Below are 143561 nucleotides of genomic sequence, written 5' to 3'. Positions count from 1 at the left end.
GCCAAAGCGACTTTTACAACCACTCTGGATGCACGCGGGAGGAGATGTGGTTGTCAGGACGAGGTCGACTAAATAACAGTGGGCAGACATCCCCCAAGATACACTTCAATACGTGCAGATAACACCTTTTACCTGCTATGGTAAAGGTATCACCTTATAAAGGCTACAAGACACACACACACACACACACACACACGTCCCAAACTATCTGGCTTGAGATGTCGCCTACCTCATCTTCAGAGTGATTTTGTAGTTTTTGAAGGAATTATTTCATCATCAATTTGTTGCTAAATCTTGTGAACTCTGGGAAATAAAACACAACATAACCACACATTTACTGAATATATCTTTCTGTTCTTGACCTGGAGTGTAAAAACTTTTTTTTGCGATACAAACATGCAGTAAAGCGCACGTTTTTGTGGTATTCTTTGGCGTCACTCCCTGCACTACCTTGCCTGACCACAGGTGGCCGCCAGTTAACACCGAGAGTACAGCGGTCAAGTATGAGATAAATGCCCGGTGACGTGTACGCTGGCAGGCAAACACACTTCACATACATGAGACACGGTGAGTTGTCGTGATGTTGGCAGAATCTGTGTTACATTTGATGCTGCGTTCCTTCTGGCTGGTGGAGGCTCGGTCACACCGTGGGGTTTTTGGCCCTAAATATTAAGAATCTGTCAGATGTCCACGCTCTACCACGCCCTTATTGGATTACTCCGATTACTCTGCCTGCAACTGACTGTAACATTGTTAAATGTTGAATACAGTCTGCCTTTAACTCTTTCAATACGGACAGAAATAAAGAAAAACAACTAAATCCCGACCTACAAATGACCATAAAGCGAAATCAACGACACTGCAGGTTTCTTTTCCATGTGACACTGCCGGGGTCATTGTGTTCGACATAAATGGAGCAGAGCTGTGACATCATTTGTAACTTGTATTTTAAATTAGTTCTGGTTCCTTTCCAACTGAAGCCAGATGTTTGGTATCTAATTGCTCTTTTCAAAAGGTACAAATTTGCAGGGAAATGGTGGTGTATTGTGCACGCGTCTGTGCCCAAAGGCTACAGTCTCTCTGACAAGCATTGTGCTCCAAAATGGCACAATTCTGCTTCTCTTTTTTTTTTTGTTCACATTACAAGAGAGTGGGAGCAGATTTCCCTGATTTCTCTTCCTTCCAAAGACCGCAGCTCCATAACACTGACTCACACACACACACATATGCACAATCACTTACTGATTCATACACACAGAGACACCGGCACGATAACAACAAGGCCCCTTAGGACAAGAATAGCCTTCCTTTTGTTGATAAAGAGAAAATGCAGGACTGATTGTGATTACCAGAGATTTCACCCAGCGTATAAAATAGCACCGATCCCTCCGGCAGAGAGCGCAGAGCTTCACATCCTGATCAATAGCGCAGATTAAAGTCCAAGGGGCCCAGTAACTCCTGATGCTTTAATTTCAAAGTTTATGGCTCAGCCAACAGAGGGGACATGGACCCCCACCTGCCTCTGTATCACTCTGGTTGGGGTTCTTTCCGGTTAGAACAACAGGTCCATTTTGCCTCGCTCTCTCTCCGCATTAACAAAGGACAGCGTGAGAGGGGCTTCGCACTTTGTGTATTTCCTTTCACGGCCGCTGAAAGCGTTCTGAAAGCTCCAGACACAATGCAGTCATTAGCTACCTGCTGGAGGCTGGAAATAAGCATCAGAATGGGTCGAGCACTCCCACGCACATTGCTAAAATGGCCTCACTAACCCTGGCATTCAATTCATTTATAATTCTCTTTCCATTTAATTACGGTGAAAGCTTTCTGTACAGCAAACTCAATTAAGACAGCGGGCCTTGGTTTCAATGTAAAATCAGTGTTTGGCGATGCGTATACAGTATATATATGCTTTTTTATGTTTACATATACAGTGTGTGTGTGGGTATTGACAGCTTGCGCCTGTGTGTGTACATGTGGCCCCGCTCCTCGGGTCCACAAGTGTGTGGCTTTTCACACTTTACGGTCCCCGCTGTGATGCGTGAGAGCAGAGTCTCCACAGCTCCGTGTCCACCGCCTCCCCCCCTCGTGTCCCGAGGGTCTCTGCCCCAGCTGGAGAGCTTTGGATCAGGTTCAGTCATGAGAAATGCCCCCCTGCAGACCTGAGAGGTGGACCCGAGTTCACACGCTGTAACTGTAAATGTCCTGGAATGGCCTGAGATTCGACAGGTTGGTCAGTGCAGCGAGGGAGTTGGGGGGAAGTGTGTGCGTGTGTGCGTGTGTGTGTGTTATGTAGCGTGCCACACCAATGTAGGCCAGTAATGATAGAACAGATGGATGTAGACTGATGAGAGTAAATATCACAAAATGGCTGAATTAGTGGAGTCATAAATCCCACATGATTATGCTTTTCATCGTATTTTACTTGTATTGATTAGATAAGACTGCATCGCTTTTCGCTTAACAAAACATGTTAAATCAAATGTAGCTCTTGAATTGGTAATGTGAAGGATTAGCATTGAAAACAGTTGATCAGACAGGAGCATTAATTGTGAACAATACAACAGTGTGTGTGTGTGTGTGTGTGTGTGTGTGTGTGTGTGTGTGTGTGTGTGTGTGTGTGTGTGTGTGTGTGTGTGTGTGTGTAAAAGATGTGTGTGAGCCGATGTTTCTGCATGTGCAGCAGAGCAACAGGGAATAAATCTCTGCTAAAGGAGCCGCTTTAAAATCTGATTAAAAAATATAAATGGGAATATATTTTCCTTGCCTTCAGGTAATGTAAGTGTGGGGGGAAATTACCCTCAACACCCATTTCATTTCACCAAATTTACACTTTGATCTCACATCTCACAAATGAGATGAAACTATTCAATTTCACACGTTTTAGCTGCTCGACGGTGACTCGCTCATAAGGAAAGCGTATTTGTGGGAGCAGGCCAAGTACCAAACCCCGAGCACGCTGCGTAATTGAAAACATGACAGGATTGATCTAAATCACTGCATTGGTGGGAGATTTTGTAAACAAGATTTCATTACGGTTCACAATTATCAGTGAATACAAACTCGTATGCTGCTAAACTAATCCAGAAGACGCCACCCGATGTACCCGCATCAACCGACAGAAGAACCCAATATGAGTGCCCGTCCGGATTGCCTTTTTTACATCGTGGTAGTGGTCTTGCTCGTTTAAAAACTATACAGCTGCTCTGTAAGACACCGACGCCTCTGGACTTCACTCCTCCACCGTTTGCTGAAGCTGCTATTTACCGCTCAACGCCAAATACAACATGGAGCCCCAACTTGCAGAAGGACTTTAGGATTCCTTCCTCTCCTGCTTGTAGAGTTACCAACACTTATATGGTTATAACATCATCTGCCTTTCGCTCCTGGGCCACTTTCCCAAGCTCAGGTGGTAAACTGCACTAATACTCTGTCAAGTTGCCAAAATGAAATGATTTTTGAAATTAGGTCCAAACTGAAGCCTTAAAGCAACTCTAAAAGTTAAATGTATGGCTAGATAAACAATATGGTCTCTGTCGCCTCGAAAAGTGTTTCACCTGAAACAACTGAACCTTAAACTTAAAAAGGAAATTGAAGAAGATGCATTTAGCCTTTATTGCTATTAAGAAATAGCACAGGGCTCTGAAATGTTCATTCAAAGGTCCACACACATTGCAACCTCAAAGAACTATTTACAGATCAGTCCATCAGAACTAATGGAGGCAAGAATACAAACTGCAATAGTTTCACTGATTTCGTGTGCACCTTTAAACTTTTGACATTTGATATTAAATATCCCATTTATCCAGGGGTTTCTGCAATTTGTGTCAATAACTCGCTCAGATTTAAGCTGCAGGAATGATAATATTATCAAGGAATTCCATCAAACACACCGAGCCTCATCATCAGGAGCCTCGGAGGACATTTGTACGCAGGTTTCATCACCTGTTCGAACAATTGCAGCGCCTGCGTCAGTCTCTCGTCTCTACAAAAAAAGAAAAGAAAAAAAAAAAAAAAAAATCACACCTTTAGCTCCGACAGGCTTCACAGCTCTGCACGCACACGCACGCACACACACACACACACACACACACAGAGAGTGATTTATGAAGACATGTAGCAAGATTCTCACTCATTTTCTGACATTTTGTTGTTAGGGAAGCACAAAGCTGAAGAGACTCTGTACTGTCGTTGGTGTAATTATTTCAAAATGACTTCACACATTTATCTCACCAAGTCCTTGTTTACTTTGACGCTTGTGTTCCTTCCTTGTTAGTTGAGGTTATTTATTGTTTAATTTATATTATTATTGGTGTGAAAAATGGGAAAATCATCCAAAAACTTGTTTTCAGATGCAGAGACACATAAACAACATGAGCAGACTGGAGGTTATGGACCAGGTTGACATATTGTCCACAACAAGCAAAGAGAAGACTCCAAACGAACACACCTGGGTGATAAAGGCCACATATGTAAACAAACAGAATTATAAATACATCCAATATCTCATTGCTTCCTATTTTATTTTAAATTGTGACTGTTAAAGATCAACCAATCTGATCCGGGGCAACATTCTGTAATCAATCATGTTCTCAGCCCACTGTGCTCTCGCCTCTCCTGATCCGGCCGCAGCCTAAACGCCGCCGGTGCTGCCAGAAGATTTATGCTTTTAAACTTTCCCCGGCGCCCTCGGCTCTCTGTCACTCTGGGACCAGCACTTAGCCCGATCCGGCAGCTCCAGCTTGACCTTGTCGTACCTCCAGAAGACGTGCGAGACCCTCTGACCTCACACCCCCGAGATGCTGTTACACGGCTCAGGCTCGCAAAGACGTTCCCCTCACGCGACCCCGGCAACGGTGATAAAAGCCCCGACTGAAGATGGAGAACCGCAGCTGACATGTCACAGCAATGAGACCTGAATGAAGGCACAGCTTCTTCTTTTTTTTTTTGTAGGACATTTAGGGGGGGTGGGTGGAGTTCGGCTCGCTCTCATTTTGCTCAGAGTTGAAGAGTTCATTACCAACCTATTGCTGTTTATAGTCAAAGTAGGCCAGAGGCAATCCCATTTATAATTCAGTGTTTCTAAAACTACAGAGAATTGAGTTTGTGGTGTGTTATCCTTTGGAATCTTCAAACATAAAATCAAGATCCCCTGACAAGTAACAGTTTGAACAAATGCACTGAAACAGCAGAAGTTTTACTCGAGAAGATGCCACGTATTCCTTTAACACACCTGGAAACCAAACAGATGCTTAACTTTTACACAGACGTTCCTCGGGAAGTCTTTGTGTTCATGCTGGTAATTTCCTCCATTGCTGCATGTACACATTCCCTCTAAAGAGATTATTGTTAATGTATGGAGATGTTAGACAGACTACACACTCAGTTAAATTAATTTCACCACTCAGCCAGTGCAGGTCGCATAAGCCACCCGCTTTTATAGTTTCCCCATATGTTGTCATCCTCGCAGTGATTCCATAATGAGAAATGGTTCAGGTGATAATGAAACGGGGCTGAATGTGCGACCGCGGTACGTTCAAGTCCTCTGGAAGAAATTCTTCTTGACAGTCCTGTGAAATGTGGAAGCTAAGGAGCCATTTATGTACATTAACCCTGTAAAGTAGCCTCTCTGAAATTCATGGATATCAGCAGGTTTACCCTGTAACCCCCCCCCACACACACACACACACACACGCGCACACGCGCACGCACACGCACGCACACGCACACGCGTGCACACACACACACGCACACACACCCTCTCCCACCTCCAGCCAATTTAAAGTCTTCGCTCGACAAATCATTTCATGCTATCCTTCACTTCCACTACAGGTTCGCTTTCGCTTCAGCACTTCAAATGGAAAAGTTTTCCACTTCTCCGCCAACTACCTGTTTATGTGCCTGTTTCATAGATAATCTGCCGTTGAAAGACAGAAAATAACTGCTGTCATAAGTGGATATTTCACGATCTACCAGGGCTCTCTCTCTAAAAAAAAGATATATATATATATGTTTCTGGCAGACATTTCCATGTAATTTGTCCTGCTGTGATTGCGTGCCTCAAACCCTCCATCGCCCGCTGCTCTTGTTATTCAGCAGGCGTGTGATTCTGAGAAACACAAATTATCAGGTGAATTCATTTTGGTTTGCGGAAAAATAAATAATGAGATAGAAAATAAAGCGCCCAGACCAGACATATTGTTTCTGGTATCTGCGGTGACTTTAATGGCGCTGTCGAACACTCCCAGAGGCTGCGCCGCTCGCTACTAATTACAATGGTGTGACATCAGTGTGGGCAGCTGGGTCACCCGCACCGGCAGACCTGGGGTGTTGTTTTCGCTCTCTCTGGCCTGCTGCAGAGTAAAAGTGTTAATGATATGTGCAAACAAACACTCAAGAGCAGAGGACAACTTTGGTACCAGTGCTTGAGATTGCACACATGAATAATGCATGACAGCTAACAATCAAGGTATTCAAAACACAACACCGTAAGTGGATAATGTGTAGGAGAGATTGAACCCTATGCATTTTCAGCAGATGTGCACCGTCGTGTAGGGGAACTGTGCCTAACAAGAAACTGCCAGCAAAGATTGGAGTGTGAGAGAGAGAGAGAGAGCAAGAGAGAGTGAGAGAGAGAGAGAGAGAGGCAAAGAGGGGTTTCGGTGACCTTCGGGGAACAGGTGTTGGTGTCAGCATTTACTCTGTCTCGGCTCATTGAGCAGCACTGTACAAACACACATGGCGGCGGGGGGGGGAAGACAGGATTTAATGTGTGCAAGAACAGACAAAAGAGATGTACGGCAACAGCGGCGGCGGCGGCGTGGAGCGAGAAAAACCTTGTTAGATATAGAAAGTTTTTAACAAGACAGATGATATACTGGGCGCTCGCACGCCCACGCACGCCGTGTAATTGTCAAATGAAGGGATTTAAAGAAACATCGATACCAATCTCAGCACTGTGTTTCTGCTCGTCTGGCTCTTTCAAATGTGACGCCAAAGTGAATATTCTCGGCGATGACGCAAAACGTGTTGATCTCGCCGTTCCCACACAAATCTTATTCTGTGCCCCAGGTTCACTGAAAATGCTGTGCAACGGAAGTAAGGCGGCTTGGAAGGGTCAAATGAGGCAGGGGCGACGGGGATCTGCTGCATCCGGGGTAATTGCTGCAGGAAAACATAACGCTGCTCTTCGTGCTAGTCGTGGTCTTTGTGCCCTTTGCTCGACGCCGGACTTGGTAACGGCATCTTTCAGATTTTACAAAACCCACAGTTATACCACAATTACAAATACATTAGAGTATAAGTCTATCTACTGCCTGTACTCAGTCATCCATAGTAAAATGCACTCTAGTGACAACTTCATTACTATTACTTTGAAACAAAGTGCAGAATTTATCAAGCACTAAAATGTCAAAGATTCAGCTGCTGGAGCGCCATGAGAGGCTGTGATGTGTTTGGGTGCTTCAAACTGAACACCCTCACACGGCACGACGGCGCTAACGAGTGCTCCAATGCAGATGAGCGGAGGGGGTGGGGGGCGGGGGGCGGGGGGGGAATCAGCGTTCATGTCCTCGTCATTTAAGCGGCGCGGTTCGTTCGGAGGGATGTTTTACTGTCAGCGCACAGGTGGTTTATGGGTAAAAGGAGCGGAGCATCTGTTTAACATGGGACATAGAATCAGACACCATGTTGCGTCAGACTCAATTGCTTTCAATTTTCTCGCCCAAACATTCCTCTGGACTGTTGTAACAAGCCGATCAATGCGGCTTAATAAAGACAGATATGGTTCCAGTCAGCCATCTACAATCACTCAGGCAATCAGAGCCTGCTGTGCTCCCACAATGCACCTGTTCCATACGCTATGAACAAAGAAAAATGTTTTAGTCTTTACTGCTACTACTTACGCTAACTGTGTGTGCGTGTGTGTGTGTACGTAAAGTATGTTTGTGCGTGTGTGAGCATTAAGGCAAGGCAGCACTCACATAACTCCAGTCAGCCTCTTTATTTAGAGCATAATGAGATTCAGAGTTGTGCTAATCGCCTCGTTTTTCTCCTCTGCCTCCTACTGTCAACACACATCCGCACAAATCTGTGTTTAAGCAGAGATCAAAAGTCTCTGTAATCTCGAGCTTAGGACGGGGATCTTGGGAAAACGCTCGTCTCCCAAGTTAATTATTGCTTCTCCAAAGACAATGGAGCGCCTTGAGAAAGCCGCCCGTGACGCGGTTGCAATGCGTCGGGGTCATCTGAGTTAAAACCTTCACCGTGTGCGAAATATCCACAATGATTAACAGAGAAAATTCGTTTGCGGTTTGGGTAAAAAAAAATTTGCGCCAGACATTTCTGCAAATCAAACAGGCTTGTTGTGTTTGATCCCTGTGCCAGATAAAATAACGCTCTCAGTAGAACCTCGTTAATCAGCGTGAAGTCGCTGAAGTGCTAAAAGCGTAAGTGTTAAGAACTGAATATGCAGATCAGTTATTAGTGCTGATTGTGCATATATTAAGCAGTCGCTTGTTATTGCTCAAAGGACGGCAAAAGACAAAGGCTGAACGATCCAATGCAACCTCGGGAGGATGGTTACAATTTATTGTGCGTGCGTGCGTGCGTGCGTGCGTGCGTGCGTGCGTGCGTGCGTGCGTGCGTGCGTGCGTGCGTGCGTGCGTGCGTGCGTGCGTGCGTGATATGTTTGAAGGTATTTGTCGATGGATGGAGATCGTAAGTGTGGTTACACGCCGAGCAGGGATAGAGAGAGACAGAGTCAGAGAAAGAGAGATGAGAGTAAAGCTGAGTGGCTGAAAATCTTTTGTCTGGTAGCTGCTACACAACACACACACACACACGCGCACACGCATGTTTCTTTCCTCCTTCTCCTTCCTTTGTGTGTTTTCAGAGGAAACACAACATTCCGCAAACAACCGCTGTCAGCAAACAAAGCAAACAAATTACACACAGTGGCTCCTCATTGAAACGTAGCCGTGATAGATGATGATGATGATGATGATGGGGATGATGATGATGATGATGATGGTGGGGGCCGGGAAACACTGTAAGAAATATTCAGTGTTATCATAAGTGCTATTTTTGGAGCAAATGAGGAGATTTGGAACTTTTAATTTTTTGGGAAAGTTTTGCAGTGGTTGCATCATATTTCACCGATTGTGTTGCGATCCACACAACGTGCTTCATTATCTGGAGAAAGAATGACTTGTCGTGCGGCAGTCGAATTAATAACGCAGATAGTCCCCCTCCTTGTCTCTGAGCCTCTTCCCCTCTCTGTCACTGTACCCCTCCCACCCACCAATGTGTGGGTGTGTGTGAGTGTGAGTGTGTGAGCCTTCCCTCCCCTCCATCTACTGGAGGAAGAGTGTGTTGTGATGGATGTATTTAAAGTGAGGCCAGTGTTTAGAGAGCACGCTCCCACTTCAGTTAGGAAAATCCAATTAAGTGGATCTATATCATCCTGGTGTATGGATTTTGGGGGCAGATTGTGTATTTGGAGGTTTAAAGTGTGTGTGTGAAGGGGGGTGGGGGGGAGGAATGGCCCGAAGGGAGATTAGTGGATATAGAAAATGTTAACATATAGTTGTTCATTTAAGCGGAACTTCATTGCTCAATCATCGAATGTGGCAACAGACACACACACAACCCCTTTTGCCGTGCGTTTCCCGTTGACGCTGCATTGTACAGCTGTGTTCCCTAAACACCGCTGTCCGTCACCTCTGAAGTGTCTCAATTACCACCGATGCTATCTGGCGCCTAAGTGAGCCCGCGCAGTGCAGGTTGGCTGGCCGTTTTCGTTAAGAGGGCCTTCGTCGACGGCGTTCAGGGTTAATGTGAAAGCGTGTGCTAATCCACTGGCCACTCAATAGCTTTAACGGCGCATGAAATCTCTTTTGTTAGTAAACCCTGCGCTCAGGGCCATATCTGAAATTGATCACTGTTCCCTTTCCCCTCCATCTCGTCACGGCGCTTTGGCGGAAGGAGTATCGACAGACGTCCTTCTCCAGGGGAAATAGGAGAGAGGGGGAGGGGGAGTGGGGGTAATAGAAGCTGGTGTGTGTGTGTGTGTGTGTGTGTGTGTGTGTGTGTGTGTGTGTGTGTGTGTGTGTGTGTGTGTGTGTGTGTGTGTGTGTGTGTGTGTGTGTGTGTGTGTAGCTATGCAACTGTGTAGAGGAATTAACAGAGAACGGGACGGATAAGGAAAACGTTCAGAGTTTCCCAAATCATCCCCGAGCTTGGTGGTGGTGCTTGACATAACGGTCTCATTAGGAGATTATCGGGATAACACAGTGTTTGGGGGTCAGAGCAAATAGCGTCCTGCAGGCCATAGAGAGGTTGTGGGGAATGGTCCAACAATCCAAACAAGCGCGTGGCAGTAGGGCAAATATTGAGACAGATGTCATTTTGACTGGTGCCCAAATAGCCATAGTTCTCGTGCCGCCCATATGCTCACATATGCAGGTTTTGGCATTCAGAGGAGCCAGCATCTCTGTCAGGAAAGCGTGACCGATCCAACCCTTTGTTTTCATTCCGCTACTGGAATGTTGACTGTTTGGATTTTTTGAATTTTCACACAAACGATGCAACGACAGCGTTTTGCACAGTTTAATACGCTCTACTCTCCTCTCCTCTCCTCTCTGTTGAATTAAAGATGAACATGCAGTGAGACACGTGTCAGAAGAAGTGTCAAAGTTTGGGAACGCTAGGAACGGACACAACAAATGGCAGATTAATTCTATGAAGAACCCAGAAAGCCCTATGGAATGCTGTTTATGTCCACAAATACACAGAAATCCACATTAATAACTCGGTTTGTTGGACTAAAATCTAGATTTGACTTCTTCCAAGAACGCACTGCTCTGATCGAGTCGGAACATGGATGACAGAAATGTTGCATCAAAGGTCGCTTTAAATGTTTGTTAGCTATGAAATCACATATCATTTTTACATCCATATAAAAGCATTACGTCCATTAGTGTTTTGTGAATCCAGGCTTTTTACTGTGGAGTGCTCAGTCCTCGGTCTTCCATATTCACATCACTCCTAAGAGCTCTGATTGAGCACTTAAAATTATTCAGCAGCACTTTAAATGCTTGTTTTGCTCACAGATGTTCCCACAGCTTTTATGGTTTTATTTTCTCCCCATTTTCACGTTGCTTCTGATTTGATGCGTTGCCAGTAAACACCGAGGCGAAAAGCAACAGATGTTTCAAAGGCCATTGGTGTGAAACTAGCAAACGCTCGTTTGTTTGCCGGATTTTTTTTTTGGCAGGGAGAGACGGACTGTTTGTGCCCTCGGTGCAGGGAGTGCCCGCGAGAAAACTTTCCTCTCTGCGAGCCTGCGAGGGAGACGAAAGTTCTGCTACCACGATGTGAGCATTTGGTGTGCATCCCTCCGAAAAAAGAGCAATCTGTGAGCAGAGTGACTGACAAGTGATTCATGGCTCAATGTCAAACTTGAAAAATCTCTCTGCCTGTATCTCTCTGCCTGTATTTCTCCCTCAGTGTGTGTGTGTGTGTGTGTGTGTGTGTGTGTGTGTGTGTGTGTGTGTGTGTGTGTGTGTGTGTGTGTGAGGCCTCTCATCTCCAATCGTCCATGATTCTGACTGTGATGAATCAGCATCAGTGTCTTTAAACTGTAGTCTTGTCACCGCCAAATCTCGACACCGCCCCCTGCTCCTTCCTCTGTCTTGTGATCAGCAGCCTCGGCGTGGCTGTGCGGCTCCCCGACACGTGACGAGAGCTTCTGCTATGATCCGTATTTTTGTAAAGAATCATTAGCTGCAGGGAAAGTGGCAGCTCTGTCTAGCAGGTTCACAGCTCAATTGCTTACATTCTCATCCCGCCGCCTCAGAAGACGTCTGCCTCCTCTGCGTGTCTCTCTGCGCGCGCACCTCCTCTCCCTCGCCCTGCGTTTATTTATTTCATTCTTTAATGAGCTGACCCTAACGAGCGCTGACAGCGTGTCTGGCATCTGGGCCTCCTCATCACTGTCACCGGGACGACCTCCTCCCAAGTGACAAACTTGTGTCTAAATGGGGATATGAGAGGCTGCTGGGCTATGTTTAACTAATAGGGCACCTACAGAGACGGCCTTATCTGAGAGTTTGGCATCAGCGCCTTGCTTCACTTTCTCAATACTGCCTCGGAATTGTTCCTCTCTTTTTTTTTTGCCTCCCCCTCCCTTGGTAGTCAGCTGTGGAGAGACTCGGGCTACGAGATTAAAGCCGCGTTGTCAAGCTGTCGGTTTCTTCGCTTGACACACACACTCGGAGGCTGGGTGGGTGCCGCGGAGGGGGCGGCGGGGGCGGCTGTTGTGATGTTACAGGCAGTTGCACCGCTCCAAGTTCCTGTGTCATCTCTCCTGCTGCTTTTAAAGACGGCGTGACCTGCCACTGAGAGACGAGCATCTCCGTGTGCATTAGCTCCCTGCCTATGCCAGACCATAATAATCCAGAAACTGAAAAGGCACAACTGAGGGCTTAAGATGGGAACAAGTTACATACTTATCAAGTAGGTGGTAAGTGTAACGCTCCTAGGGACCTTTTGTTTGCTTCTCATGGCTGCATGAGTCACGTGCTCGTCATTGCTTAACCTTTAAATAAAGTAATAAAAGTCTGTCAAACCCTTTTACCAGTCTCATTTTGTGGCAGATATGTTTCAGAAATGCTTCATAAAAGCAAAGCGTTCGGGTCACCCAGGGCTGCCGGCGTGTCCTCATAAAAATGGAGGAAATGAGCAGCAAACAGTGACTCGCTAGTTTGGGTGATCAAACACCGGGCGGGTCAAATATTGCTCAAAATACATAAGATATGGCAGACAGCCAGTTCATACTCTGATTTGGATTCGCGTTGATCACGACATAAATCTTCACTGAGCCGTAACAGAGCAGAATGGCGTCGCAGCAGAGCGGTGATAGACTGTATCTGTCAGCGTTACCTTACAGCTCAGGAATAATGATGCCTGCTGGTAGAATTAGACTGATGAAACCATTAATTCTGTAAACACAAATTGCACTGAACTTTTCAAATCCCCCAACAAACTATGATGGCAAACGCTAATGAACAATTTATCTCAATGAATTCATTTGTTTCTCATTAGTCAGCAGTCGGAGTTTGGAGTTTGCATTTGCAGTGTGATCGTCTCTCCAGAGTGCTTACAGAAAACGGACATATTTACCTCACTGTGCTTCTATCTGCCACCTTGTTTGGTTGACAGTGACGAATGACCGACGAACGTTTCGGCGACCGCGATTGTGTTGCCGTGACGTCAATGTTGACTTCATTTGCAGCGATATGAACCAGTTCTACACGTACAATCAAATTGTCAATCTTCCTGTTTGGAGGCGGATTCAACCTGGAGACACGCACGTAAACAAACAAGCGACAGCATGGAGCAGATTGATGGGAGGAGCGGCACACGGAAGCCGGCAGGGGAACACAAGCACCTGAACGCCTCTGCAGCCAGGACAAGTTAGAGTTGAACGGAGTTGCACATAGACATGAAGGACATGGAAGGACACGAGGCAAGAATTAGTACGTCTCCAAAGATAACAACAAGCAGTGGCCTCGTTCACGCGCAGAATCCAGATTTTAAACTTTCCAAATGCTGAAAAATCTGATTTATAGCAACAGGCAATTTCCTCTACGAGTCACAGCCAACACTAAAAAGTTTGCGCTTGACAAATCCGAGACATAGTTGACGTCCAAATTGTATGCCGCCACCTGTTTCTTACTCACTCCCTCGCTGCTCTTCCACTTTGTTCCTGTTAAACTCTTGTGTGTGTCAAAGCCTCAGTCACATCACGAGAATAGCCGACACACACTCACACACACACACACATACAGGGACATTTTACCCAATGTTGGACTAGGCCTTGGATCAGTTGGGATTTAGCAACGGTTTCTCTCGTCTGCGTTGGACGGAAAAGCATTACTGCTCCGGTCCGAGAGAATCAAGGGCTTAAGATAATTTACTTTTTTGGAGGTGATGAAAGTGCTGGTCCAGAATTTTGTAAGAGAAGATGAGCCCCTTGCTCTGAATAGGGGGCTGCTGTTAATGCTTTCATGTCTCCACTTATCAGCAAAGTTCCTGCGTGGATTAGTTCTAATCCCTTGCCATTACAGCCACAATGGTTTCATTAAATAACCCCGCATATTGTCGCAAAATATGTTTTTATAATGAAACTGCTGAGGATATATGCCAGGAGGGTGCAATGAAGAATCCCCAGAATGACAGAGGCGCATTCAGCTTAGCTCAGCCTAATAACACACTGACTGGGCTTGTTGGGCCACCAGATTACTATGAAAAAAAAAAGGAGTAAATGGGTTTATTCCAGCCTTTTCTGCATGGTCTTATTAAAGACTAAATTAAAACTTATCCAACAAAAGAGGAAAAACCTGTAAAGAGTTCATAAAATATACTCGGTGTTTACAGATACTGGTGTGAATTTGCTCATGCATATACAGTATTCAGGTGTATTGAAACATTAAGTCACTTGTTTAAAGTTATCTAAGTGATATGTTGATGATGATGATGAAATAACCATAATGTTCTGTAGTTTCTTATGCGTACAAAGAGTTCTTACAAAAAGTCTATGGAGTCTATGGCTCCACTGTGGAGCTCGATATCTGGAAGCAAGGACGATTTATGCACCTAAGTTTCTCTGTTACATTCATTTCTTCAGTGAAAGCGTTCGCTAAACCCGTTGTGCTCAGTGACCTTTGCAAGAGGTCACCGAGAACTCCCTCACACGGCTGATTTCAATAAGCAGAGTCACGGCCTCGGCTGAAAGCTATTAGGACATTAACAGTGCAATTAGTGATTCAAAGGTAAAGAAAAGAAAGAACATGTTCCTGACATTGACAAGGAATTACAACATTTAACTATGATAATAGAAAAATAGTCTTTATAATGTGCAAATCCGCTTATTTGGACACTTTGCTTTTACTTCCGACTTGGAGACAGTTGGATAATAGTAAGTGAGCAACAACTGAACCCTATGGCGATGAGTACAAGTGTTCAGGCGCTTAACATCGGAAAGTAACTTGCAGAAAATCACTTGTTTTTAATACATTCCAACAAATAATCAATTGAAACTTTTATTTAAGCGGGGAAACTAAATCTAGGAGGCTGAGCTAACTACACACCGAGAGTCCGACCCTGAGACTGCTGCTCTGCCACTGATTTATCCATATGTGCAGAAATATCAGAAAGAAAATTCATTTACACAAGTTCAAATTCGGAATAGGAAACAAAACTATAAAATATTTTCACCTTGAACTGTTGATTTCTTTTCCACACACACGGGTCGCTCAGAAGGACAAAATCCTACCGTGCATATTGTACTACAGTGCATATTACGGTATATGCAGTGCCGTCCCTGCATAGTAATTAGGTTTAAATTATTTACTTGAATGTAACTTGCAGATGTATGTAGTACATGAATGAGTTTGGGATAATTTTCACAATTTCAACCTTTCTTTTCAAATATTATTTATCGAAAAAAGAAACAATTGTGAACTGTGAACTGAATGAGACGGAACTTTGGTGGTGAGTGCGTTCAGCTGTGTGATGCCTCTCGGAGAAATCAGCTGCGAGTTGTATTTGTTCTGATCTTGGGCATTCTAACAAAGAACTCATCAGGCTGTGATGTGATGTAGGTCTGCGTACCGCATAAATGATTCAGTGCCTGCAGAGGACGGGCAGTATTCTGGAACCTTCCTTTCTTCAAAATTATGCATAAAATATCAAAATGTAATGGGCAGATGGCCATGAAATTTGCTGAGCACTATTCACGCTCCCTAGAGAATTGAACCCTTTCCATGTTGGAAACTTGATTATCTTTGCTCTAGTGCCAAACTCAAATTTGTCTGTATTGTAAACAAAATATCTAGTGGCTATATTCCCACTTGGGTTCTTTTGTTGCATAGTTTTGCTGTTTCACATTTCCGAATTATTCTGAAGGCATTTTAATTAACAAATTAAAGATGGAATTTCTCTGTATTATGCTAAATAAATTGAATTCAGATTTAGACGCTTACCTGTGTGTAGTTGTGATTGATGTCGTTGTCTCCTTGACTTTGTTGCTCGTTCATGCCTCGTCAGGGAAAGCACAGTGTACCTAATAACATCAATGCTGGCTGCATTCCATTTAGTTGTATCAGTGTTAGCGGCGGGGGATGGTGCATGCTGGCTCATTGGCACCACTTGCTGACAGACACAAATGGAACAAGGCCAGTATAAATGTTATTAGTCACACCTTTGCTTCCCCTGCGATGACAAATCAAAATGCGTGCTGTTGGGCGCAGGAGTGAAAACCCTCCTGGCTTCTTCACAGCCTCATTTTACTTTTCATCTCTTTGCATCTAGTTCAATAATGCAGGTTTATGCTGTGGCGCCTAATCCTCCACTTTGACTTTGACTTTGCAGATGAAACGAGCCACAGTGATGCATTTGTGGGGAATATTTAGCGTTGTGTGTCTTTGGCGATTCCGTCCAAATGTCGTATGACTTGTCTGGGTTGCCTCATTAGTGAGGAGAGATCCAAGATATGAGGACAAATTAGTGTTGTATTCACCAGCTATGAAGCGATCCAAGCAGATAACCCCGTGCTTGGAGGGGCTCTGCAGATTCAGAGAATGAAGTTGGCAAATTAGAGGACAAGGTTGAAATGTTCTTTTCTAATTCTTCCGCAGCAATCCTACCACTCCACTGTAGTACCCATCTTCCTCCCTTGGTTTGGAGTTTTGCTGAGCATGGATCTCTACGTTCTGGCCTGGAGAACTCGTCCGTCTCTTCCTCAACTGTCCGGTCTCGTCTTCATTACACTGATTAAAAGCGTCGCAGCCAAATCTTTCAATGAAAAATTAGTGTTTCCATTACAGTAGATCAAAGGAGAATCCGATCAATATTCTGCTTTTCAATGCTCACTTCAACCCATTATGTCAATATTATGTCAGACCACAAAACAAAACGGCTGCATTATTCATGTGCTAATGTTGTAGTGGAAACAGCAGCTTGTGTACAGTACAGCAGCTCTGTCACTGCGGGGGCGTCTTGCATCTTTGTTCCTACGCCGTTCTTTGAGCAAACGCTTTCCATGATTGAAAAATTAGTAATGGATAAGTATGTAAATAAGGATAGTGAGGTCCGCTGAAGGCATCGCTCGGCTCATAGTTTGTGCCACATTTATGCTGCACTTGCAAAACTGTAGCGGGCTTGCCAAAGTGTAAAATGGCATAAGGCTATTGTCATTTTCCAGCTGCCATGCAGAGTCTGACAGGGTAATACGCTCGCAAAGGAATTCCAAAAACTCGCTGGAATTAAATGCAGCATTGCTCTTCCTGTTCTCGTGTCCTTTGATCAAGAATTAAACAACAGATGTAGAAGTGGACCAGCATCTCCTGGCAAATCTTATCACGCAGCTACTGAGTAGATGTGCAATAGAATTAAGCATGAATCTGTATTTGGGAACAACAGAAGACTGGAGACACAGAAAGTCATTTTCTTCGTTTCCGCCATTAAAGCACTTTTCAGCTACAACTACACACATGGAGACATGCAGTGGTAGTTGGCCAAGTGCGTGTCCACAGAGTGATGTTAATCTGGAAATACATCATCATAACAAGGAAACAAGAAGAATGAGTCAGACTTCCTTCAGTCTCAGCTCCCACGCTGCTCTCAAGGTCATAATTAATTAAATGAGAGTGGAGTCTGTGGGACTGGTTGCTCCATCAACGATGCTCGAGCCGGCAGAGTTCTCTGCCTGTGACTCAGAATCGCTAACTAGTCCCCCAATTACCTGTAGAGGGACCAGATTCTGGGAGTGCAGAGGGAAGCACGTTGCATTTGAGGACTTCTAAATGAGATATAAGGGCAAACTAAGACTTGTCTGGGTCTCAATAATTGTCAGATCATTCATTATAAGCTCTGAACTATGCAAAGGTATTCACTTAAACGCTCAAAAACTCTCTTAGATAACAAACCATTTGACAGCTGGACTGAACCATTTGCACTTACAGTTGGTGCGGATGGGAATCACTTCCACACACATGTAGGAATGCACACTGCCACACTCCTGCAGCTTTAATCAGGGCATCTTCTCCTACTTTCTTACACCAGAGAATCTCAAACAGTTTAGCCTGAGGACCACTGTTGGCAACTGACAGAGGGCCAGAGGCCAGTAAAGAATATTCTCTGCTTTGGCTGTCAACCTTTCAACACTTTACTGTAATCACTCCTCTCAAAATGGCAGCGTGTCAGCTCTGAATATGATGCTGACACAGCACACACACATATTCTTTGTTCCACTGTGTAGGAACACACTGCACTCCTTCTTTGCCTCTAAAGTGTAAGAGAGCATAACATTAAGTACCTACACCAATGAAAGGCAATTATATCTCCTGTCATTAATTAAATCCTCTGTTTCTGTATCTAAATGATCTCGGTGAGAAAAAGTTTAAAATGTTCCAAAGTTTGGTTCTGCAGACCGTCTTCTGTTTTGATTGTCAGTGTAAATAAGAAAATAGACTTTTCATTTCCTCCAAGGCAAAACAATGTTTTCCAAACAACATTGTCCATGTTCACACTCTACACACACACTACCTCGCCTCTGATGTCTTAAAATAAGGCAAACAAATTATCCGTCTCATCTGTGAGGAAATAAAGAATTGGCCACATCCCTGCTTATAAATCACAACTAATCACAGCCCTGCTTACTTTGAGTTTTACAGCATACTGGCAAACAGACGAACTATTAAAGGATTTGACAATTCCCTATGATTTGTAGCAACCAGCTGTGTTTGTGTCTCTTCGCCTGAAAAATACAACCTGCGATGAAAAAGTGACTGTGGGGGGCGACAGGAAGTCTTTCTCTTTCTCTCTCTGTCTCTTTCACTCACACACACACACACACATCTGGCCACCACGCTGTAAGGAAGAAGCGCATGGACAGGGACATGCTGTGATACAGGGGGGATGGACTGCATTGTGAGACGCACTGTGGGCGCTGGGATAAGCATCATTGTGCTGGGAGTCGTACTGTTTGCCCTTGATACAAACAGATCAATGTGACAGTGTTTGGATTATCATTTCATAAAGAGGACAGGAGACAGAAGAGCAGATGCGATGTCTCATAATAACCACAGTGTCCCTCCGCTTTGACACCTTGTATTGCTTTTGTGAAATGATGTCTGTATTGTTGCTGTGATATTACACTCGCATACATGAATATATATTAATTTCCAACAGACACAATAACTAAAAACACCTCCCAATTTGATGTCATTGTTATTTAAATTGTTTGGCAGGATGGATGACGACTTTATCATGGTGCCGTTGTGTGAAATGACCTCATAATGCTCTGATCTTATTTGACCAGAGTATTTGTTCAGATCTCATATTGTCACAGTTTCATCATCGGGTGACAGTTTTTTTTTTCCTGGAGATGAATGAATCCTTATTTTGGGGTAAATATTTATATCTTTGCCTTTATATGTTTTCTGAGTGACGGCCCATAAATAGCAGCTTTCAGTCAACATAATTGTTGCCACTGTCACAGAGCCGTCGACTCTGCTTTGATTTATCGGGACTTGTTATTATAATATTTACATTGAACTTTCCGAGTGTCAAAATGTCCCAGATGATGAGCTTCAGATCTTGATTTCCTGTCACTGAATTTGCTTTCAGCCTCAAATATTCCACCATTTCCTGTGACTAATTTTCCCATAGCTTAGTTAGCGGAACAATGAACTCATAGAAGAGTGTAACAGTAAATACACACTTTTATGCTTCTTCTTGTCAGCTTAAAGAGCAGATTTGCGTTATTTAACCATAAGACAAACACACGCCCATATGTAATCAAAGAGTCTGATTAGAACAGTGAGCAGATCTGTCAGTCAATTTGAAAGTGATAACAACTTCCTGACCTGTGTCTTTAACTTTGGATATGAGCTGTGTTTATCACTTCATCATTACCATTTAATCACAGATGTCACCTTTAAACAAATATCTCCTGCAGCTGCCTTGGTAACTGAGGCTCTATTTTAAAGTTTTAACTCCTCTTTCTCACAGGATTTTCTCTGATGTCTCCAGCGCTCGCCGCAGAGGCCGCTCGCTCACTCGCTCCCTCACGAACGCCGGCTTGCCCTTGAGTTAACTTCTTGTTCAAACGAGAACAGAAACACCTCCAGTGAAAACAGTCATATTTCACTGGACCCATCCCGAGAGTCTCACAGGTCTTTTCATTTTGCAAACAGAGAAACTTTACTCATGACTCTGCAGATCTTCTTAACGGACTTTAGGCAAGTGTAGCTTCTTTGAAATCAATCACCAAAAACCATGCGGCAGATTGTCGACAGCTTACGCTCAACTTTTCTCCCCCCAAAAAGTTGTGCTCTGCGTTCTGCTCTGCGTTTGCACTATGGAACTAACCTCCCTTACCGTCTGTTGCTCTGTTTCGCCACTCACTCATCAGCCTGATCTTCGCGCTCTCTGGGCTGCGGAGTGTTAGGATGAACCCCTCTTCCCCCTCCTCCTCTCTCTCTCATATCTCGCCCCAGAACCTGGAACGGCCTCCTCCCGAGTTCCCCAGTCTGTTAGTGTGACAACAGCCGAGTCTCGTCTCACCGCGCGAAAACCACGCAGCCATTACAAAGCCATGATTTCATGAGACCTGCAGCTCACTGACTCGGGTTTCAGAAACATGGAGCTCTCAAGATATCATCTCCAAAGCCCCAAACTCATCACACGCACATATTCAAGGGGTTTAGACTGCACACATTGGCCCAAAATGTCACTGTGTCAAGCGCCCGTGCCGCCTGGCTCCTTCAAACACCAGGAAATGATCAGATATGAAAAGAATGCTAATGCTGAAACAGATCCCAGTGTAGTTGGCTTTTATCAGAACCCTAACTGCATATCAGTGAAGCTCTCACCCAAAAAATCTCGACGTGTGGCTGAGAAACTTAACACACCGCCTCGTTTTTTCCCGAAGCAGGAATCCTGTAATTCCCTGCAGGTGTTTCTTGGATGGAGAATGATAATTTTTCGAGGTTTCGAATCGAGCGAATGAAGCGAGAACATTGGGCGTAATACTGCGAGTTTTGTATGCAAATTAAATCAATATTAATTCTGGCTGGTGATATGCTTTCCTCAAGACGACTCTCTTGGCATATCTGAAGTGAACATTTGTTACAGAGTACACATGCTTTGTCAGGGTAAGTTTTCGGGATCCATCTGGCACTTATGTAAGAATTAGTCACAGACATAAGAATTTACACCCAGCGAAAGACAAGAGGCTATAGTATAGTAGGCGATTTAAAGAGCTCGGCTGAGACGGCGAGAAACTGGGAAAACTATTTTACAAAGGCCATTTTGCACTATGGGTAGTTGCATCTCCAGTGGATCGTCTCCAAGCGGCACCTTTGCATATTCACACAGTGCAGGCAGCGTATATGGTCCGCATGTGTGCCGTCCTCTTAGCCAACTATCGCAACTTCATCGCAGTCGCCCACTTAAAGCCCACAAACTCCACATTGGTGTGATTAAAATGAAACCTAAAGAGGGAGACGAGGTGGCAGAAACTGGAGACACTTAACTCCTTGGCATACACATCACTTACGATCTGGCCAATATCAGTAATTAATTAGCATGAGCTGGAGGCATGATTCTATCAGCCATGGGGGAAAAAGGGAATTAGGAGGGTTTATCAGCCTCTATTAATGCATTGTCAGGAGCCTCTAATGGGCTGATGAATATACAGTTTTGTTCACCCTCATTTGGATGAGCAGTGTGTGAGGGTGCATTCATTGGCCACTGGGCAACGGAGCTGAACACCATACAAGAAAAAAAAAAAGTCTGTCAAGGCCAAATATGCAAGCGGGGCAAAATCCTTCAGAGGTCGACTGCCAGAGACAATCTGCTGCGGCGTGTTTCGCCTCTTTCTTCACAGCGGGAGAGTTGTTTTTGAAAGATGTAAATAAGGAGGCCGCGGCAGGCTCCAGGATGCTTCCCTTTACAAGTTTCCAACTCTAGAAACAGTGGGGATTACCTCATCGCTGCTCTTTGCATCTGCTAAAATCCATTTTGTAATTAGTATTATTTTTAAAGTTCTGTTTGGGAATATGGTCAAATGTTCTTTACCGTCTTTATAATGTTTGTTTTATTTGTTGGTTCTTGTGTCCCGAGACTTTGTAAACAAATTCATTTTTCAAACTACGGGGAGACTCGGACTGTTCACCACAAAATTAGCATAATGCTTTTGAGTCAGTGATGCTGAAGATTTACTCCAGCGTACTAAACTGAAACTGTAATATATTATAAAACTGCTGTGGGATTCATGCAAAGGATTCAGAATAACACAGGTCAGCCGCGACTACAAAACTGTACACAGAGATGAAAGCAACATGAAAACACTCAGACAAAGAGTTGACATTTTCAACTTGTGGGCATATTTTACTCTTGGCTGTATGGTTCGTGTTTACACCTGTTGTCTTGTGATCTGGATAACATACTATACTAAACTACCATACAGTGTATTTTGGTGCCAGGTGTAAATGTGACCTCTGAGCTCTACGTGTCTCTATTGTTGCTGCTTCAACATGCACCCAGATGTTGTTTACTTGCACCTGCCGTTAGTGTTGCGTCTCAGTTTCATTCAGGGCCACCTGATACTCCAGCGCATGTATGGAGTGATTGACGCAAGATGTTTTCCTTTTTATGTCACAAATAGAAAGCTCTTCACTCTCGGTTAAGGTCAGAACTTCATTTGTTCACCAGTTTTGCTTCATTTTTGTGCTTGCATGTAGTCTGTTGTCAAAGAGGGATATGTCGACAAAGCAGATATTGCCCCCTTGGATGGCTTCTATCTCCAGCGGGAGAGTGTATGAAAATAGGAAATACAAAAAGGCCTCTCAGAGCACAGTTATCTTCAAAGTGTACTGTATCTTTTAGCTCAGATCAAGATTGGATGCATGCGGGGTGTTTTGACAGTTACTACCTTTGAGGTCTCTGTTGATAATAGCGTCACGTTTTTGTCAATACCAGACCAGCGGAGTGGAGAAACTCACACACACACATGCACTGCACTTATTGTTCCAACAGATGCATGAAAACAGAATGATTTAGAGGGAAATGAGAAATATTCTCACAGATTCATTTTATTGTGTTTGCCGTCGCCGCTGACTGATCTGTGACCAAAGTCTGTAAATATATGAGCCATTTTGGATTTTACGAGACAGATTTATTCTCTGACAGACCAACTTTCATCAAAATGTCAGTGTTGAGAGACCCTGACAATGCAAAGTGTACAGGCAGATTTATCATTTTGAAAACTTTTCTCGTCCCTTTCTCTTAAAACTTGAAATCGCTTCAGACGTGTCATTTCCGAGCCTGTGCAGAGTTGTAGTTTTTGCACATAGGATGTCAAACTTTACCGCCGCCGCAGTCTGTCTGTGAAGAATCTATGCACTGGTGTTTTTACCACAGAGAAGGCATCTTTCCCTATAGCGAGCATAGAGTATGAGCGCGTTGACTCTGGTGGTGGCATTGACTCACCTTGGAGGGGCAGCGGAGGTATTAAGAGATTAGGGGCACAAACTCACCCAGCGGAAGGTTCTGGTCTTTGCTGTGCAGCCGCGTGGCCGGACCTTAATTGGCTCCGGTGGCAGAGAGCGGCGTGCCGTTACCGAGTCAGGCGCCGGTCAGGGGTCAACCCCATACAGCCATTTCCTGTCGTCCCTCCTGTCAGTCTGAAGGTCAGCTCTGCAGACCGGCGTGGGAGGGAGAGATGGTCTGCAGTGAGAGGACAGGTGTACCACAGCAACCTGTGGGTGAGCACAGAAGGGAGGAGGAGGAGGAGGAGGAGGTGGAGGAGGAGAGGAAGAGTGGAATAGTTTAAGGCCAGGCTGGTTTGCATCTTCCGTCCCACGTTCAAAATATTGCACTTTTTGTTTTACAGAGTAATTTTGGACTTGTAAACGATCTGGCAGATGGTCTTAAGGGTTTCAAAATACACACACAAAAATGTTATGTTATTTACTGAATTTCTGGATGATTTAAAGACTTTAAAGACATTCCAAGAACACTGAAAATGAGCAGAAATTCAACTTAAATTACAGCTACAAACACAACACTAGCTTTTTTGTGAATAAATGTTTTTTTTTATTTCATAACAAAGATGAATGTACAAAATAAAATAAAAAAATTACAGATTTTTCATTTGTCACACTGAAATAATTACAGATTTCCGGACCTCGGTGACCTCATAGCGGGCCACAGGGAGAATCAGAGAGGCACAGAGGAAAACTTGGCTGTGAAAAAAGACTTCAGGAGCATTTGATGGATGTGGACAGGAATGAGAACCAGCAGACTTAATGATTAAACACTAGGGAGAAAAAAACGTGGCCTTAAATCCAAGATAGAATTTGTGCCTGGGGCGAGGACGGACGAAGGAGAGGGCGAGAAAAGAGGAAAACACTGGGAGATTTCACGTATGCGCGAGAGGGGAAGAGAGAGGAAGAGGAGAGAGGAGAGAGGGGAAGAGAACGAGGACGCTTTGGGGAAGGGAGGGAATCTTTCCCAAAAGTTTCTCTTCACAAAATGTTGCAGATTAAAATAGCTCATCTAATAAGGAAAAGTAATTAAATTTCCCTCCTAGACATCTTGTGTCACACACAGACCTTATCCGGCTGTTCTCTCTACGGCAGACAAAGACAGGCAGTTAATCTGAAAGGGGTTCCGCCTGAATAAGATGTAGGTTTTATTCTGTTAGGATGAGCTCGTCTCAAGCTGTGTTGATTAAAACATTGTGGCCTCTTCTTCTGTGGAATTCATCACATCTTTCGCAGCTTTGGAAGCAACCAAATTAGGTTTTACTCCTACTTTGATGTTTCCTTGCATCCGTGAACACACAATTGGTCGTTTCACTTTTGATTTGTTTCTAAATCACAAAGTCATGAGTAAGTGCTTCTCAAAGTTACGTTGTTAATTACAAAACGTGATATTTTTGGAATCTTTTTAATTTCGACTCAACAGGAAACCAGCGTGGTGCTTTACAGACACAAGCTAAACCCACACACTTCTACTGGATTAGTCTGAAACTGTTCCATGATATAATGTAAAGAATTACAAGAAGAATCCGCAGCAGGGAGTGTTGGCACAAAACATCAAAAACACACCTTTGTATTAATTTTGTTTGCATTTAACAGAGAAGTGAAAGGAGTCAAATTCACCTGGTTGCTGCCGATACAGACTTATAAAAGGTAATAATTAGATCTAACAAGATGTCAACGAATAAATATTGTAACACTTAATGAATAGGCAGAGACATTATGAAGGCTATGAAGTGCGAATACCATTCTAATGACTTAGTATGATGAAGGTAGATGAAGCAGAGGTGTGTTTTTACACCGAGATAAAAAGTCTCAAGACAAGACAGGAAGTGTGTTTCAAAGGAAAGAAACGCTGGGGGGTCGAATTTTTTTTAAAGCTTGTCAAAATGTTATTCTCTCCATTCGTATTGAAATAGGTCCAAACTTTTGTGTTCTGCAAGTAGCAGACTTAGATAATGCAACTACACGTCAATTTACTCACATGTAAACAATAAGCATTACGTGTATATTTGAAGCATAATCTAAACAGAGATTACCACAGCAAATTCAGTGATTTTGATGTAATAATCACAAAGAAAATGGGTTAAATTCTTCTATAGTTTGGATTTGTCGGCAGTGTCAAATACAAGCGTGAAGTCGTACTCCCTGGTAGCTGAGCTGAAGGTTGAGTAACACAAATGTAGGGAAAAAAGTACGTAGCATCGAGGCCAGAAGAGACAAAGGTGTGTATCAGTGTTCCAGCAATTCATTTGTAGTGTCGCACAACAACATGTTGAGGAGGATCATTATTCGTAAGTGGCTCCTCGTGTGCAGGCAACATTAATATATGCTGCTTATCGGAGAGACAAGTCAATTCCTACACCCACACCAGGCAAAGCGAGGATGAGTTATTCTTTTCTGCATCGTGCACTTGTACAAATGCACACACTCGCACACTCACACACCTCATTGTTCTACAGCTGTATCTAACATGCACATTGAGTGATAACGAATGGAGGCCTTTGATTTTTTTTTTCTTCCTTAAGATTTTTTGGCATCACATAGATACAAACGTTCCCCAGTCACAGAATACGGAGATGTTAGGGAATATTTATAAAACTTCCCTCCATCCTTAAGAAAAGCCGCACATCTCAGCGACTCCGCTCTTCCCTCTCTCTCTCTCTCTCCGTCAAGAGAAGTTGCAGAACTTTTGATAGCACTGTCAACTTCACATCAGTCTGCCGTGTCACCCATCACCGGTTTGGGTAATGCATTAAACATTAAGATCCCAAACTTGTCTCTCTTTTTTTCCCTACCCTCAACAGATAAATGATGACAATTTGAGTTGACATTCTGGATACCCTTAACCCTGCCTGCACACAAGCACACACACACACACACACACACACAGACACACACACGTGCCCTTGCTCTACTTGAAGGTAAGACTGCTGCCATGCGTACAGTTCTGTCTGTGCTGCTTTAAAGAATCTGCCTTTAATTAGAAATACAAGATATATGATTAATTTCAAATCATTGGGTTTTTTTTTTTATGGATGATGAAGGATTTCATCTACAGGCAATGTTTCTTTAAGACCAAAACCTTCAACAAGGTGAGCTGCCTCTGTTTTGCATCGACTTTCCTTTTCTATTATGTAAGCTCATTTTCAAACCTGCAGTCTGTTACGTTTTGTATCAACAGGGAGAACAGTGAGAACACTCAAAACGCCAAAACACGAAGACGAAGACGACGTCAAGCTGCCCAAACAAATCACACCAAAAGGGGAAACTAAATCGCACAAAACGATGGAAAGCCCTTCAAATATCTCAAACCGATCTTGCAATGGGAAAGCGTTAATAAAGTAAGATTCATACGACCTGCTCCTGTCTGCAGTGTGTCCTGACTTTTAATAAGCTGCGCCATATTACTGCCTGAATTATGGAAGAAGCAGACAAATAATATTCATCTTGTCCCACACGCGACATGAGTTACTTTCCAAAAGGTCAGACGCAGATCCTGGTGTGTGGAGTCTGACCGTCCTGCTGCAGCAGCAACGAGCTTCCACGTCACAGTTTCCCCTCATCCCTTCTTCTTTTTTGAAGTAGCTCAGCTTTAGGTGTTCTTTCAATATTGAATTAACATTTTTGCGCAGCTAAACTAAGAGCCGACCCTTGAACCCTTTCATCCGGTTACTAAATGGTTTCAGTTTATTCAGAGCTGAAATCATTTCCCTGCTTCTACATGATCCCAAAAATGATCCTCTGCAATCCAGACCATGTTTCTGGAAAAGTCGCTACGTTTCACCTCCAGGGGTCAACACCATACACAAGCCCCCCTACACACACACCCCCCAACGCCCCCCAGGTGCTGATTGATCCATTTACGTCGAGCGGTATTCATTAATAACTCAAATTTCCATAAATGCTGTCCTTACTTCATCATAACTGACACCGCTGTCTTCTCCCTATCTATAACACTTTGCTGCAGCAAGGAGTGCGAAATGCAATTTGGAAGGCGGAGGTCTTAAAAGAGACTGAGATATCATCTGGCTTGATATCGCCTGGAGGAGTCCAACGCCTCAGCGAACAGATCAACGTGTCAGCCCCGCAGAATATAAAGTCACACACACATTGCATTTGATCATCTAATGTAACCACTCTTGGGCTTCTTTTTAATTTAGCAATGTCCAGATATAACAAGAATAGCACTTGTATCAAATGACATTGACTCCATTTACCACTTGCAAATAAATTACTTTAAATCACTTGAGGAATACACAGCGAAGGAAGCGGTGGCTGCAGGTCTATTTTCTGCAACATGAGTAAGTGGAACGTTCCGCCCTCTGGCAAACTTGAATAACAAAATTCTTAAGGACGGACCGAGAATGTACAGGACGGATTGGTTTTTACCAATCAGGAATTACCGCTGAGCTTTCAACCAAATGTGTTTAGCCGAAAATAGCTGCAGGTAGAAACTTAATCAGCTCAATTTGCACCGATCAGTTTGTTTTGCTTTAAGTAAGGTATCTCATTTCAGGCACGAACACGCATCTGGAAATGGATAACATCAAAAGACAATAAAAAGGTCTCTGTACCTCAAAAGTATGTTTGCAGTACAGCACTTCCTGCTTTAAACTGACCAGCGTTATTATTAAGGGTCCTATCGTGGCTTTACTTTGAAGAGAACTCATTTTATGTTCTGCAATCATTTGCAAAAACTAATTAAAGTTACCCCATGTGTACACTTTCCCACAAAGCTTAAGGTGTGCTGGAGGGGCAGGGTGGGGGTGTGGGAGACGCTTAAGGGTTGTTTGCTCAGTGAATGAATTTGGTTAACTCAAAATTTACAATTTTAACTTTGTGTTGACAAAATGGAGGATGGAATTTGTTTGGTTTTCTTTAAAATTATTTTCTTCACACACTTGAATGTATGCCAGTGTGAGGGTTACTGCCCTGTGAAAAAACAATACCAGCCGCTTGCAGCAGCAGAGGAAGCGAGGAAGGAGTCTCAGCGCTCCCAGACTGCACGTATCAACTACACAAGTTTGGTGTTTGTGCAGATGACGTGGCAGTCGGGCACAGGTGCTGGTTCAAGTTTCTCTTCTCAACTTGTAATGTCATTTTCCTAATGAGCTAATTCATGGTTTATGCATAACAAGCCAATCTATTCATATATATTAATGAGGGATCAAAGTTTGATTTTGTTATCTTCCCTCACCGTGTCATAATATGATATTAATGAAAGGAAAGCCATTAGTCCTGCTTTTAATATCATCGCCGGAGTGAAATGGATAGTTTTCTCAATTTAATGCATTTTTTATAACATCATGATCTGGAATCTCGCATTTAGCTGAGCAGCAGCTGCCGAGGAAGAGGATATCTCCCTCCTCCTTATTTTTGTATTTCATTTCAAGATTATGTTTGGGGTGCATAATTATGACACTCATTAAATCCTACTATGCTGAAACAGCGGCAAATGGGGGGGAAATATCCTTGGCTGCCATCCAGCTCATTAGAATCCCTGATGATGCTTTATGGGCTCAGCTATTTTATTAGCAGACACTATTTACTATACAACAGAATGGAAATATTACTGTAATAACATGCGCGAGTCCAACTGTTAATTTGAGTCAGCGAAAGGAGAGGCAGATTGAGAAGTGTGGTTCATAGTCCCGACAGTCGCAGAGGTGAACGGAAATGGCGACGGCTCCGGGTTTTGTCACGGCGGTAATTTGTTATTTTGGCACAAACACCACATTACCGACTATGAATGTGACGGAAAACGCCTGGCTCCCAGGCTGAAAGCACAGTTTCTCAACCTTGGAATCAGGACCCTTGTGGTGCCGCTTTGTACACAAAACAGGGAGGGGGGCACATGAGTGATACCTCACTTTTCACTCTTTGGTAAAGGAAGAGAACTAGAAGGTCCCTATACACACAAGCACCGTTTTATCTTCACTTCAGTGGAAGTGCGTGTCTTAGGTCCAGATTCTGTTCAGGTGGCTGCAGGTTGAAAAGTTTTACCACCCACCCAGGCTTAGATGGGCCTCCTCTCCTGCTGCTGCTGACTCCATCCATCACAGGTGAACTCTGCCTCACTCCCGGTTATGTCAGGAGTGAGCTCATGGGAGTAATGTTAATCGGTGATGATGTGACTATTAGTGTTTGCGTAGAGGAGTTAAGTTGAATGAATTGATTTCAGTGTAAACAAGTCCAATCCTGATTTAGTGTTTCTTATTTTATGTCTGAGGGTTGCAACAAACCAAGTTCAAAACTCTTGCACGGTGAAGAGGTATTTATAAGGCTATTACATTTTTTATGTTTGTATATTTGTTGTTATTTCCTCTTGTCATCCGTAAGTATTAACAATATTCTTTTGTATTTATTATTCATTGTCCTCCCTCGTTATAAGGGAGATACGCACTTGCCTTTAAAAAATGGATCGTAAAAAGTTCATTAAAAGAGCTAAAACTCTCTATTATTCAAAGTGGAACCTCCGCATCTGTCAAAGTGAGCCGCTCTGAGAAGTGAAACGCCCGGGCTGAAAATGAGTCCCCCTCCGGCCCTGCTTTATGCTTCACATAAACAACCGCCTCAGTGTCAGGCAGAGGTGAGATGCCATTAAATCGTCGTTTGGTCCAATTAAATTGTGACGTTCATGTTTAATGCAGGTGCAGCGATCTGACACTCCTCAAAAGTTTCATTTGTACGCTCTAATCATGCTAAAAACTTTAATTGTCTGCCACTGTGGTGCATGGGTATGTGTGTGTACATCCATGTGTGTGTGTGTGTCTTTAGGGACATGGGGGCTATCTAGAGGTCAAGGAGTCATGACCTAAGACCTGCTGCAGTCAGTTCCATGACACAAGTGTCAGACGCAAAAGGCATTCAGCATATTCTGTCGACTGCAGTGTGTGTTTGTGTGTGCGTGTGTGAGGGGGAGGGGGGGCATTTCCTGCTGTGCAATTTAATTATTTATGCAAGTTTATTAACTATGGTTAAAGGTGATTTTTCTGCGATTCAGAAACACAGCTGTACTTTATAATAATTGCACGGTAATTCCAATTCCCGATCAATTCTTATTGGAACGTGGGCAAGGGATTTGTGCCTGCGCGCGAGAGAAAACGCACAAGCCCCATCCATTGTCTCCCTGGTGATGCGATTGTGAGTGTTGGTTTGATAGACTGCGCAGCGACGGGGATTGGCAGGGTCTCAAAATGGCTCTGAGGCGCCGCTCGCTGCCATGCTTTATGGTTAAGCAGCCAGCAAATTGGGAAAGTGGCTTTATCTAATTAGAAAATACATTCCTTTAGCAAGCATTCCCCCAGGCAGAATCATCATTATTTAAGCTGGCTGGCCTTGAGAGAGGCAGCGAGCGCTCGGATACATATCTTATGTTCACTGTGGAAATGACGATGTGCAGCGGATACGCTCATGCTTCGCTGATTGGATCTTTTCTTTATGATTTCGCCGTCTTATCCCTCGAATACAATGCTCTCTTTCCCTATCGCCATCCGTAGCCCCCCTCCGTCTCATAAATCTCCTTTGTGTGGGGAAAAAAGGCTAAGTAATAATTATCTCACTTCCCTTTCATTAGACAATTTACTGTGGTGGAAATTGTCCTCCAGATTGTCTCGGTGTGTTGTTACTCAATATTAATGCATCAGGATGGGTGCAATGGGTTCACAAGGGAAATTGGTCTCGACCCCTTGAGACCGAGACATCTCACGCCGTGTACCGGCACCGCAGACGGGATATCATGAGCTACGTTAGGATCCAATCGTGACTCACAGAAACATAACTACAGCACTTAAAAATGGGTCATGGCTGCCCGAGGCCCCTTTGGAATTAAAAACGAAGCTAATGGATGAACTTAACCACACACACACACACACACACACACACAGCAGTGACACTCGCTGGCAAAAAACACACACAATTGCAACAGCTAGGAGCCACAAGTTGTACAACGCACATCCCTGTATGGAGAGATACTGTGGATTTTTTGAATGTGTGTGTGTGTGTGTGTCCTGCCCACTTTGAAGCATTTGTTTGAGCAGTGAACACACTCTCAGTATCTCAGGCTAGTGAGAGCTGTCCTATCACACAGCACTGTTAATGAGGCCTCTGGGAATGGACACGGAGGTGTGTCCACACATAAAACCTTTAAAGTTTCAAAAGTGTGTGTGTGTGTGTGTGTGTGTGTGTGTGTGTGTGTGTGTGTGTGTGTGTGTGTGTGTGTGTGTGTGTGTGTGTGTGCGCCAGCCATCTGAATCTCAGGAAGATAATATTAATATTCACAGCTTATTTTACTTTGTTTCTTCTACAAAATCCGTATAGGATTTAAACTTGGATAATTGTCATCGCTCCGTTTCACCTCGTGGGATTGCTGCACGAAAATGTGTTTGTGTATTGTTCCCACCTATTTTTCTAACCTGGTTGCCTTTCTGTGTAACCGTAGCGAATTACTGTCTTCATTGTTTTGTTGTCAGATTACTGTAATCGTGTTACATTTGATCCATTAACTCCTGCGATGTAGGTTGATGGTAAAGTCCATTGTTGTCGGTGTTAAGCTTCAGATGGGGATTTGAGCTGAGGTGGGAATCGTGCTACTGTTTGCAATACCCCCTGTCCGTGGGGGGGGGGGAGTGTGTGTGTGTGTGTGTGTGTGTGTGTGTGTGTGTGTGTGTGTGTGTGTGTGTGTGTGTGTGTGTGTGTGTGTGTGTGTGTGTGTGTGTGTGTGTGTGTGTGTGTGTGTGTGTGTCTCTCTCTCTCTCTCTCACACCGGCTCAACAGAGCAATCCAAAGCAGCGATAAGCCTAAAAACCGTCACGCTGCAGATGAGCGAGCGTCTCAGCTGTCACATGGATCTAACTGCTCTCATATTCCCCCAATCAATCCTTTCATTGTGCGGCTGTAAGCCCGGCTGCCATTTCTTAGTTCAGCTCTCTTTAGAAAAAAAAATAATAATAATTCACAGCGGCATTGTCGACAGATCTGGTGTTCTTTTCTGAGTTGAGGAGAGCGGACCACTGATGTGAGGTGATGGCGAGGAGGAGGAGGAGCATTTTATCTGCTCAGCTCCTGACACACGCACCTTCAGTAGACTGTGTATCTGTATAGAGCAGACTGGGAAAGAAAATAGCTCATGAATACGGGAGAAAAATGAAAGTGAAAAGAGAATGCAGGAAATAAGTAGACAAGGGGAGAAATGATGGCCCTTAAAAAAAGAAGGAAAAATGTCTTCATCTCGACAGCGATTTGGGAATATAATGCATCCCGCCAGGCCTCTTACTTGTCCAGCATGTACATAGAGCTGATACTGACTTTAGAGCTCTAGTCTTGAACCACAATACACATTTTAGCATTACCAACACACACAAAGGGACTCCACTGTATTACCAAGAACTTATTACTTCCAAATACGTTTGTTTTCAAAGTGTAAATGTGAATCCTTTCATATGTTTATGCCCTCAATCCATGTAATGTGGCTTGAATTTGTTTTGGTAAAACACCATTTCATGGCTCAACCATTCTTTCAGTTCATTTCATTGTTTTCCTAAGCATTCACCTCTGGATGCAATAACAACACTTTCTGCTTTATTATACTGATTCCTCTAAATAGAGAGAGAGAGCAGAGAATAAACTGCAGCAAAGCCTTAAGACAAAGAGCTTGACATTGGAGTTGAAAGCATGAGAAGGAATATTTCATTGAAAAAGCCAAAAGGCAGAAAATGGCTGAAATAGGAAATATGGAAATAGCGAGGCAGGGCAAAGTGAGTATGAGAGACGAGCGTGAGGCTACATCACTAAAAAACGGCATGAATGGACCTCTTTGTGCAGTGTGTGACTGTAACGGAGCTCTTAGCCAAGATTCCCATGATGGCAGGCATTAGCAGGACTCAGATAGCATGTGTACAATGAGCTATATAATTAACTTGTTTAAAATGAACTGCACAAACGCTCCAGAGTGTATGGAGTGTAAATATTCCTGTTAAATCCAGTTTTTCTGCTAGGGATTGACTCAAATCACTCTTGTCTGTCCATAATACAATTAACATGCAAGGAAAATTAATTATGCATCGCCGTGATGGAGTTTTTGCTTTTAATCATGACAATTTCAGGCTTGATGAAGCTTAGATTGGCCAATTTAAGACGAGGTTAATGGGATCCCATTATGGTTAGATATCTCATTGCACAGTGACTGTGCCTGAACAACAAGGACGACCTGACTGACCACCTACAGTAGCTGATACAAAAAGGCTGTAAAACTCGTCACTCATCACATTGTCTTCATCCTCCATGTGTATCTCAGGAATTCAAGTCAGACGGTTCAGGTACATGGAATAGAGCGCGCTGTAAATGTTGCTAATAAATATTAGGTCTGAGGTTACAGTGGTACAAACTCAAATATCATAGCACTGACACATAAAACTCAATGACCGCTCACACTAGCATAGGAAAATGTATGATTGTTGGTTTTCTCACACTCTCTCGGGCTTGAATTGTAATGATTTGTAGCAGGCATGGCAACATCCAGTCACGCTCTCTGACTAGACCTGGGCGACGTATCTGGAACCAGGCGGCTCAGACGGAACCTGGCCACCTGGAAAGCCTAATTGGAACACCGCAAACCATCAGCGGCACAAAAATACAATACGAGTCAACAAGCTAGCGGTTGTATTTGGAAACAAACGAATCAACACCGCCATCAGCAAACCCCACTGTGCCCGTGTACTGAAAAACATGTCCACTGGAAATGACGACCTTAGCGCTCAAGCAGTGAATCATCATTTCACCTTCAACACTTCTCTCCTACCGTCATAACAAGTGATAATTTGTGCAGCTGCAAACGACCAAAATACACAATTTAATGGCAATTTGGAAAGGTGTGATGTCCTGACTATGTATAATTCCTCAGAAGCCGTCTTGTATCAGTAGGCAGTGATAACTCGAGGTTGTATAGTGCCTGCAATCAGTGTTAAAGCAGTACTTAAGGTTTGTTATTGCTGTTGAGACGTGAACACAGAAGCACTTGTAGGTGAAGTCATGGTCTAATTGGCAGGAAAGTGTTTCTCTTATTTATCTATATTTTTTTGCTGGCTTAGACTTTTGGGGTCAGTGGAGCGCAAAATTGCTGTGCAAATATATATTATTCACTACATTTATCGTCACCATAGAAACTGGCTGGCGTTTTCTGTCGTTAAAGCAATTACCAGACAATAAGGTCAAGAACAGACGTAGGGTGAAAGTGTAACGGAATCATGTTTAAATAAAATGAAGCCGGGCGAGGATGTGGCAGAAAGACGGCTAGACAGTGAGAGAATCTTGGTGGAGCGAATGAGTGTCACGGAGGTCGTTTGGCGGAGACAGAAAGGGTGAGAGAGGATGAAAAGAAAAAGAGAGCGAGCGGCGAAAAGCCAGAAAATGGGAAAACACACAGAAATCACTGCAAATATCATCACGTCCAAACCATTCTGCGTGTCAACATACACACGCTTATGCGCATACAGCGAGTGTACGTTCACACACACAGACACACACACATGCAAAGACACACACACACATACAGAGGCAGTCAGCAGTCTGGTCGGATAAGCAATAACGTAAGGGACAGCCTGCGTGACATTTCAGCTGTGTTTGTTTTTTCTGTTAATGTTGTCCTGCACCGTACAGGTCCGCTCATTTTATTCCGAGTTAAGATTCCCCAACACACTGACCCGAAAATGCACAAACCCGCTCCAATCGCTTCCCTGCCGAGGTGCCATTTGGTGGTAATGATTTTTTTCACCTTTGCTGACTGAATTTTCGGAGGCCCCATTATTCATGCAGGTAAGTCATTCATTATGCAAACATTTGGAAGCTTTCTTTATGCCATTTCATTTTATCTCACTTCTTATCTCTCCGTTGCTTATTGGATGTGTTGGATGTGGCACTTTTCGCACTCACGTCACCTATTTTTCATGAATACCTGCCATTATCAAATCATCTCATTCTAATGCAGTCCAGTCACAGCGGTGGCAGAAAAAATTTAATTCAGGAACCCAGCGGTGTATTTAATGTAGCGTAATGAAAGCAGCGTGTGGATACGTGACTTAATGTTGATCCAACAGAGAGAGAGGAGAGGAATGCTACTCTGGTTTCTTTTGGAATTTGTGAAACATTATTGTGTATTTATTGAAGCTATATTGGATTTTAAAGAATACTAATTAAAAGAGTCGTGTGCCCAAAATTGCATGAATTAAATATGATGAATAATATATGATGTCCCAGCTTTGTTTGGATTTTTTTCCAGGCACAGCCCAGCCTGAAGAAGCATTGCCGATACAGTATCACTGGAGAGTATTCAGAGCTCATTTGTGTTGCATTTGGCTGATAGTGGACAGCTGTTCTGGTTACTGAAATCAATACAGGGCAAAATCTGATAAATGAGCTTATAAAAAGGGGGCGTTGCGCTTGTGTTCCTCATTTAAATACATATTTTGTTTGTCGAAAACACATATTGGCAGAGTAATGGTCAGCTAGAGCGGAACCGAATCATTTTTTTCCCCTTCAGTGACACGGAGTCCTGAGTCGACAACAAGAATGTAATGAACTGCGTCAGCTCAGCACAGGAAGGTAGCCTGGCTGTGTTTACTTTGGGGTTACTGCAGTTCTGTTCCTGGAATCTACAAAATATAACTTGTTATAACTTTGTGACTATATCTAACATAATAACAGTGATGTCATCTAAACTTGCAGCAATGCTCATTGTTATCCGTCCAGAGAATGTGAACAAATCAAACAAGTAGAAGGCGAGAAGGCAAAGATCCAAAACCAGGAGAGCAAACTTTAGGAATGAGGCGGGAACGAGCTGGCACACAGAGGATGGAGACCTCCATCATGAGGTTCTATCTGGCATTACGGTCGAAGATTTGTTATGTACATAAACCGATTCCTTGAAGGATAATTTATGCTGTTGTGGGGGTGTTGAATCATTCTTTCCAGTCTAAAGTTGTAGAAGTTCAGCAAAATGGAATGGCAAACTGGGGACGGATGGAACTTTACACGCCAAGGTCACAAAATGTTTATGTTAAATGATCTGAAAAGGCCAAACACACACACACACACACACCCCTAACACACATGCCCGCCTTTATCTACACATCTCGACTTGGTGACATTGGGAGCAGTGAGTCATTAATGCACAGGTACTTCACCGCAACTACATTCATGCTTTGTAAATCCCCTGTAAGCTTTAACCCCGTGCACCTCCTCTATTTGTCTGCGCGAAGGACAGGTGGCAAAATATGGATGAATGCCCGTGAATGAACGAGGGAATGAGAGACGGGCATACAGCGGAAAAACAGACGGACCAAGAAATAAAACGGTGGATGAGGAGTGATGATGAAGCCCGGTCGGGGGAGATGTATCTGCAAGCGAGCCGTTCATTTCCCAAACTCCCCCAACCTTCACATCTGCTCAATCTCCCTCCATTATGGCGCAGATGTGTCCCCCGCAGTGTGAGCCCCACCAAAGTCATTTCCTTCCACGCAACTTTGCCCTCGCAAAACCCGCTGCCGCTGGAAAATGACAAAAACCCAAACACCGCGGCAGAACTTTCTGTTCCGCTCACCAGAGGGAGGAAAATTGCTCTCCTCTCACTCCTTTGCTTTAATTTCATTCAGCTGTGGCGAGGCCGGATTCTGTCTGTTCGTTCATTACTTCTCCGCGGCCTACCGTTTGTGGAATGCATCACTCTTGCCAAAGGAGGTTACATTTTAGGTCCCGTTTGTTTGTTTGTTTGTCTGTTCTTTAGCGTGATGAATCGGGAAAACTTTTTCTGGCAGATGTCAATGAAAATTAATCGAAGCTCGGGCTGTGTGCCGAGTGATAATTTTGGTGCAGATTCATGAATTATTTAAAGGATTTCTCTCTGCCAGATCGGCCATTCATTACTGTTGTCGTTCTTCTCTCTCATAACCACTGCACTTACTTCCAATCAAGAAGCGGGGCACGTTTATTCCATTATCATATGTATTATTACGCAGATTCGGATCCTGACGCAGATTAAGAGTCTCTTGTCATGTTCTATTATTAAATGAACCAAATGTCGAGGCTAGGGCGACATTGGCAGTGATGGAGGGTTGCGTCAGAGCATGTAAATAGATCAAGTTGTCCTCGTCTCCGTGACAGACAGACGAGGAGAGTTTATTTTGTCGGCGCAGATGATCTCTGGCAGAGAAGGATTAGCAATCATTCCCTGACTTTCCTTGAATGTTTCTAATCCCACCAAAGTCTCTGCCGGCTCTGGCGCTGAAGCTGCGACGCCTGTTCGTTCTGTTTATTCATATAGCATCTGCCATCCTATCACACCCACGCAAATAAACACAGAAACTACCTCCGCAAATACAGAAGGAGTACTATCGAAGGCTATCTCTTTGACCAGCCAACGCTTTATTTTTGAATTTGTGTTGTGTTGTGTTGACCCGATTACTTTGTATGTGTGTACCGTGTGAAGAAATGAATGAGAGATTGATTTGTTTAGGGTGTAGATGTGTAATCTTCCTCCTAACAAAACAAGGAGCAAACCCAAGCAACACAACAAAACCCCACTGTCTCAAATTCAGATAACTCTAAATAACTGTATAAATAAGTCTATTATGCATATTTATCCTAATCATCCTGACCTCTCTGCATCCACTGACCGAGACTTCAACATGTATTATCATTCTTTCGCAGGCGCTGAAAGATTCGAAAAAAAACGTATAATTAAAATGTGCTGAAATAGGCAGAAGAAGCCATTAGGAGGAATGTTGATGCATTACAAATTTGAACAAACAACCTTTTCATGGTCGTGTGAACAAACTGGTATCTCCAATTGTGTGTGTGTGTTAGGAATGAATACTGAAAATGCTTAAATTAAAACTACAAGAATTACAGATTGGATGGATGTCGTTTATCCCCAAAATGGATTTGGGATTTTCATTTCTTCAGGTGAATTAAAGTAGTATTTCTCGCCGCTATACACAAGAGAAATATCTTCATGTTATTTCCTTTCATCAATCTAAAATGAGAGTTTAGTCAATAGCAACCAAAGCTGTTGGATAAATGTCCTGTACTTGAAGAAATGGTAGAATATTGAGTGAAATAAGTTAAATATGAGTACATCTAAAGGGTACTTTCCCCCTCTGATGTGTGTTAGAAACGAATCCATGCTGTTCATGAGGTTCATCAGCACACCATCTAGGGATTGCACTTCATTTCTATGCTGAAATCAATGATCCAAGTCTCTCTGCTGCCTCATCAAATCTCAGCATCTGCTTTGAGGAGATAAAGATAGAGGATGACACACACAGACATACACCTTAGTTGCCACAGCAACACAAAACGCAGATCGCAACAGCTGGCTCACCACTACAAGCTCCCTTAAAAACCCTGATGTATTCTTTCCCTAAAAATCTGTTACCATCCAGATTTTTACAGACTTTTATTGTATCAAGTTACTAAAAGCACTTAAATCCAGACTGTTCAGATTCACCTCCCTTCCCTTGGGAAATAGAACCTGACAAACCACTGTACTTTCAAAACCCACAAATCACAGCAAACCGAAGAAATTAACATTCCAACATTGCCAACATGAACAGAAGTTTCAAAAATCGATCAACATATAATGTTTAATTCAAAGCTGCGTTGCTTTGTGGGCCTGATCGACACAGGGAAGCTTAGTGAAGGTCTGCTTGATCTCCTTTACGCTTGATTCATTAGATCACTAATTTTGTCACCAGCAGAATGTCTCAGAGGCTCTCGTACGTCTTCACAGCGGCGCTCATGAGAATATTCACCAACACACTTCTCTCAGTGTGACTGCACTCGCTCCCAAGCTCTTGAATCCAAACGCGCCAGGGCCAGAATTTGCAGTGTAAACACAGTGACGCACAAGCGAAGCCTCCAGGAATGTCTAACTCACACAGGCGCCCTCTGGCCAAACAGAAGCCCTCCTGCTCCAAACACCCAGGACAGAAAGCCACATCATGATGGAGTTTACCGTCTGTGTGTGGTGGCTGCACTGCGTCTGTGGAGCCTCAGTCAGGGTCCAACATCTTCATTAACATATTGACATTTGGTGTGCATAAGTGCGTGTTCTGGCTATTGTTTGCTTTGCATTTCATTTTCTTATTACTCGTATTCATTATTAATTATGTAAATGAATAGAATGAGAGAATGGAGCGCATTACCTTTTTTTTCTGTGTGTTTTCTCCTAAAATACTAAGCTGTGATTTCAGGAAATTATTTAAAAGTAGATTCAGGGCAAATACGTAAATAAAAGTAAATGAGAATATAAGGAAACAGCCAAAATATGCTTGGGATAAGGATTTATAAACGCTGAATAATGAAACATGGATGACTCCTAAGTGTGTGTGCGAAACAGCTATTTTTATCCGAAGTGTTTGCCACCGTCTGACGACCGTCTTTGCGCCAGTGATCTCACCTGGAGCGAGGGAGTCTTATCTGCCTCGGCCTCCGATTTAAGCCCACAAAAGTGAGAGAGTGCCGCTCGGAGGTGCCTCAGCAAAGCGTGCAGTTGGGAGTTACAGTAGGTATGTAATGGAAACTCAGCCTTGGGGTTATATTGGAAGCGTGAGATTGCTCATCAAACCGGAGAGGATTGGCGATGGGAGTTGGGTCGGACAAACCTGGAAGGGTTGTGGTGATTGCGGGTGCGGGGGAGTCGGGGGGGGAAATGGGCGGATGGTCACCGGGGGTCGTTTAAGGTTTAAAACGGTGATGTAAGGAGTAAGGGGTGGTGGTGGGGAGTGGGGTGATGATGTATGATGAAGGGTTTGTGGGGGGCTGAGCTCTTAGCGCGCAGTTGGAAAGTGAGTGTGAGATGTGACCTGAGAGGCAGAAAGTTCTGTTCCTGTGCGAATAGCTTCTGTTGTAACACCGTGAGGGTTTTGTTGTTGTTTTTTTCCAATTTCCAGAGGTGGACACATTGTGCTCAAGAACATCGATCCTGTTTCAAAATAGGAACACGCAACAAAAGCCAAAACTGGGGTCCTTAAACCCCAGGTGTCTGCAGAGGTGGATGAGTGTTTAATCCCCTCTGGCATTAATGTGATATAGGCTCAATCTGACTCGTTTAGGACACAAATCCCGACCCAGAAAGTGTTAAGAACCTGCAGCTATCCACTTGGTCCCACCTCTCCTCTTAGACGCTTCGACAAATTCAGTATTTCTCCCCAGTGTTGGTAGCGATTAATGAATTTGAGTCCTTCTTCCACTGCGGCCAATTTCCTGGCGTGACAGTGCTGAGGAATTAAATCCGTCCAAAGAAAAGACGAGCCAAGCATCGCTGTAATAGCTCCTATCAAACTAAAAATAATGTGGGTGCAGATAAGCTGCGGTGGCGACGGACTAACAAAGAGCGTGATCACACACGCTCACCACGCCTCGCAGCACCCAGCACGCTCAGAGGGATTTAAAGTGGAGGTGGTCATTTCTCATTTCTTGTCAACTATCTGGAGTCGTACTTTTTTAAAAAAATCGACACGATCGCACGCCATTTTCCTTGACGCGGCAAAGAGACTGAGCAATCTGAAAAAAAAAAGGATTTCAGAGAAAATGGGCCGCTGTCTCACCGAGTGTATCAGCCAGCCAAGCGTTGATAGCCTTATCAAAACACTCGGCAGCCAGCGTGCGGCCAAACTTTTTTCCCCGCATCACTGTGGCGCTTCTGTTGTTTTTGAAAGAAACGTGTGAGAGTGTGTGCCTGCGTGCGTGAGAGATATTCTGTAATGAGTTTCCATAAAGAGCTCTCAGTATGCTATCATTGCCGTGATTTTATGAATTCATCAAAAAGGAAGTGGGTAAATGTCACCGCTGAAGGTAATGGAAAGGGATGCCACGTTGAAATGAACAGAGAAGAAGACAACAGGGAGTGAGGGAATGGAGAAAGAGAGAGAGAGAGAGAGAGGGGAGGGGAGGGGGAGAGAAAGGAAATTGTAGGGGCTTCTGTGATGATTGGGCTGATAGCTCAAAGCCGAGGCTGCTGTTGTTCACGTGTGCTGCCGTCTTCACCCGGGGAGACTCGAACAGAGAGATAGGGGGGCTTTACCGGGAGAGGGGCGAGAGAGAGAGGGAGAGAGAGAGGGAGAGAGAGAGAGAGAGAGGGAGAGGCCATGTCTCTAAATAAAACACGACATTGATTTATGAGTGTGAGCCCGCCACGACTGCAGAAGGTCTCTAACATCACACACACACACACGCGCACGCTCGCACTGTGCAGTTAAACCACTGAATACACTCCGGCACTGTACATCTCAGCGAATTCCACTTCACTTCCACAGACTTCCTCCCCATTTCTTAAATATTCAATCGGCCGGTACTTTCTTCTCAAACTACTGCAACGCTCCTCAACTTGCATCACCGCCACAAATTTACTTTGGACTCCAGCATCTTATTTTTGAGAGGGGAAAACCAATCACTCTGCGCTTTGGAATGCGAATTCAGATGTCGAGGTTTTTATTTGCGCGGATACGATTGTGTTGCCTGCACAGATTCACACCTTCGATGCAGTGTTCCTGTTTAATTGCAGCTCAGCGGACTGTTACTCACTTCCAACAAATACGGTGGAGTGCCGACCCTAAAAGATCAATAGTTGTAAGGCTCCGGCATATCCGAGAGTGTTATTATATTGGAACACCTCCTTCATTTTCCTCTGACCCGCGATGTGTTTGTAATCCGGTCACGTCACCATGGAGCGGAACCAACTTAGAGAAATGAAGCAGGGTTTTTTTTTCGATGTTTCCACGTGTGATGACTGCCTGTAATGTTTTATACCCTGCGGTACTTTGAAGAAGCTCACTCTGCAAACCGTTAAATTAACCAAAGACCCGTCAAATGAGGCAAATCAAAGAGCGGGACGACAATTAATACGGCTCTGAGAATAGCATCTGCTCTGTTGACACAAAACGCAACGAACAGTAAAGCGCAATGGTTCGCTTTAACATGAAACGGTTAGGAAAGCGTAAGTAATCGAACGGAAAGTTTAGCATTAAAAAGTTAGAGATCTTCTAAAGAAAAATGGCTGCCAGTCTAAATGGAGAACGGATTCATCAATGTTAATCAGTGATTAGAGCGATTCTACAAAATGTTGGGATTTTCAGGGGAAATTATGTCCAAACTAGATCACTGACGTTGCTTTTTTGTAAGTTTTGTAATAATTTTTGCCGCTCATTTGCATGAACACAACAGGCCTGTAGTCGACCTGTAGTCTGTGGAATGGACTAGAAACACAATCCACCCTAGATCAGCCTCTGGAAGATCCCCTACATCAAGTTTATGATCTGTTTGACACAAAATATGTTCAGTAAGTGTTTCCCTGTGTCATTTGACCCTGAAACGATTGCATAGTCACTTCATTAGAGCACATCAAAGCTGAAACCACAAGATATGTGGTTTCTGTCTGCTGTCTGCTGTAGAGGAAATGTCACAGGGATCCGTGGGGGTCCATTCTAATGCTGACAGAAACAGTGAACCAGGCCACAAATCACCAAAAATGCTCACAAAACCTTAGAATGAATGGAGTTCAAATGTGTTAATGCATCGACCGACATTATCCACTCTCTCCTCACACAAACACAGCTTGTCTCCACGCCTTTGCATGTACCGCCACTGTGTGTGTGTGTGTGTGTGTGTGTGTGTGTGTGTGTGTGTGTGTGTGTGTGTGTGTGTGTGTTTACTTTTTTTCAAGCTTTCAAAGACACTGACTATTCCGAAATGAATACGAGCATTGGAATCCTCCACTTAATGTACAAAGAAACTATTTCAACTGAATACAGCAGGAGATAGTTGGGGTGAGAGAGAGCAAGAGAGAGCGAGAGAGAGAGCGAGAGCGAAACAAAGCACTCTGAGTTGACAGCCGTTCTGCAATCAGTTCCCACATTTTGAGAAATTATTCAAAGGGGGGGAGGGGGACAGAGAGGTGAATCTCCTCTTATGTTCTAAGAGCTTTCATTTTTATTTTTCAAAACCCTCTTTTTTTTATGTCCAATCACATGAATTCCCTCACAATTTCCTCTCTCCTTTGTAGGAGGTTAAATGCATGTATTACCTGTTCATTGTAGAGAGGATGTGGTTTAATGAGTATTATCTCAGCGTGCGAGCGCTTTATCACGTTTTACAGCAACTGCGCTCCTAACATGGCATCCATTCATTTATGATATTTCAAAGGATGTTGCGCATCCAACAAAGGCTGCTATCATCCTGCCTTTAGATGGAAGAACTTTTTTGCAATCCACAGCACAGGAAGAGTCAAACTGAAAGGTCTGCACAGCTGCAGACAGACTCGGTGAATAGGCTGAGAGTCACCACAGTCACCTCTGTACCGGAACCCGCTGCTTCTATTCAGGCTATTCACTCATTAAAACACCTGAGCTTCTCCTTCATTTTATCCTTGGAGGACAAAATAAAGACAACAGTCACTGGACACACAGGAGGCAGCATGTTTGAAAGCACGAGTCACTTGAAGAAAAAGCTTTTAGATGCACATGGTTAAAACAGCTCCCACTGTGCTATTTCTTTATATGAGGAATAATCATCTAGTCTTGTTGTGGGTGTGTGTGTGTGTGTGTCTAATCGCAGAGTTCAGGTCAGATTGGTCATAAACAAACCACAACTACAGTGCACTTAAGGGCAGTATAGAGTGTAGTGAATTTTTACAAGGTTTACCATATTATATCGTATACTATTTAGTAAAAAGGCTGTGATACTTACTACTTATTGCACGTTTGGGACACAATTAAACTTTGGCCTGTATAAAAGCTTGAATCACAGCATCTTGAGCCCTAGACTTCTCTCTCTCCCCCGAAGGTTGTATTGTGCATTGATCACACCAGGGTACCAGTTATCATTCACAGCCATGTCGGCTCCCAAACAATGTTACAAAAAAAACAGACAAATGAAACCTGAGCTCAACAGAGATGGAAACAGAGTATTTATTAGCGGTCCAAGCACAAATTGGGACGGGACCTCATACAGGTGGACATTCCGGTTTGCTACCAACTGTATTATTATATTAATTAAATAGAGATACGCCTCAAACATTTAAAAAGCCTGAATGACAGCATTATTTGGAGCTGAGCTGGTTCAGATATATCTAAAAAGAAAAAAAAAATCAAATATAAACAAATGCCAGACAAATAAATCATTCTGAACAAATTTACAATCCTGGGAAACAAACTACCAAACAGTTATGTCTCTTTAAAACCAAGTATTTCAGAATTGACTTACTAATTAGCTTCGACAACTAAAGACTCTCCTGTTCACCTGAAACACTTTTCAAACTGGCCCAATGCTGACATTCCATATTTAAGAATCGCATCATGGTGCTTTGGAGCACCATGAGACAGTTCTGTCCCAAATCAGTGTCAATCCCAATCAGATCAATAATGCTAAATTACCTTCAGCCACATGGAAGCAACACTTTTTAACTGAACAGAAAAATGCTACAAACACACGGAACAATAAAGAAACCACCACAAAACACAAACAAACTTCCATAAAACAGCCATGAAAGAGTTTGAACATAAGATTTTACAACAGCAACATTGTTATCCACCTAGCCAAGCAGGCTACATAGCATTTAGCTTCACACAATCACACAATCACACAATCACAGAGCAGCTGCCCAGAGCCCAGACATCAGCTGTCTGCCCAGCAGTGCATTCAAAAGTTTTAATGCCCCGCTGGAGAGGTACATGGCATTATAACATTCACTCAGCCATTATCTCCGCCAAAATATGGAAGTTGCGAACTCACCGCCATTTTGAAGCTTGTCATTTCCTGTAATGATCCCCAGCTGGCCGACAATGGCACCGGCATTTAGCTGCATACAGACAAAAACTGACCAATCACATCGAGTGAAAATTACTCCACCTACATTGCTTTGATTGACGACGGTTTCATCCAATAATAGAGCTCCTAAGTTCTCGGTTGACATTGTTAGCTCCAATTAAACCTTGTTTCATGGAGATATGACGTCAGCCAGGTGGAGTTGACCAGCCCACATTTAAAGGGCGGCTCAGGGGCTTCTGGTGCCTGTGGAAAGCAAAAAGGAACTTAGAATAGAAGGTTTTGAGCTTTGATTCTGTAAATGTATGATTTATAAAACTAATTTTAGCCTTCCTGAACAGTATTCACCACAAACTCTCACAAAATGACCACACTTGGTACGGATTCAGCCAGGAGTATTGAGAACACAAATGCATCGTTTCTAGGGAGTTCTATGAATCCTGTAGAATGTTATTGATTGAAGTATCAGTATATAAGTATTGAAAAAGGGTAGTGGTTTTTAACCTGTATTTTCATTTATTAGCACATGTAATCTCATGGTGAAGGTGTCTAGAATGAGCCTTGCTGTGTTTCTGTGATGTGTCAAAAAGGCCAAAAATGTAACATTTCTGCCTGAAGGGGCAAGTTAAACATGAAACGTGATGAAAGAAGGCCCTTCCTCTCTGTCTCTTCCTCACGTCTCACTTTGTAACAAGAAAGTGACACCATTTTAAGAATTTTAGGTACAACCTTAAAATGTCCATAAGCTCTTCTATTGCAGAGCCAGCAGACACATTTTGGCTTCCACACAGTGTATTCGGATACAGAATGAGAGGAGTCGTCCATGCATATTGTGCAGCTGGATGAAGCAATTTTGTTGCTGACCGCCATCGGCCAATGAAACGCTTTTGCACAAATGTATAGCACAAATGTGGCAAATACTACTTCCAATCTGTGACAAATGAGTGTGTATCACAAATGCAAGCACAAATGTTTTTCAAAATTGAACCAAAATTGTTCCACCGACTGGAAACAGCAGGTGGTTAGCGGCTAACAAACAGCCTTAAACAAGGAAATATTTTGTAAAAACATTCCCTTCTGTTTCACTGAATCTGTGAATCTATTCGGCGACACAGATTTGCTTGGTGAACACACTTTCTGAGTATTTCCTGTGGCTCTTCTCTTTGTTATTCATTGTCAGAAGTGATAGTCGCAGACATGTTTGGCACTTCTTCATTGCGTTTCTTGTGGCTTTGCTGTGCATATTAATGCTGTGGAGGCTTGCATGGAACGACGCAGAAGAACAGCAGGTTGTCATATATATTGTAAAATGGATGCCACAACATGTCCAACACTTAAACTTGCGTGAGAAGGTCTTGGCCTCTAAATCTCTCAACACTGTTTGAATATTCAATCAGACAAGCGAAAGAAGCAATCCTAAGGTGTCAAAATCAACAAGCTCATCCTCCAAATGTAATCACTCAATTACAGCACTTATGGTGGGTGCACCAGTAAACACAGCACTTACAGCAGGCTCAGTGCCTCCTCAGTCACTTCAACACCATTCCTCCGCACAGCTGCCAAACATCTATGAAGTATTCACAATGTGTTTACTGCCAGGAAGTCCTTTTAGAAAGGCACAGAGGGCTTAAAAGTAGAAATTTCACAAAGTGCATAAACTGTTCCATAATAATATGCGTGTGAGGGAGCAGATGAGTACTCTCCTGATTATCTACTGCATCACCTCTCACACCAGCCTGGCTCCTGTGTACCTTTATAGTGCATGTATGAAAGCTGAGTTCAAAGGCTTCACTGAAGATTGAGATCTGAGAATGAAGCCACTGGTGCATACGCTATATCAGGCCACGCCACTTGTGTGTGTGTGTTTGGAGATGTGGCATATGAAAAAAAAAAAAAACACACTTGCATGTTTAAAACAGGGTGGGGGGGGGGTGGAGCAGCTGAGCGCCTACCCCAGTGTGCAGTGCGGCAAACAAAGTGCCTTGCTCCAGTCTGGTGTGAGGAGGAAGATGCAACCTGTCAGAGTGGGGGTGTGTGTGTGTATGTGTGTGTGGGTGGGGGGAAAGCGCTGAATGACTTCACATCACCCTTTCAGCTCCAGCAACTTCCTATTTATATTGTAATGCAAATCCAAGGCCTGTCCCAGATGGTGCCGTTCCAGCGTCGTGGAGGCGTAGCAATATGATTATTTATCGGAGGCGCTCGTCAAGCCTTTAATGCACCTTCCATCCTTCCACTTGCACTGGTTTAAGCCTATGCAAGCGGATGTGTCTTGCCGTGGCGGTAAAGAACAAAGCAGAATTGAAAGTTCATTTATTTGTGGTTGGGATTTGACGGGGGAAACGCTAAAAGATTAGACGCCACCCAGGGAGAGGCAAACTTAAAAGTGCATACGTGGAGAAAGGAGGGATGAGAGGAACTCAGGGTCGCTCGTTTCCCGCAGATGAGCGTTTGCGCCTGGAGGTATAAGCAGCTACTCCGGATTCAAGTGCGGTTTTAATCACCTCTGGGCAAAATGCATTCCAACGAGCCCGAATCAGTGCTGAATATCACCTACTGGATTAACGCACTGAGCAATCTGAAACGTGCTTCTTGTCAGCTGCAGGAGACGTCGGCCAGGTTTAAACGTGGCTAATGCATAAAGATTCAACATGAAATACAAAACGGATCTCTGAGTGATTGAAGGAAATAGTTGGATAAAGCTGAAGATATTAATAACAACAATAGCGGAACTTTCATGATGCTGCTGCGTTTGAGGCCAGCTTGACTTGTCACTTTGTTGTCACCCTTGATGGGATCTAGCCAAGTGAGCACAGTAGCAGCCGGCGTTGTTGGAGGTTTCTACATGTGTGACAGGCAAGTCCTGAGGGAATGTGCTCGCGATAAGCCAGCCCGTTATACTGTCAGAGTACCTATATTTTCATCTTAACCCCCTCGCCAGATCTGTTGCCTTCCTCAGAAGCATTTAGACAAGCACTTGACACCGTCGACGCAGAGTAATTAAATCATAGTGTGGTGTCGGATCAACCGCTCCAACCCCTGTCATCTGATTACAGCAGTGAATTTGTGCGTGGGTGTGTTTCTGTCGGAGTTGCTCTCACAAGACGTCTGAGCGAAACGAATCGGTGAATTATGAGGATTAAAATGAGCTTGTGCCTGGAAGAGAAACAGGGCGAGTGCGGGTGGTGCAGCAGGGCGAAGCGACATTGTGTTGGTATCATTCATTCTTTGGTCATTACGATCATCCGAGGTGTCAACAAACACAAACAAAGAACATTTCTGTGATTTCTACCAATCAGAAATCATCTAACCTTGTTTTTGTCACTGCCTGCAGGCCTATTTTCTTGTCTTTCTCTTTCTTTGATATCCATTGATACATTATCCAGAGAATTAGGTAACGTGTTAGTACGAGGTGTGAACGGGTTTCTCTCCGGTCTGGCTGACTGCTTGCACTTGTGGTCAGTCTGGGTTTGTGAGAAGAAAGGTGTCAATGTGATGCATAGGCCAAATCTGCAGACGAGTTGTTAAATGTCACGCCGCCGCCTCTTGCTTCCTCTCGTTCGGATCTGTCAGCCCAAGTGTAAGAGTTATTACTGAATGAATGAGTGAATGCTGAGGACTGGAGGAGGAAGGATGGGCTTAAATAGCGTGACGGCCAGCTGACTGAGATCTGATCCCCGGTGCTGACAGCATCCTAGATAATGATGCAAGGTGTACACGGTAACGGATCTGCGCATCCAGATAACACATCTAGATCTCAGCTGACACACACTCCTGACTCCACAGTCTCGGCCAGACCGTGTCAGTAGCCTCGTCACAACTTTACCAGTCTAACATCCCGTTTCGCCCGCCTGCCTGCCTGCCTGCCTGCCCGCCAGCCCGCCCGCCCGCCTGCCTGCGTTTAGCGTTTTGACTTCAGCCAGCCTGTTTTGACACTGAGACAGCTGAACCCATATCGATGCTCTGCCTGTTTCCCTGTCAGCCTTGGTTGTTTGAACTCTTTCGGCCTTTTGACCCCCACGATTCAGCCTTATCCTTTTCCCGTTGCCGACTCTAAGCCTGGCCATTATTCTGAGTCAGGACTAGTTTTTACCATAGCGGCCTGTGCGCGCGCGCGTGTGTGTGTGTGTGTGTGTGTGTGTGTGTGTGTGTGTGTGTGTGTGCAGTCGGGCTCTCACCTGCACGGCATTGCTCTTACACTCTTGCTGTGTCATTTCTGAGGACTGGTTTTGATTAAATATTTGAGTTTGAAGAAAAGGCTGCATCTCACCCTGCGTATATTTCTGTGTTTGTCACCAAAAGTCTCCCCTGCCCCACATTACACTGTCAAATACCAACACAATGCACTTCCCTAAATAGCACTGAATGTGTAAGCGGCTACAGGGCAGTGTGTTGACAGGTGAGACAGCTTTTGGTTCAAGGCCCAGTGCCACCGTGCATCTTGCCTGCTGGAATATCTTAGAATAAGTCCCTGAATCGCTCATACAAGCAGTCAAGGCCGATGGGTGGCGAAGGCAAATTAGGAAGCAACCGACAGCCTTTTCACAGCAGCCACATGTGTGAGGATCTGTCTCAGCACCTCTGCAACATATTTGTCTCATTTGTGGTTTAATTGTCTCAATTCTGGAACCTTTTAATGCCAATAGCTGCAGTAAACATGTAAATTTAGCTTCCATCCATTTGAATATTACTGTATATTCAAATATATTCTAACGGTAAAGGTTTCTAAAAGGTGTAGGTGAATGAGAACAAACTACTGGGAGATGCCCATACATGCACAGCACTGCAAACCAAATCAGAACCTTATTCCAGTTTGAAATAAGAAAGAAAATGTTCCCACTGAGAAGTTTGGTGGCTACTTTTATATTCTACAGTGGAATGAAAGAGAACATCCGGCGGCCACAGAGATGAGACGAGAATCTGTTTCTCCGAGTGCAGCTGGCTTATTTCCATATTATATGTGCCTTTATTTTTCTCCAGCCCTCCAAAATGAGCAAATTAAAGGCAATCTAACTTTCAGCTAATGTAAATGGCTTAATGGAGCTATCCCCTGTAATTGCTCCACTCACTCAAGCATTCATTAAGTACTAGACTAGTTGGCTAAACCACAACAGATTTTCTCCTCCACCAACCTTTACTCCAAATTCTCGTTGTTTGAGATGACGGCTTTTCCCGTTCGTCGCGGAGATAAGATGATCTCAGATCTCTGCCCCTCTGCCTTGTGGGATATTTTGGCATCCCCCGGATTTGCACCAGGCAGAGAAATATATGTATTCATGGTTTCACTGACCCGCGGCGGGGCTGCAATCACAGAGCAATCCAGATGGGGTTCACATCAGCGGATGCACTACAATATACCTCAGCGTACTCCAAGAGAGGAAAATGTAGGAACACTGACGGTCACAATAACCTCAACTCGTCAGAATGTGCGCTGAACCGTTTCATCACTTCTAAAAGCACAAGCAATCAAATCCATTTCAGCTCCCGCTCAGATATCTGACCACAATACAAATTGTGGAATAAAACACGAAGAGCGACTCGACTTCATTATGCCGTTTTATGTTTTCTAAAACAAATGCTAATTTTCCTCAAGTGGGAAGCCAGAAACCATTACCAACGTTCTTATTCACCCGTGCTTAATGATCCACTTTTCAGCAGCAGTGGGAAGTAACTAAATATATTTATTCAAGAACTGTAATTAAGTAGACTTTTGACATATTTTTGAGTACTGGCAGTGCAATGGAAGTCCTACATCCACCGCCCCCCTGCTGGATACTAAACAGAGAGGGGAAGAGGTTGGGGACTTTATGTATGGATGAGTTTGGGAGGCAAAGTGTTATTTCATTCCAGAATTGGAGATACATGATTTAACCATTTAACTGAAGCAAAATTCAGGGGTTTGTCTTCATGATGCACTTGTGACATGTAAATGTCTACTAGTGGAACAAGTTACAGTGCTGCCATGTAGTTGTTGTTGGTGTGGCGAACCATTTGTTTACATTTGGATGACAGCTTGTACCTTTAAGTAGAATTCCGATTGCAGGATTTTTCCTGTGTAACTCCAATTTCACATTCACTTTCACATAATGTGTTTGGACTCATAAATATGATAAATATGTAACCGAGCAAACCTGCTGCGTCTTCAGAAGAGAAAATGTTTGTGAATATTTGGTTGTTGGTGTTTTCCTACGGTCGCGAATTGTAGCCTTGATACTCGCTCAAAATGTATTTATTGTCCATGTACCTTACGTTGTTAAATCAACTAGACCAGTGGTTCCCAAACTTTTTCTGCCACGCCCCCCTTTTATAGATCAGAATTGTTTGTGTGTGATCATAAATCCAATCAAGGATTGTTTGTTAACATTATTCCCCGAATCAGAACAAAGCAAACAAAACCACAGGTCTGAATACAACCTTAGTTAATTGAAGTGACGAGTTAATGACGATTGATTGACAAGCGGCGTGAAGTGGGAAACGACCAACCAAAAAGATTGAAAGGTAATATTGACTTCATAATCCTAAAACACAGCAAGACTCAATCATTAAACAAACTAATCCCTGTGAGCCTTTCACCACTCTTGAGTTTGCACCCTGCATGTTGGCAGCACTGACTCCCCAAAGCACAAACCAAGACCCTGAACAAGAGGGAGTGCACTACCGCCATCTATAGGCCAGAGGCGTAACAACACTCTCCAGAGTGGCAACAACAGCTGCCTTTTATACACTCCTTGCTCACCCAGTAGACACACATTGTGCCCACAAACACCGCTTTCAGAATCAATTACTCACACACCACAGGTCACAGAACAGTTCATTACTGTTCAATTACCAGTGAATGTTCAATAGTGAGCCCATTACAGGGGAAAAGTTTCACCCTCGCTGCCAAGACAACGGCAGAGCGCTGGTGACATTTTAATGACACTATTAAAGACGGGCAAGATACGAGCGCAAACAAATAAATTAGAGCATATTATGATGAGCTCTGCAGAATAGACCAGATTTTGAGAGATCAAACGTAGATGAGAGGGTTTTAAAACATCAGTATAACTAACGACCGAGTGTATTGACCAACGCTACCTCGTTAGCCTGACTTGCCATTTATCTTTCGGAGATCCATAATATCATCCTAATGCCATTTTAACCGCTGTGATGTCTTTAAAATGCTGTAATAAAAGGAGAGGCTCCATTTATTTCCAGCCCGTATGCTGCAGGTGGTTCACTTCTGCCTTCCCTTCAGCTGCAGTTTACTCCAGGAAAAATCTTTGCAGGTTAAACTTTCAGCTGAAGCTAATTAGGTCACATTTGACAAACTGCTTCACTTCCAAAACCAGCCTTTCGCTCCCTGGCAATTATGTTTGCAGATGCTCCCGGTAAACAAAAAACTTACTTTTTCCATTTCTACCCCCCAAAAATTTGAATTTAACGTTTCATTTCTGCTCTTTCTTTCATCATCCTTCCGATTCCACTGATTGCCTGTTTCCCAAGTGGCCAACTAGAGCACTTGCTGTGGGTTTCGTCAGATGAAATTTGACCAGGTAGCAGTGAAATGGAAGAAAGGAATAAAATGACAAAAGCATTTCCAAACATTTTATGCCCTCGTTGTTTATTTGGATTCTATCTGAGCAGATAATTGTGCAATGAAGATATCACACTTTCTGACCTTTTGCAGGATTTTTACAAAAGACTGATACCCTGATACTAACATGGCTGATGTCAGAACTGGTCCATATGGCGCCTTCGATGTCAGGTTTTTCCAAGTTGGAGGTTCCACTGATCGTAAAATCATGTTTGTTTGGCAAGCTTGTGAGATCTACAAGCAACACCAGGGATGTGCATCTACTGGTGTCAGACTGGCCCATCAGAGCTCCTGATTTTGAGTTCGCAGAAGCCAACCTTCAGGGCTGTACGTGCTGTTTGGTGTAATAAAGGAAACATGGACCGCCCGTGGATGTAAGGGTTTGTGGACACTGCGTGAGGTGAAGCAGAGAACAGTATTTACACCGAGGGGGGGCCGTTTCCTCTATGTCCATCAAATGTTGATATCGTATGGATGGACACAAAGGGTCTGACTTTTAAAATGTATGAGTCCATTAAATCTTTATGTTCTCCGTATCTTGACATAATGAGCTTTACCATTAAAGAGTAGCCAAACCTTTGAAGGGGGAGTAATGAGCTTTAGGAGTCAGTAATGATCCATAATCAGTTCTCATTATACTTAATGTGGAGCAGTGTACCAATGCAGTCAGAGAACACAGAATAAAAGAAAGATATTTATACACTGTTGCCCATAAAGTTAAAACATCATTCCAACTTTATGGGCAACCGTGATTAAGAAAACATAATGGAAGAATGGTGATGATGATGAAGATGATGATGAAGATGATGATGATGATGATGATGATGATGATGATGATGATGATGATGAAGAGTAGGAGGATGATGACCATGATGATGATGAATTCATACTTGGATTTAAGTTCATTAAGTCAAACAAGCTGCCAACAACAACTGAAAGTGTCACCGATGAATCATGTGCAGAGTGTGTGTTTTATGTGGCGTGTAGCCCACGCGGTGTCTCAGGGAAAGCTATGTTGAGATGAAGCTGAATTATCACCTCCACATTTGTGTTAACAAAGCGTTCTGCTATTAGTTGCTATTGTCACAGTTAAGGGAAGGGTGACAGATCAAGTTCACAATAGTGCTGTTATCAGAGCAATTAATGCAACCATTATGGAAAAATGTTAATTGCTTGTATTTGTCATACCAGACACTATTTACACTAGCAGGTTTGGTTTTTTCCGAAGCGCATTAACGCATTCAGTTGTTTTGCATCAAACATCCAAATGTGTATGAAAACAGCTAAAACCTGGAGAAAAATATAAAACATTAACATGAATATATCACAGGGCCGAGAGCCATAAATCAAGTTGAACACAACGACTGAGTCAAAGTGTTGAATTGTTTCCGAGCACACTGCATGTTTGATCAACGCCTTTGTAGAGCTCATGAAAGCCTTTTCCCTTCTTCAGACGTTCCCTGCAGAGAGTGGCCTCACAGAAGAGAAAAAGGGAGAGAGAGCGAAACGAGGAAGTGGGCCGCCGCGTCGCGGCTCCCCTCACGCCTTTTCCAGCCCGCAGCCAAGACGGCCATATTGTGTCTCTAAACAAATCGAATGGTTGGCACTGTGACAAGCCAGGCTCAGTGGTGTGCAGATTCCCCGAGTCAGCACGATTGTGCTCCTTCAATCCCAGGTCGCCGCGTGCAGCAGCCAGCAGGGAGCCTCAGCCGTGTTTACTCTGCTGCTGGGTGGCAACTGTGTCATTAGTCTTTTGGCCTGGAAGTGGAAAAATACAGAGAGAAGCATCGATTACTTTGTGCTAAGTTTTTAAAGTCGGTACAGTCGGGTCAGATGAAGGATTACGTATTCCCCTACACGACAGTTCATTTGTCTCACTAAATCGTTTGTCCACAGTGCAAAAGCAAAGCTGAGATCCACAGTTTATGGATTAGTACAAGACTATTCAAAATACTTGATGATTTTACCTCAGGATGAACTTAAAAAAGATACAAAATGGAAACATTACGCCTCCTCAAGCGCAGGCGTCAGTCCATTGACTGGAGGGTTTCACATTGCCAGCAACATACACACAGCAACACACACATGAGCAATTTGTCCAGGAAGTCCATTCAATTTGCTGAATCTCATTTTCTAAATGGTCCTCACACTTCAGCTGCAAACCCACTTACAGAAATGTCTGCAACCAGTGTACTATGTTTACGTTTGGATACATTGCTTGTAGATGTATCATTACACATACACACACACACACACACACACACACACACACACACACACACATGTAAGAGCTCACACATGACGTCACCATATAGCTTGGGAGCATCCACACAAACGGCTTGTGATGTCTGAGGCGGATTGCTGTGGCTTTCAGATAAACAGAATATGCACAAACATTTTTGCCATGGGAACAGAAATGGGTCTCGCTCTCCCTCCCTCCCTCTCTCTCTCCCTCTCTCTCTCCCTCTCTCTCTCTCTCTCTCCCTCCCTTCCTCTCCCTCTCCCTCTCCCTCTCCCTCTCCCTCTCTCTTTCTCCCTCTCCCTCTCCCTCTCCCTCTTCCTATCCCTATCCCTCTCCCCCTTTCTCTCTCCCTCTCCCTCCCCCTCTCTCTCTCCCTCTCTCTCTCCATATCTCTTTCACTCTCCCTCCCTATCTCTCTCCCTCCCTCCCCCTCCCCCCCTATCTCTCTCTCTCCCTCCCTCCCTCCCTCTCCTCCCTATCTCTCTCTCTCTCTCTCTCTCCCTCCCTCCCTCCATCTCTCTCCAGGTTGATGAACGTCTATTATTTACAACAACGCCATAAAGGAACCACCATTGTGGCACAAAACACACACACACACACACACACAGACACAGACACACAGACACACACAGCACAGCGCATACATACAGTATCCAGGACTTGACAGCCTAGAAGCACACATCCATTACTGAATTCCCAACAATAGGCTTTTACAGGCAAATAAATGGTATTAGTGTAAGGGCTGTAAAAACCTGTCACACCTCCGGTTATATGTGTCAGGCAGTCAAAGCTCTTAAAAAAACGTCAAGGGATAAACGAATCGATAAGGGAAAGAGAGACAGTGAAAAGGGAGTGAGATTAGTCGTGTGTGTGTGTTGTGTGCTCAGTGGGAAGGAAGCAGGCTAATTGCTTGGAGACCAACACGAGGCAACGGCATGGAGCATCAGGAGCTGTGATCAATTATTAGAAGTTGCAGTGATACGTCTGCTGGGGCCGACGGTGTCCCGTAACATCAGTTGAATGTCAATACCAGCACATATAGTCACTGTATGATGTCAGAGACCAAATTCAGAGGAGGCGGTAATTATTTTAGATGATTGTGTAGATAATAAAGGAAATGAGTCGTTAGTAGGAAACGGTAAATAGACACTTTGATTTACACTGACACAAATGAGTGATGACAATTGTGAAAGATCTCCCAGACAAAACATACAGATCAGATGTATCAGTGGCAGCTCGTCCACATTTAGAAGCGTTAACGACGTTGCAGCAGAGACGTCAGGCAGGATGAAGCGTGTCTATTGTACGTGTCAGTGTGGGATGTTCTTCACTCTCGCATCAATTTGAAGTAAGTGTTTAATTATTGTGCTAGTTGAGCAGCACTGCAGCTCGCCGTGTCAACATTTGTATTCAAAGGAATGATGGGGGACTCAGGGGGAGGTTTGCATTCATGCTACTGACTGGTATCAGTTTAAAGAAAGACGGAAAAGGATCCTTATTGTTCTTCATTCTTCAACGCCTACCTTCATCATTATCATCATCACAGGTGTAGGAGGAGTAGAGCGGATGGGCGCTGGGCACATCTAGTGTGTTACTGCCTCCCGGTGGTGAACAAAAACAGAAAGAGCAGCATCATCTACCACAAAAACTCTCTTTTCTTTGTGTGTGTCATTGTGTGTACATTGATCTTATAGTTTGTAGTAAGTGATGCAGGGACTTAGATTCCTTTGCCAATGGGTCAGTCCAGTCTTATATGGAGTAACAGTCTATTATCTGTGTCACAGCAGGCAGGCATACAAACAACATCAAGACATGAACAAAGCATCACCGGATAGCAACAACGCCGTGTTGCTACACCAAAACCCCACAAAGACATCAGTAAGACAGCAAGGTATCCACTGATGCTGTCTGTGTTTCATTATCCCTTCTATAATTCATTAAAGCAGGAGATGTAGCACCTTGCTTTGATCTGTGGCATTGCAGAAAGAAATATGCGTTGTTTGGTCTTATCAAGCACAGTGTGAAGAAGAGTGAGATGACGGCTAAGATGAAGGTCACGGCAGGACATTTCTGGGGCCGATTTTACACTAATGTAACCGGAACAAAAGATCAGTCACTTGCTCTGCCGTGTCACTTATCACCACTTTGAATTCAGCCTTGTGGATTCAACATGAAATGCGACATAATCATAAACATTTGCACTTTAAAGCAAAAACTGGAGTGCCAGTCCATCTAAATGAGACGGATAAGTGAATTTGTCAAGTGTGTCGCTGTTTCAGCCAAAACAATTTGGCTTTAATCGATCTATGCAAACTATGACAGTGTGTCTTGGCAGTTACTTTCCTCTGCCAGTCAGGCAATATGTTTGATAGCCAGTTCTCAGAAATGTTATATTTGAATCAATACGTTTATTAGGACAAATATATCCTTATTTGTATCAGAAATGAGAGTTGCAAACATAGACAGATATTGATTGTGTAATATAATTATGGCAACAAGGCCATTCAATGATAAAAGGGCCAGAGGATAATAAAACAGCAGCATTGTCTGAAACATAAATGTGAAGTTCGCCAAACATACAATTTGTAAAACAGCTAAAGTCAAGTTTAATGATCTTTCTGTCCATTGATCCGGAATCCCTTAACTTGCCATCTTATCTTGAGTGGTATTGTTCAAAAACAGCTCAGATGTTACCAATCATCAATAAATGGTTGAATCATGATACTGCGATCATTAACCTGTGCGTTATGACTTTAGAACATTAGAAAAGTGAAAGAAAATAACAGAAAGTTTATTATATTCTTCATCACTGCTTCTCGGCGCTCCTGTAGAAACACACACTGCCCTCTAGTGTCGAAATAGCAACACAAAAGCACTGTGCATGTTCGCCCCTAGAGGGCGCCCGCGTCAAAGTTATGGCAGCCCTCCTTCTCCTCTTCCTCCTCCTCCTCCTCCTCCTCCGCCTCCGCCTCCTTTCTCCTCTCTCCTCTCAGAGAGATAAACGTTGTAGTGCAGAGGACAAAAGCTGCGTGGACAGACTCGAGCTGAGACACACATCATGTAACAATGTAAGGAAGATAATAAGTGTCTCTTTTTTTCTACACACAAGCATCCAGAGCAGATGGCATTTCATCACCAATCACCATTTCACATTCTATTGCCCAATCAGTTTTACATTTATATGTAAAGCAGCCTAGTGTTCCAGCAGATCAGCAGATGGCAGGAAATGTCTGCTGGGGGACACTTACACTGGGACGCCTGATCTCTGTTCCCCAGCACCAAACAAAAACAGGGTTTTATGGGCAGAAATCAAGAAATCTGATGGCGTTTTATCTCATGGCTGTAGACAATATGTAGCATTAATGGACACCTTCTCTTTGTCTTTTCCTTTTGTTCTTACTGTAGAGGGGTTCATTATTAAACAGCTTGAACAGCCAAGAAACAGAAAAAGATAGAGAGATGAAATAAAAGAGTTGATGTTTGACGTTTTAGACCAACGCAGGTTAGATAAAAGGTAAGCAAATATGTCTCAAAATTTCTATTATAAAGTGAGCAACAATTTGAGCTTCAACCTCATATTGGCTTCCTCGTCCTCTACTTCTACTTCCGCAAAAAGTAAAAAAGTAAAAATCCTGCAAACAACGTGCATTTTTGGATTAAAAAGTATTAAAAGACAGAATGAAAATAATGAAACTTTCATACCTGTATTGTTTGATTTGTTGGCTTTGTGAGCCAAAAATGACGACGCTCACACTTGTTGTGGTCCTTCCTTTTAGTTTTAATAGAACAAGACTCACATCTACAAAACCAAGTTACAAAGAAACAACATGTTCCTTTACTGGAAAAAAACAACATTGGCAAAATAGTGGGAAGTTCAGTGGTGTGCTACATATCTGTGTTGTGCTACATCTATTCAATTTGTATCACTCCGTCATGTAACAAGTGTTATCAAGTTAAAGTGTATTCATATTGGAGAGTGAACTTATTTGACCCTCGTTTATAAATCATATAAAGTGTTATTAAATTCACTGAGCTAAGAAGCCACATATCTAATGTGCTTGGTCAAAGTTCTTTAAGGCTTTTGAATAGAAAAAAATAATGACATCTTCCAGCTATGGCATGAAAAATTGAGTAGCTTTCATAGAGCAGGTAGGTGATGTCATTGCTAAGCAGACCCCCCCCCCCCCCCCCCCCCTGAAAAAATTCAGTTTGCATGAGAACTACAGATTTAAAGCCCAGCTTTTTACATTTTTACATAAGAGCACTCATGCATTCACATTATGTGCAATACATTATCTTGAGCATGCATTGCACCGTGGCTTACATGCACGAAAAACAACTGAGACACCAACAAAAGTATCATCATGGTGCAAATCGGTGTAAACAAACCTATATCCTCGCTCTACAAACCAAAATATCAATATATCAGTAACTTACAGCTTATTTCTTAAACATACTCAGTGTCCAGTGTCCTGACATGCACGGAAGAGGTGTAAACACAAACAATGTCATTGAAAATACTCTTTACGGTTTGACACGAACCCTCACTACACCGACTTCCTGCGAGAGCGAGGGAACTCCCGGAAGCTGTGCCCTGGCGAGAGCATGCTTCCCGGGGAGGAGAGTCCGGTGTTGTTGTCCCTGGAACTTGGCGAGCAACCCTGGATCCTGTAAGAGACAGAGTTGTAGTAAACGGAATCGATATGGCAGCCGCGGTGCTCGCCGTGGGACATGAGGGGGCTGTCGCAGATCCCCAGGCGGTAGCAGACGCAGGAGCAGAGGGAGCTGAGGCTGGACTCTGGCCCACGTCTGCCCGTGTTGATCTGAAAGTGTAGTCTGTGTCTGCAGGGGCTCCTCCTTTGCTCCTGCTCGTCTGCCGGGGAGGCGATGAGGTTGGTGCGACTGGTTCCCTCCTCCATCGGGAGGAAGAGGGCACTGTGGCTCCGGGTGTGCACCGCGTTACCCCGGCTCCTGTCCTTGTGGCCCTCTCGCCTCTGCAGACCCAACGCCCCAACGTCCAGCAGGCCTCTCTCCCTCTTCAGTGACGCCCTCTCTTGAGCATCTCTCCTCTCATCCTCAGTGTTCATGGTCAGGAAGCGGAGCACCACCAAGTTCAGGAAGGCCCCGATGACGGTGAGACCCACCAGGATGTACATGAAGCTGAAGGCCACGTAGGGCGTCTTCTCCTGGAGATCCTCCTTTTTCTGCAGCGCCACAAAGTCCCCAAAGCCGATGGTGGTGAGTGTGATGAAGCAGTAGTAATAAGCGTGGAAGAAGCTCCATCCCTCAAAGTGGGAGAAGGCTGCAGCCCCCACGCACAGCGTTCCTATGCAGGAAAGGAAGCCCACCAGGACCATGTTCTCCATGGACACCTCGGTGCGTCGGAAGCCTATGCACTGCTTTGTTTTGTGGAGGAGATAACGGACAAACGTGTTCATCCTCTCTCCCAGGCTCTGGAACATGACTAAAGTCAGAGGAATTCCCAGTACTGCGTAGAACATGCAGAAGACCTTCCCTGCATCTGTGCCTGGTGCCGCGTGTCCATAACCTTAATGCAGACAGAGGGAGAGGAGAGACTGTGACGCATTGATGATTTAAATGTACCAATAATCTTAAATATTTACATAAAAAACATTCGTAAAGCCTAAAATATAGTGTTGATGATTGATGATTCTATTCTATTTCAACTTACCAATGGTAGTGATGACTGTGATCGCAAAGTAAAAGGAGCCCGCAAATTTCCACTGCCTCCCGGCGCGATGGGGCTCCGCTTGCAGCACCACCCGCTCGATTTCGCGGTAGTCATCCTCGGAGAAGCGGTACTTCTTCTTCATCTCGCTGCGCTTCTGCTCCAGGATGCGCCTGCGGGAGCTCTCCGACTCGGACTCGAGCGCGTCAAACACCGCGGCGCCGACCAGCAGGTAGGAGAACATGCAAAGGATGAGCGACAAGGTCCGGACATTCTGCTTCTTCATCCTCGGTGTGATAATAATAATAAAAAGTAGCGACCGCGGAGGCGCAGTTTGCAGTTACAGGTGGCGGTGCTCTTCTTCGCGGTATAGTGGACTCAGCATCGGGGCGAAGCCTGTTGCTTGGACGGCGTGATGAGGTAGAGGAGAGCAACACAGCATTGACAGAGGCAGGAACGCGGAGGTCCGGATCCGCAGATGGTGTCAACGCGTCCGTACGAAGCGCATATTCGGCTGTGCGCGCTGAGAGCGATCGGTGCTCTCGCCGCGGTCACCTGTTTGTTTCACAACAGCCCAGTGGCCTCAGCGCGACTCTCCGCATGCGCAACCGCTCACCAATACAACCGCGGCGTGTGTGTGTGTCTGTGTCTGCGTGTGTGTGTGAGTGGAGCGGAACGTACGCGACGCGCACACACACCTATATGTTCAACAGGTCCCGAGTCCAAACAAGGACAAACTCGACTCAGCTGATACCATCGGGGACGGGGGGGGGGTCAGCACCATGGACAGAGGTGCAAGCTGGACTCCCTCCATACACTGGTGTTGATGCTTCACTAGCGTTCGTCTGTCAGTGGTGGAGGCTCAGATCTGAGTAGACCTTTATTCAGGACTCAAACAAGTTCATGGTTTTTAGTCGAGTGCAGGACAAATACAGTTACAGTCACAGAGCATGTACCTGTAAAATGTGTACTGTTACAGTATATACACATATAAGAGCTTCATAGTCTCTCTCTCTCTCTCTCTGTGTTTGTGTGTGTGTGTGTGGACTGCAAGTGATGAATGTACAGTAGCTAAATAAAAATGAATTGAATTACTATAGATGCTTCTGGTAAACTACTGTAGGTGATGCTGGTTGCCATGGTTACATATACCCGAAGCACCCACTGTCACTGAGGTAAAAGCTAATATCAGTGTAATGATCCCTGCCTTCGTCCACGCAGTGAATTATTGCTTTTGCTGCATTAAAGCATCAATAGAGATTATAGGTTATTAAATTGGTTGGTTTGATTTCAAGTCCATAAAATCAACCCTCAGAACAATAACAGCAGTGTGCTGCAGGTGGATTGTTTTCTCCTTTGTCCTCTCAAACAGAGCAACCTGCTCTCAGGCGCCCCTTTTGTTGGTCTTGAGTGGCTAAATCAGCACGCATACATCCCTGTGGTGATTCAAACATGCAGCTCTGCCTAAATGAGTTACATCTCAGCCGATAAGAGAGGAACCTGAAGCTGCCCATCAACCCACACTTATGCTTATGTCTCTTTCAAAGCCCAAGGACCTGGATCAAATCAACGAGTGCCATCAATCCCCATCCAGACTGAGGGGGGACACAACAAGTACTGCATTTAACTTAAAGGAGCTCACTAAACATAAAGCTGTGTTATCCTTGTTTAAGCTGTATTTATTAGAAAAAGACTGCACTTAATTTGTATCTTTTTCTATTTTGCCCAAAACACCTCTTCATTTCCTCTGAGAATATATCATATATTGCATCATGCTGCAAAAAGAAGCCCCTGCTGTTGTGCTCCAGTACACAAATATGGAAATAATTTATGTCAAGATGACGTAGGAAGAGATGTCTGGATGAAAAGATACAGACATTAATGAATTTAATTGTGAGAGCAATTCCAGTAATGACCTGCTCACTTCCTGTATTAAACTGAAGTTCTTGCGATGATGTAGTACAATTGTGATTTAAGACTGGAATGGAATTGGGTACCTAGAAAATGTGCCTCTGACTGAGATCAAAGTTAAACATAAAAACCCTCAAGATAAATTGAGGACATCGATAGCAGAGAAATTACATTTTAGCACATAAAGTGGGTTAGAGAAATGATGCATCTGCCTTTCAATATATACTTAGTTGCTATAGAGACTAAAAAGGTCATCATGGTGTGAAATGTCAGAAAGCAGAGTCATGTTTTCAAGATGCACATTCACCATCTCCATTTATAAGAAAAAAAAAGTCTAGCTTTTTATAAGATGTGATATTAAATCATGTTTTAAATTTCCAATATGTTCAATGAATACAATAACAATGTGTTTCGTTTTGTAGTTTTTTCAATGCTGCGAATGAAGACTCACACAGACACACACACACATTGGATAGATTGAACGTGACAAAAACAGTGATTGCATTGTGTCACATTCCTTCACACAAGAGAGATTAACACTTGGAGCGTTGAAACATTCTCAGAGGGGAAAAAGAAGAAGCGCAAAAGAGGAAAATGACTCAACTGAGGTGAAAGCAGAACTTCTCTTACATTACCATGCTTTCTGTGACACGTGACATGACATTTGAGCCGGGATGGGAATGGATGCAGCAATGTTATTCTGGCTCGACTGTGGCACTCAGCAGAGGAGGTTTACTGTGTAAGACATGCTGAATCTAATTGGTCTTGATTGAACCTTTACACACGTCTAAAAGAAGTACAATGACTGGAAATGATCCTGACCACAGAAGGAAGAGAAGCAACATCAAATCTGACAATTGGACGTAAAGTCACGGAGATGAAGATTTTGAGTCAAGAACACAAGAGCATTTGTGTTTGGACATAAGAAATGTGTATTACATAAGACACAATTCACAGCCAGGAGGAGGAGAGGTATTTGTGCCAGAGCCGTTTTGAGCATGACAGGGAAATGTGCAAGAAGACCAAAAAAGAAAACTACTATTCTAGTCAGTAATCAGTTAGACTATGTTACAAAAAAGGGATCATACTTACAGACAAAACTGTAATGGTCCATGATTTTCCAGACAGGTATTGAGGGAACGTACGATAGAGAAAATGAGCAAAACATCTTTCAGTAAGGTGTCTTTACTGGAAGTCATGAGTTTTACTATTTCAACATCACCTTTTCTCCTTAATGTTTCACACCCGACAGTGTCACGAACAAAGCAGCCCTGCCTGTAGTATTCACGCGGCGTGATCTTACCAACAGAGAGAAGAAAATTAAATACAGAGGATCACAGAGCTGCAGATGTTGTAACGTGGAAACGATTGAGACACAAATATTGCTACAGTAAGTAAGGAAAATCGACGTATCTAAGCAAAGACTGTTAACTGCATTGTGTTTGCAACATAAACTGTGGTTTGTTTCTAAATGTATTCTGTAACTTGCAAAAGAACTGACACACACAGTCTTTCTTGATATAGAGACTTGGAGTTTAAGTATAAACTGTGGTCCAGCATGTAGGTGATGGTTATGATAAGCAGAATCAATACACTGATGACACACGGGCCTCTTATCACCTAAACCTCCCACATTCGGTTCTGTTCACTCCTCAGACAACTTCTTCTAAAACTATGTTGAGACTGCTTGAGGTGAAACTCTGTAGGAGTGTTCTGCTTTATATTTGCCGTTTCCTGCGTCACGCCAGCTGTCAATCTTTTCTTATAGTCCTAAATTTTGATTGTTGCTTGTCGACAAACATGAGGAAGCATCCAAAGCCTCAGAAAACACTTCATGAACTCTGGGTCACACGATCAATTCTCCAGCCAAAACAAACATGGCGTTACCAGAGCGAGCTACAGCGATAAACCTGTAAGAAAAACACGGTCACATAACAGTGCAAGCAGTTTAACGTAATTATGACCCCCTGTGGTGTCACTAATCTGTGAGTATTAACCAATCCTTCTTGTATCAGGCAATAGAGATCCATTTTATAAAACAGTGGCACTAAATACCAACAGCAAATGCTGAATGCCTGCAGAGCGCTGTGGTTTCCACAGTAACTAAGACCAAAAATAGAAACCCACACCAGCGGCCATTCAACATCGAATTCCCTGTGATAATACACAAGTCTATTTATACCCTCTAATAGTGCAATGCGCCCATGTAGAAATGTATCTGTCCAATTACTGTCACAAGATGGATATCACAGTCCAATTATACATTCACGCCTATGAATCATTCTTTGTACCAGTGAGCTTTACACTATGAAATTTAATCTAAGTAATGACATTGTAATACCGAAGATGTTATTCATGCGTATTGCAGTTTCAACCAGACAGACACTGACTATGCTCAAAAGTTCAATTTGTGCTTTAATGAATTTGATGTAATAAATGTACCAACCAAATGTCGGTTTTGAATGTGGATTGAACTCATGATAGTTTAATCGTATTCTGGGGGATGGATGTTGGAACTTAAGTTTTGAAGTACCAGACACCTGGAAATACAGTTTGAAGAGGAATACAGCTTGTTATAACATTTGGTATGAAGGGGAGATTATTATTTGCGTGTGTGTGTGTTCTGTCCTTGAGAAAATTCTCTCAGCCAACCCCATCAACAGCAAATCTCACAGGGTCTGAGACGTGGTGACAGCCCCCTGCAATTAGTCACACTGGGGCTGTGATCCAGATTTTATGATTGAGATGGGGTCACTGAAGAAGAAACTAGTCTGAAGTGTGTGTGTTGAATGCTGAGCCTGGCTTCAATCTCATGCATCTAATTGAGCAAAGTAATCAGGTTGTAAAGGATTTGAAGTGGGTTTCAACCTAACAACTAAACTCTATTTACTGACCACCTTACTTGCAGAATGAGTGAAATGATCAACACAAACTGCACAAACTAGAAGCTTGTTCAGCCCTTGAATGGGAAAACACTTCTGTCTTCTAGGTGTGTAAGTGCAATCGTTTACCATATGATCTGGAGGTGTTGTACTGTAGAATTTCACATGGGTGCAAAACAAATGAATGCTATGTAAAGTGTGGCCTGTGATGAACCCACTTTGGGATTACCACCTATATTTAATCAACCTTGTGTGAAACAACTATGAGACAGATCTATGACGCATGGAACCTCACAGGGCCTTGTTGGTGTTCCTATTTTTATTCTTTCTGATGATTGTTTGAAGCACTTTAATGTTTAGTAACTGAACACCTAATAACATGCTCCATTGTCTTTTCAGATGATAGTAAAAGGTTCCTGAGCTAATAAATAATTACCATCACAATACTTTTATGTTCATAAAATGATTTTTATTGTGGATGCTGTGCTTGCATCTTCTACTGCATCATATTGATTGTTATATAACAATATTTACATGATTCTTGATTCTTGACCCTGTTGCAGTTATTTACTTTTCAACATAATCTCCTACCAACACGCCACACCTCTGTCAATGATGCTGGAGGGAGTTCACTGTAGATCCCTGCTTAATTCTGGAACCTGTGAGTTATCATCACTTATCTCAAATGAATGCAGATGTGGAGAAACAACTTGTGAATCCTATGACTTCCACATATAAACACTACATCCCTTGCTTACGTCCTTTTGTATAAGGATAAGAACATTTCAATCAACCCCATTCTGTCTTAGAAAGTCGAGCTATTCTAACATTTATAATGAGTATTGACTTCCATTATAGGGCAGTCGAAAGACCTTACAAACAACCATTTTACTTATTGCAGCAGGGAAATCACTTGCATTAACTATTGGCTTTTCACCTACTCCATAATGGCCATAAATATACATTACATATCAAAGCCTTGACAGTGCAGTGTTGCCTGGACACCTGGCCGTTATCAGTGAAATTGATTGACCTTAGGTTGCCATGACAACATGAAGTTTCGCTGTGATAAAGATAAGGTTTGGCCGTTTGTCTCTTATCAGGTTCCGGTTTCTTTTTGAGTCACTACCAACGTGTTGCCTTCATGTTACATCGGAAAATGTAACACTTACTAAAAAAGTACACCCATGACCCATCCATCCGCCCACCCATGCATCATCAACAACCACCTACTCGTGTGCGGGGTCGCAGAAGAGATACGGGTTACATCCTGGACAGGTCTCCAGTCCATTACGGTAGAAAGCCCACGAAACGACCCGATCACAGCGGGAGGGGCGAAATTTAATAGAACTGCTCGTGAAAATTCTCTATACTCACAATTACAGATGCTTGATTATACATTAACAACGTTGCTATACAAACTGTGCTGCTGGGAAATTGTACGTGTTTGAAGTTGTATATAGTACAAATTCTTCCGAGGAGCACTTGAAGGCAGCACCAGTACTGCAGCTGCTGTCTGACGATGATAGACTGCCGCTACTCTCTGACCTGAATATGCAAGTTTAACTTCATTCATATGGAATTATAGGGCCGCGACATACTGCATCTTTCGTCTGCCTTAGCTAGTCACCTAGCTATCCCCCTTTTGAACCATGGAGGACGACTGTGTCTGTGAGTACGACTCGACCTGGGACACAGAGAGTGATGGAGACGACCCGGCTGGAGAGAGCCAACCCCGGCGCTCTTGTCAGGACAAAAACAAATCGTCTTGGACTTTAGTACGTGCATTTAATACTTATAAGCAAAAGGTTGCCAGGATTCTGACATTTGTTAGCAATATTACGCTTCAAACTGATTCCGCACTCTTCCTTGGGAATGTTACAGACTGGAAAGCTAATATTAGCTAATCTTGGCTGCGGGTTTGCTAACTAAGCTAGCCCAGCTAGCAGGTGACATAAGTCGACTTTTGACGGACGCTAAGTGTATGCCAGTGCTTACGCAATGCTTCTTACCATGGTCCCCTTATGAATTCTCTAATGGTTAATGTGAAACCGTAAATAGTGTGTGTTTAGCCTTCTGCCCCTTCTGCCTGGGTAATAAAATGGTTTAGCTTGGCCTGTATGCCAATTTACCGGCTTGGCAGAGATTTACTTCCGATTAATCGACGCAAGGCGAGGTGGCAAACCCGCCGCAGGTGCTGGACATCGCTGCAAACGTCTTTTGTAACGTTTAAGACTTTGTGATCATTTATGTCAGATGTATTGTGTCATAGTTGTCGTGTGAAACCTTTGCAGTGGCATCATACGCCCCGAAACATGAGGGCAGCGAAGGACATGCAGAACTACAGACGAGGTTATCCGGTAAGTAACGTCGAATAACATCACAGACAGTCACATCCACGCATCACAACTGAGAGTAATCAAGCCGATTGTGTGTTTTGGACAGAATCTTACAGATGATGAGTGCTCAGAGGATAAAATGAGTAATTTGAAGTTCTATCTCAACCAGTTTCCCTCCTCTCCTGACGGTAACACACGGAACTTTCACTTTCGTTTTCAGCTGTAAAAAAACATTGTAGTTACCTTATGCGTCTGTCTTTTTGTTTTACACAGATGTCTACATTGAATCGTTTCATAAAGAATGGAAAACTGACTACAAGAGGTTAGAGAGGGTTCACTCGTATATCCAGTGGTGAGTGTTGGGTTTACTTGTCTGGGTTACAGTAACAGCACCTACACTAAAGAAGAACAAATATTAAAATGAGTCCAGTAAAGACACAAATTATTAAACTAAAGGGGTTCAGCTTTGTGACCACATGTTAACTGCTATTATTGGTTCTTTCTTGGCATTTCTGCCATTTTTTTAAGGCTGTTTCCACTGCGGGAACCTGGAGTGAATTACATGGCATCAGAACTCACCAAGAAGGAGATTGAGGTGAGTAGAATACAGGAGACAGCAGGAGTTTGAATAAGCAATGAGTCAAACAATTCAATGTGTCAAGAAATAATTACCAAGTATCAAGACTCTGGGGTTAAAAGCAGAAATGGACAAATCATACTTAACTTCCTGTTGTCTGTCTTTGTTATGCTAACACCAATTCATTCCTCAAACATGCATTGCCATTTGCTTGTTTGTTTTTTCCTGTGTGGCATGTGTAGGTGTCGTATGTGATCATATAAGCTGTGGTGATGTCCTGTGATATTCAGTCACATTTATGGGTTCCGTCTCTTCTCCTGCTCCTCAGGCCTTTAAGAAGAGCGAAGACGCCAAGAGGAGGCTAGTAGAGTCCTATGAGCTCATGCTGGGCTTCTACGGCATGCAGTTGGTCAACAAGGAGACGGGCGAAGTGAAACGGGCTGAGAATTGGAAGGAGCGCTTTGGAAACCTTGAGCGGTACATCAAAGACTATCATGCAAGCAAATTCTAAGATGGGTTTTTCTGTTTTTTGTAATTTTCAACCGTCTATTTTCAGGAATATGCACAACAATCTTCGCATCACTCGTATCCTGAAGAGCCTGGGAGAGTTGGGCTTTGAACACTATCAAGGTCCGCTGGTGCAGTTCTTTCTGGAAGAGACTCTAGTCAAGAAGACCCTTAGCAGTGTGAAACGCAGCGTGCTTGACTATTTCCTGTTTGCCGTGCTGGACAAGCAGAAACGTCAAGACCTGGTGCGCTTTGCTTACCTGAACTTTGAGCCAAAGGATAAATTTGTGTGGTGTCCCCGAAAGATTCAGAAACAGTTCAGGAAAGCGGAGAAAAGATCGGACGCTTTAGGGAGCGGAGATGGAAAGGACGAAGCCTCTTCTCACGCCAAAGGCAAAGATGTAGAAACGAGTGGAGCTCAGAAAGAGGATGCAGGTGGGACAGATAATAATGCAAAGGTGCAGAAAGGTGCTGATAAAACAGCAGGTAAAGACAAAAGCAAACTGTCTGAAGCTTCAAGCGCCGAGCCAAAACCAAAAGCTGCGGTTGAAAATGGAAACGCAGCGACCGAGTCTGATAATGAGTTAATGGACAACGGAGACGGCTGTGCGCCCGATGTTGACGAGATGGACCAGTCAACAGGCCCCGACACTGTGACGGTAAAGAGTGAGACCTGTGAGGACGGGGAAGACAAATCCGCCAGCAAGCCAAAGGACGCCACCCAGGGGCCGGTCAGCGTTATGCAAACGAATGTCGACGCCCTTGCCGAGAAACCACCGAAGGGTAAGAAAGAAGATAGCAAAGTGCCAAACAACGGCCCCGCTGAGGACGCTGCCTGTGGGCAGGCAGAGGACAAGGCGTCTGCCAATAAAGCGGCAGGTCAAACCACCCCGTCGGCGTCCACGCCTCATAAAACTTCCAAACACTCGCCCTCTCTTTCTTCAGGAAGGGAGGAAAAAATTCCAAGGACAGACTTTAATCAAGTGCCAGATACAAGGGATAACGAAGAGATGCCGGCGGCGAACGGGGCGCCTACACGCCCGCGCACCAGCGTCGACGAACAGACAAACGAAGCGATGGACGTGGAATCGAATTCTCCGAACTCGGACCAAAAAGCAGAGAATTCTTGAGTTCACGGCACAGCGTAAATGAAACGTCATTATAAGGATAGTTTATGGGTTTGAAGGTTTCCTGGGCCTTAAATTTACTCTTTCATCATAGTTTTGATTCCTTTCAATTTCAAGAAGTACGTGAATTCCTTAACTCGCCCAATGGGGCACCTGAGTTTGACTGATTTCTACACAGCTGATTAAGTGATACCGAGTTCATTATGACTGAGGCCAATGGATGCCCATATTTAATTTCCTTACAGAATACACGAAGCACTATTAATAATGTATATCAGAACATTTGAGTTGTATGTAACGGTTTCAGTATTTTTAAGACTTTAGTACTTTCGCAACTGAACCACTTTGCACTGAAAAAATGAACGAATTGGAAGAATAGTTTGTTCTCTTCTTAGGTTTGGTTTTGTGGCAGTGAAAACATTCTACCGGTTTGTGTTTTATGCAGGAGCCACCGTCGAATCGATCCCTTCGACTGAATGTCATTTAAGATAATTTTATTTCAATAATGTTGCACAATCTGTATGTATCTGGTGCAGAGATGGGAAGTAGACATCTGAAAATTTAAAGCCTTGCCAAAAATGTGACAGACTGGTTGATTGTACAGTACGTATGTAGAATTATTACAAAGCTTTGGATAAAACTTTTAAGTCTGCTATATGTTCATACTAACAGGAGATAGAAGAGTCCATGGACATTTCAAGCCAGGGTGACTTATGTTCTCCGTTTACTGATGCGCTCTTTTTATAGTTGCACTTGATTTCTGTTTTTGTTGTTGAAGTTACTGTATTTACATAATGAAATGGTAATAACTTTACAAAAGTGCTTCATTCTTTATATGATTTACCCAACTAAATACCTGCAGGCTATTGACAAAGCAGAATAAAGTAATACTATTTTCTGATGATTCTCTGAAGTCGTTCTGTTTATCTAATATCCTGGGTGAGAATGTCTGGGCTTTAACTCCTGATTCTCCACTGCAGCTGCTGATGGTCACAAATATCCATCATAGAGGAAAGAACACAGAACGGATGGATGATTTTGATGGAGCATGATATGTTGTGTGAATGTGTGTGTGTGGTGCTTAAGGGTCAAATGTACAGCCAAATTTGCATATTTTAACTTATTACACACTTTTTCTGTCTGTTTTAATTTGACATGTTGTAAGACGCTGCTTGTTCTCTTTCTGTGCTCTGTAACCGCCATGTCAGGAGAGTTAAGGTGTGCGCGTGTTTGATGGGCCGCCATTGTTTTCATCCGGGTCATGTCCAGCTCGTTCCACAGGTGAACCTTTTATGCTCATTATTAAAGTGACTTAACAAGATGTCTAGCCGTGCCTAATGTAAACCCAACAGCTTTTATGTCTCAAAGAGACTTGCATGGAATTTTTGGGGGCCAGTTTCTAATTGGTTAAGGCCCATTTGAGCGTGTTTAGCTCGGCCCACTTTCACGGTGTCCGTAGCGGTTCACCTCCTCTCCTCCGCGCCCCTCCGCCGTCCCGCTCCTCGCCCCCCCTTCACCCCCGTGTGCAGCAACGCCAGACTGAGTTCAGCCCCTTCGACTGGAGGCTCGGGTTTATCTGGAAGCAAAGAGGATTCATTCAGGAGCTGCGCAACGTCAGGTGAAGGAAGGTTCCGGGGGGGACGAGTGAGAGCACCGGGAGCAGAGGGATCTGAGCTTTACCGCATCTACTCCGGGTTTGTTGTGAGGGTGAGCGGGGAGTCATGGCGATGTTCTCCGCGCTTTGGGTGCTCCTGCTGTGCCAGCTTTTGACATCAGCCTCAACCCAGGTAAGAGTGCCTCATCCCCGCCGGCCTCTCCAAACGGCCCGCAGCGCATTGAAACATGGCAGAATATGCAGATTGGTGCATTATCTAACTTTAATGTAAAGAGTTTGGGATTCCCTGAGGATGGTCAGCTGATGGTGACACCAGTGTGTGTGTGTGTGTGTGTGTGTGTGTGTGTGTGTGTGTGTGTGTTTCACTGCTCCTCAGTCAGGCCTGATCCTCCTGTTCTGCTCACATACGTTTGGTTTTCACAGATCAATGCGTGATTTACATAAATATATAGATAATCAGCAATATCAGGGGTTAATTGCGTGCAGGTGGTTCTGTTTGCCCTGAAGCTGTGGAATGCAGCTTGGAGATCAGTGCCCAGAGCACAATGCCACCTCTGTTCACTCAGTCTCTCCTGCTCAGTCTAACCTATAGGAAGGAGCCTTCTCTAGTCATTTCCATAGTATTTCTGCTGATATCTATTTAGTGTATTTATATCTGCAAGCTGCCAACTCGTTATGCTCAAAAGCTGCTTTTACCTCATCAAATCAAGGCATCACCGCTGTAGTGAATGATACAGGCAATGTCACTACTGTAATAAAGCTGATAAACACTTTACTATGTCTCTCACTTCACTCATAAATATCAAACTCTTTCTATTTGAACACTATTCGCGTCTCACAGAATACATTTGATGCACTTGTGTCTTGCAGAGGCCGGGCCCCAGGGGAGCGCTGGGGCCACCAGGACCCACAGGGGCTGCAGGAAAGGACGGCACCGATGTGAGTTGGATTTCAGACTAAGATGTCATTGACTGGAGCATATTCTCTAGCTCTTTTAGCTTTTTTAGTTGGTTATTACAACTTATATGTAAATAATATGAGCCGCATTTCTAAATATCTGTCATGTGTCTGTATCTAGGACTCTAAATAGATGCTCCCAATTAGAATGTGTGTTTTTATCATGGATGGCATCTTATGAATCCATGTTTCTTCCTCTTTTTTACAAAAAATATGTAATATTTACAGATTGAGAGCTCCAAATTAGTATTAACTGTGTATCCCTTTATGAGTTGATGGTGTCAGTTGGCTCTCTCATTGATCTGTGGTCAGAATTGTAATAGCTAATGAATGTGGCCAAATGTTTCTAGATGTAAAGTTTTGTCACATTGACTCCTCCCACAATGCAAGAGCCCCTCCCTCTATTTATTTAATCATAACCACGGTAGGCGGGTTTAGCTGTGCATCTAATAAATGGAGCTCTGTTGGTGAACTGAGCCTTCACAGAATGACTGTATTTATTTATTTTCTGACAATTAAATTGTTTTTTTTTTGCTTTTTATATCATGTGGGACTGAAAATAAGCAATCAACTGCTGTTTAGAGTTCCACACTGTGTTATTTAAGCGGGTTTGCTGGGTTATGGTTTGTTTTATTTGACGTCTGTGAAAGATGAGAAGGAAAGATGCGAAACGGTGTAAAACTTTATTTGTAGAATTTGAAAGGGGGAAATTGGATTATGGCAAAAGCTAAAGCGAGGAAAAACTTTGTGTAAAATGAGTGGACCCAGGCGCAGGAAATCTGAGGGCATTTTTACTCCTCTGTATTTTTGTTCCTTGGGTAAAGTAAATAAGGAGGAGTGACACAGAGAGCCCATTCATGCATTCCCCAGCTCTATGAGACCAGCTAGAGTTTCACCTCACACCTCCTCCCCGCTCCTCCAACCTCCAAAACCAAACTGGGACTTTTATCATGTGACCATTCCCCACTCATTCCTCCTCAGACAGTTTATCCCTCGGTCTGCTCCAGCGACTGAAACAAACCACAAATTGTGATTGATTCTTTAAGAAAATTCAGCTGTTATTAAATGATTATAATACCACAGCCACACATCAGAGATTCATCTAATCCCAGGTTATTTTTGATGACAAATGAGCTGAAAGTGAATAACATTCTTCAATTTGCCTTACAGGGCAAACCTGGCCCTGCTGGCCTGCCAGGGAAGCAGGTAAGCATTCCAATCAGTGTTTTTCAACTTTATCTCTTGAAGCTCTATGTAAGACAAAATAAAACAATAATTTACTTGTCTATGCAATAGTTTTTTCATACTGTAAATGTTTTTATTTGTAGGGTCCTAAAGGAAAAGGAGGAATAGGGGGATTATCAGGAAGGCCAGGCCTGCCAGGACTTCCTGGAGTGGATGTCAGTGTCCAATTAACACACACACACAGACACCAACACTTGATCCCACTGTGACTAAATTATATCATTTGGAGTTGATGGATGATTGGTTATAGACTGTAAATTAATGTTAGACTACTAATCTTTACCTTCTCCACAGGGTTTGACGGGTCCTGATGGCTCTGCTGGGAAGGACGGACCTGCAGGAGAAACTGTGAGTGTTTCTCAGTCTTTTGATTGACTTAGTAAGGTTTGTCCCAATTTGAAGAGCCAACTGTTGTCAAGCACTGGAAAAACGCAACAACACACACAAACACACCACACAAACACACACATGCAAGCATCTTGAGAGCTGCGATATGAAGCTCATTAGGCGGTGCAGCAGAGCGCCGGCCTGCGTTTCCATGTGTCAGCCTGGATTTGTCAATGCTGCCTCGGCCTCCTAGGGGGAATGTTTTTAATGTGGGATCAAGTCAGGTTTTTCGGCTCATAATTCCTTAATCCTTCCTGGAATGCACACTGTTTTCCCCACCAATCTGTATAGGAGACGGTGATCTTTGGGTCTGTTGCCAAGGGAAACAACTCATCCTCTTAGAGATATGCGAGTGTTGCATCAAAGTACTGCTGCAGCTTTTGATGAGCGAGGCCACTCCACATGGCAGGAAACCAAGACTTTCCTCTCTTCCTGAAATATAGGATATCACAGATTTAGGATTAAAGATTCTGCGACTCCAGACGCAATGCTGTCAAGATAGATAAAGCCCCCCAGCCCCCCACCCCCTCCTCACCCGCAGCCATTCAGTTAATAAGCCAACATAATGAGGAAGTTTGCCGTCAACCAGTGTCTCTAATTACTCCGATCGCTACACTGTTATTGCTGGCTTACAAAAAAGCCACGCGCACACACAAGCAGGATCAGACTGATGTTTTGAGACACAGCGGGAGCTACCACGGCAACGTAACTCACCAAACCACATCTAATCAGCTCGGCTCGTCTGGTGCTCCGAGATGCCAACAATGATAAGCGGGCTAATTGTCACAGCAGGAAACAGATTTTTCTCTGATTTAGACACATCGGCTCAGTACTCTGTGTGTTTGCAGTGTGTGTTACCGACGGCGGCCCCGTGTCAGGACTGCAGACTGAGGAATGCAAAGAATACATGTGACACTGCTATGTTAGGCTTGTTTTGGGGGTCTTCTGTCCTCTCACCATTCAGACACCAGACACTACAAATACAGCTGTGGGCCGAGCAAATTCTGGGGTTTAGAGAAGGAGGGGGAAAGATAGTCACCGGGGTTAGAAATGAATGAGGACCGTGCATCAAATTAAATGTATTTATTGTGAATGTATGAAGACAAACTCTCCAAACTCGCCTAATAGAGAGATCAAATGAATCTGTGTTTACATTTTTTGTTCAGCTCTTTGTTGTTGTTGTAATCAAATATCAATTATCAATCAAGTGTGCATAGACAAACTTTATATTACACCTATACACAGATTGGCAAACGAGTTAAAATTGATCTATTTAAGGGTTTGTCCACTCAAAGTCTTTGTGTTTCTTTTAAATCCATTGATGGAAAAAGTTGTGTGAGAGTTAAAGTGCTTGATTTCCTGTCTCCAGGGCGATGCTGGACCTTCTGGGCCGGCTGGACCTCCTGTAAGTACCCCGACATACTGCAGAACATCTGAGATACCTCACTTGTTCCGGCCCAATTGAACAGCATCATCACCCTACCGAACCTTATCATCGCCATACTTCTTAACCCTTTCCCTACATGTTTTGTGTTGTAGAGTATGTTCTGTTATTTAAGTCTTAAAGTGAGTTAATAAAGTCTGAATTGGGCTCTGAGCAGTCTTAGTTAGCCCTCACAGGGGGGACATGTTGGGCCAGAAAAACTCAAGGTATGGCTTTTTTGTGGCGTGAGTATTAATCTGTGACAGAAGTATTAGACCACATGGAGATTGATGTTGTGATTGTGACTTAATTGGACTTCCCCTCTCTTCCGTAGGGCAGAGGGAGATCAGGAGCTCCAGTGAGTACACAGCCTCTTTACTCTACTTTATATGCATGAACTGTATATCTGTGCTACAGTTACACACACACACACACACACACACACGCTCCACGTCCGTGCACAAATCAAGCTCCTTTCTATTCCAGGGGCTTCCTGGTACCAATGGGCTGCCAGGTGGAGTCGGTCCCCAGGGCCCAGCAGTGAGTATCTGTCTGATCTACACAAATGCACTTCCTGTCTCAGGGTGGAGTTATAGCCACTGATACACAACGAGATAATCTCACACATATTGATTCCATACAGACATGATATCTGATCCGACTGATTCTGCTCTATTCATTTATTTATCATTCAGTGATCTTTCAGTTCATTCATATTCTGAGGAGAGAAAGGCAGTAAAATCCATTCAAACGGCGCTGCAGAAGTATTCCTTCGTGTTCCACAGATTTAGGGGAACATTTGCACGCTACAAGACGGATGAGAGGAAGGATGTTAAATACAGTCAGTGATTGACAGATGGGTGGGGTTTCAGGTGTCTCACCATTTGTAGGATAACAATAATTACTGTTCATGTTGTCTAATATGGACTGGAACACATTTCAGTCAGAACGCGGGTGAGTCATTTGTAATTCATGTGTCGCAATGCTGAAACTCATTTTATGAGTCTCTAAGTGTTTTCGCCTATGGGAAGTTATTTTCTGAAGTCAGAATGCAGCCAGGTAAGCATTAGTGCCCGAGAGTTCAGTGACAGCTCTGGGACACTGATGGAGTAAAACAGGCACGTGTAATTAGATCTGTAATTAGACTCTGGTTCTATGATGTCAGCTTTCACATTAGATAAGGGCATCTTGTTGTTGTTCTTTAAAATAACTGAGAGCATGAAGATGACCTCATTTCAATGCTCTTCTGCTTACAGGGCGCTGAGGGTCTTGGTGGACTTCCTGGACCTACAGGCCCCGATGGACCCCCAGTAAGTGCAGTCATGGTTTTGTACCTTTTTCAGTATTGAGGGTAAACTCGACATCATTGCTGATGCTGGTAAAACAGGATCAGATACTTTCCCACTGCCACCCAGTGGAGCTTTTGTTTAATGCCGTTCTATGAATTCAAAGAAACGGCCGACCTGGATGGAAGGAAGTCTCTTCATATCTTCCTGTGTTTTTTTCTTTCCTTCTGTCAGGGTCTTCCTGGCTCTCTTCATGATCTGGACGGTGACCTCCTGGTAAGTTTCAAATCGCCCTCACTTATCCACAGCTCTGTAAACTGAAGCTGATTCCTCTGCGTCCAGTGTGGAGTGATCCTCAGTGGTTTGTCTTTGTCTCTTGCAGTGTCCTGCGATCTGCCCCTCTGGTCCCTCAGGTCCTCCTGGGATGCCCGGATTCAAGGTGATTAGAAATTGTAATTTGTTTGTGGCGTAAACTTACACTGCACAAGTCAGCCCACCACACACACTGGTCGGTTCACTGTATATTTCCAACCAATGTCTAACCTCTTCCTGTGTATGTAGGGTCACACAGGACATAAAGGAGACAAGGGAGAGCTTGGGAAAGATGGAGAGAAGGTGAGTGTGTGACATGCCATATGTCTTGGCCACAATCGGAAAAAATTGAGGGATATCATGATTCGATGTAGAACTTCTTTAGTGCAAAATTCAGTGCAGCTGAGGTTTTGTTTGCTGTACGATGTGTCCTGTCTCATCTCCAGGGCGATGCTGGTCCATCTGGCCCACCAGGTTTTCCCGGCACTGTGGGTCTGCAGGTGAGTTATTTCTACACACTTGTTTCGTTTACTTTGGTGATTGTCTCCAAAATGCCTTTGGGTAATTATTAAAGAATTAATTGAAGTTGTTTAACAATGCGACTATGATGCTGTGTTTTAGGGCCCACGTGGTCTGAGAGGGTTGCAGGGCCCCATGGGATCTGTAGGAGACAGAGTAAGCTACATTTGTTACGCAGTCATTCAGTCTTTCATCAGTTTCAAATAATTAAAATTCAGACATTTAAGGTGTGTGTCACTCATCTCTCTACTCTGTGTGTGTGTGTTTGTGTGTGTAGGGCCTGCCTGGTTTCAGAGGCAAGCTTGGCATTGCTGGCGTCATTGGGAAGACAGTGAGTCTCTCCTTGTTTGTAAACCCATTTGAAATAAGATGCTTGGCAGTGGCCTGAGGCTTGTAGAGGAGTCGACCACCGCAATAAATAGCTGTGTGTGTTTCATCTGATGCTTCCAGGGTGATGCAGGAGAAAAGGGACCCCAGGGATTCAGAGGACCCAAAGGAGGAATTGTGAGTTAAAGACCTTTCACATCATCAGTTAACAGTATTGTAGTTTCACAAAACACTACAATACAATAGTGATGCCTTAAATTAGAAGCTGTTTTTTCTGTGTTATGCCATTAATAGCAAATGTCCCTTTGTCCCCCAGGGTAAAATTGGTCCTAAGGGAGCTCCTGGAGGATCAGGACCTAAAGGCGAGCCTGTAAGTGCACATCTCAAAATGTATAAATACATCTCTATACTACAGTATACACAAAACACGTCATACCTCCCAGAATCTTGAAGGATCATACGTGATGTCGTCCGTCCACAGGGTATCCCTGGGAGAGACGGCAAAGATGGGACACCTGGATTAGACGGAGAGAAGGTAAGTTCCACCTTTAATTCCTACCGTGTCTGGGGAATACGTTTGTCGCGCTGCCACAGATGCCACGACGCCAAAATCAAGGCTGCTATCACCGTCACAGTGCTGTGTGTGTTGACAGGGCGATCCTGGACGGCACGGGGTAGTTGGAGAGAAAGGACCCAACGGCCTTCCTGTGAGTAGATCAGTCGTGGCTAGTCTCCATTCTAAGCAGCAGACTATAGGATGGTGGTGATACCGTGTTTACATCCTGACGACATAAGCATCTAAAAAAGGACTTGTGAAAACTCTCTGTGCCCTCACTGTTTTGTTCTTTCTGCTGTAGGGTTTACAAGGAAAGGCTGGACCCAAGGGATCTAAAGGAGGAGCTGTGAGTAAAACAAGCAAATAAACGCAAAATTCAACTTTCGATCTAAAATTAGAACCATGGGTTGACAAATACTTTGCTTTTGCCTCATTTTACACCAGGGCGATGCAGGGAAGATGGGAGAGACGGGACCCTCTGGAGAGCCAGGTATTCCTGTATGTATCTGATGGGCTTTGGGGGGTGTTACAGGGTTACATGGTCACTTTCATGCAGCTGAAGCTCTACACAGACCTGACATCTGGACTTTGAATGTTCCTGACCCACATTGTCTCCTGTCTCCTCCCTCAGGGTGACATCGGCATCCCAGGAGAGAGGGGAATAGCAGGAGGCCGAGGAGCAGCGGTAAGTCTTGGTCCTTGGTTATATATCATGATTATGTTCACATTAGCACTTTGAAAAGCATCCAGCATTTACATTACATTCACAAATAATGTTTTACATCCCCAGATTACAGGACACCGCAGCACAGATGCAAAGATTATAACCTACTTAGTTCCCTATGCAAAAGACAAACACATCATTTAAAGAACTCATATCCTTGTGAATATTTAATAAATAATAAAGCAAAGCAAAACATACTGTACAGTATCTGTGCCCCACCGAGTATAGTGACATGTTGCACTGCTGCTGATCCAGTGGCTTTGTAAGATGGAGTGAGTAGTGATGGAGGCCAGAGATGAGAGCAGGTATTCATAAAGGAGGAGCTCATACACAGAGAGGTCTTTGTTTTTCACGTCAGACCCTCAAGTGAGGGGAAAGGGATCAAACGGGTGGAATGTGTGCTGCTGCATGCTGGACAGATTCACGTTCAAAGCATTGCTCAGCGAAGCGGAGGAGTGGAGACGCTGCTATCACACACACACACATCGCATCGCACACGGCACAACTGTCCTCCTTTTATCTATTCATTGTTGATGTTGGATGTTAAAATAAACATGCCATCACAAGAAAGGTGTAACATGACAACATCTCTTTCCCACAGGGCGGCATCGGACCAGCGGGAAACATAGGCCCTCAAGGAGTGAAAGGCTTCCAGGTCAGCTGTATGACGTCAGTTAATCATCCTGGTTTATTATCAGCTAACTCACTGACACTTATCATGTGATGTTGTCTATTTGTGATGTCTGCAGGGGGGAAAAGGGGCCCTGGGGGATCCTGGTCTACCTGGCCCGACAGGAATCCGTGGAGAATTTGGTGAAAGGGTGAGTCTGACGTGTGTGTGTGTTAATATTAAATGTGTCCGGGGGCTTAAAACGCTCTCAAGCGTCATCCAGTGTAATCCATGACATCTACTGACAACTGCTGCACCAGCTAACAGGTCAGTGTTCACACAAAGACCTGTCTGCTGACCTCAGGTCGGCTACTTGTGTCAAATCTATAGAAAGAAACATCCAGACTCCTAAATCTCTCCTAGAATTCAAATACTGTCATACACACATATACACACAAAACTGTAACACACCCAGACAGCATAGGTACAGTGTGTGTTTAATTCAGGGGAGTGTATGTCCACCGCCACATCGTCCCAGGCCGGTCTGAGCGCTACAAAGTCAACTTCTACACCAAAGGGGGCTCAGACACAAAGTGGCCTCCTGTTCAGGATCCTGAGGGCAGAACAAAGCCGGTCTTTATACCTCCTCCTGGTCCCCCTTACCAGCCCACCTCACTTCCCTTCATCCCCCGTCCCTCTCCCAAATGTTTCTCCACGGCTTTCATTTATTCTGGAGTGTTCGTAATCTCTCTCTCTCTCTCTCTCTCTCTCTCTCTCTCTCTCTCTCTCTCTCTCTCTCTCAGGGTCCCGTTGGAGCTTCTGGCGGTAAAGGAGACATGGTAAAAAAAATCTAAGATGTCCTCTTACCTTTAATTCCTCTTCCAGCACCTTCAGATTTCGAAGCAAATAAAATCATTCATTGAAACACTTTTCACAACGTTTCAGAAAATAAAGAGAAAATGCAAAAAAGTTGGAGTTGAAAGAATCCTTTAAATGTTAAATAATGATTTCACTCTTCCATTTCTTGTGCAGGGCGTGGCAGGAAGTGACGGTTTACCAGGAGAGAATGGAGAACCTGTAAGTATTCATGTGTTAGCACTTATTACTGTAGTTTTGTATTGTAAAGTGTTATACTGTGTATAGACTGAAACATATACATATATGCAGTAAACATCTCTTCCAGTCTTTCACTGATGTCCATGTCCTTCTTTCCAGGGTCCATTTGGTCCAGTTGGCCAAAAAGGCGAGGTAAGACACATCACTCCACCATTTTGCAGTGATTCAGGGTCCCATACTTTCCAAATCAGTTTTCAACATACAGTAGTTACTTGATCATTATCAGGCTGGACTGCTACATCAATGCTGGTGTGTGTGTGTTGGTGTAACTCTCAGTATTTGATCCAAACTCCCTCCGCGTCTTGCTCCCTCATTAACCATTAAAAGTGTTGGCGGGCTGTGAGCTAGCTTACCCACTTGTTGGAGTCGTAGCACACGATTCTGTCTCACATTCCACGTTTAATGGGATTAATTAGAATTACTGTAGGCCTTGCTGCTTTCGCTTTATTGGCCTGTTCACCACAATCGCCTCAAGGGAAAAGCAAGTCACATTAACCTGCGGTACAATTTATATAATTAGCAGCACAGCTCTGATGGGCCTCCATCTGTCAGTCTCACTGGTTTGCTGTCGCTGTGTTCACTGGAGTAATCATCAAACAAGCAGACACCACAGGAATCCTCCCACTCACTCACTCACTCGCTCTGTCTCAGCATAGTTGCTTTTTCTTCCTGTTTTCTAATCTGAATATTTGGAGTTGTTGAATGGATCATTCTTGTTGATTTCAGTCTGGGAAACGAGGTGAACTAGGACCTAAAGGTGTGGTGGGTCCTCAAGGAGAGCTTGGGGCAAGAGGACCCCCAGGAAAACAAGGACTAATGGGCTTCCAAGGAGAACAGGGTCTGCCTGGAATTGCAGGAAAATCCGGTGTACCTGTAAGTGTTTTTTATTCTTACTTAGCTTTTTGCAAAATATGCCTAACGTGTAAAAGTCGGATTGACGTCAATACATTAGCGAGCTTCCATTTGAAATCTTTCTTCCCTTCTTGTGTTTCAGGGGAAACTGACAAGTGAGCAGCACATCAGAGAGCTGTGTGGCTCAATGATCGATGGTGAAGATTCTCATCATTCCTTCGTTATAATTCATTCCAATGCATTGACGACCTACAAGGTAAACTGGGATCTTTTTGTTTTTTTGCTGTCTTGCAGATCAGATTGCACAACTGGCTGCCAACCTTCGTAGACCTCTGGCCCCGGGAATGGTGGGCCGCCCCGGACCTGCTGGGCGTGCAGGAAAGTCTGGGGATGCTGGTTCTATTGGACATCCAGGTTCCCGTGGTCCACCAGGGTACAGAGGACTGCCCGGAGAACTTGGAGACCCTGGTCCCAGAGGTATGCAGAGAGAAACCTATATCCAGCTTTCATTCATAAGAGTATCATCCGTTAAATTATTAAAATATTCTGTTTCCATAACAGGTGATGTTGGTGAGGCGGGTGACAAGGGACCTGTTGGCAAAGCCATCGAAGGGCCCATAGGAGACCAAGGATACCAAGGTATGTGCTTTACACAATAACTGTCATTGGATTATAGAGGTGATAGATTGATATTACTGTATCTATTGTGCAATTATTTGTTATCAACTATATATCATTATAAAGCATGCAGCACATATTACTGCTGTATGTCTTTGGTTCATTCCCTGTATGATGCGCTCACAGGTCTTCCAGGCGTTCCTGGAATTGTTAAAGATGGACGTGACGGATCTCCAGGAGATCCTGGTGAGCCTGGAGAGTCTGGCAGAGTAGGTAGGACCGGGCACCAGGGAACACCTGGAATCTGTGACACTACAGCTTGCCAGGGGGCATCAGTCGCTGGGAAATCCTCCAACCCCAAAAATCATTAAACATTACTTCCATCCCGATGCCATCCACCCCAAGGAGGAGGGGTGATAAGAAATGGAAGGAAGGAGACAAAAGAAGACAACATGAACACAGAAATGTCCTCTTTATATAACTAATACATGTATCACAAGGCGGGAACAGTAACATCTACAGGTGTGATATGTTAAGAGGAATAGAAGAACATCCCAGAAGTGACATGAATACCAAAGCAAACGAGAGACTGAAAATGATGACACCATATGTTAAGTGGACAGAGGTACAGAAGAGGGCAGGAGAACAGCAGAACCGTTCTAAATACCATCACAATGCAAGACAACAGACAACTGGAGAAATGAAGGTGCAGTCCTGTGTGTTGTTCATCATCTCGGTCAACATGGTGCTCTGAGCATAACGCCGACTGTGTCTGAAGTGAATGTGTATCTATCATACCCTTAATGTAAATCACAGGTGTTTACCTCAAGACGCAAGCTTACAATGTAAAATATGGAAATAAGTACCAGAGACCAAAAGTCTCCTTTAAGAAGTGGTGTGTGTGTACTGTCAAAGGAATTAAAAAGCAAATCTCCAGGTGCCCAGAATTTGTGTACATGAATGCAAAAGATGTTAAACCTTTTGATAGTCTTTTTTTTTTTTTTTTTTTTTTTTTCAGCTTGTCTTTGTTTTGTTTGTTTGTTTATTACACATGAAGCTAATAAAGCTCCGCCTATAGATTTGAGAAACAGAACAAGTTGTGGATGGAGAAATCAGACATTGTAAAATAAATCAAAAAAATCAGAAGGAAGCTGATTTCTTTTTTTTTGGGTCCAAATCTGGCAATGACCACATCCACTTTGTACTACCGGTGCTGTAACTATTAAATATACATGACTTTAAATACTATTTATTATTTGTGGGTGACTGTTGTATGTACAGTAAGATGCTACAGCGTCATGTTGTAAGAAAGAACAAATAAAGCCACTTTTCAGTAAGACATCACTCTTCTCTACATATCAAATTAACAATCTGCACTTCTAACTGATATGATGAAAAGGCAAGTTGTCCAATTCATTCACAAAATAGCAACACACACATTCACTCAATCAAACTCTTCAGTGTATGCAGACAATAGAGCAACTCTTAACACTCGCTTACGCTTTGTGCAATCAAATTCAAGTATATAATATATTAATATAGATATATATACAACATATATATATATAAAGAGGAGGATTAAGAGAGAATGTTATTACAGATCAGAATAATAAATAAATAAATATATCGGCTGGATAATCGCTGTAAACTAAACAGTGGAGGAAGTCCAACATGTTTGAGGATGGAGGGGTCGTTCACTTTCTCAAGACAAAAAACACCTGAATACCATCACAACACATCACCTTAGCTTCTCCCTCAAAAGAAGTCAAGTGTCAGCCCTCAAATTGTACAAACAACTGGCTAATAGATCAAATAGTGAGGTTGACCTAGGCCTGCTGCTGCTGGGCTGGATCCTGGTCTGATGAAGAGCTGGTTTCTGCTACTGAACAAAAAGTGTTCTGATACTCCTGTAAAGAGGACGAATATGCAACTATTATGGGTACTAACAGACTATACTACCATTGTTTTTACATAACGCATGTGTGCCGCTTAAACCATTTGTTCCCACCCTGCAGTGGCGACTTGATCCCACAAGGAGGCGCCAATATCACAGGGGACATGAAGCCTGTTTGATTTAAAGGTTTGTGTAACTCAGTGCCTATTCCTGAGAACGTTTTAAATATGTATTGTGTGTACACTGGTGGTGTAAAACAGAAATATAACACTCAGATACACATATATTCAGATGGATTAGTCAAGGATGATATATTCAAACTTTTTACTCAGCCATAGGTTTCTAATAACTATTCTACAGGATGATGGAGTCAAAATGCTTCACATTATAGAAAACTTTTAGACCAAGGCTGAGTGGGTCTGTGAGACCCTGTGAGACCCCGTGAGACCATGTGAGGGCCTGTGAAGACCTGTGAGACCCTGTGAGACCCTGTGTGATATTGGGCTGTGCAAATCAACTTGGTTGACTGGCCCACACAGACGTGCTGTACCTTTTTAAGGGCGTCCCCGTATACTTTATTGATGTACGTCAGGAAATTGGTGGTCAACTGCAGGGTGTTGGCTTTGTCCATACTTTGGTGACAGAATGGCACCAGCTTGTTCAGCTTATCACAGCTGGAGCGAATCCTCTTCCTGCACAGCAGCACAGGATGCACGTTTCCATTTTAACTCACAAGACCAATTCTTATATTCCACAATTCTCTATAAATTATATATTTTAAACCAAAAAATGTATCAAACAAATGTACTATCAGGTGACCACACATAAGGGTTACCGCCCAAAGGTGTTTTTAATGCCTAAGACGATTAATTTAGCAATATAAATAAAATATGATGATGAAGTTATATAAACAAGATTCCTTCAAATTCTAGCTGCTCGCCTGCGTTCCCTCTCAGTTCTGTTGTGTTTCTCCCTTGTGTTGGTCTGTGACTTTGCAGTTCCTCTCTTGCACCCCTGTTCTGGGCCCGGCTTGCTTGTTCGGGAGCTACGGCTCTTACGGCGCTTCCTGGAGGCGCCTGGTGAGGTCACAGCATCTATGCAAAAGATGAGCGTGTGTGAGATGAAGTTGGAAACAAACCTGTGTTTGCTGTGTCAACAATAAATAAGGTCAAACATTTGGGAACTAAAGTTGACTTGTTTTACTTTTGCCGATCACCGGTTGATGCTCTTCTGCTGGGCCAGAATTACTGATAAACTGAGCGTTTGTAAGATCCATCTCCAGACTATAAGTAAATGGGTGTAGCACACTCTGATGATCAACCAAGGAAGGAACATGGCCTAACACCTGAAATCAAAACAGAAAATGAATGTGTTTGTGCATCATACACTTCTAGTTTGATCAATTAATCTGTAAAATTCAATGACATCATACTCATACCTGGACATAATCACATTCTGGTCTTGCACATGCTTCATTTACCATATTTTACTATTATTTCTTACTAATATTTCTACCTGAGTATCATTCTACATTATTTTTAGTTTGACTATCTTTATTTGAGCTGCACTACCAAGCATGACACGGCACATCGGACTATTTGTGAAACTTTAGAGAGAAAGAAAGTCAATGACTGCTACAAAACAACGAGACAATACAGTTAGACATCTCTTTCATCACACCTGTCCACACATGTAAGTGCTTGGGTTGGATAAGTCGACTCCATGTGGGCTTGAAAGCGCCGCTGGATGTGCGTTATAATCTTTAACCCACTTGTGCATCTGTAGATACACTAGGGGCTCTTGAGTCTCTGCGGGCAAAAACCTGTAATACAAGACTGGGACATCATTTTTGCACTCTGGCATTACATATTCTTGAACGAATCATATCAAACTATCCATGGAGCTTACTTGTTAGGAACTGCTGTCTGATTATCTTCCTGGAGTGGGGAGCAACCGCACATAGAGTTAAATCTTTTCTCCACGCAAACTCCATCAGATTGCTCAGTTTCGCTTCTGTTCAGGGCCAACACATAGCCTTCATAAATGACTGACACCTTGTCTTCAGTCAGCCCACTCATCAGACTGTCTGGATCGGTCACAGTTGATAGGTCAAGACACATCACCTTGTGTCCAGCATCATCTGGAGCTCTCTCATCTGGAGCTCTCTCATCTGGTTGATCTGCATCTTGTGCCTCCATGTCGACTTGGACAATGTGTGGAAGATGAGTGCACTGAACTTTTGTTATCTCCATCAGAACCGGATCAGGGGTGACACACTCACTTTGGCCGACAGTCAGAGCAAAGCTGGCACAGGTTAAATGTCTGGGTGAGGGCGAAACGTGGCGGGACATCGTGAGCTTTAAAGATGTGAACCAGAACTAACTGACTACATCCAGCTTTTATCTTACTACAGTGTTCCCTCTTCCTAATAAGACTTATTTAAATGTCAGTAGTGAAGTTAACTAACGCAAACTATCTGTAATACCGCCATGTACAACGCTAATAAGCTGTCAGTCTGTAACTACATAAAGCTAATCAGTAAACCAGCAAAGTTAAATTAAGCTAGCAACCTCCAAATGAAGCTTGCAAAAATTGCAATATAAACAAGAACTTTGACATCTTGTTTGTGTTTTTAATAGCATAAACAAAAAATCACCTGATTTATATCGGCTACAGGCTGTCAGCAGCACGGAAGAACTCCCCCTCCAGCGATCTTCTCTCGTCAGGTGAAACAGCCGCTGGTGTTGCGTTTACTGACTTTCTTGCGCTGGTTGCCAGGTCTGAAAAGACACCTGCAATTTATCGCAATTGATGAATGAATTGATGAAAGATGATAATGAACCTGTCAATAAGCATACTATTGTAACAAACAATGAACCCGAAATAAAATAACTAGTTCACAGGCGTGTGTGGTTGACTTTCCAGACCAAAGGACACTTTACAATGTAGAACCAAAATATGAAAAACACAAATAGATCAGTCCATTTCTTAGGGGTGAGGTGTCATTATTTTTGTTTCTTACTAAACTGACTAAAACCACACTTGACGAACCAAATATGTTGTTTTTAACCAGGAATGTAGAATTCACATACAGACCATCAAGGATCATCATAACTTGCCGCTATCTTCATTCTTCTCTTCTTTCCGCAGATGCTTTTGGCATCATTTGTGTCAGAAAGTCTTTTCATTGGCCAGATTTAAAACTATAATGTGCAGTTAAAGGTATGCAATACAAATAATTTATCAAAAACTGCTAGTAAAAACATTACCATTAAGTCATTTTACTTTTATCTTATGTTGTCCCTTTTCCATGAAAGGTGTCAATTTGAAACACGTTTAGGTCAATTAATACAGGCAATTTGTTTTGTTTTTTAAAAACTTCCAAACTTCCATTCATATTATCATCTGCAATATCAGCAGTTAACATTGTTTCACAGAATAAGCCATTTAGGGAGACTAACAAATTCACCATTTCAGATGTGGTTTCAGCTACTGAAAGCTTTCAAGAAAATTTCCCTGTAGTATCTTGTATAATGTATAATATTTTTCATATTAATCAAGCAGTATACTATCAATGTGTCCTAATATTGGGATTAGTAAAATACTCGATTAGAAAAGAACAAATGCCACATTTTAAAAAGGTATCTGTCACTTTATTGACTCCTTCCATTGTAGAAGAACACTTTAACAAGCCAGTTTTAATAGCAGAAAACAAAAAAGTAAAAATCAAGGCATCTGTTCTAACAACACTATGGCTCTGTTAAGGGGGAATTATTTACTGTACTGTACAAACATTTCTGCTATGAAATACACATCAACTTGAATTTACAAAGGCTCAATCTGTGTTCAGTCATTATAGAATGACAGAAATAGAAGGATGTAAACTGAACAAAACACAACTCGTAACATAACGTGCAAAATATACAAGTGTTTCCATATCTAGTTACAATGTCTGAGTGTTTGCTTGGGTTTGCCCATAGCTCATAATGAAATTCAAAAACATTCAATTTATTTTATATTGTAGCATCTACCGAATGTGATTATGCCATAACATTTTGTAGGTTCAGTCTGTCAATCGAGTAGACATTTCAATCAGAAGTGGTGTCTTTATAATTTTTAGGCTGTATCTCCTGAGTCCACACTGCTTTGTTTATTTCCATCACTGTCCACCATTCCAGTTTCTTTTCCTCCTTTGCTTACACCAATTGATGTACCTCTATTCCACTCCCTTACATCACTGTCTGTTACGTGACGTGCTTGTTTTTGCTTTGGGCTGCAGAAATTAGCATTGATAGTAGGTGGGAAGCGAATGAGACCCTCTGTTGGAGTTGGGAGTAAAGGGCCTCTGTGTCTCTGGGACCTGATTTGCTGATTGCATGATGGCTCTCCACTTTCTGGAGCTGAACCTAGGGACCTATTTAACAGAGAATGCTGTCCACCAGGGCTTTGGAATCTGGTAACTTGATGACTTGGATGATTAAAAGTAACTGATGCTGGCATACCCAAATGTCTCAATTCTGGGCCTCTCCTTTCATTACTAGATCCTGGTTCCATTCCCTTCAGGTTTGGCTCCCTGCTATCATACCTTGGGCCTCTTATGAATGATCCTTGCATGTCTTCATTCATAGCTGGCTCAGGTCCCCTTCTGTCAAATCCTCTTTCCCTAATTTCTGGTCGACTTCCATCAAACCAAGGGCCCTCAGTGTTTGAACCGGATCGCTCAGGCCTACGCCCCCTATCTGAAAATTGCCTTTCATGATCTGATTCTCTTCTATCTGGTCTTTTCCAATGATCCTGCAATTGTGAATCTTTCTCATCAGACCCTTGCCTTCTCATATGCAGACCCCTCCTTTCCCTCCTGAAATCATACTGCTCTTGTCTACTAGGTTCAGCGTTTTCTATGTATGGACCTCGCCTTTCAGAGCCTGGCCCCCTACAATCCGACCTTCTTCTGTCAGATCCTAGGCCTTCAATATCTGGCATTTTGTCTTCAGGCCCTGGGCCTCTGAAGTCTGGACCTGGCCCTCTTCTACCTGGTACTTCCATATCTATGCCACTCCTGTTTGGCAATGAATTCCTGAAGTCTGGATGTCCCCCATTATGCCCAGGTCCTTCCATGTCAGGCCCCCACCAATCGCCCCTCATAACTTGATCTCTCTCATCTGCTACAAGTTGGTCCATGCTAGGACCCATAAAGTCCACTCGTCTCCAGTCATTTCCTGTGTCTGGACCTTCTCTTCTCTCTGATCTTGGTACGAGGGGGCCTCGTCTATCATGACCTGGTCCCCTCATGCTTGGCTCTCTTTCCCTTCTAAAATGTGGACTAGGCCCCCTTCTATTTGGCCCAGCCCCACCACAATCAGAATCCCTCCATTCTCCATCTCCTGGATGTTGACTGCTGGGCCCTTTAAATGAAATATCTGGACATTCCTGCATGGGACCTGGGCCTGTGATTTCAGGCCAGCCCCATTCATCTTCATGTCCTCTCGGACCAGGAACTGAAAATGGCATATCCTCCTCAATGGGCCTTGGGCCCCTACGTCCAGGCTCTCTCCATTCATTACCACAAGTATCCCTAACATGCCCTTGGCTCTCCATATCTATATGTTCTTGAGTGGACCCTGTGTCCATGTAGCCATGGCCTTTCCATTCATCTCCTGAACCTCCTCTTCCATGTACTACAGCCTCCAAAATTGGCTCTCTTCTTTCAGGCCCTTGATTGCGAATGTCTATACCTCTCCTTTCAGGTTCTGAGCCCCTGAATCCTGACCCTCTACAACCAGCGCCCCTATTTTGGCCACCTATAACTGGTCGTCGCATCACTGAACCTATTCTCATTGGCCTTGTTCCCCTCAGCCCCGGCCTTTTTCTATCTGATTCCAGGCCCTCCATATGTACATTTTCTTGGTTAGGCCCTACCCAATCATCAATGTGGCCCTCTCTGTAATCTGCTGTATTTTGACCTTTCCTTACATCTGGATTTCCAAAATCTGGACCTGCACATCTATAATCAGGTCCTGGGCCCTCTATATCCGGGCCTCTCCTTTCAGACCCAGGTCCCCTGAAACCTAAGCTGCGTGCACCTCTTCTGTCATGCTGTGGACCCTCAATGTGTGGATCTTGAGTTTGAGGTAATGGCTCCCTAAAATCTAAACTTCCTAGACCTTTCCTAAGTGGCCCCGGTCCTTCCATATCTGGAACTCTTCTATCAGATCCTGAGCTCACATCTGGGCATATTCTTTCTGGCCTGAGATCCTGGAGATGAGGACCTCCAGGAAATCCCCTTTGAGGTCCTGGGCCCTCCCCGTCTGGTGGTCTTTCTGATCCAGGGCCCCTAAAATCTGGACCTCTTCTGCCATGTCCTGGCCTCTCAACGTCAGTGACCCTGCCTTCAGAAACTGGACGTCTAAAATCTTGACCTCTCCTATAAAGCCCGGGGGCTTCTGTATCTGGAAGTCTCCTTCCTAGCCCAGGGTCCTTAAAGTGTAGATTTCCTGGACCTATCCTGTCAGGTTGGATCTCCTCTATGTTTGGACCCTGCCCTTCAGGCCCTGGTGCTCTAAGATTTGGTTCCAGCACAGGACCCCTAGAATTGGGACCTCTTGGATATCTCCTCTCCGGTTCTGTGCTCTCAACATCAGAATATCTTCTTTCAGAAACAGGTCCCCTAAACCGTGGGCCTTCTCTTCTAGCAGGTCCTGGGCCTTCCATTTCTGTATCTACTTTTTCAGGGCCCATAAAGTCTCGACCTCCCCATCCTCTTCTGTCAGGTCTGTGACCCACTATACGAGGACCACCCCTTTCACCCCCTATTCCCTCCATATCTGGACCTTCATTTTGAGGCACTGGTCCTCTGAAATCTGAACCTCCTGGTCCAATCATGTCAGGGCTCGGACCCTGCATAACTGGACCTCTCATTTCAGGCCCAGGTCCCCTGAAATCTGGACCTCTTTGTTTCCTCCTGTCAGGTCCAAGAGGGTCTATTGATGAATTTTTTTCAGGCCCTGGTGCTTTGAAATCCAGACCTTCTGCTCCTCTCCTACACCCAGGACCCTGAATAGCTGGACCTCTCCATCCAGGTCCTGGACACTGCATAGCTTGATCTCTCCTTTCAGATCCTGGGCCCTCCATAGCTGGATGTCTCCATTCTGGCCTTGGCTCCCTGAAATCTGGGGCTCCTGGTTCTCTTTTGTTATGCTCTAGGCCCTCTACATTTGGACCTCGCATTTCAGGCCCTGGTCCCCTGAAATGTAGACCCCTTGATCCTATCTGGTCATACCCTGGGCCCTCCATATTGGAATTTGGAATAGTGCCTAGTCCTACACTATCAGGCCCTTGACTTATAGCTACACCTGTACTTTCAGGCCCCAGGCTCCTGAAATCTGTGGCAACCCACCCCTCTTCACCTCTCCCTTCAGAACCAATGGTAGCTGGACCTCCAAACCCTCCCTTTTCAGAAGTGAAACAATGCATGTTTGGACCACTTAATTCAGAGCCTGATTCTCTGAAGTCCGCAGCCCCTGCCCCTCTCCTTTCAGGTCCCGTGCCCTGCATGTCTGAATCTCTCCTATCGGGCTGATGGCCTCTCCATTTATCAGGAATGTGAGAGCCTCCCCTGACTGGACGTGACCTTCTATTGGGCCCCCTCCAGTTATCCATTTGTGGGCCCAAATTTCTTTGACTCCTCTGGCCACTCATATCAGCAACATCAATATCTGGTCTTAAACCTCTCCAACATCTTGTGTCTGGAATAGGGCTTTCACATTGTTGATCCATTCTTTCATTTTTTATGCCAAGCCATGAACCCTGCATGTTCGTATCTTCTATAGCTCCATCCTGCACATCCCTAAAACACCCTTTCAATGGATCCCTTTCTGCTGATCCCACAGCACTGTCATATGTTGATTCTCTCCCTTCTGTTTCTGAGCCCTTAACAGCTCGATTTTGACTTCTAATATGTGGACTTCGATCTCTTATATGCTGTGAGTCAGGCCCTTGACCACTAATTATATGTTTATGTCTTTTCTCTGGTATACCTGGCCCACAAACCACCATATTTGAGTGATCTGGATTTGGAGCCAAACCATCCGTCTGTGGACCCCTCACAGATGAATGTCTACCTTCATTCATAACATCCTGCCCAGCATGCACACCTTGTGTTTTAGAATGTTCCAGATCTGGCACTGGACTCCTTGCCCCTGAATGTCTCATGACTGCTCCTGAGTCAATGTTATCTGAATTTCGATGTCCAATGCCTGACATGCTCATATTTAGCCCTGAGCCCTGCATCACAGGCCCTGGGCCTCTTACATCCTGTTGAGCCCTCATTGTATGGTCTCCTATATGTGGTCCTGAACTCCAAATGTTGTGCCTTATGCCTTGCAGTGCTGGATCATTTGGCCCTGGAAATCTTAGTCCTGCCCCCATCATATTTATGCGTGGACCCCAACTTCCTAGTTGTTTTGTATGTGGTCCCGGACCCATCATTCTTGGATATAATGTGTCATGTACTGGATCAATAAAACCTTGTCCTGGACTCTTAATTGTCAAGTCTTGTAAATTATTTCCTTGGCCGCTCATACATTGGTTGCTTATTGCTGACTCTGAAGTTCTCAAATCTGAGAGATGATTTTGCATTCTGGGGAGTTTGACATCTATCCCAGAACTGGATAGCACGTGGCACAATGGATGATCATGGGCTGGCCCTTCTATCCATTTGCCTGCCTCTAACATACTCTGGCCTTTGAAATCTTGAACTTCTAAATCTTTCTGACTTTCAACGTTCACAAGTGGTACTGGGTCACTGGTCTCTTTCACTGGAGCTCGGACAATCTCAGCCTTACCTGAGTCATTTTCTTTAATACTGCTGGGCTTCAAAAACTGTGGCTCTGGATCAGGGCTCTGAGGAGAATCTCGAATAGGTGGATCAATTTCTCTTAAAGGAACTGTATTTTCAAATTTGCTTTTAAGCATTATTTCCTCTTGAGATGTCTTTTCTATCTGTTCAGGGCCAATACCTATGATGCATTTCTCACTCAATGAATGTTTTCCAAGCTCCTGTGATTCTATTGGTTCGGTTTTCTCAACCTTTACATTGTGAAGAAGTTCAAATGAACTTGGAGAAACATCTTTGTCAGCACTCTGTTGCTGTAGGATTGGAGGCTCAAGGTCAGATTTTAACTGAAGACCATCAGGGTCATTTTTAATACTAACACAGATGGATGATGATGATGATGTATGACTTTCTAAAACTGGACCAGTGACAAGGTCTAATAGTGTCTTACTCTGAACATCTGGATGTCTTGATTGATCCAGGACTTGAGGAGAAGAACACATCTGTTGTCCTGATGACAGAGGGACAGCATCTTTTCCTCTGGGGGATGATGGGGATCTTCTATGTCCATGAGAATGCCGACGTGAAGTATGGCCTTTACGATGGCGACCTTGGTGTTCAGACTGGTCTCTAGTTCGATGCCTTGGCCTGTCACTTTCACTTCTGTATCTGTCCTTTTCTTTCCGTCTCCGTGAATGTGAAGGAGAGCGCCTCTGGGACCTTCTTGAAGGACTTCTATGATGGTCCCTTTCACGATGACTACGCCTCTTGGGCGATTGTCTTCGCTTTCTGCTGTGGCATGAACTTGGAGAAGAACCCTTACGTTTATGCCTTGATCCAGACAAAGATGAATCACGACTCCTCAAACTGCCCTCTGGAAATACATCATCTTGAATTTCATTAAAAAGTGATTCATCCTCTGGATCATAAGCTACATCCGAATCTTCTATCTCTCCAGCTGAGGAATACTTCTCACTTTCCTTATTTTCAAGTGTATCTTGTTCTGTGACAGACTCTGTATTATTTTTTAATTCAGAGTTAGCATCTTCTGTCTTCACAGTTTCTGATTCCACAGTTGGACTGTCCGAAGCCTCTGTAAGGTTGGTGGTCTTGGATGTTGATTCTAAAGGCCTTGAGTCTGTTTGCATTATGCCAGGCTGCATAGATGACAGCTGATTAAGAGGCAGAGATTTTGTTGGGGGAGACATGAGGGAATCAGAAACTGAAAAATGAGCCATGAACATACCCACAGCCTCTCTCTGCTGACGTAGTGCCTCTTCCTGCTCCTTTAATTGGCGTTTTTGCTCTTCGATCTGCTTATTCAGCTCCTCAAGCATTCTCTGTTGTTCAGTTATTGTTGCAGCTGAGACAACTATTGTGCCTGTAGCCAGATTCTGCGGTATTGTAGCTGGAGCGGAAGGTTGAGCTGGGCCTGAAGTGACCGATGGTGTTCCAACCTGTGTAGAATTTTGGATGGGGCATGGAACTGAATCTGGCTTTGGGGCTGGAGCAGGAGGCTTTTTTGCACCGATACCACTTTGAAAATCCTCAAAGATAGTCTCATCCTCAGGATCGTAGGCTACATCATCTTTCCCAGAGGTAGATGGTGCAGGGCTGTCTGCCTTCATTATTTTCCTGCTTTGTGGAGCAACCATGCCATATCCAGCAGCAGAGTCATACTCCTCCTCTGGGTCATACGGTCGGTCAAATTCATTTTCTTCCTCTTCTATCTTTTTGACTTTGGATTTCTGTCCATACTGTTGGACAATTGGATCCATCATTGATCCAGATACCTGAGAGGACACTGAGAGCTTCACAGCACTTCTTGTAGTTAATGAATTCCCCTCAGACGGGGCCACAGAGTCAGTTTGTTGATTTCTAAATAAAGTCTTCAAAATAGTCTGTAGCGGTGTCTTTTCACTAGATGTAATGTTGGTAGTACCCTTGTCAGAGACTACATTTGATGAGGACTGTGTGACATGAGCAGTGGCTGAGGTAGAAATAGGCGGGGTCGATCTGAGAGAAGTCAAAATAGATGGTATTGTAACTGAACCAGAGGAAGACGAGTCTGATGGAGATCCAGGACAAGAAGGCGACCCGGGAGGGGTAGTGCTAGTAGGGGTCTCTGGATCATAGGGTTGAAATATCTCCAGTTTGTCAGAACCATAAAGTACTGGGGGTTTGGGGATCCACATAGGGTCTTTAGACATATGGACTTTAGGTCTCTTTTCTTCAATTTCTTGAGGCAAGTTTCCGGGACGCTTCAATTTCTGGATGATTGCCAGACCCAAAAGGAGATTGGGACGGTTCTTTTCAAGACCTGTGAGACATGAAGATGAAATCAATGATAAGAACAAGCCTAATTTAAAGCCAAAATTAAATACACTGATAATTTTTGCCGATAGTTTCACCTGTGCTCTTCGTGCATTCCTTCATTTTAAGTATAATGAACACAAATACTGTTGGTTAGTGATATCTTCTTTTTGCTATTATTATTTGTATGTTAATTTTTTTCATAATGCCATTAAACAAATGTAGTTAATATTGGAATTGCAGGTAATTAAATCTAACAAGGTCCAACATCCCATTTGGATATTTTCACAGAAGAATGATTTTGTATCATAGCTTGAATGAAATATGCTACTGTTGAGCCTTCTGTGGTGTGAGAGGCCAAATTTGACACAAAAAGGTTAAAATGAGAAAGTGCCACTTGATAACCCAAATCTCATAGCATGAACTTTTGACCCAACATCTACATCTGGTTGCAGGCACTTAATGGTACTTAAAGGTACTTGAGACATCAGAGGTCACGTGTGAGTAAATATTAATAAATGTACAAAAAAAACATACCTGGTCCTTCAAGTGGTTGCAGTATAGATGGGATGGATTCCTTTGCACTGAGAGGTACAAGATAGACATCCTTGATGGATCGGCTGTTATTGGACACCACACCAAAACGCCCTCTGCTGCTAAAATAAGAAAATAGGGATACATAGGCCACCTCTTCCTCCTCTGTTGCAGGGTGAAACCGGATAATGCATAACTCCTAATGAAGACACAACAGACAAAATGCTTAAAATCTTGGTATATTTTCAATACAGACGTAAAAAGCCACAGGTCAATAAAGTGTATACTGCTTGCCTTTGTGACAGAGGTCTTTAGTTTTGAAACATAGTCCCACACTGTCTGAGGCAATATCCGTCCACCAATCTGTATGGTATCAGGTAAATCCTTGAGACAAGAAAGGGAAAAAGTGATTCACCTTTACAACTTCAGTTGAACATTTACTTGATCCTTCTCATTTTGAACAGTACAATACCATTTTGAGATTTTCAGCAGATCCTGACACCAGATATCCCTTGGTGACAAACTTTGCTACACTTAGCATGTTTAGGAAGCCTTTCCATAGTATGTCTTGTTTGGCCAGAAACCGTGTAGTCTCACCAACATTCTGAGAATCTGAGATTGCAGCCCTGAAACATATATAAAACTTGACATTAATCACATTGACACTTTATGATGATTTTGAACAACAATAACATTCATAAAAAATAAAACCAATAGGTATGAACTGGTTTTAATTTTTTGGACCTGTGCATCCAAAAGTAGTTAATTAGTTCATAAACAAAGTAGCAGGTATAGCCAAGAATAGGATCCTAGTAAAAGAAAGAAAAATACAAATATGCTTCTTATTGTATAGTTGTTTTGGTTTTTTAAATGTTCACCATAAATAATTTCCAACATTTTTGACAAAGCCCCCCCCCTAAAAAAGAAATGAGTACTGCAACTTGGCTAAGGTAGACTAGAATATAATTATTTTCTATAAATACCTTGAAGATGCCCCATACAGTCTTGGATCTGATGAGGAAGATGGCTTCATTAATATAGATTTAGGTAATGTTGGTGGCAGAGAGGATGCTGTTACTGAAGAGACAGCAGAGCCAGTTTCTTTAAGAGGAGCATAAGAGACTGGTTGGCTCTGGGCTATATTGGTGTTTCCAGAGGAGCCACAAGACAAAGCAGAGAACCTGCTTGCTGCAGTGCGCGGGTCCCGTCTCGTGATAGTTACTGTGGAAACAGCTGGAATCACAACTGGTGTATACGCTGGTGCTGGCGCTGGTGCCTTAGCTTTAGGTGTTTCTGTTGGTGATGCAGGGGATTCCATGACAGGGGATGCAGGAGAATCTAAAACTGGGGAGGCTGGAGAGTCCGTTGTGGGGGATGCAGGAGATTCTGCAATGGTCAAAGTTGGCGAGTCAATAATAAGACGGGACGGTGGTTCCATTAGTGAAGATATTGGAGAATCCATATCAGGCGAGTCAGGCGGTGCCCTCAGAGGGGAGTCATCTCCTGCACAGCTTCTCCAAGAGGGCTGTGTCACAGAGTCGCTTTTATCTTTTGATTCAGACACCTTGGTTTTTTTCCGTGCTGGTTCCTCCTCCTTCCCATCTGGTATCTGACCTAGGGGAACATATTAAAATATTTGCTGAAGAACTTAAAGTAAAAATAAATAAGTACAGCTATTGGTACACCTTTTCTTAATTTACCTGTGCAGATTTTGCATTTCAGATCAAAGAGGTGAGTTTTGTGCTCTGCTGTCGTGTCCTTTAACATACAGGTGAGAATATCTGGCACACCCTTGTTTGGCTGGCTTGGCCTGGTCTTGAGAGTAGGAGGAAGATTTTTTTTCTGTTCCTGGGGAGCAACACACACAGAAACACATTAACGAGATTTAACAGACAATTGTGTCAAAAAATCCAACATTGTGTATCTCGAGCAGAATAGCCATTATGATCAAATGAATCATGAGGGAAATACACACCATGTTTCTGTAAGACTTAGTGGGATTTAAACTGGGTAAATCAACCTTCACTGCTTCTGGTTTCTGCAGTAAATTAGTTGCTTTAGCAGGTGTGTCCTTAACCTTGACACACGCAAGCAAGAGAAAAATACAATCAGATCTGACACTGTCCTGAGAACTGATATCAATTTGAACTGAGGCATCTAATTTGGTCTTTACTGTAGTGTTGTGCAGCTGACAGTATACCTCTGTTGTTTCTTTTGTGCTCGGCTCTGGTGCTTTGACAGCCTGCATATCCTTTTGGCTCATCCTGACCAGCCTGAAGGGGCTGATCTCTCCATGTAGAAACCGAAACAACAAACCCTGGAAAGGATCAACAACTGGATGATAAGTACCCTCAAGAAAATATATTAGAGAAAACCCTAGAATTGTTCACTAGACCATGTTCTGCAATGTTAAGATTTGTGTTTCAAACACAGGGAAAGAACAAAGAAAACAACACAAAAGGTCTACACTCTTGTCAACAAACCTTATTTTTTGGGTCTTTCATGTTGAACATTATTGTTCTGTACTTGTTCATGTATTTGCTGTCAGTGTTGCGAAATATGTCGAACATCTCCATCTCAATATTCGTCACAAGTTTTGCAACTTCACTTTCCGGCAAGTCCAAATCCTCACAATCACACACCCTGAAAAGAAAATCAGTCAACCATTTAGTTTTGCTTTACATACTCATAAGTGCGAAGCTTTAAAAAAACGACAGCACCATTCCTATCAGACAGGTTTGCAAGAGTTAAATCAGTGGCCATTATATCAAATACACCTGTCCAATTCAATATATAATATGATATAAAAACCTTGTTACCTTTGTGAAGCTTATTATGTTCATGTTTTTTGATGACATTTTGTCTAAGAAACTTTAAATGACATTGTTGTGTTGAGGAGTTAAGAGGTGCTGTTATGTAAGACAGAATTGTACTGAATTACTCTGCCCCCCTCATGAATGTGACTAGGATGGACAGAATATTATTCTAGAATATTTTATAAATTAAGTTGTCTCTATATTACAAATTCCTAGTTTATGTTTCAAAAGAAGCATATTCCCATGTCAAATTCATTATTATATGTAAATATGCCATGCATGCCAGTCAAACAATCCTCACCTTTTGAACAGGATGCTGGTGAGAGAGCGTTGGATGCTCTGCCTGACCTGATGATTGGGCTGAGAGGGTCTGGAGGAGGGTGCAATGGGTGCAGGTGGCACTGGCAGATTGCGTGTTTCATTCTGGACCGTGGGTGCGGAAGAGGGCTTCTGGCCTGATGTCGAGGCTGGCACTTGACTGGGCTGTTGCTGAGGTCCAGGCGTTTTTTTAGGGATAACATATGAGGTTTTTGACACCACAACAGCCCCTGTTTCATGATGTCTGGGCAGTGAGGTGGCTGGGGTTTGTACTGCCGGAGAGGGACTATTTTTTTGTGCAGCGGCTGGTATGAAGGAATCAGATTGTACCGATTGCTTCTTTGACAAGCCACTATCTAATGACTTCTTTGGTTTTTCCTCAGATTGGCCTCTAGCTGGTGATGGCTCACTGACAGGCACAGAAGGGGATGTAGCATCTGTAGATTGGTCTTCTGGAGATGGATCCTCAGCTCCTGCAGCTGGATTTAGAGCAGTAGCCTTACTATTGGCTTTACTGTCCTTGTCAGCTGTTTAAAAAAAAAAACAGTAGGGTATTTTGTAAACAAGAAGACAAAACAACATAGAATATGTATATGAACTGTAAGATAAACTAAAGAAATGGTTACATATTATATACACAATCAATATTTTTGCCTTTCTGAAAAAACATTACCTCCAACCTAGGGAACTTGATTTAAGAGGGATTATTCTAAAATACCAAGATTGTGATATTCAATTTTGCAAAAAGCAGGCTCACTGGTTTAAGTGCTTGAAACTGTAACGTCAATGTTGGTACATACTTGTCAATGAGAGCACTGATTTATTTTGCGCAAAGTAAATCCTACTTCTCCATACTACTGAGGAATGTGCTGTGTGTTCACTTTATTGATAACATTACTTTGACAGCGTGTGATACCATTTCATTATTTGCTAATGGGAGATTATGTAAATCTGACCTACTCTCTTTGATTTCTGTAGTTTTCAAAGACTTTTTAAATGACTTTCCGAGTATTAGTTATGTAGTGGGACTTTGTGTTGTTTCCTCTTCACTATAAATTTGCCATTTCCTTTAAATGTTCAGTTAGAAAATTACAATGTCAAAAGTACAGTCAATACACTGTCTTGCTCCTCATGTTGCTTCCCAGTGTCTGACTCCGAAGACACTGATAACACAATAGTGATGTCATCAAACTCCCAGCTTGCAAAGTTCGACATTGAGGTCACCCAAACTAACGTAGACAACAATGTCATATATCTTACAGTTTATGTGAGGACATTTTTATTACCCTACATATTAAGATTTTAAGGTTAGAAAATTTGACCTGTTTTACCACTTTATCTTGAGTTCTTTATCCTGACAAAAACACAGCATATCTAAATGTTATTGTGTATATATACAAGTGATCCTATTGCACTTCATAGTACAGCTGTCAGACCACATTATCAATGGTCTGGTCTCTCCCTGGTCTCTCTGACATTAGTGTGGAAAGTCCAGCCTGCAAGCCTTACACGGCCATTTGATCGGGCCTGCAAGGCAATTCAGTAGGAGCGCGCTGCACTTCACACGTCACACACTGTACATCACACAGTCGAGCCTAGTTTTTCATCGAAGCAGAGAGATAAGAAGCCACCAGTTTAAGGAGTTACTAAATGATCTTGACTCAGAGTGTGATGAACTTGTTTATCATTGTGAAGAGTTGCAGGAACTTGCCCAAGAGGTTTTATGGACGGTTGGATTAAGTCCAGCAATTCATGGAGATGAAGTGAAAACCTCATAGAACTGTGTGATTCAGCATTCATGTTTGCCATTGCCAAGTACCTCTCAGAGCTGAGCGTCAAGCTGCAACCAGCTTCTCAGCACTCTGTTTTCAAACGTGAAATCATTTAAAGCTAAAGCTGTGGAACTCACAAGGAGTAACAAAAGCTCACAAGGGCAAAAGCCTTCTACAACATCTAAATATGCTGGTGAGTGTGCGACATGAGGTATTTAGTGAAAGATTTCAGGATGTGAAAAGTAAACAAGAGGAGGTGAACATCTTTGATAGCCCGTATAATGTGGAACCAGCTTATGTGCCTGATAACCTACAACACAAAATAATTCAGCTGCAAAGCGATGATGAGTTGAAAGCTCAGCACAGCAATCTCCCCATGCTTGAGTTCTATAGATGCAGATGATTTCCCCACTCTGAGGAGACATGCACTGAAACATGCACACTGGGTTCAGAACTTAATATTTCTGCCCGACTAAGCTCTCCATACTGGGATTGCCATGGAGGTTAAGTTACTGTGGCAACAGATTTGGATTGGAAATGAGGCAGGTTCAAGACATTCAAAAAACAGACTTAGGCCTGAAACTAGCTACCTAATCCCTTAATTTCTCGTACAGCCCCCAAAATTATAAATGGCAAATTTAACTGCCCTATAAGTAGTCTTTAATTTCAGGATGCCAGCGAATAATGTCAAGGACTTCCCCAGTGTGTCCAAGTGTGTACTCTATGATGCACTGTGATTTCTGCAGTAATCTCTTTGTTTTACAGAATACTGAATAACCATTTAATTAAAATGCATCCATTTTCTAAAAAGTATGCAGCAAACACAGTAGGGCCACACTGATGTGACCTCTCCGATCCAGTTGGGTCTTAAAATATACACAAAAATCTTCACTGGTTTTCTTTTACTAAACTAACTACAATGTCTACTTTGTGTTTTCATTACATCATTTTTAATTAATGACTTGCAACTTGAAAAAAGGTCTGGTCACCTTAGAACTTTTTAAAGTAGGGATCATTTTAATAACTCCCAGAAATGTGATTTGTTTTCCCTATGCCCATGACAATAAATGTGTTCATACACACAGTTGGTTAATAAGACCCTGTGCCAAAAAAATCCAAATATATCAAATATGCTGCAACTTCCTAAAAACAACATAAGTAACCTAGATCAGGGAATATTTGTCCCCCAAATCATTTAATTTTGGCCACATATTCACTTTTAAATTCCTCATCTGTCCTGGTGCTCTCAGCAGCTTAATGGCACTAATGTATTAGTGCCAAAAAATACATTGGGTTAGGGTTGACAGCAAAAAGCTTCGATGCTTATACTGAGAGGTTGGAAGACTAAACTTACAAAGTAAATTGTGTGATGGTTAGCTCAACAATGGCTCAACAATCCCACATCTTTGGGAATTATGGTTCGACTAATGTTGGAAAGAACAGGATCCTTTACAATATACCATTATAAGCATCTGTAAAGGTGAGCATGGATACGACTAGATGTTTGGGCATAGGTGCATGTGTAGAGACAGTGTAGTGTAGGAGAAGGTACACATCAATCCCACAGGGATACTTTTTGTCTTTGACCCATCAGCTCTTTAGGGGGAGCACCCAGGGACACTGCTTCACACTTGTGAACAATGAGTGAGTGAGTGAGTGAGTGAGTGAGTGAGTGAGTGAGTGAGTGAGTGGAGTGGAGTGGAGGGTGGGAGGGAGGGAGGGAGGGGGGAGGGAGGGAGGGAGGGAGGGAGGGAGGAAGGAAGCACATGAAATTGAGGAGGATTTAGTGGTTGTCCTGTTTTTTGTCTTGCAAGAGTTGGTGGCTTGTTGGTTACAATGTACATTGATCTTCACATGGTTAAAATCTTTTGAGAGCCACAGATCAAGCTAGAACTGTTCCAGTGTACATAGGCTTGGGTGGGGGAGTTGATGTTACCTCACTGACATTGTGTATAACTAAAACATGATGTGGTTAGCATTTTGCAGCGACAGACATTTCTTAAACATTCCTATAGAAGCTCTGAGTGTACGCAATGTGTACTATGCTACACTTGTGACAGGAACATTCCACAAAGGGGAACAACCACTAGCACAACTGCAGTTGTGTAATGTTACTGGTGATGTTGGTAGTGTTCTTTGGTTGTACATTATTCATTTCAGCACAAGAGGGCGCTAGTGCTTTTCAAATAAATGCATTCGAGGCCAGATATTGATTTACTGAAATTGTGACACTGGGGGAGAGAAGTACAAGCAGTGGAGAGACAATGTAAATAACGGTGAACCAGTAAAATGGGAACACTGGTGACCTGAGGGGAAAAGAAAGGATGTATTTTGACGCACTTGAAAAGTACTGGCTCAGTAGTATGTACGGTCAGACATAATTTAATCCCTTGCTCATCATTTGTCAAGCAGCTTTAAAACTAAGCCTAGACTGTCCTATATGTTCTTTATGTCAGCATGTGTGCAAGGATTTACACATTATCCTGAAGAAATGATTTTCTATTTCAGATACTTAACTGCCATTACCACTTAGACTAAACAATAGATGTAATACTTATACCTTCTGAATCCTGACCATGTCTTTAACTGCAAACTTTTGGGGGGTAATGCAATTTAGAACGTCAGGATATTTGATTGAATCCTGCATTCTATCAAATACTATAATAATATTAATAATATTATACTACGTATAAACCTGTTAATCTAAAATTGTAAAACATTTCTTTAAAAATAGTAAAATCTGTCAACCTCCAGTTGCTTAAAGCATCACAATGTTACGGTGCAATATTATCTTAATGTCTATCTGCTAATGTACATATGTCTGTTAAGACAAGACAATATTGACAAAAAATAAACAAAAAGGTCAGCCAATAGCCAGTTGTACAGAAACCAAAATGTCAGCTTTGTGCTTAGTGTATTTGTTGGTGTGGGACAAAATGCTCAGTTCAGTTTGCAAAGGGGAAAGTAAACTAACCCTTGGTCAGCCCTCGGTGGCAACTTCACTTGGAGCTCATTTTATACACTACTTTCCTATTAATACCAAGAACATTGCCAACCTTGCCAGAGCCCAGCACACAAGTGTGTGCGTGTGTGCGTCTGCGTGTGTGCGCGCGCACGTCTGTGCATGAGGGTAAGCAAGAGTTTGTGAGAGCGAACAAGAGAAAGAGCGTTGTCTGAGAAGATGCATCCATCGTTTGGCGTCCAATGTAATAGGGGGGAGGGGGGGTGCGTCATTTGTGGAGAGACTACTTCACTGGATTAGATGGTTGCCACAGATCATTCCACAGTAGGAAGAAAGACTGTGGACTGCAGACCATGGCTCTCCTAGTGACTCCAGAGCTGTCAAGAGGTTTTTCAGACTTGTTGGACTTCATTGTGCTTCATTGTGTGTGCTTGTGTAGTGTGATGCAGACAAGACTTCCTGAAACTGAAATCTTTCGGGTTCCTGGACACTCAAATTCAGCTTGTGTGACAGTAGGAAAACATATTCTCTGCATCGTGTGAGCAAACAAGAATGCGGGAATACACATCTTACTCGACAAATTTAAAAAAAATGCTCCTTTGAAAAACCATGTCTTCTCAAGAGAGCCCACCTCAGACAGCTCACCTCCCTACAACCAAAATGGAGAAGTTCTCACTACTAGATGGTAGAAGAAGAGAGTAGAAGAGTAGAAGTGTCAGAGCAGGAAAAGCAGCAGCCTCTGGGTGTCTAGGAATGGAAATCCAAACCCATTCAAAATAAAATGAAGTTGAAAATAAAGAAACAATCCACTGACAACTGGCATTTCCGCAGCACACATCGATGGCTTTAAGGAACACAGCTATAGCTTTATCTTTCTTGTGAATGTTATGTACTTGTGCATAAGTTGTTGACCTTAAATACAGCTTGTGCAGTGAAACACTTAGGTTGTCATTGATGCTCAGGGTATTTGGGGGCACTCTGAAGTCTGATAGGAAAGAGTTAGCCGTTTCACTCCAAAAAGCCACCATTCAAGTTCAAGTCACACTCAGTACGTTTACATGCAGATTAAAACTCGATATGTTTTTTCAAGCATCATGCATTTATCTTGATGCAACTAAAACTGACACTATTCAAAGTACACTTAGTAGATTATGTGATTGGAATCATTCAGATGTTCGCTTCATACTGCAATTACTCAACACAGAGCAGCAAACTCTTGTTGATTTCTTGCATCTATGAGGCATAATCTCTCATTTGCCTTTAATCATATTAAGGACAAAAAGTAGTAGTAGTATTGGGTGCATGTAAATGTACTGGCAACTCTCTTTCCAAAATGCTTTGAATGTCACATGGTGTAGGGATGGGAACATGCTGCAAATCAACGCTGCTACCTTTCGGCACAAAGCCAGGCTCTACATTGTTCCGTGGTCACGCCTGCCCTGCAGGATGCTGATGTGTTGCTTTGGCTTGCCTCTTCTCCCAACCTCAACCCCATTAGCTAACATATGAGATGTCTGGAACAGGTGGCGATGTAGTCAGCAGCTTGGTCAGGCTGTTCAGCAAAAACATATTAACATCCCACAGCCACAGATTGAGAGGCTCACTGGCTCCATGAGCCACGAGCACTGAGGCATTCAAAGGGTAATGATGGAGAGCGGGATGACTTGTCATTTCATTTCCTTTCTGCTGTTTTTACACGATTATTTGAGTTTGGTTTCAACTGTGCATTTCTTTTTTTCCATTTGTAAACTTAGGTTATTTTTTATTTTTCAAATAATCAAAGCTTATCTATCGTGAGGTTAACTTGTTGACATAATTAAACTGCTCATGGTCCGTTCAAATAATCTATTTGTGAGTTTTGGCTACTCAGCATCTGAAAAGTTGGCTCTTAGAGAAAGCTGCCATGATTTAATATTTAAAAAAAATTTGAATCACTACTTAAGAAAATGGTGCCTGCCAATCAGACACTAAACACAAATGCCAGTGATGATGTGCCTGAAGTGCCACCCTAACCTCTTCTGAATGCACTAACAGGATGTCAGACAGGCTCCTGCTGTGGCACAGAATTACGCACAGGATGTAAATCACAACATGTCATCCAATATTGACTGATGCTTTCACAGGGGGAGACTTAACAGGAACTCTGTCAAATATGGAACAGGGCCTGAAGTAAAAAAAAACAGTCTTCTGTTGTTACTCAATGCAGCTGTCCAGCTAATTCAGTAATACCACTTTGTGAGACAAGCCGTCAAATGACAAATCTCATTAGGATATCTATCATAAATGTTTCACGTTTAAAAGTATTTTTGAAATACGGCAATCTTGCCATTTGTAAGCTGAAAGCTGTACTGCTTTAAGGAGAAAGTGGAACCGTTTCCTATTTTTGTCAGCTAAAATTAAGCAGTACATGTAGATAGCAGTAAATCACTATATTGCCATATTCTGTTTGTGCTAAAGATTTGCTAATCCAAGGTGCAGATGCTGGGTTGTTCAAAACAGAAATTTCACTATTGGATGTAACAAGTGGAGAAAGAGTATCCATGGTGATCCCTGGCAAACAGATTCAGAAATATGAGCACAACAACATTATCCACTGGGCTTCAAACCTCAAAAGCAAGGGTGTATTCATGTTTGTGCAAATACCATTGCTATACCCCAAGTCGAGCTATTAAACAACATGCTTCAACGAAGTCCCACAGACAAATCCTCCATCTCTAGAGTTTGTATGCATGTATGATCATGTATGACTCTTGACCTTCTCTTCAATTGTGGTGCGGGTTTCTAAAGAGGGGTGGTGGGGAGTGATGGAGGCGGTTACTGACAGTGGCCAGCAGATACTAAATCCATCCTCATGGAAATGTGACAATGAATCTCCCATTTACTGATTGGTGAAACGCAGGGGAACATCATTACAGCACCTCCACTGATGAATCCTCCGATCCCCTGTGTGTATCCGCAGCAGCAAGAAACCAACTTCTGCTCCTTACAAGCCAATCCTATCTAATCCAGATTGGCTTGTCTACATAATGGCCGCTCTGGCCGTGTGTGTGTGTGTGTGTGTGTGTGTGTGTGTGTGTGTGTGTGTGTGTGTGTGTGTGTGTGTGTGTGTGTGTGTGTGTGTGTGTGTGTGTGTGTGTGTGTGTGTGTGTGTGTGTGTGTGTGTGTGTCTGTCTCTACAATGGTGGATGATGGATTGTAGTGCTCGCTGCACATGTTTCCACGTTATGTGCGTTCGAAGGTTTGTATGGATTGTTTTTCAATTTATGTACTTTCTGTGCAACTGACGTTTTTTGAAAGCGCAATGCTGGTGAAGAAGAAATCACGATGGAGACGGATAACCAGCAGTTGGTAGGAAAGATGTGCCAAAATGAATGCTACATTTATAAAGCCATTAGGACCTTGATAAGACTAGGTGCCTGAACACTAGCGACCTTCTTTATAAAGCTGAGTCACCATAAGTTCTGGAGATGTGACAAATTTGGGGCATTACACAGCCCTCGCTGTGTTGCAAGAGACTTGATGTGGTGGTTCACAGTTTGATACCTGTGAGCAAGATGTTATGCCAGATTCCCTACCTTAAATTACAAAACGGTATATGAAAGTATTTGACTACCAAAAGACACATAATGGTTTGCAGCATCTCGTCACTATCATAGTTAAGGTATGATAAAAATTCTTCAATGGCTCATTATTTCTACATATCTTATGATGGCTATTCCATTGATATACATGGCAATGCAGAAGGTCAAGGAACCACTTGATTTGAAATAAAGGAACGTTATGTGTATAAGTTATGACGTTCCTGAGCCGTGTCATGGATGTGACCATCTTTCTGTTAAGACTTGTGATATGTGACAACAGCAGCGCCAGAGGCTGCTGCAGTCGAAAGCAGCTGTGTCTAGTTTGCGGTCGAAATGATGAGAGAAAAAGACCCTAAAGCTGGGAACACGCTTGGCCGATTTTGAGAGAGTTGACTGTATAGAGTTGGACCTGCTGGCCAGTGTGGATGTCATCTCGTGTGGCCGTTTAAGACTCACAACTGCACCTATGAAGACGACAAAAGTTTTCTTGAAACTTTGCTTTTGTCAGGCAGAGACGGCTCAGTTGTGTATTATGATGCAGACAAAGCTTGATACCCGAGACTGGCTGACGCCAATGTGAGCTAAGTGAAAGACGTGGAGAGAAACAGGAAAGAAGGAAATGACTAGATAATTTGTGAAAAAGACGCAGTTACTTAAAATGAGATGAGATGTCATTCAGGTCCTCGTTCTATACTTGGTATGGGTTCGTTCAAGTTCATTCACATTATAAGGGAATTTCCATTCATCTTTGATTAATCTCCCCTGGAGTAATTAAAAAAACCTAAAAAAAAAGGTTTTACTACCACTGTCAAACTTGAGTTCTGTCATTTGAAATCTTTCCCATCGCTGAGTTCATTCCTCTCAAGAGGGAGTGTCTGGTTCTTGCAAGACTGCACTTTTTGGAGCAAGACATGGAGTTGGGCTCTGGAGTCATTGTGATAATGTGTGAACACCTGCGATGTAACACATCACCAAAGAGGAGTTGTGTAGTGTGACCTGCCTCTTTCAGTATCCACCAGACACAGAATTTTGTCTGTCCCAAGCTTTAACTTCAATAAATGTGTATGTTGCATATTCACCAAGTCCAGCAGCCTAGTTCAGATTACTTCAAGAATCAAGCGTGGAGCCAAAAGCTGCTGTCAGGCTTTCATTTAACCGATGAGGAGAGTGTGACTGTGTTGGGCATGTTCAGCAGAAATGTGACCATGTTTCAGTGAGAACCTTTTCGCAAATCCGGACAACCCGAACATCAGAGTAGTGATCCAACACATCTGCACAAAAAGCGTGTTACTTTTCCAGTGACACCCCACACGCAGTTGCCCTCTGTTGTAGTTATATTTGTCCAGTTATGAGTTATTGGAATAAATGTGTGAGCTTACTCAAATACTGGAATCGGGACAAGTTGGAATATTCTCGGACCGTTTGGCATTCAGAGTCAAGAAAGGAACCATAAAAGTGAACATACTTACCCATTGCTGACCCCTGCTACCAATCACTCGTCCCACAGACAGAAGAATGTTTATGGATGCGAGTGTATGCAACTGTGTTATATGGTGACACGATTGAAAAACGGAGGAATAGCGGTAATGCTAATGAGAGGCAATGTGGGCAGTTTCAAACTGTTGTGTGATTTTGAAGTGTATGAGTAGTAATTGGTACATACAGGCAGTGTTTAAGTTAGATGATGGTATGGAAGTGGCCTGAACTTCTGTGAGACTGGGGTCGCAGGCAATGGAAGACGCAGCCTCCTTTTGGTTTCCATTGTCTCCCTGCAGCTCCACTTCGCCTTCTTCCTTAGGTCTTCCTGCTGACAAGTTAGACACCTTACCCACCCGCTGTTCCTGTATTCAAAATATTTGCACAGGTCAGCAAGACATATCGTTCGTTATACATTGTTTTCATACTAAAAGACAATGTCTGCAAATGTGAATATACAACACTAAAACAAACGCCCAACTCACTTCTAAATTATTTACAGATATTATTATTATATTTTATCATCATTTATAGATATGTTTACTATCAAGTCATAAAATTGCTTACCGTTGCAGTGAGCCTGGCAGCGGCAGCTTTTCTTTGCAACATCCCTCTGGTTTGGGGAGCCTTAGTTTCAGAAAGTGACTTCATAGTTGCGGCTGCATGCTGAAGGATGCACTCGGTCCCACAGTAGACAGAGTCTGGTAGAGCATGTTTGGGGCAATCCGGGCCAATGCACAAAGGAAGATTGCTATCAACCTCCATCTTAGCGTCGGATTGAGGCTGGGGCTGCGCTGTTGGTTGCTCCACCTCCTCCTCCTCCACAACCACAGTCTGCTGAAACCACGTGTTTTAAGTCAAACCACAGGTGCTGACTTTCATCATGCAAATCTAACAGATCATGTCTCTTACATGACAATGCAACTGTAAATCGTACAGCTGATACAAAACAATTACTGTCGTACACACACACAGCTGTTTGTGTTGTTGTAACAAAGGATACAGCCATCTTGGGGATTATCAACATTCAAATTAAAACTCTAACCTCAATATCTTGGCGCTCTTCAGTCTCCTCCTCTCTTTCACAGGGAGGATTGATCGTCAGGCTTTCAGGCAGACTGAGCTCCGGCTCAGGTTGGGACTCAGGTTGGGATGTTGAGATTAAGGTCAGCTTCTTGGTGGTGCAAGTAGGACACATGTACTCTTGCCCTTTCCTTTCCATTTTACTGCCCTGTGTCTCACTGACACCAACACAGTCACCATGAAACCACTCCTGACAACTGTCGCAGCAGATCATAAACCTAGAAGCAGAAAACGAGACAGAAAGAACAGCAGAGATCAGGAAGTGAGAATGACAGTTGGCTTAGGTATGCAAAACACCCAGCCTTATGCATCTTGTTAACAGAAATTAGCGTATACCTTTTATTGTGTTTTTGTCGACAGATGCAATAAAGAGCATCAGCATCATAATCTTCACTGTCTGATATGCTTGAATATACTACATATTTATCTTCTTTCATCTCCTCTTGCTTTTCCTCGTCCTCCTCTTCTGGTGCATCATCATATTGGCCGGGACTGACATCAGTAATGCGGTCTACATCAGTGTCTATGACTATGCAGTCAGAGCTTGATTGTTGAGCAGGACTCTGAGGTAACTCTATTATAGTCGACCCCAGTGGGCTGCTTTCTTTTATCTGCAACAAGTTTGCTTGATGAACAACAATGACCTCATCCATCTCCTCTGCCTCATCATCATCTGCAGTACTAGACTCGATTTCCGTTGCCCTTCCTCTCCCACGACCCCTCACTCGACCCTTTCCCTTCGCTCTTCGTCTGCCTCTCCCCCTGCCTCTGGCCCTTCCTCTTCCACCTTTCCCCCCTCTGCCTCCTGCGGTGACCTGTCTGGCTTTTGACGCCAGCTGCTGCTTTATCTGTATTAGAGTCATCTCATCGCTGTCCTCCTCTTGACTAGAGATCACTACTACATCGTCCATTTCACTTCCCTCGACATTTTCCTGAGCAACAGGCTCTGAGATTTCCATGCCGTCAACACAGTCCTTATTATCAGGCACCTCAATCCCTGCAACCTGTGGAGGAGGTGTTTCCACTTCATCAGTGGGTTCTATATTATCAGGTGGCAATAGTACATCTGACATTTCCATTGACAAGCCCTCCTTTCCACCAAGCAATGAAAAGGCTGTGTGGAAAGCGGACCCAAAATCCTGCCATAAAGTAGGGTCAAGACTACTTCCTGCAGTAGCTTCTGAGATTGGCTTTGGCTCCTCCGGTACTGGTGAGCTTGGAGCAGACCATTCTAGGTCATCTATAAAATTCCGAGATGAGCGACTAGCCATTTGGCTAGTGCTGGTGTCTGAGGTGGTCTGGGGTGTCTGATTGGCTTGGCGACTTCGGCCTCTCCGTACAGGAGGAGGGTTAATTACTACATCTGCAACCTCCTCCATAAACTCCCTTCTTGCAAGTGTCGTCCGCCTGAAGCCCCAGGACTTTTTGACCTCTGACAGGGTAGGTTTCACAGTCTTCTCTGCTCCCTCTGACTGGCTCTGCTGCATCGGTTGTTCTTCTACACAGTGAGGATGGAATAGGATTGACAAAAAGAAAACGAAAAATCGGTTGCACCTTCATCTGCAGTGACAATCTGCTTGACTGACTCGTGGATTGCAGGATTTGTTTTACCTGGATTACTGTCATTTTTCATACTGTCACCCATCCTTAGGAGGCTGTTCAGAAATAGAAAATGACATTTGTTAAAATACAAGCTAAAAGAAAAGGTAACCAATGGTGAGGTTGAGCGAGTAAGAATAAAAATGTACCCCTAAAAGCTATGAGCAGATGGCAGTTTCCAGAACCTGCTAATTGTCATTCCAACTGTGGTCTCTTTGTACCTGTGTTTGAATTATGGGGACAAAATATGCATCATTATTTTATCATACACATTTATGACATACGTTCCCAGACATATCACTTATGGTCCATATCATTGAACTGTACTGCTGGTGATTGACTATTGATTGTTGTAGAAGATTAACTAGATTAAAAATTGTTTGTGGATGACATCATTGATTGACCTCTGGTAGTTTGATGACATCACTTAATTTGTTTGATAATATCACTATTGTTCAATTAAAGTAGCATGTAAGTAAGTGTTGTTGTAAAAAAAGTGATTTGCTTGTACATTTGATGTTGTAATATTCTAATTAACCATTTAGAGGAAGGTCTTGTCTTTGCCAGGCTTACCAAAGAAGTGACACATTGTGCTGAACAAGCAAGATGAGATGTCGTCACTCTATACCTGGGTTGAATTAAGACAAAATGTGTATTATTTTGTCAGTCAATCATACACTTCCAAGACACACACATTCCCATACATTATATTCAATTTTATAATTGAAATGTACTGCTGGTAATGGCTACTATATCGTTGAGACAGGTTTCATGAGAGCTAACACTAAGAACAAATGAAAAAGCAAAAATGTGTGCTTGACCTTAATTATACTGACAGTGGACCCAACACATGACAAACACTGTATACACACTGTTGTTTAATCAAAGACGTGTACGGCCAGCTGTCTATATTCGTGTATGGGCGAGGTTCATTTGTTTAATTTCAGAAGAAGAGTTCAAAGGTTCAGCAACTTATGTCCACAAGTCCATGACGGCTAAATTTAGCTGACTGTTGTCGAAAACGAAACACGAAAGGGCTCCTTCATTTAATTACAAGACAGCTGTAAGAGCATAACATTGAAGTGGTAGATTCATTGCGTATCCCCACAAACTCTTCGCAGAGGAGTGGTGTTGATTCGACATTGTTCTCTGTAACCAAGTTTGTTAGCTAGTGGCTACGCTAACATAGCCTCGTCAAAATGCAACACGCTGCGCCACTGAATGAGTCCCAGCGAAGATGACTCGTGCATTCCTTGCTAGCCCCCTCTACATTGGCACCAGGGAGGAAAATTAAAACATACCTTCGATATTAATGTCAAGTTTCTTGTTGTACGCAAGCTCGCATAGCATGCTACCTAGTTAGCAGCGCCTTCCATTTTCTCTGCCTGGCCACGCGTGTGATCTCGCGATAACAGCAATGGTTCGGAAAACACCGTGGTTTCCCGTTCACTTCCGTACATATTTGTTTAAATCCAAGTATACGCTTTTATCATCCGGTTGATATTTAATTGTTAATAGCTACGTTGTTATATGCATCTTTCGTTAATTAGACGCTTAAACTCTTTAATGTGAGGGTGCAGTGAATCAACCATGATCAGAGCATTTCGTTTTTATTCACCAATCCATTTACTGTATGTACAATATGTAAACAAGAACGAGACATAAGATCAAAACAGACATGCTCACAGGAAAATAATATCTAGCCAAACTGCGATTTCCATTTTGGCATAATCCAATTTACAGACAGTCTGACTAGGTTTTACATCACTTTTGGATAACCGGTTGAACAAAGACTTTGCTCAGCACTGACATTCATGATAAGTAAATCATTTTCAAATAATTTTTTTAGACACATAGAAATGTGATTTCATTAAACATACTATAAAACATATAACGCTATAAATATTGTTCATGTATCTTATTACAAAAAGCTTTGTACAATTTTATATTTTTATTTTTTAATAAATCACTGATATTTATCATGTATACAATGTGGAACTACGATACAAAACTGGTATGAGCCAAAAATGCCACTTGACGTGACGCAGACATGGTTGAAGACAGTATGGTAAAACTTGCATCACTCGTAACGCCTCTGATGGCACGACATGAAGTGAATACTCAATTGTTAATAGTCGTTTTACCATCTCTGTCGTACATGGAGAATAATTAAGACAATGAAAACAGTCTTTAAGTACTTCAGAACAGCACTGGAAGTGTTAATGTAGCAAATGATCCATGGTTTGATGTCATATTCCCGAGATCTGAAATAAAGTGGTGATGAACTATTGTGTAACATAAAAGTAAGATGTAAATACAAATCACATTTTATTTCTCAAGTTGAGCTACAGTCACAAGGTGAATGCACTTCAACACAGCATTGAGGAAACTGCAAATAAAGGATGAACCAAAGAGTCTGTTAACCAAGCAGACATACAAATGGGAATGGAAAACCAAAATGATTTTTCACTTAGGTGCAGGACTTCAAGCAAGTGTGCTTCACGTTTGACGCCAAAAGCCCACATATCGTGCCTGCAAAATGTTCAAGAGTGTCTGTAGTGTAGTAATTAAGTCACAGTAACGCCAGTGCTGTCCTTGCTCTTGTCCATATATGCTGGGGAGGAGCTTTTGTCCGGTATAGATCCTGCAGCAGAGGAGAGGGTCTGTGGGGCAGGAGAGTGGCCAGTTGATTTGACTGAGGGGTCCGAATTGGGGTCTGCCTCTGGCTCCTGTTGCGAACCTGAGGCTAGAAGGACAACACAAAACAAGATGAGGATATGCACAACTTACAAACATGATTCTGTGTGGCTGCAGAATTTGCTCCTTATCCCACTTAGGTTAAGGGTGAGGCTGGGTGTATAAGACACAAGGACAGAGTAACATTTCCATTTGTAATTACCAAGTTAAAATACTTTAAACATTAAATACTTCATGAAGGCCTCTGAAGGAATGGGTATTTGAGTAGTCTAAATTGACTTCATAAGCTTATATGTACATAAAATGCATACACAGGTTACCCGACTGCGTGCAGGACTTCATGTGTTCTGGCCAGTGGGCTTGTTGGCATGGATAATCACAGTAACTGGTATTCCAGCAACAGTAGAAGATGGCCTCTTTCCTGCAGTTGGCACACCACTGTTTCTTTTTGGTCTCATCCACTGCCTGCTGCTTTTCTACCTCCATTTGCTTTTTCACCTCTGCCACCAAACGCTCCCTTTCCTGCTCCAGACTCTGCCTCATCTCAGCCATTGTCAGTTCTGTATTTAAGATGGCCAAAATGTTGGAAAATGAATGCCATACACATTTGCAAATGACCACATGTATATCATATTTATATCAAGAATTACTCAAGCATTAATGGGAGCAGCATACTTACCCAGATTGTGCTTCATCTCCGACAGCTCTTGCTGATGCAACCACTGCAACTTCTCAATCTCTATCCTTAACCGTCGAATCTGTGACAAAAAAGGCTGCAAAAATTATCTTGCATAAGTTGTGAAAGTGTCCCATGACATACTGTATATAATGAACATTGGTCCGATGTCCTACACTTACCTCTGCAATTGTGTTTCCTGATGTGCTTTTAGATAGGTCATTGTAGATTTCAGTCATTGTTCCTTTAATTGAATCCATGATCTGCAAAGGTTAGGCAATCCCATGTGGCATTAGAATAATCCCATATTAGACGTACTGTACAAATTCTGTCCCATACAAATAAAAGTGTAAAAATGAAGTTAACTTTGCTACATTAAATACTGTGACCTTTCTATTTTCATAGAGCAAAGGATTATGTCTTACTTTGTTTGTGTACTTGGCAATATCTGCAGCCACATCAGCTGAGACTGTCGGGATCTGCACGTCCAACAAAGAGGAAGAACTGGCAGAGGTGACCTGGGAACCTGTTGATGAGGATGGAGTCTGAGGTGAGTCTTTTTGTTGTACTGTTAAAGATAATGGATGGAAATAAAGCAATCACTGTTTAGTTCGTATTTGATCTTTTATGTTGGATTGAATGTTGGGATTTATGTTTATGATGGTAAATGCACCTTTGACAGCTTGTCTGGTCTGATAGCGGGTGCTTGAAGAGGAATTCTGCTGTGACTGTATCTGCTGTGGGCTGCGTGTCTGGGCCGGAGTCTGGGCCGGAGTCTGGGCCGGAGTCTGGGCCGGAGTTTGGGCCGGAGTTTGGGCCGGAGTCTGGGCCTGTGCCTGCACTGCTGGCTGTTCTCCATGCTGTTGCTGCCTTTGCACCTTCTGCATATGCCACTTCTGAGAGGATGTCTGGAATTTGGTAGGGTTCCAAACTACTGCCCTTTGCACAGCCTGAGCAGTCTCTTTAGGCAGTAGAGGGCGCTGTTTCTTTATAGATGCAGCAGCCGCGGGCGTTGTGGAGACAGAGTTGGAGGAAGGAGAGGGGGCACCAGTTGGGCCACCGCTGGTTGTGGTGGTGTTGGGCTGGCCAGAAGATGCAGGGGAAACAAGGTTGAGGGCTGCTGTGATTGGGGGTGGCGAGGGATCTTTCAGGTTGGAGGAGGACTCCCGCGCTGGTGTGGTTGCTACAGTAGATGAAGGCAATTTGCCTAAGGTCAAGAAAAAAAAAGACAAAATAATACCACAACATGAGGAATACATTTCTCAACTTTTCTTCCGACATGTGAGAGGCACACGAGAGGCTGAATATGTGAAACCCCTCACCTTCCAACTTGGTAATGTTAGACTCTTTGAAACTCTTGCTGGCAGAAGCCCCTGGCTCTCTTCTTGTCCTCTTGGAATCACGGCCTCCATGTTCATCCCCCAGATCAATCACCAGCTCTTTTTCAGAATCAGAATCTTGTTCCAGTGAGGAGGCAGCACCTGCCCTTTCCTCCTCTGAGGTTTTGGGCTTGTCGTTGTGGAGCAGAGACTGTGGCGTCCTGGGCTTCTCCTGGGTGTTCCTCTCCGGGACATTGATGCCATGTTTATCTTTGAGCAGGGGTTCAGAGGTGGCTTTATCCCCGGTGCCGACAACTCCCTCCTTATTCTCTCCCTCTGTGGTTGGTTTGGGCCTCTTTCTCTCCGCTTTGTCCTTGTTGTCCTGGGCGGAGGTCTTTGGCTTGTGGTCCTCATCGCTGAGATACTCACTGTCACTTGAGTCAGATTTCTCAGAGTCTTCAGAGTCGCTACGTTCCACATCTTTATATACATCTTCAGAAACGTCAGCTATCCCTGCAGGGAGATGCACATTCTTAAAATTCTCAAATGATGATAAGGTAGACTTAAATAAATAAATAAAAATTATTGGATATTTTCGTGATTGCAGTAACAGCAGACAACACAGAACATGTACCAAGCTGTGCCTTGCAGCTTTCAATCGTCTTCTCCAGACTCGAGATGAGTTTCTTTGGGGTAGTGAGGGCAACTGGCACTCCCTGTTGCTGCTGCTGTTGCTGCACAGTCTCACTCAGCTCTTTCAGATCCATCTCAGCCTTCACACGATCTGAAAATAAGTATTGGTACAACTTCATGCCAGTCCTCTTCCGAGTACCACATGACAATCTGTTGTTCATTAGCCTACATGACAACATGCATCGAACATATGTGCAGTCAGTACTAACCCAAGTTGAGATTGAGGATACTGCCTGTGCCTGAAACCCTCTCCTGCTTGGGCACATGTCCAGAATGAAAGGGCTTAGGACTGCCTGTAGAACCCATCTTCCCTGAGACAGGAGATGCTGCAATTTAATAAAAATAAATAAGTTGAGATGCTTTGTTTTCTGCATATAGTTCATTTCAAATGGCATCACAATGTCCATGGCTTTACAATTAGAATGATCTAGATTGATTACCGCTACAGTCCATCGATTCCTCTCCAGCACTGTAGGGGACGGCAGAATTCCTGCTGGCCTTTTCTACACCATCTTGCTCCCCATCAGACCCTGTGTGAACTGAGGAGTTAGTGCTCATGGGAGACCGTGGCATGTCCGTCATCGAGAACCTCCGGCTCATTCTGCTGGGTGTGGAACTTTTGGCAATGACCTTAGGAGATGCAGTCATGTCAAAATTAAAGCGAAGTTTGTCAAGTTTCTCTGTTTTCACTGCGCCAGCATTGGGATTGGAGGGGTCTAATAGCATCTGCAATTGGTTATTCGGTGTAAAGGGTGTACGGAAGGGTGCATAGTTGAAGACCCCAAATTTTTTGCGAATATTTTCTACATAGACTTCCATTTCTTGCATGGCACTGTTAAAAATACTCTTTGTCTTCTTTACAGAAAAGGGGATCTCTTTGGACATGAGGTAGCAGTTGTTGATGGGGACCCAGGCCCTGTGTGGACAGAGCACAATAAAACAAATAAGAATTAAGCAGGAGACTATTTTTGGTGATATTTAGGTGAAGTCACAGAGATAGGAGGAACACTTAGGATCAAAAGCATGTCTTACCTGTCATGTTGTCCAAAGAAGCGCGCGTCTACCTGTCCATCCTTTTCCCGAAGTGCTTTTGCTGGCCAGAAGGGAAAACCCTTTAGCTTTGCCCAAACCAGGGGGTGGGGTTGACTCTATCAGAGACAAAAATGTTTTAAGTTGCTTCACAGACTTTCAACATTATCATAATACCATAAATATATTAAAGCATGGTAAACTTATGTAATAACTTACACATGGTTCACAAAACCAGTTGTCCCTTTTTTGGCATGCGGACAGATAACACTCCGGACACACCTCTATCTCGTTCATCTAAAATTGGATGATAATGACTTTAACATTGCAGAGAGTTCAAAATAACACCACTGATAGTATCAATACTTAAAATAGTAAGTTACCTCATGTTCACAAATCTTGACAATGACTTTAGCTGTTGCTGTTAGTTTATGATTACCTGAAATGAAGTCATGGATAAAGTTGAATGATATCTTACTTTAGCAGAGTAGGAGATTGCTGATGTATGTCAATGTGACCAACCTCCATTATAGATGATGCAGTTGTGCAAGATCCATTTCATGTCAGCAAGAAAGGCTTCTGTGCAGCCAAACATTTTCTTTTTGATATTCTATCAAAACAGGAAAGGACAAAAATGACAAATCATTTCAATTACAAACTCTGTAGGTATTCTATAGGTATTACTCATATCATGATACCTTTTCTAAAGTACTCAAGTCCATGGGGTGGAAGATATACTCTGCGTAATCTGGGTGCTGTTCCAAAGACACAGGCTTTTGAAAAGGTTCAGTCTGCTTGGTTAAGAGAAAAAGAGAGAATGAGGAAAGACATAAGCCAAAATCCAGCTTCAATCTCATTTCTATCATAAATACCAGACCACTGTTTTAGAGCAGAAAACACTTTTTGAGCAGACAACAAACCAACATACTGTGCATTTATGCGCTATTGTGAGTCTTACCCCAGGTTGTTTAATCTTTTGAAGAGCAAACTTGAGCAAGTAGGAGAGTTGATCTATTGTCAGCATTGTCATCGCTTTGCTCTGGGTTTCGATGCATTCAGCAACAGTGATTTTCTTCAAAGAAAATACAACCAAAGATATCCATATTATGGAAATGACAAATGTAATGACTGACATCAACCCATGAATAATTCACATTTTAACTTGCCTGAGGTATAAACCATCACCTTTTGATTCATGATTCAAATTTGAACCACAGAAAAGACGCGCATAAGATCTAGACTTTAGCCTGGTCACACCAAGTCTGAATATTTCAAATGGAAACAAATGCACTGAAATGATCAGGTACATTTCCATGTTACATGCTTCACTGAAAAGTCTGATGGACAAAAGGGAGCATTTGAAACTCTCATGTGAAGTGATTTCCACCATGAGGCAGCATATTCAAAAGTTAATGAATCACCAGGACTCTCACACCAACAATTTGTCAGACATAGTATAATTGAAAGAATGATTCATTGATTAAAACCAATAAATGGACTTTATGAATCACACCATGCCACAGGAGGATAGATAACATTCAAAACCGTTTGCTCTGGTGAGTCATTTAACTTTGAATTAATGTGCATATTGTTAAATGTTTCTATGTTTTGGTTTGTCAGTTGTGACGTATGCGTGACATCAAGCTCTTCTAATGAGCATATAGATAATGAAAGACAATATATGTAAGTTAGCTTAAATCAAGTCCAAAAAAGTGGTTAGGAGGATGGGTGTTTATAAAAATAGTAAACTATCAGAAGCAATATGAAAAAGCTTTGATAAGGGGATGTGAGATGGTGTGTGTGTGTATGTGTGTGTGTGTCACAGAATAGCTAAGCACAGCTGTCAAAGCAGCCTACAAAATATGGAGTTCACACAGTGACATGACATAAATAAACTCTGCCTAAGCATCAAGCCAGACACTGCTGGAGGTTGATAAGACTCTCTGTAATCAGCCCGCCGTGGTCAGGGTGAGAGCACCTGAAATAGTGACATGATCTCACCCACATTCATCCTGCTGCTTGTGGACGCCGCATATTTTTTCATCATGTACAATTTACTCTGAAAATGGCAAAAATGTGTGAACAGGACCGCTGCAAATTACTCCTAATTTTCCCATCAGACTCGGTGTGAACAGGCCTTATTAACTCTTCAACGTCTCTCATTCGCCATTTCAGGAATGTCAGACCATGTGCCAAAGAGCGATGGTTTGACTGGTTTTTGAGCCAACCAAAGTCTAATCTCAAGCAGGTGATTAGTCAACTTGGTCTTCTTCTCTAGCTACATATGCCGCGGCACACAAGTTTCAAATGCTTGCCAACAAAATCGTGGCTTTGACTCCCAAACACATGTGTATCATTTGTGAGACACACACATACACATATCCTCAGTGAGATACCTCACACTCTGGACAGAACCAGTCGCCCTCGGGCTCAGCTGGTAGTTTGAGGCACTTGGCGTGGTACACCCTGGGGCAGAGCTCACAGCAGAGCACCTGGCCCTCTCGGTGGCACAGCCAGCAGTAGAAGTCATTCCTGCCGTCCTGCGGTACAACATCAACAGGGTCTGTGGTGAGTGCTGGCTGCTTCATATAGTAAAAGGGACCATGTCTTAGCTCTGACTGAAATGCAGGCAAGAGAAACAAGGGGGGCAGGTTTCAAAAACACGCAGGAACAAACACAAAAAGGTGCAGTGCAACAGAAACAAGCTGGCAGTAAGGTGGGGGTAAGCAGCATGGAGGCAATAAAGCAGGAACCAACACAAGACTTTTTTAAATAAGCAAATCAGTATAGTACATCTGCATATTGTGTTTAAGAGGCAGTTTCAACTGTGGTTGAAACCAAAGTAACCTAACTGGTTTTTGGAGGCCATGAGCTCATCTTACACCTGTGAGTGTGACTTGTTTCCTGTCAAGTGCTGTGCAGACATTCATGGAATTCACACATTGCCATAGAGGCAGACGTGACATGGTTCACAGTTCAAGATGACGTTCTACAAGGTGAATTCATCTTGAGCTCATACCAGCTGGATTTACACGAAATTAAAGGCCTTCTTACACTACCCCTGTCATTTCTCTTCATTTAAAAATGTGCAGTCTTCATAAACGTGGACCTTTCTTGAGAACAAAAGCATGTTTTTGAATTTTTTAGCAGCCTACAATCTATGCCAAAGTCACAGGCTGTTACATTAAGCAAAAAGGTCAGAGTTGCCCGAATGTCATGCAAGCGCAACTTGGGACAAAAGGGACTCACACACCACTACACACATTTGAGGAGCAGGTGAATAACAAGTGAACCACTATAAGCTGGTACTAAAATGCATAAAATGTGAATTTGGTATTAATGACCATGTGTGATTTCACATGTCAGCACTCATCGAATCCTAAATTGCTAAAAAGTCTCATAAACAAAATATAAATTTTCAGTTAACTATGTATTGGTGTCACTGCCTTAAACATTTGGTGCCTACCACGTGCTTAACATCCCCTGAATGTGCGCCACACCCACACAAAGGTGATCCATCCTTACCTGGTCCTTGTTGTTAGGGTTGAAAGCACCTGGTTTCTTCTTCTTCTTGATGGGGCTGGGGGAGGTGTCTGGGGGAGAGTGTCCATTGGAGGAATGGGTGGGACTGGGCACCTTTCTCTTCTGTGGTACGGGGGCCCGTTCTGCTGATCCTGGTGGGTCAGGGACTGTGGGTAACGCACAGAGGTCGTCAGGTCATCAGAGGACAAACGCAATGCATTCAAGTCGGAATGAACACCATATTAAAGAGCTGTGACACTAAATACAGCAGGTGAAACACCTCGGCCACCAAATGATTCCCTTGATCTCTTTTCCTTCGTGCCTAGTGAGAAACGCAGCACTGCAGTGTCCAATTTACACCACTAATGGCAAATACAGATTGCAACTGCACTGGATATAGAAAACATTCCGTAAATATTTGACAGCAACATGATTACATTACCTTGACATATCAACATTATTCCTTGCTAGAAGGCTGCCTCTCAACTGCTGTGTATGGTGCCTGCTGATAGACTGTGTGTTGATACTTGATACAAATTCTAAACAGGAACAGAGTCAGGCATAACAGATTCTCTGTGTAGCCCTAAGAGACCCACTGAATGTATGAGACTGCTCTCACAAGCTAAATCCCTTCTTTATCTTGTAAAACCAAGTCATGTCAGATGATGACTGTCAACGAAGGGAGCCTGGCCTGAGAGACTTACCTTTGGATCGTATAGATGCATCCATCCCCTCCACTACATCAGACTCTGTCTTTATCTCCTCCTCCGCCAGACTGCACCGAAACAAGAGCACACAGAAACACAGGCAAACACAAGTCAGAGAGGGTGTTCACAAACCACATCGGCGTAACAGTAAACAAGTGGAACACCACCTAAGGTACCCAGGTCCCAGAGGATCTGTCAGCTGAGACTCTACAGGTTCCCGTTGCCTTTTAAAGAAAATGCAATTTCAACATGTTTTTGACATGGCGTGTCAGACTTCAGCCCCATTACCATATTATCTGACAAAATAGTCACAATCTATTCTTTGGGTTCCAAGAGAGACATGGGTAATGATCACCATGGCAACACTCTTTCCGCTAAGCACAAGTTAATATTCACAACAACACATGGGGTCATTTAGCCTGCACCTCCATCCTTCAAAAAGACATGGTAGGATTAAGACTCCTGTCTGGCTGCACTGTGATCTTCGCGCCACACTTTGTTAATGTGTGACAAATTGTAAATAGCCCAATAGTAGCAACAAGGCCGGAGGGAAATGGTCGAAACTACAGGTGAGATAGTGTCTCAGGGTGATTAATAGTATGTGCTTCTGGCACCTGTCATGCCCCTTCTCTAACAACAGGTACACCACCCCCAAGGCTTTTAGGCCCATCCATGGAGACAAATATAAACTGCTACAAACCTTTAAGGTTGAAGCATTCTCACATATATAGAATACTCACAGCAGCTATGTGAACATTTATTTTTTTAACTTGTTGTGAACATTTAAAGACCCAGTCCATCATTTATGCACCACATAAATTTGGATGATATACAGACACATAACTGAAAATTACAGTAAAAATGGAAACATAATTTATAATTCAGACTGATGCCTGATGTTACTCTAAATATTTGAAGAACTATCGGTCAATTCAAAAGAGATAGCAGGTTGCAATACTGCGATATAAATGTCAGTAATGGGGAACCATAATTTTATAGCAAGGCCATGTTGCATTTAAGGCTGCAAAATATAAGAGCACATTCTCTCCATCACATAAGCCGAGCATTGGAAAATCCCGGTTTCCCAAAATCTCTGATAGTGCCCTCTTCTGATTTCCTCCAAGGGAAAATAAGGTGGGAGGGTGATTGCTTAGCCATAAAAGGAGGCCTTTGAGTGTTTGGTTCCCTCTTTGTCAGAGCAACAGAAGGCCCTGTTCCGAGGATGTAGTCTTATTCACAAGCCCCTTGGAAACCCCCACCAAGACCCCCTGATCGGTCACACACTTGACCAGTTCATAGCCCTGGCTCCAGCTCTGGGTTTCATCTACGACTACAGGCAACGACACAAAGGTCAACCACATTTGTGAGATAAGCCTTTTTTCCTCTAAAAGCAAAAGAATCCTCCTCATTCCCCTCCTCCACTCTTTGAGCAACATTCCACAAACGTTGATGAAGTGAATATCAGTTGTCAGATAGGCATGAATGCATGCAGACATGTAAAAACAAAACAATGAAAACTAAAGGGCTTGTAAGGGCTTGAAATGTTGTAACGCCCACACAGAACGAGATTATCTGCCATGAGCACGTCGCCTATTACACAAAGTAAACACATATGTTTGTGTCACAATGATTTAGACTTTTTTTTTTATTCCAAACAAAACACGAATCAGTGTCACTGAGCCAGAAGAGTTAAGGTCAGTAATCACAGCTATCAAAGATATTCTCAATACATTCCTTTGTTCTTTTAGACAAACTAGTAGCTACCATAGGCAAGTAATCAAACAAGCTCTCAGAATACATGCAACATCAACTTGAATCATTTGAAAAATGAAAGAGATGAGTTGACCAGGTTTTAAAAGGCACATGGGTGTCATGTTTCAGCCAGCCAACAGTCTCTTGCACAGGCACACACACACTCACACGCATACATACATACATATACACACACACACACACACACACACCTCCAGGGCCTTCCTGTTCCGGACAGAGTGAACAAACGAGGCCCACATGAAAATGAGAAAGCATTAGCCAAGTCGCTCTGCTACGTGCACCAAAGCACTGAAAACACAGAACACCCTGCATCAGCAGGAAGCCAAGAACTACTAAACAAACTGCCACGACCTTGTATTTACTTAATACCAACGGCAATATATTGCTGCGACTACCAGGAAGACAGGAAAAAGTGTGCTATTCCAAAGGGCATTTTCAGACCAGGAGCTATGTTCCACCACACAAGGAGAGAGAGGCAAATAAATCCTTAGCAGTGTTTGGGATATATTCCAGAAGAACCCAGGTTCAGGAAAATACTGACAGTATCTCCCTTCAGCAAGAAGTACCTGATGGACAAAAAGGAAACCACACTGACTCAATGGCTTGAGATTCCACTCCTGTGAGAGACGAGCAGGGTTCTCTCGTCACAGAAAATGGAGGCCACAGCTTGCTCCCCTCCCCCCTCTCCCCCATCCCCCACTCCGAGATTCAGACTCAGGCACTGCCACATCCATGCAGGAGGACCAGAGAGATCTGTGGAGATTACATTTTAACATTAAAAAAAAAACATAAAACAGAGACATGACGAGACAAACCTTCACGGACGGTCACAGATAGAGAGAGAAAGAGGGAGGGAGAGAGAGAGAGAAAGAGAGAGAGCAGAGGAAATCCAGCAAAGTGAGGAGCATTCATTTAATTTTTTCCTCTACGTCTCCAGTCTTGCCTTCTCTCCTTCACTGTGAATACTGCTGTCATAGAATAATTTAATTTAAAGAAAGGGGGGAAAAAATGAGACCGTCACCAAAAACACAACTGGCTCTGGGCAAAGCTATTTGCTTCATCTAAAAAGAGGGAGATATATTGTTTTTACTCTTATCTGCAAAAACGGCTCTCCATGTGGCAATCCAGACAAGATATTCAATGTGGACTTCATACTGTATTCTTTGTATTGTAACTGCCAGTGAAAACAATTGAGAGTAACGCCATTGGCTGAAAAACAGTCATCCTGCTCACCCTGCTGCACGTAGCCCCCTCCAGGGAATATTAGGTTTGCATTATGAAAGCGCCTTGGGTTTGATGAAAATAACAAGACACGTTCAAGGCCAATAACCACGCAAAGACAAAAAATAGATTAGCTTTTGATTTCACATGCTCACACCAGCACAGCCAGGGCAAAAAAAAGGTATCAATTCACAACAAAAGCATTTCTTTTCTACCAGATACATAAATCTCTTAACATGACTCCTTACAATGTTTGAAAGATTTACCAATGCTTCCTCCTGATCTGGGTATAATGTACACGGTTAGGACAGAATACATTGAATCAAAGAAGAATTTGACCTGGATATTACTTGAGCTGTAAAGGGTGAGTCAAAGATGGCTATGGAATTTTCCAGAAGGCCCTTGCTCTCCCTGCTGCTCTCCCTCGGATTGTCAATCTTTAACCTCAACTGCAGCTGCAATTGGCTGGAGGGCCAACAGGGTGGAACATTATTGGACGGCTGTGCTGTGCCACACGGAGCACACTGCGCGAGCTTCCCTCTTCCTCTTAAAAAGCCTTTTTGCTGCAATGCAGAGATTTCCCCCTGCATTAGACAGTTTGTTTTCCTTCAGCTTCGCTTGCCCACTTTGGATATGACAAAGTCAACCAGATGGGATTTGAATTTGCCTTTTGGGAGATTAACTTGTGGTTGTGATGCATATCTCAGTAGCTCTCAAATTCAACCTCTGCTGTCCTGTCTACATGCTACAGGAAACAGCCACAGATGATTTGCTCCTACACTTTACGCTGTACGCATTGCTGACATTACTCAGTATCAATGGAACAGTTATATTCCAGGCTCACTCAGCACTGTGGGGGGTGGGGGGAGTACTGTATATATAGAGTAATAAAAATGTACTCTATTTTACAGCATGACTGAGAGTGCATCATTATTAGGTAGACATTGATTGTATATCAAACATTTTTCTGTAAGGCCAGAGAGAGATAGTGAGGGAGAGAGAGAGAGACAAAAACGTCTCTTCTTTCTATACAGTTTGACCTCTCAATTTACACATGACACAATGAACAGCCTGTCTGCTGAAGGCTCGTATGCCAAGTTAGATTAGATTTATTTTCTAAAACACTATCACCAAAACAAACACACAACCTGCTGTAAAAGTAAAACTACAGAATCAAGGTTAGCTTTCTGTTTTTCTAAAAATAGGAAAAACCCTGAGCAGCACAACAGATAGGAGAAAAAGGATTAGATACATAAACGAGGGTCAGGTTGACGTGAAGAATGGTGTGAAAAACAGGTAAGAAAACAACATTTTAAGGTAGCTGTTCTGCTCCTGCTCCTGTGAGGGGAAGAAGAGAAACTCTGTAAAAACAAAATGGCGACTGTGTGTGAGGATCAGAGAGGAGGAAGCACAGTCACAATGAATGGTGCTGTGGGCTTAAGGCTGAAAATGGAGGTAACATGAATCTGCATCTTTATACACACACAAACAGTGTGTATACACACACAAGCACCCACCCATGTATAATATATATATATATATATATATATATATATATATATATATATATATATATATATATATATATATATATATATATATATATATACACACACACACACACACACATATATATATATATATATATAAATATATATTTTAGTATTAGTGCAGTTTCCCCCCCATGTCCACATCTGTTGCCCCCACACCTATCACTGGCCTGGCAGGCATGACAGCCAAGAACATTTCACAAACCCTATCTACTTACAAAGGAAAGGGTTCATAGGAACACCCCCCTGCACTGCCCATCCCCCTCAATCCTTCTCTGCCAGGCTAGAACTAGAACACAAGGCTGCCACAACAGAAAGGGGAGATGAGTGCGAGTGCCATTTTTAAATGTATATCTCTTTTGCATAATAAAAAAAGTAAAAGGATTTGCTATGGTCCACTCTGCCTCTTGTGTGGCAGCCTGTGTGTCAGAAGCACCCATGTGACCCTGGCACACAGTGGAAGAGCAAGGGTGAGAGTCCTTACCCAACCCCCTACCATCAGCAGAGGCCTGCAGAGGCCTCCAATCCACCCGAGCTCCTCCTCCTGGACACCAAACTGGTTTTAATGTGTGCACAAATATCATTGCAAACCAACACACCACCACAACAACAAGAAGGAAGCCATGTTATTAGAGTCGAGATAAAAAAGACAGAGCTTACCTCTGTGGATGCATGGCTGCCTGACACAGTGTTATGTCAACACTTTTAAAACATGGAGGACACTCTCAGCCCTCAGCCGGGGAAGGCTCCGCTCTTCAGGCAAGGCGATCAGGCCCTAGCGATGTTAGCCAGATCCTGACTGGTCCCTTTCCTCACAGGCAGGATGCAAGGCTGCGTCTGATTGGCCGAAATGTTTCCTGAGTAATTATCTTTGTTCAGCACAGGCAGGGGCAGCCCTGTGAGTGTCAGAGACAGGGGAAGAAAAATAAGCAGAGAACTAGGCCTAAACCGCAAAATAACACCATTAACTGCATCTTTTCACATACACACCCCATATAGCAACGTTTTGAAGGTTCCAAATGTTGAATCTGTTGATAGTTGTCTTATTTGAAGGCTGTAAAAGTAGAAATGGCAGCATGTAGAGTGTAAAGCGCAGGACACCATGGCTTCTCTGCACAAGCCTCCATTTTTTTTTGTGGAGAGGGCCTTTGTCTAAACTCCTCCCTCCCTCCCAGCCGTTGTCAGAGGCAAGACACAGTATAGATTTCCACATACATTTGCAAAACAGTCTAGAGCAAAGGGAAAAACTGAATTTTTAATTTTCAAAATGATCCTATTGTGTATTGTTAATGAGTATCAGTATCAGTAATTTTATTTTATCTTAATTGGCAAGAATTTCAAGGCAAAACAAAAAGAGCTTTTTCAACAGTCTTACTGCAATACACTTCATATATATTGACAGTAAGTTAAGCAAACTATAATATTTACTATGTGAAAGAACACATAAATTGGGTTCTTTCACCTTCACTCACTATAAGTATATATATAGATATATATATATCTATATATAACTACAGTATATAGTTAGGATAGTAAGGAGTTCAATTTAAAAAATGCAGTGTAGTGTTTTGTCTTTGCTGCCCGTGCTGTAACATTGCAATTAATAATTCAACACAACCGGATAAAGCACTGTTTTTTGGTGTCCTTCTGACTTTGGGTAAAACGTTGACATTCAGAAATATAGTAAATGTATGCAATTTAATAAAGCAGCTGTACAGTCGGTACAATCTTTGTGAAACCCATACTGTTTTTTTTTTTATCATCTGCGAGATTTGGACTCAACTCCTTTGGTCATTTGAGGCTCTACTTTTGGTGATGTTACATTGAATTGCAATGTATTGGAATAATTACATTTTGTGATGATTGTATAATACTTCGTATTTCAGTATGTTGCTCTATAGATACAAATGGGCTACACAGAATATTTTTCAAAATGTGTTGAAATGGAGTTCAATACAAGTAAGATGAATGTCTAAGTTTCACAAAGGTAGAAGTAGCCAACCCTCAGCTGTCAGAGATGAGGCCTGCTCATACGTTACAAGATGATCAATTTTGAAGGGTATGTAAAATTGGACACTAACTGTAGTCCTATTCCGTCCCAAATATGGGACGACATTGTCTAATTATTGCGATGTGAGCTATTATCAGCTTATCTATTGTGTTTTAAAGTGCGCCGACGTTATTCGCGTGTGTAAATTATCAGTGTGGTCCAAAAGACACGGAGAAACATGAAAAAGTGGAAGCGCCCAACGTGGGGCTCGAACCCACGACCCTGAGATTAAGAGTCTCATGCTCTACCGACTGAGCTAGCCGGGCTGCTATATGATAGCCTCAGTGCTAATTGTATTTGTTCAATGCATAATGCTGATAATCTTGGTATGTATCATAGACGTCGGTCTACGGTGTGTGTGCGTGTGTTTACCTGTGCAAGCCTGCGTTCAGTGCCGCTATAAAGACAAGTAAAGGGTTTATGTGTATGTATGTGTGTGTGTGTGAGTGAGTGAGCGAGTGAAACAGTGAGTGAGTACACTACGGTTCCAGTCTAGCTCATACTGACCTCTAGCGGTCAGAATTAGAACAGTTTGGGTGTCTTTTTTTTCTAAAACATACTTGGTTGCATATGTTAAATTGGAAAAAATATATAGAAAATGTTAATAGGACCGACTCGTTTGGCATGCTTACCTTAGCAAAAGCTCGTTCCTGTTGCACGTTACACCCGTATGGAAAGTGTTAACTCTGGGTAGCTGTGTTGGCTATCGCTGCCTTAAGATCAGGTTTCTTCCGCCAGCTCATGTCCCAGGTGTTGTTTACACGAACTTTGCTAGACGGCGTTGCAGACCATGAATTCAATTATAACTGCAACCCCTAAATGAAAGGGGTTAAGAAAAACAACCAACGTTGCTTAATGTGCAGTCAAAGGGTTGACTGGATTTCCACCACATTAGCTTGCGCTGTAGTCAAACATAACGCAAATATAGCTTCCGGGCTTTTTCCCCAAATATATTTTCTGGAGACGAGGGAACTATTAGGGGGAAGGAATACTATGCATTCACGTGGAAAATAAATTGAATTTGGTAGTAATTCTGTTGTGTTGCATACGTTTTTCTTAAATTGTATTCGGTGTAAATTGAGCATTTTATGTATTCTTTGGGGGGGAAAGAAAAACAATACTCATGATATTCATATTGAAACTGATTCGACACCCATTACAGGCGTGATGTTGGTTTATTCTGACAGACACACTGCTTATTCTCCATTCCTCCGTGCACCATCGAGGCCACTGAACCCACCAAATCGGTATTGCTTTGACATAATTCACATGTATCGAACCAAACAAGAGCTGAAAAATCCCATTCTTGATCAACTCATTTCACCCAATTTACCTAATTAATGACCTCGTATCGTCGATGATCTGGCGTCAGTGACCAATGATGACAGCGGAGTTTACGTGTAGCACGCGAAGGCATCACGGACCCCGGGTTCTCCTCTACGTCAATGGCGCTGGGCGGTTCATGAATGGGCTTTTGGAGTGGGAGGGCCCTCGTTCAGACATAGCAAGGGAAAAAATGGGTGTTGTGCTGTGCTGTTTGGTTTGATGAGACGCTTCTTCATGACTGTTTCCAAACACACGAGCAGCGGTTCTCTGTGCTCGCGGACTGCAGTGAAGCGAACAGCCCGAAGCAGGGCAAACGTCCATCAGCCGCGACGTGCCGTGCAGCAGGGGGAAGCTACTTGCTAAAAACGGTGTCAGCAGCCCCGCAGCCAGAGGAGAGAGAGCGCCGTATCAGGGAGCCATGGGGTTCCGCAAGAAGAACAAGAGCCCACCGGTGCTGAGCCACGAGTTTGTGATCCAGAATCACGCCGATATGGTTTCTTGTCTAGCCATGATCATCCTGCTCGGCTTGATGTTCGAGGTACGTTCGGACTGCTGTTAGCTGTTGCTAACACGTTAGCTGACATGACAGCAGCACTACAGGGGCAGGGCTAGCTCGTCTATCTCTCTTTCCCTTCTCATGTGTCCCTCTGATTGCCAAAGAAGATGGTGATGAGGCCCCACTGATACAGATAGCTGCAAAAGTCTAACACACTGGCTCAATAAAAAGTTAGTACGTGGATCTGGCCGTTACCTACAAGAGATAGTCAGTCCGGTGTATTGTCTGCATGTTTGGCATCTGCTTTTACAGCTCTGCTTCGATTCCAATAGTCAACTAGATGATTTGTAGCTAGGCACGACTAAATGAAACAGGATAGCTGCCTTGCTCACTGCTGTCCCCACCCGAACCAGCCATCAGACCCAGAATGTCATTTTAGAAGAGTTAACCTCTTCCCAGACCCCCTTTATGAGTGAGAATATGGCTTGGAACTGTATATAAATACAAAGTCCCCTCAGAAGGATTACCACAGTGATAACAACAGTGACATCAAAATAAAGGCCAATGCAATTTTGCCAGAGAGCTTCCATGAGCCCCTGGAGGCTCCCAGACTGGAACAATGGGAACGATTAAAGTCCAGAACCAGTAGTGACACAGCAGACCTTGTATACATGAATCAAGTGTAAGAATGGCTGCAGTGATGAAGAAGAGCTGTCATCAACACTGTTTTGTTTCTTTGTGTTCCAGGTAACAGCAAAGTTTGCCATCATGTTCATCACAGTCCAGTACAACGTCACACAGGTTCTCGGTGAGCGTAAGTTCATTCTTCCAGTTATCGTTTTAACTACACTGCCTTGCAAACGATTCCTAGGGTTTAGCCTATGTGCCTTTTGTTTTTCTGTTCTACAGATGAGAGGACTGAGCCAGTCAACCTTTACCAGTATGGCCCTAAAGATGTGGCCACTGTGTTTTTCTACCTGCTTATTGCTGTCATTCTCCACGCCTTGATACAAGAGTATATTCTTGATGTGAGTGTGTCAACATTTATGCTCAACTGCATCTGCATCTGCATCTGGACGGTGGTTGCATAATGGATGGTTTAGGATCTGAGAGAGAGTAAATAAACAGTCGCTATCTTGTTTGCTAAACACAGATTTTTTTTCTTTTTCCATTGCTGTTTGTGGGTAACCAGAGCTGATCATTACGCCTGTGTGTGTGCACTATAAAACTTAATGACCGGGGGAATGCTCATGTTTCATTCACATCTCAAAATGATAACAAATCTGCACTTGTAGCGTTTCTGCTGTTGTAAAGCATTTACTGCTTACACTTAAAAATATACGTGGAAGGCACAACAGTGATTATTCAATAGAAGTGAGTGCATTTTTAGATTTTTTCAAATCTGGAACAAAGTTGTGACTGTGGTGCCATTCCATTTTTGTGCAGGTGTGGCTGTAGCGTTGACATTAGGTCATTCCTTTCTGACTTTTGTGGAGATTCATTTTCTGGCACTTTGCATTGCATGATGCGCACACACACAGGTTTATCTTTGGAAAGGAATGGGGCTTGTTTTTCACGTTAGAGCTGTTCTACAACCTGTTCTCAAAGTAGTGTGTTCGCAGATTGCCAGGATGATTATGTTTACGTAAACTGTGACACTGGGCACTGATGTCAATATGGTTGTTCTTTACCAACTGTGACATCATTCATTTTAGAGGCGACTGGACGAATGATGCTTGTTGTGCAACTCAACACAAACGTCAACTCGACACCAAGTTCATAGGATTAAATATTAAAAAAGTGGTTGTTGTGAAGGAGAAGAACCTGTTTTTGATTATTTATGAGTGTGAGTTGCAAGAGTTCCAGCATTGTGATGTTTGATTGTGCAATATCTCTATTTTCAGAAAATGAACAGGAGGTTGCACCTTTCCAAAACCAAACACAGCAAGTTCAATGAATCTGGACAGCTTGCAGCGTTCTACCTGTTCTCCTTCATCTGGGGCTGCAGCATCCTGACAGCGGTATGAGAGTCAGGAGCCACACATACGCACCACACACTCTCAGCATGTTTTTGGCTCCAACTTAAACATCTGTCTCTTTTTCTGTGCAGGAGGAATTTGCAACAAATCCTACTTTCTTATGGGAGGGTTACCCACACACCCACATGGTGTAAGTAAATATTGAAGTAAAGACTCCTACATGCCATGACATCACTTTAATACAAATGTGTAAATTCAGTGTAACTCATTTGAAGTATTGATATTGTGAGCTCTGAATAGAAATTCTGACGATCTGGCTCCAGGTTTTACTACACATGATGTACTGATCTTCACTCTTATCTCTTTTCTATGCAATTTCCTTCACCTTATCAAAAATTTAGTCCAGGCATTAAGTCAGAGATGAAGCTGAAATGAAGATATTTTGGGTGTTAAATTTGGCTGTGTGGCTTGAGAATTGATACTTAAGCTCTGTAGAATTTGTATTAAATTGACCCCGTTGTCTATTTTAAACAACCATTATAGACCAGTGCAGACACACGTCACATGATACTTTGTGCGTTGATGTGATTTTCACTTCTGTCCACGCTGATATGACACCCAGTGGGGCTCTGTCCTCTGTCCTCTGTGCAGCTTTCAGGTGAAGTTCTTCTACATTTGCCAAATTGCCTATTGGCTCCATGCACTTCCTGAGCTGTACTTTCAAAAAGTACGAAAGGTAAGAGTGTGTGTGTGTGTGTGTGTGTGTGTGTGTGTGTGTGTGTGTGTGTGTGTGTGTGTGTGTGTGTGTGTGTGTGTGTGTGTGTGTGTGTGTGTGTGTGTGTGTGTGTGTGTGTGTGTGTGTGTGTGTGTGTGTGTGTGTGTGTGTGTGTGTGTGTGTGTGTGTGTGTGTGTGTGTGTGTGTGTGTGTCATTTTAAAATGGTTCATCCTGGCTTTCAGCTGTTAGAGGGATTAAGATAAAACAAGTGTAATATTATTGTCTGTGTGTTTTATCAAAGAAGATCGCCAACTCACACTGGCTCTTGTCTGCTTCTTTTGTTGCCAGGAGGACATTCCCCGCCAGCTCTATTACATTTGCCTCTATGTTGTTCACATCACTGGTGCCTATGTCTTAAAGTGAGTGTGATAATACCAATACCTTTCTGTGAGGGTGGAATACAGAGAAAGAGATTTTTACGTGGGAGCAGATTCTCTTAAAACTACAAATTTCATGTGATCGCGGCCAAGCATGTTTCAACTGATCAGAAAAGAAGAGCTAAATAGATGAAAAGCATCTCTGAGTTGATAGTGTTCCATCATGTTGCCTGCTGTTCTGTTTCTCTGTCCTCGTGTTTTGAATTCTGCGTTGCCGTCCTCTTTCATGTCTCCCATCTGCTCAGCCTCAACCGACTGGGCCTGGTGCTGCTCGTCCCTCACTACCTGGTGGAGCTTCTGTTTCACGCCTCGCGCCTCTTCTACTTCAGCGACGAGAACAAGCAAAAGGGGTATCTGAGGAGAAATGTTTTTTCAATTATGTCTGAATTTGTCTTGTCAATGCACATGGTGATGGACGTTCTTTCACTTAGCATGTAGGATCTAGGGAGGTGGTAGAACACACTGGTGAGAGTTATTTTCTTCCTTTGCAGTTTTACTCTTTGGGCACTACTCTTTGTCATCGCTCGCCTACTTACACTTACACTCTCAGTTCTGACTTTTGGGTTTGGGCTGCCCCGTACAGAAAACCAGGGGTTTTCGCTTGCAGAAGGCAACTTCAATGTGCTCACCATAAGGTAAGTCTCATTCACAAGGCTTTAAACATTATGGTTTAAGTTTTGACTTCCTGTTCCTGCAAGATAAACCACTTGATGGTCTTTTTCTTTCTCGCACCATAGGATGACTTGTCTGGCAGCCATCTGTCTGACGCAGGCTTGGATGATGTGGAAATTTATTAACTTTCAGCTGAAAAAGTGGCGAGAGCACAGCCAGAACCAGGCATCCAAAAAAAAGGCAGTCAGCCCAAAGAGCAAGCCTCACAAGAGGGAGCTTGCAAGGGGTGAGTGTGGACAACCCTCAGCCTCTGGTGGGCCACATCTCAGGCTGTTACTATGGATATTCAATTGATTAATCTAGTGATTATTGATTGAGTAGTTATTGAGTTTATGTGAGTATTTGTGTTCATTAGTTATGAGTATTTGTGTCCATTAGTTAGTTTCTTACTGTGAGAGATGAGAAAGAGAAATTAAAATGACAAATCACCATGATAAGGTTACATTATCATTGATTGTTATGTAGTAGTCCACAGAAGAACAACCTGCTGATTCCACCTGGTTGTGTGTTGTCGTATGAAGAACACAACACAATATGCAGTAGCTTAGCTTAGCGCTGGGCCAGCTTCCCTCTTTGCATGTGCCGCAGAATAATGGATTATGTGTGTATGAGTAGTCGGTTAGTCGTGACAACCCGAGCCATATCCGTATGCTTATTGTTATTTAGAATGAAAACACAGATTGAACTCATTCATAATGTTTGTTTTCACGTGTGTTGTCAGGAGGCACGGCCAATGGCGTTGTGAAGTCTGAGGACACAACATCACCACGGGCAAGAAAAGCCAAAGCTTCGTAGAGATGAGCGAGGGAGTTCTGACAACGTGACATTCTGTCGTTTCACAACTTCGACCTTATTCTTCTGCTCTCCAACACAAATGTTGAATCGCACTTAGAAACCTTATATATCTGTCCCTTTGGGATTGAAGCTCCTTTTGGAGAAAAGCGTTCAGTGTTACTTGTTAGAAATGTTTATGATTCATTTGGGTTCTCTGCTAATGAGACGATAGCAGGGCAGCGTTGGTTTCGATGCTTTAACAGGATAGATTTTGCTCTTCAAAGTGTCCTTTTGTGTAAAAGTTGTCGGGTACTTTATACTGAGTTGCTCTTCTGTAATTTGACACCGACTCAATTAACACAGTACCTTAAAACGAGTGATATTTTCACGACAGTTATGACTAATTTTAACTTCAGGGCAACTTAATATACAGTGCTTGTGTACAGATGAACTGTACGTGGTGTAAGTGTGGCATGTTAAGGCCTTATTCAGCTTAACAGGCCACTGGCTTATGCCCTAAAATAAAGCATTTGTTGTTCTGTCGGACAGCATGTCGATATTCTGCTGTTGTCGGAAAAGATCTTAAATTATCAGTTTAAAAGATAACCTGTGCTATTTAGGTATTTGGTATAACAGCAACCAGACTATTGAAGCCTGTTGTGCTTAATTCCTTGATCATGTACTGCCATTATTTGACAGCCTCTGCCTTTGACATCCAATATGTTACCGGATTGAGGCGTTTCTTCATTTGATTAAGCTTTTTAATCCCAAACCTGGAAGTCCGCTTTGGCCCTGTTGCGGGGTTCTATCCAGGCTGGAGGACTTAACAAGTGGAAGCTGTACTGCAACCTGTGACGCTGTATGCATACAGTTGAATCTTTATAGCAGCATGATTGGAAACCTGAGCAAGAAATTGTCTGAGGCTGTGATTCAGTCTCCCTATGGTAATGTCAATGCATGATGGTTTAAGGCTAAAGACCTTATGGCTAGTTACTACCTGTGCTGTTAAATTTGCATCCCTCTCTCTCTCACACACACACACACACACACACACACACACACACACACACACACACACACACACAAATGTACAGTGGCCTTTTTACAACTGCTGCAAGAGTTTTGAGTTATTTATTTTTGTCATACTACAGATAGTTATTGTTTTGTATGCTTTGAAAAGCTATAACCAGCAAACATAGTGGTACATAGCAACTGTGTTCAGTTAATCCAAACAATACAATCCTCCTTCAAGTGTCCTTATAACGTCAGTGATCCGTGTCGTTCATTCTGTTTTCTGTTGCGTTCTGTTTGCCTTCTTTTTTTTTTTTTTTTTAAATTTCTATTGTTATTCTTGGGTATCAGGGGACGAGCTGTTCGCCACTCACACTATTCGTGACATCCCATAGTGCAATGGGAGGCGTGTTTGTGTAAGGAGATCTGCGTGTATGCCAGTTTGTATTGTTAACCTATTGTTTCTGTGTGTAAATTAAGTGGGTGGTTGTGGATGACAGCGTTGGTGGACAGTAACGTTATTGCCTCGGTGCAGAGCATGAAATGTGACAATCTGTTCATTGACTCCTGCTCTGTCGATTCACATTCTGTCCTTTCGTTCAGTTTGGTCCCACTCCAAGTTGTTGTTAGGTGTGTGATCTATAGGTTGTTGGTTACTAAATGCTTTATGTGTTAAATGTCTCTGCCCGCTCATACACCCGATCCTGTCTGAGAGAGATTCTGTGATTAGGTTTTGCCAAACGTGGCATGCTCCGGCCTTCCTGCTCCACCTTTCCAATGATGCTGACATTGCTACGGAGGACACGTATTGTACTCTTGACTCTCACGGACCAAGTACCGCTCTACTACTACACCACTGTGCATGTGAATATGTCTATATTGAGAAGGCCGCGCCGACTGTCTGCAGGTGGTCTGTCTGAAGCGCGGAGTCTCTTCTTGTTGTTTTCAGAGCGGGAGGGTGGGAGATGAAGATGCCATTCATTTTTGCTCCTTATTGGAGCACTAAAGGGCGGTCTTTAAAGCCCTTGTCTGTGTACGGCAGTGTCATCGGAGGGAAGGAGGAGCAGAGGACTTATGTACCAGCCTGTTACTGAACTGTCTCAGATGTAAAAGAGAAAAAAAGCTACCACTTAACCCTAAACTGTACTAAAATATGTGTCAGATTTTTAAGCTATTTTTATAGAGGGGAAGCTGTTGAAATTCACTGTTGTTCAGTACACATGTATGAATATTTGTTTTGCATCCATATTGATATGTTTTTTATATAAAAAATGAAGCTTGCTGAACTGTTAGTGTGGTATGCATTGTGGTATGAGTGTAAAAAAAACAACTTTATTTAACATCATGGCCTTATTAGAGCAAAGTGAACTGAATGGTGTGACAGTGCCGTTATGCTGCAGGCGTGCACCGCTGCTGTCACTACTACTTATTTTTACGATGGTGAGATACACGAGGCATCCACACGTCTCATCAGACGAGCAAATATTAAGTCTTGAGTTTAATTTGTTCCAGTCCTGCAGGTGTGTTTCAGCGACTTGTCCACTTGTGCTCACAGGTTCAAGTCTAGACACGGCGGCAAGGAGCTACATCTGACTTCTGTCAAGCTTTTCTTGATCAGAAATTATGCAGCGTCATCAGGTTCTGAAACATGAGCCATAATGTAGGTCTGGGCCCCCTCTTGTTTTCGACACAAAAGCTTGTCATCCCACAGGAATGCACTTTTTATATTTCACCTTTCACACCTCGGGATGCGTCTAAATTGTTTCTCAGCAAATTGCAGATTCAACTCGATTAATATCATAATAGATAAAATGAATTAACTGCATCAACAACCTGTAGATGGCAACAATCATTAATGCATTTGACCATATGAGCACTTAAAATAAAGGAAAAAAAGCCCTGTGCTGCAGGAATAAAAATGTTTATTGTGTTCTATAATTTTATCCAGAAACATCCTTGCTTTTGTTTTTTATGTTGCTGCTTGTTTCTAGATGTCGTGATATATTTCCGTTTCAAAGGTGTCGTCTCTAAAGTTATTTATGCAAATTCTTGTGGGTTCTGTTCTTTTTCTTTGTCACCGTTTTTTCAATTTAATTTCATGTCGAATAAAGCTTTTGTTCATTACACAAACCTTTGTAATATATACACCTCCCCCCCCCCCCCCCCCCCCCCTGCAGGTTGAGTAGTTGAACTATCGCATGGAAAAGCCATGAAAAAAAAAGTGTAAATGATGAGAGCTCTGGATACTGATTGACTTTGGAGGGGAAGCAGAGAGGAAAATGTCATTCATAAAGCAGAGATGCTCCCAAGATATTACTTTTGACGTCTCTGTCTCTCTCCTCTGGCATATTACACACACACACGCGCACACACACACACACACATCTTCTCACAACTTCTTCATATACACTCAAACCCACTGGGGATGGTGTGTGGAGCCATAAGGAAGACAGAAAGTGCCAGTCTTGTCGTAGCTTCCGACATGTTGCCACTAGGGGGCGGTGATGAGCTTCTTGCTTGACAGGCAGGAGCACTCTGAAGGGGAAAAGCTAGTGCAAACAGACCTGCATTAATAAATCTCCAGTCAGAATGAGGGAGACTGAATCATAGTTTGATCACAGCATGCAACTCATTCTGTATAAAATCACCTTTAGTGTGCAGCAAGTTGCTATATTAATTCCTCCAAAAGCGAGTCAACAGTACTTAATGTATAGGAGACGTGCAAGTGCCACACTCTCATGCAATCTGAGGGGGAAACAGCAGTGTAAACATGACATCTGCATGTACGGGCGGTGAGGAATGAGCTCCGCGCCGCAAAGAGACACCTGCAGCTCACGGTGCTGCTGAGTCCCGTTGTGTGCAGACTAATGGCTTCTCTCCAGGCAATCAGACAGCATGATGGATCAGTGGGAACAACCGAGGCGGGCCGGAGCTCCGCGGGGTCAGCGCAAGGACAGAGGGTTCACACACACCTCTCTCCATCACGCATACACATGCACATGCACGCACACACAATGAATGGTGATGTACCTAACCAAAACATACATGACCTGAACCCCCTCTGTGTGTGTGAGTGTGTGTGAGTGTGTGTGTGTGTGTGTGTTGGCAAAAGGAGCCGTTTTTCTGTAATTCCATCCCTTCATCCAATGAGGATAAATCTCTCAGAATCGTCAGTATTATATGTAATTTCCATATAAATTAGCTTCATTAAAAGGGGAGTACTTTCTTATTTAACGAAGCTCATTTGAAATTCTGTATTTAATAAGACATGTAATCCCAGACTTGCAGACTAATAGCCAACAATTAGTAAGGACTGGGGCCTCTGTGTGTGTATATGTGTGTCCCTTTGTGCGTCTGCATTTGAGTGTGTGTTTCTGTGCGTAATCTCTTGGAATTACTGTCCTGCTTCAGCATTATTTTTCATTGATTGTCCGAAATGAACCAAATTGGCCAGCAGCTGCTTCTTCCCCTTCTGGTTTACGGTCAGATCTGAAGACCCTTAGGCTATTTGTGAGCATGCAGACGTGAGGGAAGTGTGTGTGTGTGTGTGTGTGTGTGTGTGTGTGTGTGTGTGTGTGTGTGTGTGTGTGTGTGTGTGTGTGTGTGTGTGTGTGTGTGTGTGTGTGAGGTGAGCAACCGAGCAGGTGTGGATCCGATGAAGGACAGAGTGTGAAGATGGGGTGGAAACATCTGGAGGGGATCAGAGACGCAGGGTGGAAACCAGACGGTGTTATGATTTACAGTAGAAGCAAGTGAAGCCTGCATGGTGACGGAGGAGTCAGCGAATGCAACATAAGGGTGCGATCCTTGATGGATAATGTTTAAAATGTAGACAGAAAAAAGAGGATATAGAGAATCTATATCAATGAAATCAAATGAATAAGGGAGAGGAAGGAGAACATGAAAATATTGACAAAACTGAAATAGAAGAAATTTGGAAATAAAACTACTTTACTGTATCAATTCTGTGAAAATCTAATATTTTTCAGGGCTCTTACACTAAGTCAGTCATTGTCAGCCATTGGTGCTGTGTAACATTATGAAGTCAAACAGAAACCATAGTTACAGTGTGTGTATCTGGGGTCGCGTTTGCCTCCAGAAGCATTCATACTGATCACACAAATCAAGAAAAAATGACCAATCGCAGACAGTGTGTGATGCTCATTTGTGTACACTGTGTGTGTGTGTGTGTGTGTGTGTGTGTGTCTTATGCATGCAGCTGGAGACTGACAAAATGTGCATCTGGAGCATGAATCCTTACGCACCTACATACATGTGCAGGGCATTCACACACGGGTCTCAGCAGCTGCAACAGCTGACGGAAGCACGAGCAGGGAGGTCACATGTGTTTGCAATGTCTCCTGCCCTTCATCACTGCCTGAACTCCCCCCCGTCACACTTAGCATGCAGGTGAATGGAGTATCCCTAGCGCATACTCCCCTCCCTTTTACTCCTCCATTTCTGAGGGTTTTGTTTATCCAGACGGCAACTTTATCGTCCCTTGAGGCTTTTAAGCCAATGACTCTACAACTGCCCTCGTTTTTCCCTTTATCTGTTCTATCATGTTGTATTGATTTTGCATTGGATGATGCTGAGGCAGGTTTCACAAACAGCGATGGAGGCAGATGGTAATGGCTGTTTGGAATGAGGAGCCCATATGCTGAATTTATTCAATGTCTGACAAACTGATTGTGTCCGACAGCTTCACCTTTAACCTTTCATTCTGGATGTGGTGCCTAAATATGGCAGCGATTTCTGTTTTGGTGACCTTCGACTTCGCGCATATCCATCAACTTCCAAGAATGGACCGACAGAGGAAAATAGTAATTTAGGTGGACCATTTAAAAACACATTTATTCAGGTTGTAAATGATGGACTGTATTTCTCTCTCTCTCTCTCTCTCTCTCTCTCTCCCCCTCTCTATCTATCTGCATTTCAGCTGCCGATTCCACCCCCTACTAACATCTAAGTCTCCCATTTGTGCATGCATCTGTGTGTATGTGTGTGCGGGTGTGTGCGGGTGTGTGTGTGTGTGTTGTTCGCTGTTCCACTACCCTCCTGAAGCCTCATTCCTACCTGTTTGGAATGTTAAACATCTCTCCTGTTCCTCTCACCTTCCCACAACTCTCTCTGCAGTCCCCTAAATTCTCACTGAAGTACTGCTTCCACCACATCCAGTTCTGTAGTAAACAAGTCATGGCCGTCTTTTGTCCTCTAAACATCAAAGTGTTTGACGATATTAGTTAAACAATGTGGAGGAATCAGAGTGTGGAAACATATGGAGACGTTGTGACAAGCTGCTAACAGATGTGATTCTTGTACACGTGATTCTATTAAGCATGTGTGTTCACCTTGCATTACATTCTCCTGCCATTTCCACTTTGTTTCAGCCTCAGGCAAAATTGTGATATTTTCCAAATCACGGACAATAACTACCACAGTTGTGTGTTTCGAAATACTGTGAAACGTCAACCTGAAGGTGCCCATGTTGGAACAACTCCCAAAAGGGTTACGCTATGTGGAACATGGCAGGTAAACTTACTCCAAAATGCAATGTGTGATAGATAGATAGATAGATAGATAGATAGATAGAAAGATAGATAGATAGATAGCTAGATAGATAGATAGATAGATAGATAGATAGATAGATAGATAGATAGATAGATAGATAGATAGATAGATAGATAGGCTCCAAGTGTGTTCTAGGAGAGACAGTGTGTTAAATAAGAAGTATAGATCGCCTGGTTCGCATCACCTTTGTGCCGTTAGTGCTCCTTTTGCATGATGAATGATTTGCCTAACCCCTGAGGTTTACGGCTATATGCTCTCCACAGTCTCTTACACTCTTTCTCCTTCTTATAGGCACTTTCTGGGCCACTCTGTTGCAGCTCTGCCTTACTTCTCCGTTCACTGTGTTCCTTCAAGCCGTGACATTTCCTCTCCTCCTCCATCACACTGACAACTCCGCACACTCCCTCTCTCGCATCATTCTACTTTGTGCTTCTTGAACAACTAAAGGTTTTCTCAGCTACCTTTCACTTCAACCAATAGGCATCATTTATCATTACCCATGAGCTTGTCTTTTCATCTTCTGAAACTGCCTTTAACTGAACTCCACTATCTCATCATCTCGTCTCACTTTTCTAACACCTTCCTCTTCTCATTCTCACTGTCATTGACACAACCAAAGCCGTACTCATGTGTTTTTGGTGTGTGTGTGTGTCTGTCTGTCTATGCCCCTGTCTGCCTGGTATCACCATGGTGACAGATTTGGTGCTATCTGTGCCTGCCTGGTGTGTCTTTGCAGCAGTCAGGGTGCTGTACTGACGTGTCCCGGTTCATAGGCCACACGGCCGTGATGTCACAGCTGCCTGACAACCCCGCCAGCTCACATATGGAGCCCACATATGGGCCTCATCTATAACAGATAGGTGTCCTGAAGGAGCTGGAGCCCCTCCAGTTAAAAAACCTCATTTCACTGAGGACCTGTTCCCGCAAAAAGAAAAGGCTACAGGAAACGCAGCAACCTCTCAGTGATTGTGTGTCGGCAGCCTTTTCTTAAAACTCATAATCTACACAGCTGAGGAGAAAAGGAGACAGCTGAGCACCTGAATGACACTCTTACTGGCTAAATGTCCCCATAATAAAAATTCACTTGGTAGCAGTATACTGCCATTTTCTTCTTCTTCATCTGTGTATTTCAATTAAAAGTATAAATTTACATGTATTTTACAATCAATGCTTATTGCTATTTGACTGCAACAATAAGTAGTGTTGAATAATTCTGTATTCGCAGTAACATAACTGAAACCAATGTAGTGTAATGTTACTTGTCCACGCCCCTTAAGTGTTATTAATAGAATAGAGATTAATAGAGGTATTGAGACATTAATTAGGACAGAACAATATG

The 143561-nt window shown here is 43.1% G+C and overlaps 6 protein-coding genes and 1 non-coding gene across 23 annotated transcripts; 3 read left to right on the top strand and 4 right to left on the bottom strand.

Annotated features, from left to right (window-relative positions):
* Positions 1–59790: 59790 nt before the first annotated feature.
* kcnk15 (potassium channel, subfamily K, member 15) lies at positions 59791–61227 on the bottom strand. The gene is made up of 2 exons (XM_076167023.1): positions 60936–61227; positions 59791–60791 (listed from the first exon to the last, which is right to left on the bottom strand). The coding sequence occupies exons 1-2, from the start codon at positions 61216–61218 to the stop codon at positions 59791–59793; spliced, it is 1284 nt and encodes a 427-aa protein (XP_076023138.1). The 5' UTR covers positions 61219–61227.
* A 5972-nt stretch (positions 61228–67199) lies between these two features.
* On the top strand, positions 67200–71176 carry ogfr (opioid growth factor receptor). Its single transcript, XM_076167113.1, has 7 exons — positions 67200–67503; positions 68020–68085; positions 68171–68252; positions 68338–68416; positions 68593–68659; positions 68970–69118; positions 69198–71176. The coding sequence occupies exons 1-7, from the start codon at positions 67378–67380 to the stop codon at positions 70276–70278; spliced, it is 1650 nt and encodes a 549-aa protein (XP_076023228.1). The 5' UTR covers positions 67200–67377; the 3' UTR covers positions 70279–71176.
* A 644-nt stretch (positions 71177–71820) lies between these two features.
* On the top strand, positions 71821–84340 carry col9a3 (collagen, type IX, alpha 3). Its single transcript, XM_076166180.1, has 32 exons — positions 71821–72062; positions 72761–72829; positions 74018–74053; positions 74176–74247; positions 74387–74440; positions 75849–75884; positions 76237–76260; positions 76389–76442; positions 77159–77212; positions 77423–77464; positions 77571–77627; positions 77750–77803; positions 77947–78000; positions 78122–78175; positions 78297–78350; positions 78470–78523; positions 78663–78716; positions 78828–78881; positions 79000–79053; positions 79204–79248; positions 79347–79400; positions 79534–79587; positions 80228–80281; positions 80376–80447; positions 81040–81075; positions 81269–81313; positions 81452–81484; positions 82079–82225; positions 82347–82401; positions 82499–82681; positions 82766–82843; positions 83009–84340. Exons 1-32 carry the CDS (start codon positions 71997–71999, stop codon positions 83191–83193), a joined length of 2037 nt encoding a protein of 678 aa, XP_076022295.1. The 5' UTR covers positions 71821–71996; the 3' UTR covers positions 83194–84340.
* Positions 84341–90937: 6597 nt separating this feature from the next.
* Positions 90938–113397, bottom strand: LOC143012919 (uncharacterized). Its single transcript, XM_076166260.1, has 17 exons — positions 113305–113397; positions 112577–112631; positions 112153–112224; positions 112016–112059; positions 110741–111902; positions 110367–110622; positions 109889–110158; positions 109509–109686; positions 99514–100057; positions 98880–99039; positions 98597–98713; positions 98312–98473; positions 98097–98244; positions 95724–95869; positions 95084–95342; positions 94001–94341; positions 90938–91180 (listed from the first exon to the last, which is right to left on the bottom strand). The coding sequence occupies exons 4-17, from the start codon at positions 112047–112049 to the stop codon at positions 90938–90940; spliced, it is 4020 nt and encodes a 1339-aa protein (XP_076022375.1). The 5' UTR covers positions 112050–112059; positions 112153–112224; positions 112577–112631; positions 113305–113397.
* Positions 113398–113597: 200 nt separating this feature from the next.
* LOC143012971 (MYND-type zinc finger-containing chromatin reader ZMYND8-like) lies at positions 113598–129985 on the bottom strand. 15 transcript variants are annotated; one of them, XM_076166339.1, is made up of 21 exons: positions 129873–129985; positions 127851–128086; positions 122644–122714; positions 121943–122106; positions 120814–121035; positions 119376–119489; positions 119116–119208; positions 118940–119027; positions 118801–118856; positions 118637–118714; positions 118421–118536; positions 117829–118304; positions 117598–117714; positions 117330–117479; positions 116699–117208; positions 116050–116583; positions 115802–115944; positions 115559–115639; positions 115380–115473; positions 115012–115260; positions 113598–114749 (listed from the first exon to the last, which is right to left on the bottom strand). In XM_076166339.1, the coding sequence occupies exons 2-21, from the start codon at positions 127862–127864 to the stop codon at positions 114571–114573; spliced, it is 3549 nt and encodes a 1182-aa protein (XP_076022454.1). In that variant the 5' UTR covers positions 127865–128086; positions 129873–129985; the 3' UTR covers positions 113598–114570. The 15 variants fall into 15 exon arrangements, with proteins under 15 accessions (XP_076022454.1, XP_076022453.1, XP_076022460.1 ...); XM_076166338.1 differs by lacking the exon at positions 129873–129985 and adding an exon at positions 128181–128317; XM_076166345.1 differs by lacking the exon at positions 129873–129985 and adding an exon at positions 128181–128317 and having other exon boundaries at positions 115021–115260; positions 115380–115458.
* On the bottom strand, positions 129434–129506 carry trnak-cuu (transfer RNA lysine (anticodon CUU)). Its single transcript has one exon. It is a non-coding gene; the product is annotated as a tRNA-Lys (tRNA).
* A 770-nt stretch (positions 129986–130755) lies between the features above and the next one.
* Positions 130756–138781, top strand: LOC143013271 (translocating chain-associated membrane protein 1-like 1). Of its 3 annotated transcripts, none has more exons than XM_076166831.1 (11): positions 130756–131104; positions 131810–131870; positions 131972–132090; positions 132967–133083; positions 133173–133231; positions 133693–133777; positions 134106–134176; positions 134440–134544; positions 134686–134829; positions 134932–135092; positions 135588–138781. In XM_076166831.1, exons 1-11 carry the CDS (start codon positions 130985–130987, stop codon positions 135659–135661), a joined length of 1116 nt encoding a protein of 371 aa, XP_076022946.1. In that variant the 5' UTR covers positions 130756–130984; the 3' UTR covers positions 135662–138781. The 3 variants fall into 3 exon arrangements, with proteins under 3 accessions (XP_076022946.1, XP_076022947.1, XP_076022945.1); XM_076166832.1 differs by having other exon boundaries at positions 131810–131876; positions 133693–133768; XM_076166830.1 differs by having other exon boundaries at positions 131810–131876.
* Positions 138782–143561: the final 4780 nt, after the last annotated feature.

This window comes from Genypterus blacodes, unplaced genomic scaffold, assembly GCF_046128005.1.
Source record: "Genypterus blacodes isolate CSIRO-AG114 ecotype Tasmania unplaced genomic scaffold, CSIRO-AGI_Gbla_v1 ptg000156l_1, whole genome shotgun sequence".
Taxonomy (NCBI): Eukaryota; Metazoa; Chordata; class Actinopteri; order Ophidiiformes; family Ophidiidae; genus Genypterus; species Genypterus blacodes.
This window is presented reverse-complemented; position numbering and strand designations above follow the sequence as displayed.

Bases quoted from the DNA above. Each gene is read 5' to 3' on its own strand.
- kcnk15 (XM_076167023.1), bottom strand. From the start codon at position 61,218: ATGAAGAAGCAGAATGTCCGGACCTTGTCGCTCATCCTTTGCATGTTC. The intron at 60,792-60,935 runs GTAAGTTGAAAT...GTCTGCATTAAG, and splicing joins CACAGTCATCACTACCATTG to GTTATGGACACGCGGCACCA.
- ogfr (XM_076167113.1), top strand. From the start codon at position 67,378: ATGGAGGACGACTGTGTCTGTGAGTACGACTCGACCTGGGACACAGAG. The intron at 67,504-68,019 runs GTACGTGCATTT...AAACCTTTGCAG, and splicing joins ACAAATCGTCTTGGACTTTA to TGGCATCATACGCCCCGAAA. The intron at 69,119-69,197 runs GTACATCAAAGA...GTCTATTTTCAG, and splicing joins CGCTTTGGAAACCTTGAGCG to GAATATGCACAACAATCTTC.
- col9a3 (XM_076166180.1), top strand. From the start codon at position 71,997: ATGGCGATGTTCTCCGCGCTTTGGGTGCTCCTGCTGTGCCAGCTTTTG. The intron at 77,804-77,946 runs GTGAGTGTGTGA...TCTCATCTCCAG, and splicing joins TTGGGAAAGATGGAGAGAAG to GGCGATGCTGGTCCATCTGG. The intron at 79,054-79,203 runs GTGAGTAGATCA...TTTCTGCTGTAG, and splicing joins AAGGACCCAACGGCCTTCCT to GGTTTACAAGGAAAGGCTGG.
- LOC143012919 (XM_076166260.1), bottom strand. From the start codon at position 112,049: ATGGGTGACAGTATGAAAAATGACAGTAATCCAG. The intron at 95,343-95,723 runs GTACTTTATGGT...GTGTCCTCTCAG, and splicing joins TGTGGATCCCCAAACCCCCA to GTATCTGGATCAATGATGGA. The intron at 91,181-94,000 runs GTAAGACACTAT...ACCCTGGGCTAG, and splicing joins AAGACATCCAGATGTTCAGA to GAAGGAGACTTCCAGATACA.
- LOC143012971 (XM_076166331.1), bottom strand. From the start codon at position 126,230: ATGCAGGGGGAAATCTCTGCATTGCAGCAAAAAGGCTTTTTAAGAGGA. The intron at 119,209-119,375 runs GTAAGACTCACA...TTAACCAAGCAG, and splicing joins AAAAGATTAAACAACCTGGG to ACTGAACCTTTTCAAAAGCC. The intron at 119,028-119,115 runs GTATCATGATAT...CTGTTTTGATAG, and splicing joins ACTTGAGTACTTTAGAAAAG to AATATCAAAAAGAAAATGTT.
- LOC143013271 (XM_076166830.1), top strand. From the start codon at position 130,985: ATGGGGTTCCGCAAGAAGAACAAGAGCCCACCGGTGCTGAGCCACGAG. The intron at 133,084-133,172 runs GTATGAGAGTCA...TTTTCTGTGCAG, and splicing joins GCTGCAGCATCCTGACAGCG to GAGGAATTTGCAACAAATCC. The intron at 134,830-134,931 runs GTAAGTCTCATT...CTCGCACCATAG, and splicing joins TTCAATGTGCTCACCATAAG to GATGACTTGTCTGGCAGCCA.